The following is a 121,896-nucleotide window of genomic DNA, read 5'->3' as shown; positions in this document are numbered from 1 at the left end:
AAATTAACGGCGTTTAAAAACAAACACGTTGCATAATAAATTTAACTAAATAGGTATATCAAATCAATGATAGATCATATACATACCAAATGTTTAGTCCATTACAAATTATTGTATGATTTTTTTTCATATTATTGTAATAAAAATTTGCAAAGCATTTAAGTCAGGTCAGTGAACCAAGTCGTGCACAAAGTGGACGCAATCGTTTTAAGCTGAGCAAAAGATTTCAGTACAAAATATAGGCTGCAAATTATTTTTCATTAAGTATATTACTGATTTCTCTGAAGGATAAATAATAAAATATTAACTGCGTGGAAGACAATTACACGGTACATCTAAAATTAATACTTTGATTATAAATTTAATGGACTTTAGCCCAATATATATAACAAGAGTTCAATGTATATATATATAGGTATAACATTTATAAATATAGAACTATTTCTCACATATTTACATTTGATTTAAAACTAGTCTCTCTCCTCAAATGGTCATTATGATATAATTAGTGCCGTTTATATTGTGCGTATTTTTATTTATATTAAAGCATAGAAGTTTGTACAGTCGACGCCAAAGGCTATACACAATAGAGTTGCTACATATAGGTACATTGTTTCCGAGATACATTGATAAAATAATCCAAGAGAAAGGTCTGTGACGTCACAAAACGCGTTCTCATACTAACTTCATATTTTCATAACGAGTTGCAGATTAACTAGGTACTTAGTATTAAGTAGGTACCCTATTGTGTACGGACAACATGAAATAATATAAAGGTTTCACACTGAATATTGTTGACGTCGACCCTACGTACGACTAACAGCCGTATTCGAACTATGAGATACGATACGATATCTAGTATTTGTCGTATCTCATTGTTCGAAAACGGCTGTAACATGAATTATCTACGCTTAACTAGCAACATATCATCACCTAACATTAATAACATCATAGACAGATTAAGTCGTCTGTGCTAATATTTAAGTACGGTGTGTGTTGGTCATTATTTGCAGGTGCAGATTATAAATTGTCTTTTCACTTCTCATGCTCAAAAAGTGCACCTTTATGTCGTGCGTAGACGACATAAAATCGCATTTTATGCTCTAGAGCATAAAAGTAAAATTTTCTTCTAAGACTAAGTAATCGGTCTCAACAGCCAAACAGTTAAAACATATTGCACAATTTTACTGAGCAATAAAATTATGTAGATGACAAAACTTGTTATATTATTTTATTTTTGCTACAATTTATTAGAAATCCGTATTTTCTGTCATTACATTTAGTAAATCACATAAAATAGGAGTCGATTATCGTTCAAAAATGCTCCGAAATGTTTGACTTGGCAGAAAACCAAGCGTCTGAAACTCTGATCACATGTTGAAAAAAAAAAAAAAAAAAAAGTTAGTTGGCGGGAATTGGTTATGTATTATGTTCTTTCGCTTTACGACAATTTCGTGGTGTAAATTGCCGTGAAAAATATAATTTATTTTCCTCGCAATCGAAGTGAAAAGGCGAGTGTACAACAAGGGCATAAATGTCCATTTTTACCCTCGTCTACTATTTTGGTCTTCGCTTCGCTCAGACCAAAAAATTGCCTCGGGTAAATATGGGTCACTTTATGCCCTTGTTGTACAATCTACTATTGTAACATCCTTGGCAAGTACTTATGTTAATTACATATTTTACAATCGAATACTGCTTACATATTCATCTACAAAGACACACCCCACTTCATATCATTTTGTACCTACTCTTGACAAAATAGTACTTATACGCAATGACCCAATGACTATTAGTAGTACACCGCGGTAAATGAAAACAGTTCATTAAGAAAGTGTGCGTGTTGCGCCATCTGGTTGGTATAAAATAAAGGATGCACTTACTAAAAAGGTCAAAAATAGTCAAAAAACGATGACATCATTTATGGACAGCCCCTAAAACATAAAAAGAAAAATAGTAAAAAGGCACGCGAGGAACACGGTTGGTAAGGAGGTTGTTCATCTTGATTTAACTAGTCTCTCGTATTAGCAAGTGATTTTTTATGAATTCAAAAATCCATCTATATTTATATATCTATATATATATGTATAGACATCGAGAGGCATGAACATATCACGCCTGACAGTCACTTAAAATATTGCTAATTGGCCACTTCTACTTCTTGACAATTTACCCTATTAATTTATGACGAATTGATATGATTTAGATTTGTGTAAGTACAGATACCTACTTAATATAACTTTGGGCGTGTATTGTTCTCTTATAAATTAATGTATGTATTAATTCTCCTATTCCCTGTACATCTGTAAATCTTTACACTAAAATAAACAAGTAAATAAAAATGTGTAGCTTTATTGAACAATTTCTCGATTTCTAATTGCCCACAGCAGGTTACTTATTGCGCATATCTGTAATGATGTTATTTTGAATCTGAAGAATGTCATCGCCCTCTTCTACGAGTTTTCTACGCTGCCTTATCTCTTGACCTGTATAGTAGTTTATATATATGAAAATTCCTTTGCTTGCATTAAGAATACTTTGGATAATAATATATATATATATATATACATAAGATAGATTTGAATAAGAAGAGTAACATTCGGCAACGCAAAAGAGATTTTTTGACTCAATTTTAGCATCATTGCCTCATACAAGCATGGATAAAAAATATCGGGATTTGAAATTCACATAATCAAAATTTAAGAATGTCGGCGAGTTTGAAATGCTTTATCACAATGTTCGAAGCAGTTGAAATGGCAGCAGCGCGTGCGCGGTTCCGCCGCGAGCGCCGGTCAAGGGCCGTGCTGGCCCAGCGGGCTGGGGAGCTCGACGTGGTACTGCCTAGAGTTTTCCGTGTCCTGTATGGTTATATACCGTCTTGAAGAAATCTATCGCTTGATAGCAAATTGAGTCCACAGGAGACGGGGGTATACCGTGAACGAATTCCATTTGGGTTTGAAGTCGTCGACGCGACTGAGGGGCGGGCGGAGGGAGGACCGCGGGTCAGTGTCCGTGTTGACCCACCGGGCTGAGGTGCTGGGTGTGGTTGCTTCGCGAGGCCTCGGCGTCCTGCATAGTGATGTTGAACGCCTCCGTCTTTAGGAAATCCACGGTCTTGTAACAGCTGTCCGCGTCCGCGTCCACCTCGGAAAGGGATTTGCCGTGCGCTATGTCAATTTTATTTCTTGGCACCTGTTGTTGTGGCTGAAAACATGATATCATTTGTATCAATGATATTATATATTTATTTCTATACCTACGAAGAAATTTATTAAATTGATTAATTTTCGCATTCCATTCATCTTTGTCATACTAGTTGTTAAATATAAGCTTGTCTCTTAATCTTTCGGTGTAAGGGAGCTCGTTAGCACGTCCACATTTCCCGCTTGCCGAGGCGCGACTAAAGACAACTTGTACAATTTATACCAGGTAAGCGCTTCGATTTTTTACAAACACTAAGAGGAAGAAAACTTATTCGTTAATAAATAAATTAAATAATACCTTATTTGAAGAGGGCTTTGAGGTTTGAAGGTCCAAATCTAAATACTGCAACGTGTCCGCCCGCACTTCTATAGGGTGGAATTGCGTTAGAGGCTGTAATGAGAAACATTTTATTATTTTAGGTAGGTATATATTATTGTTAATTAATTTTATTATAGTAACAGAGCCTCGCCTACACGTATGTTTTTCATGACATTTGAAAATACATTTGCGCTTCCAATGAATATTTGGCAACGTCTTGGGCGTGGCATGTTATGCAATAAGATAATACTACAAGATAATATTTTTTATACATTTATTTTACGTGCCTAAACTTGGCCCAAACCTTCTTTCCGGTAGGAAAGCTTTTTGGTGAAGAAAAAGAGATTACCTGAGTGACACGAAGAGTGCTTGTCAAGATTCAGAGCAGAGAAAAAAGAGGAAATTGTATCTTGTTTTTCTATTTCGATAAGACTCAGTAATTCTAATTTGCATATATATTAATCTACGTGTTAATGTTGCACCTATGAGTAGGTATTTAACTAAGATGGGATTCCAAGATTCATAGACGGACCACGTGTTAGAAAGATATGGAGAATTATCTAATTTCAAACTTTAAGCAGTAATCTATATACCTATGTCATGATATCAGTTTTCTGAGAGAAAGGATGTATAGAGAACTTCAAAGAAACAAAAGATAAATTGTAAAAATCTTTACAAGTGTCAATGTTATCGAAGGTTGCTTAGTATAGTTACAAGGAGAGGACGGCGCCTATTGTCTGAATATAGTTGAAAGAAGTTTTCCCACCGGGACCTCGCCGCCAGCTATTTCATCGGCGAACTCCAGCACTGTTTCCTCGCATCGGACTGTTTCCCCGCACCCTAAGCAGCACACCTAAGCAGGGACACCCTTTTCCTAGTTTTATTTTATTCTTCGTTCCGACTTGGGGCTGTCCGATATCGATTTTTGTCGATTTTCGACCCCCCCCCCCCCCAACATCATCCAAAAATCATGCTTCGAATGACCCCGTTTCCTCCTACGTCATGCTACCATCATCCGATGTCCAGACCCCCCCCCCCCCTAATTTGAAATGACGTAATTTATGAATAGCCCCTTTGCTCCATTCTACTCGAAACCCTTCGCCGGCCGCCGCTCTACAGCGTGTGACTTAATTTTTTTAGCTTAGTAATTTAATTAAAAATATTAGATAAATTGTTAATACTGGTACCGGTAGGTAGATAAGCCTTTATCAGGCAAAGGCTTCGAGCAACACGGAAGGGAGGCGGCATTCGCACTATTTCCCCTCTGCCGAGGTACAAGATTAGCGCGTCAATCTAATCTAGCGCGGGTAATAAAACTAGTTGCACTTGGATTTTTCACTAGACCGAGTCCAGACGCGCGCGTGAACACTGCTGCACAAAAATGCCTGTTTGCTCGGTTTTTTGTTATAAAAAGAGGTCGGGAACATCAAATTTACAAAAAGAAAGTGTTACATTTCACATGTAATATTTTTTTTACGTATCATACGTTTAATTACATTCAAACACAATTATTATATTTTAGTCTCATGTAATTGTTGGATTTATCGATTTTGCTCGCTCAGTACAAATTGCGGATCGGTCGAGCGACAAATCCGACTTCTCATCTCTCAGAATACAATAACATACTTCAACGAAAATGTGTTAGTGTGCGTGTTGTGACACTTGTCACTCGTCCGTACACAAAAAGAGATCGAGGTTTGCAAGATTTGTCTTTGGCGTGTGTCATTTTCTATGTATTTGTGTCGTCATTACAGATTGGATTTTGTATGTAAGTGTGTGAGAAGTGCGACTGTGTGCACCTTTCCCCCCGCGAAAAATGGCAGAAAGATTTGTACGGTGAGATATCGCTTAGGCCCCTCCCTTCCGATGTGTCGGAAGCCGGTGTTGCTCGAAGGGCAAAGGGAATATACAGGCTGTAATAGTTAAGTGTAGCCAGGCGATAATTCCGTAAATATAACAGATATCAGAAAACTTCAAATTGATATCGAAAGTGCGTTACCCAATGAGTAAAATTACATTAATAACTTTTTTTAAATAATAGCAGAAATATCCCAAACATTAACTTCAAACCCTCCCATACATTTAGTACGACGACTCACCCCTAATTATTATTTGAACGTAAAAATATTTCATAATGGAAGCAGACGATTTGGGACAAATCATTATTGTAAAATAAGTTTTTGGCAAAAATTTCATTTTTGGTACAAGCTTTTATCGCTGACTGTACTTTTCTTACGACAGACAACTAATACTCATCGAGACAATTCTAAAAACCCCTAACACAATTAGGTTGCGTTGTTTCATCACGGAGTTCCTATGGCCACGTCCTGTCTCCATTATCAGATCAGTTCGACAGTACCATATTATTGTATTGTCATCAGAACTACATACAGCTGCCAATTTTCATGACGCTACGATCTTTGGAAGATGGTTAAATTAGTTACCTTAGATTCCATTACATGTTAGTTACATACAGGTCGACCTAATAAAAGCTTGTTAAAAACAAAAAGGGCGGGATACGCTACTTAAAAATAGGTACCGTTACAATCAAAATAATACCAAGACTAACACAAACGGTAAAAACTATGGAGATGCGTGCACAGTAGTGATTGCACTGCAACGATAACTGTGAATAGCGTAAATAAAGTGCTGGGGGGCGATTTTTGAATTTCTATCGCTCGATTTCGTCACTCGAGAATCGGTGGAACCCGACGATATGCTAATTTTTTAAATACTAGCGATAGAAATTTGGAATCCAGTGGTATTGACCACTCGTTTTCAATTCTATTAATATAATTTAAATGCATAGTAATGGAGATATTATTGAACGAAATACACGAAATCGAGCGGTCGAAATTCAAAAATCGGCCCCCTGCGTCGCAGTATACACAGCACATGTGAACAAGATTATGATAAAAATGAAGCTATGTCCAAATGCAAAGAAGAAGTAAAGAATAGTTTGTCGTCCGTCCAAGAATGCTTTGATCAACATGTTGATAATTTAAGCAACAACAACCTGAACGTAGCACGGAGTTTTTAAAGATATGACTTGACACAGAGTGGACTTATTAAACTAAGGAAGCGAGTATTAAAAACTCCGAAATTAAAGTTCTCAAAGGTGTCGGAAGTATACACTCCGATGAGTCTGCCAGAAAATTTTTTGGTGTGCAATGACGGGACCGATGAGAAAATTTTAATATTTTATATGAACTTAACTCGGCGTTACTTGAAACTTATCAAAGACCAAACAGATAGCTTTTACTTTGCTGATGGAACATATAAAGCTGTGCCGCCTCCGTTTTCTTGGGTACTCAGCCTACATCTGGATTTAGGCTCTAACAACAGAACCGTCAACACAATCCCTACAATTTACGCATTACTTCCCAATAAATGCGAATTTACTTAAGTGCGATTTTTCGAATTGCTGAAAAACGAAATGCAAGTGAATATCAGGAATATCAGATGCGATTACGAAATCGCAATCATGAACGCTGTTCGATTTGTGTATCCAAGTGCGAATGTCTACGGTTGTTGGTTCCATTTCAAAAAGGCAGTTGAGAAAAAAACATAAAATATTGGGCTTATATCGGTAGCAGATGGAAAAAAGATTACAGACATGGTTATATGGTGCTCTTGCCTGAAAACTACATAAGAGATGCTTGGCTTTCTATTGTGAATGAAAGTCATGTTTGTACCAACATGCAATGCACCAATTTAAGATATATATGGAAAGGCATTGGGTCCAGAAGTTTCCATTACAAGTTGTTCTGAAACTAAACACCGCACTACTAATATAGTAGAGGGATGGCACCGCAGCCTTAATGGTAAAAATTCTCGTCACCCGAACATATTTCGGTTCGTAGAAGTAATGAGAAAAGAGGCAAAGCACTTTGACTGTATTCTAAAAAACAGGTTATTTCATTCTTTCAAAAAAAAACAGACGCCTCAGTGAAATAATATTTGATCAGGAATATGCAGGATATTTAAACCGTTTACGTAACAATGAAGTCGATTCCTTAATGTTAATTGAATCATGAGTGGGAAAGAGCGAGCAAGGAACACTGACGAGATAGATGAATTACTGAGCGAAATGAGCCAGTTGTATCTGCACCGAGTTGAAGAGTGAGTGAGTTCAGTAAATTATACAGTTCATTTAAATCACTCACTCGTGAACGACACATGCCTACTATAAATATTTTGATACTTAGCATTTAGCATATTTGGCATAGTACTTATGTATTTTTTTGGTGATGGATTAATATTACGGTATTATCGAGCTAGGCCTTATTTAAACTACATTTCATTTTTCGCCTTGTTACAATGGTATATGGTGAGAAAGTGTTAACATATGTGTTTATCGTACTTTACATAGTGGTAGAAATTATGTGACCTGACTTTTAGCGCACTTCAACGTATATTTAACTTATATCCTTAGGTACCTTACGTGTGCTCAGAAAATCAAAAATATTTTCTAGTATCAAAACTATAATTCCTACTACATAAAGTGTGACCAGCCCAAGATTTTTTGAATTTCCCGCCAAACATTTGTGTAATATTTCAGTAGCCAGGCTTTAAAACCTAATAATAACTTTTTCTTTGTTGTTTATTTTTTAAAGAAATACCCCGTGCCTATCTTTACCTATACCTTTCGCACCAAACATAACTGGGCGCCTACCACGAACATAAATCTTAAATTCGTGGTTGTCTCTATCGCTTAAATTAAGGCGTAATTGGAGTGACAGAGTGATGATGATGATGATGATGAAAGAGTGACAGAGACAGATGCTCGCAATTTACGGTTTCGAAGTTCCGGAGCCGATACAGGCGGACATCAACTGAATTGAATTTTTTATCCCTACTAGAAACGGTGCAATCGGGATGCAGATGCAGTCGTCGTGCAGTTCCCATACAAATTTTGGGTAGCATGCAGTCCGTTTGTATCAGCCCTTAGTCCTGTTATTAGCACCTATAATCCTGATATACAGCGCCTCTACTTTGAAATCCGTAACTCGAACTTCGGATCGCCCGGTCACTTTTTTGCAAAGTAGTTACGGTCGAAAAAGGATAGCAATAGACGAAGTTTTAATTACCGATTTCACGCCTCTGATTCAATGAAACAAACAGGCCCGTCAATAGGACAATTTTTGATTTAGCCCTAATTAATTTTGGACTATTTTCCCTTCTAGCAGAATTATATTAGGACAATAATTTAAACTTTGGTCTTAATTCATATTAGACTATATTTACTTTGTGTGTATTTAATTTTGCTCATAATTTATAATGGACAATATTCCATTTGGGCTTAATGAATCTACGACGGTTACAAATTTAGTTAAAATGTTTTTTAGCACAATTATATTTTGACAAGATTCACTTTGGACACTATTACTTTTGATCCAACTTCAGAATGGTCATTTCATGTGGACGTATTTCCATTTGTACCTAATGACAGTAAATCATAATTATTTCCGTCATCGTCAAGCCTTTTAAAGGGTTAATATAATAAAAATACCATTTTTGTCGAATGTTAATTTTTAGGGTTCCGTACCCAAAGGGTAAAAACTGGACCCTATTACTAAGACTCCACTGTCTTTTTTTTGTATTATTTGGCATATTCATATTTAATCATCATAACCAATTAAATGTTTTATGGAGTAGCAACTTGACTTTTTTTCTTATTTGAGCATTGCTACAATACATAATATCCACATACAGACCCATAAGAAAAAAAAAATACTCAAATCGGACCATGGGTTTCGGAGTAATCGGTGAACATACAGCCACAACCGAATATCAATCATCCCCCTTTTGGGTAAAGAAGTCGGTTAAAATAGAAATTAAATAATACGGGATTAGACCGATGGTGCAAATGTGATGATGGTGTTCACTTAACATGCTGGAACGTTTCTACAGTTCAAAAGTCTGTTTGGATAAGGCCCCGATAGACTGCGGCTATACCACAAAAGTCTCCTCTGCTGAGTAGGCACGTCTCCAACCCGTGAAATTAGCTGTAGATACTCTCTGAAGAAGACAATCCATTTGAATAACAGCGGATGAGCGGACATAACTCAATTTTTTTTAGTTTTTAATTTATCCAGCGCCATATACCGTTCTCTCCTTGTCTTGCAAAGTCAGCTCGTGAGAATGTCGGTAACATATTTTATAGAAAATAGTATTCTAGAGGAGCCAATTAAACACAGGACAAAGAAAACAACGAGGAAGCGCTGCCTACTTCAAGTTAAAAAAAAACAAGCATTCGAATATACAAGAGAAACAAGCCAGTCAAAGTTCAATGACCCTGATGCAGAATAAAACTGATCAAAGAAAATGAGTTAAATGACAAGAATCAACTACGCATTATAAATAAAGCGTACCTAAGAACATTACGCCATTAAATTACTTGCTCCATCGGACGAACTAATAAATTTGACAAATTCATACTTATCTATATTTCAAGAATATTTTGAAAGTATGCGGCACTCAACAAGTTTAACCCTTTACCAGGCTAAGGGGTCATCCATTAATTACGTCACACGTTTAGGGGGAGGGAGGGGTCAAGAAAATATGACATGTTGTGACATGGGGGAGGGGTGAGTCACAAACATTGTGACGTCACTTTAACTTCATCAGTAACCGAAAATTAATTTATATTTTTTTATTCGCTGTACAGTTAAATAATGAGTTTTTGGAAGTAATTTTCGTTCCTAATTGGTTTTGTGTTATAAAATTACTAATATATCTTTTACCAAAAATATTGTTTCATTAAAAAAAATAATGCCGAGTTACCTACTATTACCGATTTCGTTGAAAACAAAATTGCCTAAAATTTGACGTCACACCAGGTGGGGAGGGATTTGCAAAATGTGACCAAGTGTGACAAGGAGGGGGGAAGGGGTCAAAAAACCTAGAAATTCGTGTGACGTAATTAATGGATGATCCCTAAGGTATATATATTTCCCACATACGGCACTTCAAACATGTGTTCTATTTTCGATCAGTAAGACTGACATTCGATTGTCATTTTTGAACTGTCAGCCTGGTAAAGGGTTAAGATCGAAAATTTACAAATGCGTCAAAGATAACACACCACAATTTAGTACAGCGCGCCGTCAGATGTATGTATCGGAGCGGCCAAGATGTTCACAAATATCTGAAGATCTGAACACGTGCCCTAACGCCTTGACAATATAGGCGGTTTCAGATATTTGTGAGTACCTTAGCCGCTCCGATATATCTGATGATGACTATACGTGTCACAAGCACTAAAAAATTCTATTTTCGTCTATTAAATCGTACAAGGAAAATACAATGGAAAATAAAATGGATTCAAAATTTTCAATTTAAAAAAATGTGTTTAACCATTTTTTTTTTGTTTTCGTTTCACCTTTTTCTCATGAATTATAGTACACCAAACGAACACCAAACATTTCCAATCGGGGGAAATAATTCGTGTATAGTTAAGCCAATATTTGGCACTCTTAAACGGTGGCCTGTTGAAAAGAATGTTCTATTACATAAATATACATTAGGTGCTCCTGGCAGCAGAAATGATGAACTGCTCAAAAGCGTTACTTGTCTGGTAAATCTTATGTTTTCAGGTAAAGTTAACGACGAGGTTCTTCCCAGGCTCTATGGACCTGTGTGCACTACGGAAAAAAGACGGTGACATTCGCCCAATCGCCACAGGGTCCACGTTAAGAAGACTAACAACTACTAAAGTCGGCTGCAAGTACATCTCCCAAGACATAGAGCCCTTGTTTCAACCAACTCGGCTAGGTTTCGACTCAAAAGGAGGCTGCAAAGCCGCTATTCTTGGCTGCCGAACTTTTTTAGACAGACAGGAACCGGTGCTTGTAAAGTTGGACAAGAATGCGTTTAATTCAGTAAACCGCAGCGCTCAACTAACAGAAATACAAAAGAATATTCCTGGCCTCTACCCTTACCTCTGGCAGTGCTACAGAAGTCCCTCTAACCTAATGTACAGACATCACCAAATCTCCTCCTCGGTCGGCTGTCAACATGGTGACCCGCTCGGGCCAGCCATCTTTAGCCTTGCAATACATCCAATTATTTCGGCTCTAAATTGTAAATTTAACATCTGGTATCTCGGCGGTGAAGCGAGCTCTGTCCTCGATGATCTGCGCTCTTTAGTTACAAAGGGTCTGGCCGGACCGCCATAGCAAAATCGCCCCTGGCTGAATTTGAGATATTGTTATGCACGATTATTCGTTTTATTATTACATATACTTTTGGTGAATATTATGCCTTAAATGATTACCGTTTGCGAAAAAAAAAAAAAAAAAAAAAAGAAATTTAGTTATGTATGTAAGCTAGGTACAAGATCGGTAACACCATATATTGTAACATCCCCATACTGTATCAATGCAAATAAATAATTTCTGATATCTGATTTTAGTTTTTAGTTTTTTTCTTTAAAACCACGTATCCGATTGACTTGTTCTTTGGATATTTTATAGATATATTAGGGATACATCAAATAAAAAAAAATTACTTCCTGACTTTTTTTAAGTACATATTTTTATAATTTAAGTTTAAAAATTTTTTTTACTACATATGAGTTAGCGACACCTACCATATTTTCATATAATATCCGCATTTTTATACTCTATTATATATACTTTTATCAAATATATTGGTTTGGATGATAACACATTTATTACGTTAAATAATACAATTTTAAGCTTATTTCAATACAGTTGTGTGGTAGCAAGAAGAGAAATCTAATCTTCAAGGATGGGTATTCCACAGCCGTCTTCAGATCCAAATCTTTCTATCCTTCTTCTCGTTCTTCTAATTCTTAGAGAGATAGCTCTGATGATTGATATTTGTATTTTGACTTTGATCCAGTTGATTATTTGTGAGTATGGTTTCGACCATTTTTCATGGAGCTTAAGGGATGTTCTTTTTATGAAGGATTCATATTCCGTTCCAACAGCGCCATTACAGGAGACCACAAGAGGAGTGAATGACGCTCTGAGATCTTCTGCAGCCAGGTCGTATTTGCGATGTTTTTCGCGAGCGTGTATTTGGGCAATCGTGGGCCATGTGAGTAGACCATACGAGGCGGCGTCGGCATTTACAATGCGAACGTCAAAGAACGCCTTCCTCGCTGGCTCCCATACACTTTCCAGTAGTAAGTCGCTTATTAGCCCTGGTTGATCTAAGGTTGCGGCACGCATTATTGGCTCAGTAGTAGCCGAACCCCATGCTGGTTCAGCCCAACTTTTGATATCGTCTCTGTGTTGGTCGTGGCCTCTTTTTATGAGCCCTCCCTTCTTGCAATTAAGTGCATGGTTTAGGTTGAAGTTATTTTCACCACAGCCATCGCAGGTTAGTGGCAGGCTAGAAGGTTCATGCCCGTATCTGATCGTAAGGCCGTCACGAAACTGCGTTGCTGTTAGGTCGGTATCATCAGCTTTGGTCGGTAGTACTGTTAGCCACTGTGATGATTTTTTGTTAATTACCCTTTGGATGCAATTCTTTGTTTTTATTGTTAGCTTATCCATGATTGATTCTAATTCGTGTTGTTCATTATTTTCTCGTTTTTTTCTTTCTTCTTTTAAAGTTTCATATACATGTTTTTGATGGTCTTCTATGTTAATTTCATCGCCGGTTCGAATTGCATCTATTAGTATTTTGTTGGCATTTAATGATATTGCATGTGAGGTTTTAGCTTGCTTTGTGGGATCATTAATTGCAAGGCCTCCGAGCCTGGAAGAGCAAAGAGTTCATGTTCTATAGATGTTATTTCTCTGCCTAGTATGGAGGGTGTTAAATGAGTCTTGATTGCGTTCTTTAGGTTATTGTAGTCTTCGTCTGTTCCAGTAGTCACTCTTTGTAGGTATTGCCACTCGCATTGTAGTGATTTAGTTAATGCGGTATGTACAGCTTGAGGATATTTTTCACAAGCTTTTGTTATTCTAAGGATGCAATCAATCCAATTTTTTGTTTTTTGTCGTATATAGTCGGTTTTATCGCTTATGTCTCCAATAAAACTTCCTAAAAATCGATGTGCTTTTACAATTTTGATTCCTAATTTATCGAATTTTTGTTTGGCAATATCTGTAAGGCCTTCTTTGACTATTAGATACTCGGAGTAATTAACAATGGAGCCGCCATTAACAGGCGTTCCCCTCTGTCGAAAATAGGCGGCCAATGGTCAACAACTTGTCAACCATATGTATGGACTGACGTTTATCTGACATGACGTACCTATACATTTGATGTGCCCCTCCCCCGCAAAAAACGGCAGACTATTTTGTACCGACGATTTTAGACATGGCGTCTCCGTTGGTTATATCCTCTAAGATTAGATAGCTCTTTGTAGGCTCAGGGTAGTAGCCATATCTGGGTCCTTCTTTCATTAGCAGCTTAAACCATTTTAGTATTTCATCAAATTTGCCTAAGCATGCAGAGTCATCCGCATACCAGTTCTGAATGTATTTATTCTTGTTTTTGCATGTTTTTATTAGTGGTAATATTCCAATCGCGTACATTTGCATTGCCAGTGGATCTCCTTGGGTCGTTCCTTCTTTACTTAATATGTATTTATTGGTATTTCTAAATGATATGACTGCGTGTCCTCTATAGGTATTAAAGAGGAATCTCGAGCATCTGGGCCATAGAAGTCTGGCATTCCATAGTGCTAATGGACGATTGAGGGCATTAAATGCATTGGTAGCATCAACGAGTAGTATACCTTCGGTGTTTTCTTCGTGGAAGCTTTCTGACATTGCGTGTGCTGCACCTTCTATACCGGCTTTTATTCCATTACATAGTTGGTTTGCTCCGCATGCTTCTTGTACGTCAGTGCCAGTCGTCAGAGCCATAGCTTTTGCTATGACACGTTGAAGTACCTCCCCTATACCAATTGGGCGGACTTTTCACGCGGCGGTGATTTGTCAAGGGCGATGCCTCTTCTGGCTAGCAGTGCCCTTATTGCATCCCATTCTACTATTTCGTTTGCTAGTTTTCTTGTTAAAGCTGCTATTGATTCTCTTAATTTGAAGCTGTGTGGCCCAAACCTTAAAAGCATCGTTTTCCACTGATCAGCATCGGTCCCGCTTGGGCCTGCACCTCCCGAGATGCTTCTTGCTACTTTTTCAATATGGCTGGATGTTACGTCAACATCGACAAGGTTTGGAAGTTGTGTTGTTTGGTCGAAATCTGATATAATCGGTGTTGCTTGGTTTGGATGTTTTTCTTCCAGGATCTGAAATATATTTTTGTCTCCAATTTTGTCGTCAGGCTTTAATATTCCACCACCATTACGTTCGCTTGTCTTATTTTTCCTTGTAGCATCAGTCTGTTAAACACGCGTGACATATGATCGCAATCTTGTTGTTTTTTATAGCGGCTATTCTTTTTGTTACATCTCTCTGCTTCCTGTATTAATTCGTCAAATTGATTTTTTCGCCACATTTCTAGTCTTCTGTTTATTAGGCGTCTGATGTCTGAACCTTTAGTTATTAAACTATCCCTTTGGAGGATTGTGCTGCAGTAGAAGAATACTCGTTCAGAGAATCCATTCGTCGGTAATTCATTAACTAGATTATTGATTTCGTTAGCTAGGAGGTCAATGAAATGACGACCGACGTTACCTTGTGGAAGGTTGTATTGTTTTCCCGTCAGTTTTATGCTTTTCTTCCAGCGGAGTCTCCATGTAGAGTCTTGGCCGCCTTCATTGTTTACCATTTTTGCACCAAAACCTTCTTTGAATAGGTTATCTATTGGATTGTTGTTGTTTTGGTTTGATGAATTACTAGTACTGCGAACATTGCTAATAGGGTTTTCATTCTCTTGGTTGCTCATGTAGGTCTGTGCGTGTGACTTACCTATATGTATGTTTAGGTCACGTCTTTTGAATAGCTTGGAGCATATAGGGCAGGGCAGCAGTGTATCATCTTGGCTATTTTCAATGGTGCCTGGGGAAACGTTGTTCATTGTTTCTGGTAATTTTGTTAATATCACTGCTTCTGGCTTTTTATTCACAGTTAATTTGTTTTGGTATATAAATTTGTATTATTTAACGTAAAAGAATGATTCAAAACGTATCGAAAACAATAAATCTCAAAATATTTTTCGTAGTGACAGTTGACACACCCTGACATGTCGAAATTCAAATTGGTTTGGATCAACAATGTCAAAATAAGTTATTTATATATTATAACCCTTACTATGTATTCGGATACATAGATCGACGTCTTAATTTTTGAATAGGTATTGGAATGCACCCCTAACCCGGCGCTTGGTTAATTACTTTTTGAAAATTGGAACGCTCCTTCAACATGGCAGACGGCATTTTACTTTTTAAACATTGGATTGCGTCTCTATGGTTTACATCCACGGTTTTTAAAAAGAAAAAATGGCGGGAATGGGAAAAATGTTTTCGGCGGTCGATACAGATGTTTTCATTAATAAAGATAAAATTATAAAGAAATTGTTTCTGAAACGTGTTCCGACGTTGTACAAAATAACGTATTATGTAATTTTGGAAAGATTATCAAAATGGACACTGAAATACTTGGAAAATAAGAGTCAGCAGTCCCTTACAAATAAAGTAAGTATATCATTTGTATTTTTGAAATAACATATATCTTTTGAGAATATTAGACTTAATAAATGTAATTTTTTCAGTTGGATATGATCAAATTCAAAATATTTGGACAAGTTGACCTTCTGAAAAATATGCAGGTCGATTTGTTTCGTGACGCACTACCGGAAGAAGACTTACTTGTGGAGGAAGAAGACATCGCACTTTTAAGAAAGTGCCCACAATGCGATATAAATAATGAAGAGGCGTATACAATAACTTTAAGTGATTTGTATTGTAGTTCTTGAGCGAGCCAATTATTCTACAAAACTGTCAATTTTTAAGTGCAACTTCTGTAGTGCATCGTTATAATACTGACATTAGATATAGTTCATAGAGAATTGATAACTTGATAAGATACATAATTACAAGTAAGAGATTTACAAAACATAAGTGTTATTACACTAGATTGCTTTTAAGTATGTCGGCCTCCAACGCATCAAGTTGCAACATACATGATCGGAATTGCAGTAATTGTAAGAAACAATTTTGTAAAATTAAAGGCAAAAAAAAAACTTTAATATCTCCTATTGATATACAATTCTTTTCGGATTCCTTACAACAGACTTTTCATATTGGTGACACTGTTGTTCATCGTGCCGCTCGAAAGCCTATCGCATTAAACTAATACCAAACAATCAACAGTTAAGTAGTGGTGATACGAGTACAAACAGTGAAGATGAAGTTGTCGAGTTTAATGTTACTTGTAAAAACCCAGTTGAAAAGATAGAGTTACCAGTTCAACGGACGGTGTCTACTCACAGGTACTGCTTTATTGCTTTATTTGTCTTTCTACATCGAACTTACAAACAGTACCAAAAAAGGCAAGACTCCAGGCTTACACTAAAAGGAATATTTATATTCCAACGGAAAACTGTTCATCACATTTGATTAATGGTGAATTCTATGAAGATGATTTAAAACTGATCGTAGTCTACTCAACCACAGCCACTGTAAACGTGAAAGAGATAACATAGCTGTTTGGTTGTTTATTCACTGAAACACAGCTGCCTTTAATTGAGAAAATAATCAATAAATCTATCTCTGAAGAGCATTTCACTGTTTTGACTGGGTTTATATGGGAATTTTTTTATATTATTCAAAGTGAACTAAACTCTTTAAAACATCATCGTGACACTATGCAAGCTATTGTGATTTTTTTGATCAAACTACGTACTGGCAATAGTAACGGATTAATCGGCTCCTTACTTCAAGATACCAAGACCTTTCAAGATACCAAGTTGTGTCGGAATATGTGTCGAATGTTATTCACTGCTTTGAATGAGATGTTCTTCCATTTCAACTTGGTGTCAATGCATTTAGTCGCCAGTGGCTTATTGACAATCACACATCGGAGCTAGCTAAAAAGCTTTTTTATGTGGAGAATGTTTTGATACTCATCTGTGATGGTACGTATGTGTATCACCAAAAAAGTAGCAACAATGAGTATCAACGAAAATCATACTCCGGCCAGAAGAAAACTCATTTATGCAAGCCCTTCACAATTTGTACAACGGATGGTTTCGTTATAGATATGCTAGGGCCTTTCCATGGCACAGAGAACGATGCAAGCATTATGCGAAAAGTCATACCCAGTTTGAAAAATCTCATTAAGCCCGGCGATATATTCGTACTAGACAAAGGCTTTCGGAACGTTGTAGGTTTTTTAGAATCGGAAGGTTACCGCGTAATGATGCCCGCTCTCAAAGGAAATCGGAAACAGCTGACCTGTACAGAAGCCAATGAATCCCGGTATGTCACAAAAGTTCGTTGGGTTGTGGAAGCAGTTCACGGGGCATTGAAGCAAAAATATAAGCAACTGGACGAGACGTTCGATAACAAAATGTTAGACAAAATACAGAGCTTGTACCGCATAGCTGCATATTTTGTTAACCGTTTTGGACCTTAATTACTGACAAAAATATGACTAATATGATTTTTGAGAGAATGAGCATCAAAAAAAGCGATCAAAATTGTGTAGCCACCATAGTAGAAGAGAGAGGTTTGTTCCGGAAAAAACTTCCATTTTAAAGCATCACTGCTACCGACGTTTTATAAATTTTCCGCAATTAACTGAGTACGAGATGAAAATTTTGTTTACAGGAACATATCAATACGGTCAAGCCATTTCATATTTGGCCGAAGTTTTGGATGAAAGTGGCAACTTAAATATGGCATATGTAAAAGACCAAACGAATATTTTAAAAGTATCTGTCGCGCCAAACGCGATGTAAGTTGGTAAGTGGTATCAACCAGGACTACTTTGTCATGTGGCAACATTGCCAGCCACACTGACAGTTGACAGTTCCGATGGCGGGAAAGTAGCACGATGGCGCCATTAGAGAAAAAAATGAAGGTACGTGCAGGAGGCGTAGGACGGCGCTGGGTGTACAGAGTCGGTACATGGTGCGCCTCCACGCGGTAACGGGAGCCTGCCCCGGTGAGTGTTTACACACATATTTATTGGATTCAGGCAAGTGTATTATACTTAGATGGGTATAGATGACACGACAGTATCTATACAATCGCGTCATATTTCAAGGAAGCAATACAGATGTTTTGTGATGTATAGTCCCGACAAAAGTGGTTTAGATGGCATTGAAAACTATTGCTGTGAATGTGCAAATGGGTTGCGGACTGTTGGCTGCTGTTCACACATTGCAGCTATCGTATATTATCTGTCATACGGCAGATATTTGTCTGAAATCCCGCGCCCTAATCTCAAACTTAGCTCTTTATTTAATAACGAGTGTTTAAATATTGCCATAGGAGTGGACAGCGATGATCCTGCAGCTGTTTGAAGTTGCAGGTTTGGATCGAGAGTTTAGTAGGTGGCGATCACAATAGATCAGGAATGGTCGCAGTGATACATAGGCTTTGGAGCCTTATATAGCCCCTAAAAAGAAGAAGAAGAAGATGGACAGCGATGACGATTAGGGCTTAATAAATAATTTATGATGATATGATATGTGTAATTTAAATGTAATTGAAATAAAGTAATGGTTATGTTTCTATTTTCGAGTATTATTTATTTACACTGAAATAGGGCTTAAAACTCAAAGAGCAGAGCTAATGAAATCATAATACTTAAGTACTCGAACTATAGAGAAAAAAATATTAGAGCATGCTGACTCCAAACACGCATAAATTAAAAAATAGCTTGGCTAAAACTATACTTAAGCTCGATAAATATACATTAAGTTTTAATAGAGTTTAGAACTGGTTTGTCAAAAGTTTTACGTCACTATTAAAAAGTAACAAAACTAGTTAGTAACTATATAGAGGCCCCTTCAGTATTGTTTTTTTGCTCAAACTAATACTGAGCACCCTACTTGAGAAAGAATTAAGAGAATGTAAAATTACATACCTATAATAGTTAAATGAGCAGATTAGATTTGAACGTACCATAAAACTGAACTAAGTTTTTTTGCTATATATGACTGTTTTGATTCCCCACCAGTGCAAGAAAATAAAAAAAAAAAAACATTCTTAATTATGTTTTTTTTTTAATAATAACCATTTTCAATTGAGGAAAAAAGGGCCACTTCCGGTGTTACACAATACTAAGGTTAATTTTGTCCACTCTGTTTATGGAAAAATTTTTTTACAATTTGTTGATTCAAACCAATATTTTTGATAAAAATATATATAATAGAGTATAAAAATGCGGATATTATATGAAAATATGGTAGGTGTCGCTAACTCATATGTAGTAAAAAAAAAATTTTAAACTTAAACTCAAAAAACTATGTAGCTACTTAAAAAAAAACTCAGGAAATATTTTTTTTATTTGATGTATCCCTAATATATCAATAAAATATCCAAAGAACAAGTCAATCGGATACGTGGTTTTAAAGAAAAAAAATAAAAACTATTTTTTTTTATTTTTTCGCAAACGGTAATCATTTAAGGCATAATATTCACCAAAAGTATATGTAATAATAAAACGAATAATCGTGCATAACAATATCTCAAATTCAGCCAGGGGCGATGTCGCTATGGCGGTCCGGCCAGACCCAAATCAACCAAATTGGCTTGGAACTCAATATGAGCTCAATAGGAACTCAAAATGCGAACTTTTTACTAGCCCGGATGTCCAAAACAAATCACAAAGGGTCTAGCAGGCTAAGCGAACAAGAAGTGCCGCCAACGACGGATTTGGTCATTCTTCCAGGTGGTGTACTGGCAGGTCCTAAGAACACTCTATGCTTAATATCAGTCCTCGATCGTCTTTTGTTTTCGAGTTATTCAGGATAATGTAAAATAATCAGTGTACCTATCATTGAAAGTGTCATATTTTGTAAACTGTTCAAGTTAGATTAACAGATTAACCAAACAAAATTATATTTGTCAACAATAAAATAGACTACAAAATGAATATGTTTAACCTGCATCATGTCCTTATACTTCATTATAAAAAAAAAAAACATTTTATTTTTCTTCTTATTTTTTGAAATGAGAAGAATAAAATAGAGATAAAAGAAAATCCATGGCGTTCGGCCTACCCAGACAAAGACATGCCGACCGAAAAATCCACACGACGATTGTGGGACGAACCGCTCTTCCGCCAGGTACAAAACTAGCTCCTCAATTCAACACATTCTATTTAGAACAGAAAAAGCCCGTCTTCCTGCCTCTTCACAACACTTTGACAACACGAATCCGGTTTCTGGTTCCACGCTTTTCCCTCTAGTAACTGCGCAACTTTACTAGACATTAAATTGATGATTTTTGTGATATGAAAAGTCTTTTTTTTGCACAGAAGTGTGTGGCGAAGAGGCGGAGAGAAAAAAACCATATTCTAATCGTCGCACAGAATGGTATATCACTGATCTGGGCGGCCAAAAGTCAATTTTTAAAAACTGATTGTTGGTAGAATAACGAGGTAGGTTCAGAAAGTCTACTTATTGACGCACTATAATCCGTCAATGTATTCGACCTTATCGCTAAACTATTCTCGTATAGCTGGTTGCAATATTAAGTATTTGAAGTGCACTTATTTTCTCAAACGACACATATCAAATCGGGGTGACTTTTAATAGTGAATATGTATGTTTTTGCGGTAGAATATATAATAAGTTACCTTAAATGTTATGATGGCAGGTAAGAATGTTTCGTTTGTATATGTTTTTAATAGGATTGATTATGTTATGACGATATGGTAGTCATTCAAAAGTACCTTTTAACGTTCTCGTTATGCTTGTATTTTGACTTATCGGAAACATTTAATTGTAGTTCCCGAGGTGTCCCGGCAGAAATAGGACATGTAGCACATACCTCATTTATTCTAGTTTACGATTTAGCTTTGATTTTCCACGGAAACACTCCGGAAAATGGAAAATTTGGCATCCAAACGTTATATGGTCAAAATGTATGATTTTATGAATTTGTTATTTTTCCCGAAAGTTTTCGAGGGTTTCATGCAATAGGGATGTACTTAACAGATTACTCGTGACTTCGGATCCTCTAATAACAGGTATGAGACCAACACCGCGTAAAAAGACAAAGCCATTCGCAACAGAAACTCTCGAGATGCTGCTTCCCATGGAGCCTCATACAGATGAAATGGTGTCTGATGAAATATCGACAGAGCCGTCTTCGTCTGATCAAAGTGACACGATTTCTGACTGATTTTTGTTACTTTTGGATATACTTTGTACATATATTATTATACCTACTTTGAGCTAATATTGAAAAATCCTTATTTTTTGTAATTTCACCATAATTTTCTTCCCGTATAGATAAAAAATGAAATATTAGCTTAATATTACTGTAACTACCAATATAACATCAATAATAATATTGGCCGCCCAGATCAGTAAAATATCACACTGTGCGTCGATTCATTTACAAAGTTTGTACGACTACACGGAGAAATATATTTTACAATATTACCAGATTGTATAGTAGTTATGATTCTAGTGTAGGAAAACAGATTTCAGCCATGTTTAATAGACTCGTATTTTGGACAATATTAGAATATTCTAGTTAAAATATTCTAGTACACTAAAACTCTGATATCGTTTTGGTAACAATCTAATAGTAACAGAGTAAAATATGCATTTAGCATACAACACTTTACAATAATTGCGATGTTTACAATATTTATTAATTCGGTTCACCATCATCTAGTTTAACACACCAATAATAAAAGTGTGTATCACAAAATCTTTGTGTAAGGTCCACCTTATGTAATTCATTTATAGGTACTAGATTTTCTCGTACCTGTTAGCGGATTTTTAATACCTATTACTTACTCGAAATTTCTTGATTACTATGAATATTTTTACACATAACTAGATACGTTCTCTGTTGTCTAACATACTCTTTTTTAATGATAACAATAAAGAGTGGTTCCAGCAACAATAAAAATTGTTGGCATTACAATATTATTGCACACTTAACAAAATATTATTTGCCTGTAACGGAAAACTGTTCAGTCCACGATATGAGCTGACTGCGGCCCCCCGCACCCCTGCGCCGCCGCCGCAGCGCCCAGAACATTCTGTCATTTTCACCGAAGTCCGGACAGAGTTCATTTCAAGTGTCGCCAATAATAAATGAATCAGGTTGCATTCCTGTTTAGATCACCGGTTTTAGCAAATAAAAGTGTCTGTGTGTAGTGAACAAAGGCGGACGAAGCGGATAGCGGTTTAATTGAAAATTTATACATATGTTGCTAATAGTGATAAGGTTATATTGGAGTGTTCTGTTTGTGTGTTGTGTTTGCTACCAAAATTATCTCTGTTTTATATTTGCCATACGCTCACTAAAATTGCGGCTGATAATTTATGTTATGTACTACTAAAATTAAAACGAATTTAAAAAAAAAGTTTGTTTTTACTTTACTCATAGTAATTATTTAGGATTGAGATTTTTCTGTTTATGTTTCAGGCCACCACACCTATACCACAAACATCATTATTGCGGACTAAGCCAATGTAGGTACTTACTGCCGAGTTAAACAGAATAATGTTAAACACCTTAGGTAAGTCTTCGTCGCAACAAAAGCATGTTAAAGCGAAGACTCACCTAAGATATTTAACCTGACTCTGTTTCACTCGACAGTATATTACAATTTCAGTCCGCAATAACGATTTACTGAACACAAATATAAAACCCGTCAAACTCTACAATATATATAGTAAACAGAACATACTGTTTATTTCATGCCACAACAATTATATTTAACACAAACATAAATCTGGTATTCTCCAATACTGCATATAGTAAACAGAAATTGTTGATTATTTCAGTCAGCTAAAATTATACTTAAAACTAATAAAAAATCTGGTGAACACTAATGAAATATCTGATAAACTCTACCCTGTCCTATAATGATGGCTACAGATAGGTTTTGTATACTACACAAAATTTATTTTCTACGATACTAGGTATGTGGGTAATAGGAACTAGAAATGATGTTGTAAAGAACTAGAATTTTCTGTTAATGTGTAAAAAAAGTCTAGTTGTCACATATAATACAATAAAATCAAGTTAAATTTACAATATTCTGGTAAAGAACACTAGATTTTTTTCTCCGTGTACCTTTCACAATTCCGTACTGCTTCGTGGGCATATAAGAAAGGATAACTGGGATGACCACGTAGTAAGACGTATTCTGCAATGTTGGGGGGATCTACACGAACTAAGTGCAATGTATCACGTGGATTTATACAAGAAATTCATGCTTGCCAATTTGCCTATAAAAAGAAAAGCTGGGCGCCCCATTGATGAAGGGGTTTCTGAAGCAATGAACGAAATCTACGGGTTCATTGATTGTTAGAACAGATTACGGGAGAACCACCAACTGTGAAAACCATCAAAGCCAGAATGAACGAAAAATATGGTGGCCAAATTATTTTCAGTGCGATTCGCAGCAAACAAAGTGCCCCCTATCTTTAAAATTAATTTATTTACTGTATATGTCCGACTTCGAGTCACAGACTTACATATGTGTACCAAATTTCAACTTGTTTCAGTAGTTTCGGAGAAAATAGGCTGTGAGTATGTATGTACAAAAACAGCGTGTGCGTGAGTATAATGCTAGTGAAAAACTATAAATAGTTAATTTTTGCAGTTTTTAGTAGGTAATACCTAAATGAAAAAAAATAGCTACACGCCGGCGCCGCCGCGCCGCGCTGACCTAAAATTTTAGGTCGGCGCGCACGTCTAGCTGTGACAGACGGACAGTCAGACACACGAGTGATCCTACTTATAAGGGTTCCGTTTTTGCCTTTTGAGGTACGGAACCCCAAAAAAGTATTACTCAAATCGGACCACGGGTCTCGGAGTAATCGGTGAACATACATGTAAAAATAGCCACAACCGAATACAGAACTTCCTCCTTTTGGGTAAAGAAGTCGGTTAAAAAATTTATACTACGGGATTAGACCGATAGTGCAAATGTGATGATGGTGTTTACTAAACATGCTGGAACCCATAAAATTAGCTGTATCTTCTACAATCATGAAGCATTCGACTCTGTACGGAATTGACAATATTGATATCAGATGTGGAAATGGAGCACAAAGACGAGAAGAAGCTGCCAGCGGACAAGGACCCAGGACTGGGCTTCAAGGACAAGGAGGCTGCAGAAGGGACCCTCAAGGCTCTGGAGGGGCGCGCTCTCTGAAGAAGACAATCCACTTTAATAACAGCCGACAAAACTCTTTTTTTTTTAATTTTTATTTTAGCCAGGGGCCAGAGACCGCTCTCTCCTTGTCTTTAAAAATTAGCTCAAGAGAAATCGGTAACATATTTTATAGAGAGTAGTATTCCAAAGGAGCCAACTGAACACAACACAGGACAAAGAAAACAACGAGGAAGCACAAGGCAGCACTTCAAGTTCAAAAAACAAGCATTCGAATATACAAGAAAAACAACAAGCCAGTCAAAGTTCAATCACCCTGCTGTAGAACAAAATTGATCAAAGAAAATCAGTTGAATGACAATAATCAACTACTCATTATAAATAAAGCGTACCTAAGTGAATGAAGGTTCATTACGCCATTAAATTACTTGCTCCATCGGACGAACTAATAAATTTGACCAATTCAGGCTTATCTATATTTAAACAGTATTTTGAAAGTATGCGACACTCAACAAGTTTAAGATCGAAAATGTACAAATGCATTAAAGATAACACACCACAATTTAGAAAAATACAATGGAAAATAAAATGGATTCAAAATTGAATTTTTTTAATAATCTGTAAAACCATTTTTGTTTGTTTTATTTTCACGTTTTTCTCGTGAATAAAATGACTAATCTAAATTTCGAATGCTGTTTATCAACGCTCAAAACAAAACACATGGCGGCAGCCCCAATACCATGTTATTAAATACTATAATTACCTTTCTTTTTTTCTTTTCGCACTGACCAAAATTGAGACTTTTAATATTTTCTTGTTTTTTAAACATTAACAGCTAATTTGTACATCGTCCACACCACAGTGTAACGTATTATGATTTGTGCACAGTTGTAATGGCGGTAGCCACATAATTGTAATCTTTTCTTTACTGTTTTTTTATCTCTATGTGTAAATTATAAGTAAGGTAACCACTGAAAATGAGTGCTGCGGCTTACCAAGGTATTACGCTGAGTGGTGGAAACCAAAACGACACCCTTGTTTACAACTTATGCATTTTCCTAATTTAGTGCAACATCCCTTGGATACAAGTGAATCATCCAGAATGCAAAAAGTTCTTAGAAAAATATCTAGCTATAAACAGATTGAACCAAACGATTCCATCAAATTTTGACGACTGGAAAGCATGTATTCAGGACCCGCAGTTATAGAAGGCCTTAACAATCCAAATGATATACAAGACCTGACCTTATAACTAGTTTCAGGTTAAAATGCCGAGAATATTTTAATTTAATACCCAGAATTATTAAACCGACACAAACTGATTACTGCTCTGCCAGTTTTACAGCCAGAAAAAGCTCTGTCGGCAAGACAGCATGACTAAACTCAAAACATTCTGTAATAGCGTTATTGTTTTGCTGCAAGTTAACTTCTCTTCTCTATTCTTGCTTTTCTCTATCTTTATTTCTGTAAATTTCCTTTCCTTATCGTCCTTGGTGGTGCGTCTTGTGGTGCGTAGGTGGTGAATCTTTTCACAAAAAAGCAGTCGCTGGTCACTATGTCGACCAAACTGTGTAATTATTAAAAAAAAAGACAACATGATCTAACGTCGTCACTCCTATTTATGTCTGAATCATATGTCTAAGAGCGAAACCAGCTGAATAAAATATTTATCAGAAATTAGATGATAAGTGGCAACGGTTACTTTTTGACCATATAACTCAAGAGTTCTCTGAAGAGAAAGAGATAGACGTGTTTTGCACAAAATTTCTGAATTGACTAAAGGTACAACATTTTACCCCAGTTTACCCTGACCGTCTTAACTCTTCCACAATCGAATGCAGACACCGAGTGGATATTTATAGTTCGTTTTTTTAGCATTAGAAAGAACTTGAAAGAAGGTAAGCGATCTTGACATGTCTTTTAATTAAAAACACTTTTTTAAAATCAGTAACTATTACTTACGAAAGCAAAATAATATAAATGATCGTATTAGATACATAATTGTTACATATTTGCCGTAACTTATTTTTAAAATGTGTTTTTCAATTAAAAGACACATCAACATTGTTTACCTTATTTCTAATGCAAAAAAAACTAACTATAGCAAAAATAATTTGATTAAAACCAGAATTAGAAACAAATTTCTCACAAAAACTGGTAAGGTGGTTTCCTATCCTCACAATGCGTAAAAAGCCAAAGTAAAGAATGTTGTTGTTATAGCCATCAGAAAAAAATATCGTAAGAATGACAACTGCGGTGCTTTATGCAACGAATCACCAATGAACGAACCACTGTGGACCCACCGGAGATCGAACCTGTACAGGATAGTGAATCTGATGATCCTACTCTTTTCTAAATAAGAGATGATTGTATGAGACTAACAAGACATGTCAGACAAAAATATTTCCAGTCATTCGTAATGATAATGAAATAAAATAATGAAATGCCTATGAGAACAGAACTGAAAATAAGTGCTTTTTAGCCCAACACAATTTGCCTTTGTCCTTGGCTGATGAATTTGATACCATTTATAAAAAGCACATTGCCAGACAGCAATAAAGCTAAACTTGTACCCTTGAGAGCTTGGGACGCTGGAGGTGCTACTGTGTCCGGTATATAATTATGTTCGGCTGAACTAATTGAGAAATTAAAAAAAAAATCATTTTTAGCCCCATTATGGATGAGACCACCGACAATATAATCAAAAAGCAAATGCACCTTGCTTTTTTAACTCAATTTTATTCTATAATTATTATAATTAACAAAACAAAGTTCATAGTCAATTTGTTAGAATATGGGGGTTTTCAGAAAATAGTGTACTATTTACCTTTTATCGAAAAAGTAAAAACTTTTGGGTTATTTCGACTCCGAATCACGAACAGAGTAGAAATAACCCAAAAGTGGATGGTTTTTTCGAAAAAAAGTAAATGGTACACTTACTGAAAATGCCCGTATACGAAGTAAATTCCGGAAAAGCGAAAGACCTATGGAATGACATGATAACATGGTTGGAAAAACATAATATATCATTTCAAAATTTTGTAGGCTTCGCGTCATATAAAAAGAATATAACGATTGGACAATTTAAATCTGATTATTTGCCCACTTAAAAGAAGGGTTGCCTAATATGGCATGTATAAAATGCAACAATCCAATTTTTCATTTATGTAATTATTGAAGGCAACGTTTGTTTTACCTTTTTTACGACATTTCACCGGCCGTATCCTCATGTAACTAACATAGTAGCAAATGTGGCGTCTCTTTTATAGATGTACGATAATATTACGTCTGGCACGATAATTTTGTATGCCTGTATGTCCAACGACAGAGCGTCCATAATTAGTAGGAAGAGGTAAGGACTTAAAAACCCATCCCTGGTGTAGGCCTACCTACACTGAACCTATCGGTGGTGCAAGCAGCTGACCGGACACGTGTATAAGGACATCGATTAGAATGTTATGTGAAGTTGGAATCAATGTTTCCTACATAACATGTGATGGCACGTCGACAAATAAAAATACGTATGAAATTTTAGGCTGCAATTTTCTCCGCCCTATATGTTTACAAGCTTTAAGCACCCATTACGAGACTAGAAAGTGCATTGTACGTTCGATCCATCCCATGATTAAGCTGTCTAGAAACTTGATTTCTGAAACCAACCTAGAATCGAATTCTGGTCTGATAGAAAACAAATACGTGAGAGAATTGCATGCTCTACATTACAAGAACAGGAAGGTATAAGCTGAGCTAGTAAACTTTGCAACGCATATGTAATTTGGAGATGAATGTGAAGTTGGCAACTCAATTATTGGGTTCAAGGTAGCGGTTTCAAGTCTGCCCTAAGATAAGGAAACAAAGATGAACTGATGTGATGTGATAAAAGACACAAGAGAATATTTGCTGACTCTAAAAGTAAATGGAGAACTCATATTAACGAACAGACGAAAAATCCCATTCCCAGCACTTGGTTTGAATGCAAATACATTCAGTTTTCACAATTTAACCCTAGACATATTAAACCAGGCAGGGTTATTTTCTACCACACAAAACTTTCCAAGACCACCTAGAAATCTTATTTTCGTGCATAAGGGCACGAGGTGGAAGCAACGGTAACCCATACGGTTTCGATGTAAGAAATACATTGAGGAAACTTTTGTTACATAACAGTGTGAAACCGCGTGTCAACGCGAATCAATGCTTTTGAAGTTTCGTCAATAATTGATTTTCAATGCAAAAAGAGATCCCTATTAAGAGAGGAAGAACAAAACATGGAAATTGAAGAACAGCAAATCAACATGTTGATACATAGGGATTGGATGGTTGAAACCAAATGACATAAGGAACAGGACTAAAGGAGTAGAAGTCAGTGATATTTTTTTTTATTGAGTCGATTAATTCGTTATTGTTGTCGTAGATAAAGAAAGTTTCGAGATAATAATTTTATCGCTATCAATAGTGTTCAATTTCGTCTATAAATTGTGGGTATAAACTTTATTTGGATATATATTGGCGCTTGGTAATTAATAGTTTACTGAACATAGGTATAGCGAGCGAACTGAATTTCTATTCAAAAGAACATGTCATAAATCTCACATTTCGTGTAAACAGTGTACAAATAAGTAAGTAGTAGTCGGATTATTAGCACACATTATTGTCAAAAGATTCGTAAAAATTCAAGTTTATAACAATTTTTAATAATTTGTGTAATGGCCCTGGAAGATATGTTTAGTTAACTCCTGGATCCCGGGTTACGCTGAATAAAGTTTCGACGAGCACAATTCAAAAATTATTTATTTTGCGTGTCAAGTTCAACTAAACGTCGGAAAAAGCATCGTAAATACACATATAAAAAGCAAAAGTCACCAAATTAATTGTGGGAATATTTCACCCTTTTTTTAGTTTGCTGTAATATATCTTGCTATCGTGTCAACCAACCTCAATTTCGATCGTTTTTTAATAAATCCCTACAACCACAATACAATTTAAGTACCAGACGTCGGTTTTGCGAAAAAAAAAATAGACATACCTTTCCAAAAAAACGCTAACCGAAATCAGACAAGTAACACATGAGCAAGACAATAAATTGTGGATTTGCATTGAGGAGACCTTGGATGGAGTGGGTAGGTCTTACACCATAACATAACAGCAAAAATCCATTTTGGACAAATGGTGTAAGTACAATAAAAGGTATGACGTAGGTACCTACCGAAAATTAGCACTAATGGAAGGTGTTAGTGTAGCAGTGGGCCAACCCGTAAGAACGGTGTGGATTATGAAAAAAAAAAACTTTGACCGAAAATGACCAGGCCAATTATTTTTTAGTAAAAGGGAACAAACCAAGCAAGAAACTGCTTACTAAAAGGTCTTTATTCATGATGAAATGCCTAAGAGAACAAAACTGAAAATAAGTTATTTTTTGCCCAACACTCTTTTTTTCATTGTCCTTGGCTGATAATTTGATACCATTTATAAAAAGCCCATTTCCAAACAGCAATATAGGTAAACTTGTACCTACCCTTGCACAGTGTGGGATTTTGCCCTAGTTGCGGACATGGTGTTTTTATGATTCTATTTGATAGATACTCGTATAATTAAATAATACATCAACTTTGGAGAAGAAACTATTTCTATATCGCTTAATTATGAAGTTATAATAATCTTGAGAAATCTCTATGAAAACCATAGAAACTCGATATCCGATTTCCAACTCCATTGTTAGCTATGAGGTTAGTTAGTTATAATAAGATATTAAAATTAGCGATGATGTGCCTTGAAAATATTATAAAATATATACAACAGGCCGAAGAATTCTCAATTTAATCAAATACCGTACAAAAAATCTAGAAAACTGTACAACCGGTGCAATATTTCGAAAGCGTAAAGATATAATGATAATACCATCTCACCCAAAAAACATCGCGCGGAAATAACGTAGGACTTCCGAGTTACAGATTTGGGAAATTTTCCGGCTAGGGTAGTCACTCGAGTACTTCTTGATATTTTTGCCATCAAATTATTTTTTAATAACAAAGTTGTATGAGATCTGTAAATGTGACGTTCGATTCCGACTACAGCTGCAATACTGCGTCAGTATTGCAGCGCGACATTACTGCATTACTATCGCAAATGTCAAAAATCCGGGCAGCAACATCCTTTGAACTTCGGTCTATCTATTATATACTGTTACAAACTCATTTTTTCATATTAACTAGGCATTTTATCATACAGATCATCGATAGTGACGTTTGTCATGTAATTGTCAACGTCTTTAAATAAACATTGACTTGAAAATTTTTACTTATCATAAATGATATCACATACTTGATTTGATGATTCTGGAGAAGAGGGGTTAGGCATTATGGAGCCGGCGAAGGCGACGTCAAGTCTTAACAAATATAATGAAACTCCGAAAAATCTAACACGACTCGAATTTTCGAAATATTAGAAAAGACGGCTCAGTCTAAAGGAACGAAATGTCGACCACTAGACCTGAATGTTACTGAGCGAACCAATACTGTCCTGAATGATATGTATCCTAAAATCGTTCCTATGCATATCAGAAACAACATTAAAACAATTCAAGACACTATAACCAAATTTATGAGCAAATGTGAGAAACTTTACCAGAAAAGCAGACGTACAAAAATAAGATTCATTAAACAAAACAGCTCGTGGCTTTCGGGTATATTCCATCTCGAAACAACACAATAACATGACAAACAACAATAACAAAATCCAACCAACATATTTTTTTTTAAATTTGATTCTTGCTTTAACCGGCGAAATATGGGTACCGGGAAATATGCTAATTTTTAAAGCTTATTATCTCCAGTCAACTTTCATGTAACATCAAACCCTGTAATATTGGGCCAGCAAACACTTTATTGTGCACATATACAAAGTAAAAAACATCGCCCCAACGGAAAGACAAAACAGAAAATAATATTTTTATAAGAATCATTAAAAACTAAATTACTTGCAAGATACAGTTTCTATATATTTTTTATTTTATATGTAGATAGATAGGTGTTATTATAACACATTGATCTGATTACAATACATGTACAATATATGTCTGGTTTAGGACTGAGACCTAAAACTAAGTTTTTCCCTGAAATCACAAAAATTTCAATTAATTTTAAACTAAGCGAAATAGAAATATATTATTTTCGTCTCCAAAGTTGTATTATTTAATGATATCTATCAAATAGAATCATAAAAACACCATGTCCGCAACTAAGGCAAAATTCCACACTGTGCCTTGAGTTAAGACATCCTAAAGGAACAAAAACAATTACCTACCAGTATTCTAGAGTTCGACCAAAGAAAGTCTGCAGCGCAATAATTTGACATTCAATAAAAAAACTTATGACATGTTTTTTACCAGTCAATAAACGTCATTCACATGGCATGTGTTTAGTTTTTAATACCATTATCAGTATTATCACCTCATTCATTCCCACCTTTTTGTATATATTATGTCGTTTGGGGAAAAGCAAGAAGAAAAAACAGAAGAAGAAATCTGTCAATTGAAAAAACGTGCGGACAATTTTTCACGTGGTGGCAAAACAAAATATTATTCTTGAAGAACTGCGGAGTTCGTTGTTGAATTAGAAGGATATTGCGGAGGACCTGTACCACGGTACTAGGGGTGAGTGTAGGGACCATATTTATTTATTTTATATTTTCTGTTTTACATCCTTTCATAAGAAACGGGTGTTTGATTTGTCCGAGGCTATTGAACCAGCGCAAAATTGAGGTATAGGTCCAAATCCATGCCGAACCGGCTGGAAGGCTTATCTTACAGCATGTGTTTTGTCAAAATCGTAGGTATTGTTCATTGTGTTTTGGGAAAATATTATGGTAAAACCTTATAAAAGCTGCGTGTGGGAGCTACTCTTCCGCATGAATTTAATAATTTTCAAATAATAAAAAAGCAGCACGAGGATATTCAAGCTGAAAAAATGCTATGTTTACAAAATTTGTAGTTTATGACAATTATGACGGGTAAGTGGAATGAAACATCTTAATACTAGCGCCATATATATGTAGATAATATAATATAGGTTTAGACTAAGGTTTCACAGCAAATTGAACACACCTAATAGGTATATAATAGGTAGGCATACTTACCGTATGAACGTCATCTTTAAGTTCCACATTGTTATAGTTTGAATGTAGATGCCTGTTTAATTAAATACTTACCTTTAGAAAAGTGAATGAAACTTGTTAATATTATTATAAGTAGATAGGCTAAAGGTACCATTTTTATTCAAACTGCACCAGCATTCCTGTTGCAGTATTGTGGCGCGACATTGCTACGAGTAGATAGGCGCGAATGGTTGGCCTCCTAATCTTCTCCGTACTTCGTACTCGAAATTTCGAGAAACTCAACTCTTTGGTACGAGTCGGGTTTTAAGCTTGATTGAGCCCACAACCTCCATGCGGCATGGGTACCTACTAGTTAGAGCTCAAATTTATTTTCAATGTACAATGTATGTGTATTGTTTTAATGGTTTATTGATGTCGAATATTATTTATACGTCATAATTTCGTAGAAGACTGACGTTTAAAATAACACTTGCACTGCGTAGGCTATCAAAATCTCTGCAGACTTTATTTATTTATATATATATTTCGGGGATCTCGGAAACGACTCTAACGATTTCGATGAAATTTGCTACATCTCAGGTCTTATCTCTGGGAAAACGCGCATTTTTGAGTTATTATATGTTTTCCGACCAAAGCTCGGTCTCCCAGATATTTTTACACTAGACTATGCCCTGCATCAATCAAATTTCTCTTTTTGACCCAATGGCTAACTGGTAGAGAATGCCTTGCCTTAAGGCATTATGTTCACTCATCACTCAAGCAGTGTTGATGCTATCACGAGTACAGAGCAGCAGCGTCTTTTATACCTGCCTAAATATATTTTACATACATATAATAAATTAAGATAAGGTTATGATTATGAGTTATTTATTGATAACAATTATGTTTATTTTTGCAGGTGTTTCTAAATTCAATAGTAAGCACGGATGTTTAAAATGCTCTGCGGTTGGTAATTAATGATTATTCACATTTATTTGTCACATACAGTGATATTACCGAAGATAGATTGTCCAAAAAGAAACGATGAAGACTTTCGCAACAAGAAGCTTACTTCTTGTTGCGAAAGTCTTCACTATAAGTCCTTAGACTACATCATAAAGTTGATTCACCTCTAATTGAATTAAAAATCGGAGTTATGAAGCGTCTATTAATGGGATGGCGAGATGGAAATTTTATTAACAAACGTAGGGGAAAACAGGTAGGAATTTAGAGATGCACAGGATATTCGGTTACTATCCGGTATCCGGCCATTAATTTACCTATCCGGCCGGATACCTGATAGTGACCTACTATCCGGCCGGATACCGGATAGTAACATTGCTTGATTTTGGAGTAAACAAATTGGATTTAAGAAACAGACACGGTCATAGTCGTACTTGATTATTATTTTTAAACAATTTAAACATTCCACTGACTTGCACGTGCACTCATTTCGAACCTAGAAATGTGTCCACGCGAACGTTCACTAGGAAACAGGTCAAACCTGCAGAATGCGCACCTGAAAAACCGAAATGTAGGTATAGTTCCGCTGGCCGAATATGCCGCTGCCGGATACCGGATATTCGGCCGATGGTCAGGCCGAATATCCGGTATCCGGTATACGGCCAAACAACTATCCGTTGCATCTCTAGGTAGGATTCGTACACAAGGAGCATTCGTACAGTGGAGATATCTAGGCTATCCAATACAATAGTCGTAGAGACAGTGCGGCCGCCGGTTTCGATGGAGCAAGTCGACATGTGTTTTCGCTTTGCGTAAGTATTATTTGTATTCATCTTCGAGCACGCTTGTCGGGTATAAATAATTCTCAAAGTAATTTATTATATTTTGTGCCTTAGAATCTTGGTTTAATATTTAAATGGTTATTTTAACCTCACTACAACGATAATTTTTATTCAAACTTTTGTTGTTTTTTTTTGGGTTGGGGTACTTTCGTGCAGTATGAGTGCAGCAAGGTCTTTCGCCTTTAACAGGACTGCCGTAAATGATTTCTTCGAAAACCTTGAAAATGTATTCAAGAAATATAAATTAACTGCTGACCGAATATACAATTTTGATGAGTCGGGTATATCAACGGCGATGAATACGCCTAAGGTTCTAGCTGCAAAAAAAAAAAAACAAAAACAAATAGGCCAACTTTTTTCGGCTGAGAGGGGTGAACTTGTTACATTTGGAGGAATCATCTCAGCGAGTACTACACTTCACAGTTTTAAAGCCAGATATATGGGTAATATAGCGGTATCAAAATCCATTTGTAATAGCTAATAGTTATTTTTTTATAAAGCTCAGAGTAAAAAGTGTACGAATCCTACCTGCTCTCCACTACTAAGTGGTGCCATAGCGATATTGAAAAAGAGAATGAATTTTTGGTAACGATTAAGTTACCCATCCCATACACAGATCTGTCCGGAGTATTGATGTTTTATCGCATTGGAAAGGTTCCGAATACCGGACTTTTTTATTATACCTGAGTTTGGTAATACTGAAGCATGTTTTAGATTCTGACGCATACAAACATTTCATTTGCTTATTCTGTGCCATCACAATTTGTTCAAATGAAAATCATTTCAAGTTTTTACGTCTAGCACCATCGGCGTTATTAAATTCATTTGTAAAAAATATTGCACAAATTTATGAAAAAGATTACATTACAAGTAATGTGCATAATTTATCACACCTCGTTGATGAGGTTCGAAAATTTGGCACTTTACAAAGTTTTAATGCATACCCTTTTGAGAATAAAGTTAAACTCCAAATTATCACACATATGTCGAAACAGGGAAATAAGCCATTGACACAAGTAGCTAGAAGGTTGCATGAAAGAAATGAAGTCGAAATGGACACTTACACTAATAACGAATTGAAGTATCCTTTTGCAAAACAATGCAACAGCAGAAATGGACATATATTAATACTACATTTTAAATATTTTATTTTATCATCCCAAAAACACGATTAATGGTTGAAATAAAAGCAATAAGTTTTAATGAAAATATATGTAAGACTAGAAGGATACCGCGTCGATAATTTAATTGACGCTTTTGACTGTCCTTTAAAGTCTTCATTAATTAATATTTATAAATGTAAAAATTACACCGCTAGTAAATCAAAAAATATACATGACTTTTCATGTGCTGACATTAAATGTAAATTGATTAATGTAGAATATAATTCGATTTTGTATTTCATACCATTAATACATACTTTGTAAAATAAAACAACTAATTTGAAAATCACGTATTTTAATTACAGCCATCTTTTTATCATCACAATCAGTCTTTTTAATGACAATCTAATAATATAACAGTGGTAACTTCGCATGTTGATATATTTAACAACATACTGCCCGATTAGAACTTTAAGATACGTCAATTAATAGATCTAGAAACGATATGGATTAGATGTGTCAGTGTCAAAAGTGACGTTTTTGTTTGACGAAACGTTATATTTCTGTACCTGAGAGCCAGAGTGACCCAAGTCCAGATTGAGGAAAAAGCTGGCTAAGCTTATAAATTTGATGTACACTTAACGCTTAACCTATGTGAGATAAATTTATAATTGGTAGCTTGTTCAATCCATGAAAAAAAAAAGTTATATTGTTACAAGTCCGTATTTAGTTCAGAGCCACACTGTTACAAGTCCATGTAGTTTTGCTAGCAGGTTTTGACGGTGATCTTTTTGTTTAAAATAATCTCTGGCCACTTTTAGATAGCAGAAGAGGCTTAAAAAGATTTTTTTTTGTGTCATTTGTCACCATTCATCTCAAGTGCGGCGATTAAAGATTGTGCGACGGTATAAAGTAAAATAATATAATAAGATTATATGGTTGTGGAAACGCTTTTTAATACATCTCTAGATGTAATTACCATACATTTAGTAGAGTATGCCAAGAAATATATCGAAATAAACACTGACTCCAGTCTTGATAGATTCGGTGATCCATATGATCATACCTATATCTGTAATAAATTTGGTAAGTTAAATTTTAAAATAATAATAACAATTCCTAAAGATTATACTCTACAGTCTACACTATACTTTTAATAACTATATATTTCCAGATGGAATCACTAAAGGATGCCATTTTATCTCTGGGACTTCCAGCAACTATTGCTACTCAGTTGTATATGAATATGTTGCATTTTCATCCCATACAAGGTCTTCTTTATGAAAATTATATTGCCTTGTAAGATAAATGCAGCAATTGCTGTGCTTATCATTTTTATTTTTTTGAGATGTCACTTCAATTTCAGTCAAGATTTTTCTTGCAAACGAAACAATTAATCGTTTGCAAGAAAATACTTGTATTTTAGGTATTGTGAAGGATAATATTATTATTATTATGTACGCATTAGGGTATGTAAATTGTTTTTTAAGAACACGCTTTCCATTAACAACTCACACATTAAAACTTCGAGAATATTTTAAAACTCTGCCTCATGCAGAAAATATTGAGGTAATTACCCAGAATAAAATTTCGTTCAAATATAAACTAGTTTTATTTTATTTCAACCGTAATATTTAATTTTATTGCGGCCTTGTAATAGTCTGGTTTCAGTTTGTTTCATACTTTTTATCAGAACAGCTTAGAGCCATAGTGACCCAAGTTCTTTATTTAATAATGATCCTTTGAATTAATTTAAATAGCACACATTGCATCTGAAATCTCTTATTTAACAATATTTTATGCAAGAGAAATGAATTATTTAAAAATAAGATTCATATTTAAAAATCTGAATATGTAAGGAAAATGTCTTTATTGCTTTGTTTCTAGAATATGTATAAATTGGACTTGGGTCACTCTGGCTCTCAGGTACAGATTTGACACTGACATATCTAATCCATATCGTTTCTAGATCTATTAATTGACGTATCTTAAAGTTCGAATCGGACCGATATTCTAATTAATACTATAATATTGTACTTAATTCGAATATAGTTTTACTTATATATTAATAGGAATACCGTTAATAATAACCGAATTAATAAATATCGAAAGAAGTCTATCTCCCCAACCTGGTACGTCCAAAGATCCGGATCCAGTCCCACATTTTTCTTGACAAAATAGTCAGTTTGACGAGCAAAATGTGCCTGCATCTCACAACATACAAGAGACCCAGGTGTTTCAGAAGATTTCTAATATAAATATGCCTGGCAAAACACTTAATTTTTCGAATTGTTCAAATTTCAAATTTTACCGTAATCTTTAGAAAAGTTGAAACTTATAAGAACTTATAACTGAAATATAAAATTGTAACTCAGAAAAACTTCTAGGTAGTTATAGTTTTAATTATAACGTTTTGGACACGGCTTTACAAAAAATACACTTATGAAGCATTTGGGATGAATTCTTGATCAAATCAAAGCCTCGTTTTTACTATTTTCCATTTTTGCTTTATACATATAAAATATGCTTCTATTTATGACTTCTTAAACTAATTTAATTTCATTGCTGTTATGTGGTTTACCTATATGTATCTGTTAATTCAGTTAATAATTTGTTCTAAAGAAATATACTTACTTACCAATAATAAACCTACATTTCTCGTGTTTGACTTTCCTTATAGTCGGAATGAAAAGTAGAGTGTTTAACTCGGGTAAAAGTAACCAACACACCCTCGAACTATTGGTGGCTAAATATCTCGGGTGAAATGGTTCACTTTCCACCCTTGGTTAACATTCTACTATTCATTACTGAGACTGCATCCAAAAGGTAAACTGGTTTATCAAAACCTAAAAATAGTATTATCAAAAAAGGATATCTAACAATAAAAAAAAAAAATAACATATTACAAAACAAAGAAGTTGAAATCACAGAGAACACCAACAAAAATACGCTGCAACATTACAGAGGAATGCCTTTTTTATTTACCCATCACGTCAGTCGAAGTTGAAAGATCCCTTTAGGAACAGAAAGTTGAATTCCTAAAATGTTGAAATCCCAAAATGTTTACTTTCCCAGAATGTTGAACTTTTTTAGTTTTGCTAAATGTTGAATTCTTATAATGTTGAAATATTTAAAAGTTCAATTCCCAAAACGTTGACTTTGCGACGTTCTGGGAAAGTATACATTTTGGGACTTCAACTTTATAAGAATTCAACTTTCTGCTCCTAAATCATAAATGTAGATCAATAAAAGAGAGACAATCCTACCATACATTGTGTTGTTATATCTCAAACGGATCAGGCAGCGTTTTCGTTTAAAGCTCCAAAGCTCCTAGACAACGTGATTTTTTCCGACATTATTAGCAAACATCGTCATATTTCAACCATTGAGCTGAAAACCTTTACAAATTATACACTTAAACCTTCCTCAAGAATCACTGTATTGATAGGTGAATACCGCATGAAAATCTGTACAGTAGTTTTTGAGTTTATCGCGAACAAACAGACAGACGCAGCGGGGGACTTTTTTTATAAGGTGAATACTCGTAGTGTAATGATCTGAAGAGGTTTGGCAGTAAAACCTCTTTAGATAACCTTGATTGTCAAAGTCAGTGTGAGTGGCCACGGAACTCTCGCCGCGTGCCTCCCCTGTGATCCGTGGTTTCTACCTAATTACTCCAGCTACTATCTCATATTCCCTCACAGTCAGTCAATGTCACTTATAAATAATCTGTTCTTTCAAGATATATTAAAATGAATCCTTTTAAAACAATTTATTTAGTAAAAATATAAAAAAAACAGTAACTTCTTGTAATAAGAGGTAAATACACGCTGACCAAAGATGGAAAAACTAACCAAAACGGAACTTTCGATGGAAGTGCACAAATCGGGATGTTTGCCCAAGTTGTCCCAAGATCCTCATGAACTTGAGGTCTTGACGCTTGCTCATCTATTTATAGGTAGACCTTTGCTTTCGGTTCCGGAGTACAATTTTGGGAATATTCCAAACTTGCGGTTGAGTCGTTTTAACTTAATTCAAGCTATGTCTCAACGCCTGTGGAGAAAATGGAGTGAACAATATCTTCATTCTCTTCAAATAAGTAGAAAATGGACATCTTCAACTGATCCGCCTAAGCTGGGCGATCTAGATCTTATAAAGGAGGAAAACTTACCTCCTCTTAAATAGATGTTAGGGAGAATAGAGGAGTTGCTACCCGGCAAAGACGGTGTTGTTAGGGTAGTACTTCTAAAAACTCCAACAGGTAGCCTCACGCGGCCGGTTGTTAAAATTTGTAGGCTTCGTTTGGAAGAATAAGCGGAGGTAGCGATACCAAACTGTTTTAGTTTAGTTGTAGTTTATTAATACAGTTGAATTTTGTTTGTTGATAAAAGCTTTAGCCTTTCTCGGGCGGGGGAATGTTTAGTTTTTAATACCATAGTCACCTCATTACATTATCACCTTTTTTGTTGTCGTTTGGGGAAAAAGAAGTAAAAAACAGCAGAAGAAAAATTGGCTGTCAATGTTTTGGATTCAGCCGAATATTGTCCCGTGAAAACGAAATTGTTATTTACTGAATTAGAAGTATATTGCGGAGGACCTGCACCACGGTACTGGGGGTGAGTGTAGGGACCATATTTATCTGTTTATCTACCCAAATATCATAATCCCTCCATGATGCGTCCAAGAACCGCACATTATAACCACCATAAAAATGGACTGTTTTGTTAGAACAAATTTCTTATCTGTAAAAATCTTCGAGCAACACGGAAGGGAGGCGGCATTCGCACTATTTCCCCTCTGCCGAGGTACAAGATTAGCGCGTCAATCTAATCTAGCGCGGGTAATAAAACTAGTTGCACTTGGATTTTTCACTAGACCGAGTCCAGACGCGCGCGTGAACACTGCTGCACAAAAATGCCTGTTTGCTCGGTTTTTTGTTATAAAAAGAGGTCGGGGACATCAAATTTACAAAAAGAAAGTGTTACATTTCACATGTAATATTTTTTTTTACATATCATACGTTTAATTACATTCAAACACAATTATTATATTTTAGTCTCATGTAATTGTTGGATTTATCGATTTTGCTCGCTCAGTACAAATTGCGGATCGGTCGAGCGACAAATCCGACTTCTCATCTCTCAGAATACAATAACATACTTCAAAGAAAATGTATTAGTGTGCGTGTTGTGACACTTGTCACTCGTCCGTACACAAAAAGAGATCGAGGTTTGCAAGATTTGTCTTTAACGTGTGTCATTTTCTATGTATTTGTGTCGTCATTACAGATTGGATTTTGTATGTAAGTGTGTGAGAAGTGCGACTGTGTGCACCTTTCCCCCCGCGAAAAATGGCAGAAAGATTTGTACGGTGAGATATCGCTTGGGCCCCTCCCTTCCGATGTGTCGGAAGCCGGTGTTGCTCGAAGGTAAAAATGTTATTATTGCTAAATAATAACATCGTTTTCGATAAAATTATTTCATTCAAATTTCGAACACCTTTGAAAAACAAAGAAATTTGATTTGACCTCTATTCTAATATCAGTCGAGATGTCGTTTAGTTCGAAATGAACTGTCAATTTGCAAACTGACAAACGTCGCACGTAAGTAAGATGTCGAACGATATGATAGTTGGGGCCGATTATAGATTGTCTCTGAATTAGAAAAAACTATGAAAACTGCCAGAAAACTTTCCTTTACCGCCATTACCGGTTAAAATTTGTTTTGTTGCATAAAATTGTTCGATTTGTTGAATTTAAACCATAAAATGAGTGATCAAGATGATATAGATATTTCGGCGACGCCTCCTGTGGCCTATTTTATGGTTTAACCCTATGTGTTAGAACGAGACTTCCGCTTGTAAATTGTAACTTGTAGCTTTATAAAATAGGCCACTGATATCCTTGACAAAGCAACTAACGTCATAAATGACTTATTACCAGCTAAGTCAAGGAAACAGTACGAGAAAAGTTACGAAGAATTTATGAAGTAGAGAATGAAGAAAAATACGTCGTCCCTGTCTGAAAATGTACTTTTAGCGTATTTTGAAGAGTTGTCCGCTAAATTTAAAGCTACAAGCATATGGACATTTTATTCAATGCTCAAAGGTACTCTTAACATCAAACACAACGTGGACATCGCAAAGTACTCGAAACTAACTGCTTTCCTAAAACTAAGGAACAAAGGAACTACAATAAAGAAATCCAGGACTTTTTCACCAGACGAAGTCGACAAGTTCTTGAAAGAAGCACCGGTTAAATTATATCTTATGACAAAGGTAACATGTTTTTCATATTCTACCTGTAGCAATTTTCATGTCACTCGGAAATCCTTTTCATTCGACTTTTAGAATTTAACTTGCTCCAATCTTTGTATGACATTGTTTCAGGTCGGATTAATATTCGGAATAATGGGAGCTTGCCGGAGTTGTCTCCGGCAAGCTCCGGCAAGCAAGAGTTATACAATGTTATGTTCAATGATGTGCAAGACTTTTGATTCCACCATAATTGTCACTATTCGGAACACTAAAACCAAAACCAACCGGACTTTTACCATTACAGAAAATTATTGCCAGATGGTTAAAAAATATATACAACTTCACCCAAATCAATGCACCGAGCCAGGTTTTTTTATCAAATATGTGGGAGGTAAATGTACATCACAAAAAGATGAAATTAACAAATTGGGATATCTGGGCAAAGCAATAGCCGAATATTTAAGTTTCCCAAACCTAGAATTGTACACCGGGCACTGCTTCCGCAGAACTTCTGCTACTATATTAGTTGATGCAGGGGGAGATATAACGGCACTGAAACGCCATGGTGGCTGGCGTTTTACTACTGTAGCAGAAAGTTACATAGACAAATCAATCCAAAACAAGGTTGAAATCTCAAACAAAATTTTGAATATGAATAGTATTCAAAATAAAGAAGTGGTCAATATTCACTTGCCAGCGACATCAACAACTATCGACCAAGATGATACTTCTGTCCGAGCTGGGCAAGTGAATTACATAATTGCACCATTCAAACTGTGAATAATAATATTTTTCTAAATAATTTCGCATTTGTTACCTGTTTTATTATACTAATAATTACTGTTAGTGGCCCTGAACAACGCCGCGATGGCGGTCATAATATGCGGCTCCTGAATGCATCATGGAGGCTTATGATATGTGGGTAGATAAAGTAGTGTATGTAAATGTACATAATTAGTAGGGATGTACCGACTAGTCGCCGACTAGTCGGGAAAGCCGACTATCCGGCCACATTTGTAATCGGCGATTAGTCGGCGACTAGTCGGCAAAAATGGCCGATTAGTCGGCACTTTATTAGTGCAAGAAAAACATAAAAAAAAGAAATAAACAGTCAATATTTACCATATGTTTTATGTCTATTTTACTAAAATACCTATTCAGAGTGCATACGAAAACTTTATTCATATAACTGACCGTTTGATCGTTATCGTATGTTGGTGGGATGGTGTTTTTCTCTACAGGTCGATCTCAACTGATTCTCATGTAATTTCATGGGCAAGTTCGATAGTTAAATAATTTTATTATTATTCAGTACTAGCTTTTGCCCGCGACTTTGTCTGCGTGGAATTAGTGACAGCAGCTAAAGTAGGTATAGCGCCTGGATAATGCTAATAGTAATCATTCAATTCGCGCATTGCTTACTTCAATATTAGGCAATTCATTAATTCTTTCAATTCTACCTCCCTTTGGACTCTCTTCAGGGATGATTTCCGACATAAAAACTATCCTATGTCCTTCCCCGGGACTCAAACTATCTCTATAAGTACCAAATTTAACTAAATCGGTTTAGCGGCTTAAGCGTGAAGAAGTAACAGACAAACAGACCGACACACTTTCGCCTTTATATTATAGTACATGGATTTGTTTTTTTTTTTAATGATGGAGCCATGGCGAACTATTAATGTTATTGCAAAATTTAGACACTTAGACAGGGCACGTTGATCGTAAAGACGCTGACCACAGGGGATAGTTTCTTAACTCGCGACTCCGTACGGGAAATAGAGCCTTGGAAATACCTCCTACAAGCTGTACGGACGGTCTGCTCAGGATCGCAAAATAAAAGAAAGACAGGAATTGAGAACACCTTTTAGCCAAGCTAATATGATCAATAGCGCGACCAAAGGAGTAAAACTATTGTTTTTCACCTGAACTTATACGAAACTAATGATCTGGCCGACTAGCCGACTAGTCGGCCGACTAATCGGCCATTCGAGCGCCGATTAGTCGGCTAGTCGGCCAAATCAATAGTCGGTACATCACTAATAATTAGGCATTATGTACAGTCACATAAACTACTATTTCATATTTTTTGTTTTACCACTCCTCACAAGAAACGGGGGTGTAATTTATCCGAGGGATCGACGCTTTTGATCCAGCGCAGCCCGAATAGCCCCAGTTCTAGCCACGGCGGCGGGAAGATATTTTCTCCAATAAGTGCACGTGCAGATCAGCCCATCGACACGCCACAGAACATAATCGTATCGAATTAAAATGACTGCTGTTGCATTTTAGTAGCACATACCATACTTGCTTTCAAACATAGACGTATTATACCTACTTTTCATTAGGTTGGTATGATCGGTAAAACCTCAAACGTCATTTTATATTGTCGTGAAAGCGGTAATGTTACGTGTTTATTTTTATGTGTTTTAGACAAAATAACTTAAGCTTTTATTTAAATGGGGGGCAAATCTTTAAGGAAATGTGAAGTTTGTGGGGTCAGGCGTATAAAGAGACTAACTTCTGATATATATTTGGCCAGATTTCCACTTGATCCGAACAGGTCGGTAAACTGATGTTTTTATGCGATATTTTCATTTTGAGTCGTTACCAGATACTAATTTAATTAGTTTGGAGTAGTTTTTATCGTTTACAATCCTTGATTAAAACGAAAACATTCTGTGAATAGATTCTTCTTGTAAAAAACTAGGTAGGTAACCTAAGACACGAATAGTGTGCGAACAACTTATCGATAATCCCTTTATTTCAGATGTCGATTATGGGTAAAGGTAACAGGTAATGAGGATTTGGCATATTTACCTATACAAAGGCTGAATGAAAATAAGTTTATTTGTGGAAATCATTTTCCATCTAGTGATTTCAATAAAAAGGGAAACAGATTAAAAAGGAATGCGATACCAAGTCTAAATCTCAATGCTCTCGGACGAAATTCTATCGTCATACCCTATTGTTCGAGAGTTTACGTATAAGCATATTGTAATATGCCTACGTAAATAATAAACTATCTGTATCTTATCTTTATTATGTAATATAAAATTATTTTTATATTATTAATCCTAGTCCTAGATACTCAAAATTTACTGTTACAGTAGTACAGTAGAGCAGCATGTACCGCACATTTATCGATATCGATAAACAGTAGGTACCGGAAGTGTCGAGCCTTAGCGTAGTTTTTTTTTGTGTTGACAGTATTGACATGTATTTGGTGGGTTGGCACAGTGTACGTTCTTAATTCGGTTTAAGGCTTGTTCGAGAGTGCCGACTCTTAAAACGTAGCGATTTAATTCTCTTTGGTGCAGATAAAATGATAAAACTTAGTATTTAAATACGTCCTCTGTAAGCTAGACAGAAAGCAAATTTAAAACAAAAATAATGTTGTTAAATTTGAAAATGGAACAATTTGTGAGAGCGTTTGTTTGAATGCATACTGTGTAAGATATTTTAAAAAGAAGACAAATTTTAAAATGTTGTTCTTCAATTTGAAAATGGAACAGTTTGTGGGAGCGTTTGCTTTTCGGATATTTATCTGTTTAGTCTTCATTCACTTACACACGTGTTATTGTGTTAATTTATTGCGGACATGGCATATCAATTAAGTTTTGATTTAATGGAAGCATATTTTTTGAATAATAATGACATCTCTCGAAGTTTGCGGTGGTATAGCGTAAAATATCCTGACAGACAAACACCGTTTCGTAAAGTTTTAAAAAGACTTGTGAATAATCTGAAAACTGTGGGACGATTTGATTTGATCAACACTCAAGACAACTAACTACAGCAAGATAACCATACGATCAACGACGAAGAACTTGACATTTTAATTTACTTTTCAGCTTTTTCGAAAACATCGGTGAGGGAAGGTGAAAATGAAATTGGAGTTTCAAAAAGTAAAATACACCGTGTATTTAAAAAACACGGTTTTATAAGTTATGTTGAAGGATGATTGGTTCAAAAATTACTTCCGGGCGATACAGAAAGGAGAAAAAAATTCTGTCTTGATATCCAGGCACACTTGCTCGAAGATCCTAATTTTTTGGATAATATTATTTGGACAGACGAATCTAACTTTAGCAATAACGGTATGTATAACCGGTACAATAACCGTGTTTGGTCTAAAGAAAATCCCCTACGAGTCACTGAAACGAATAACCAAGTGCGTTTTCCACTCAACTGTAATGGTGCGGAATTTAAAAAAACCGGGTTTTCTTAATCCATTTTTACCAAGGAACCTTGAGCACAGAAAAGTATATCGAAAAACTTCAAATTTTAAGAGATGAGATAAGAAATCTTTCCGCGGCGGAGCAAGAAAACTTAATTTTCCAACAAGATGGAGCTCCGGCTCATAATATTCGGAGAGCAGCAGAGTTTTTCAAATCAATGTTTTTCCTACTTGGATTGGTACAAATGGAGCGATTAGATGGCCATCCCCAGACTTAACACCACTATATTTTTTCTTTTGGGGATACGTGAAAGATTTACTATACAAAAAGCGATACGACAACGTGGGCGAGTTACAAACAGAATTGAGCCATATCATATCGAGTATTCACCATAATATGATAATTGATAAGAAAAGCAACAGGTAGCGGACTTATTAAAAGATTGGCGATTTGCGTAAGACAAGAGGGATCACATTTTGAGCATTTAATTCATTAATTTAAAAATAATACTTAATTGACTTTGGCAGTTTCATATATGTTTTTAACTTGATTAAAATCATTAATTTCACGTTGTTCCTTTCTTTTAAGATACTATGTTACTTAGGAAGAATTATTATTCTCGATTGGCATCATAAAAATCGAGGTGATTTTTTTTTCACATTTAAGTCGGTTCGATTCCCAGACGAAGCAAGTAATTCTTAGAAAATATTTAAATGCAGAATTACTAACTTTTAAATTAACATAAAGTCTTCTTTCAGCAAAATATCCTATCTACGATATTTAAGGTACTTTCCCTTGATGTCCCATAGTCTTGGGACGCCCTGTATGTTCTACAATATAGCAATTTTTTTTAAATACCTCTACAATGTATTCTAATTTTTTTGTTATCACCATATACCACATTTTTTTGTGTAACGACACTTGAAGACGCGAGGCTCTCACAAACTTATTCAATAGATATTTGGATGGTCAGTGATCACTGATCTCTTGATCAGAAAGCGATGCTTACGGCTCAATTTTGCATGCTGTATGTTTATTTTGTAAACTATTACCTTCATAATATATTGAACGAGACTTCGAGCAACACGGAAGGGAGGCGGCATTCGCACTATTTCCCCTCTGCCGAGGTACAAGATTAGCGCGTCAATCTAATCTAGCGCGGGTAATAAAACTAGTTGCACTTGGATTTTTCACTAGACCGAGTCCAGACGCGCGCGTGAACACTGCTGCACAAAAATGCCTGTTTGCTCGGTTTTTTGTTATAAAAAGAGGTCGGGGACATCAAATTTACAAAAAGAAAGTGTTACATTTCACATGTAATATTTTTTTTACATATCATACGTTTAATTACATTCAAACACAATTATTATATTTTAGTCTCATGTAATTGTTGGATTTATCGATTTTGCTCGCTCAGTACAAATTGCGGATCGGTCGAGCGACAAATCCGACTTCTCATCTCTCAGAATACAAAAACATACTTCAACGAAAATGTGTTAGTGTGCGTGTTGTGACACTTGTCACTCGTCCGTACACAAAAAGAGATCGAGGTTTGCAAGATTTGTCTTTGACGTGTGTCATTTTCTATGTATTTGTGTCGTTATTACAGATTGGATTTTGTATGTAAGTGTGTGAGAAGTGCGACTGTGTGCACCTTTCCCCCCGCGAAAAATGGCAGATAGATTTGTACGGTGAGATATCGCTTGGGCCCCTCCCTTCCGATGTGTCGGAAGCCGGTGTTGCTCGAAGGAACGAGATCTCGAAGTTGAAATCCGTCAATCCATTTGAGAAACCATTATATAACTGTTACATAGTTATTATTGATTGTCAAGTTGTATAAATAAGAGGGTAAGTCACCTGTCCTGAGAAGCTGTTGAGGTGGCTTATGCTATGGCTGGAGTGGCGCGGTTTCAGCGCGCGGTCCACCGCCGGTGGGAGGGACTTCACATTGCAATACTGCATTGACTGGAACAACCATAACAAAACAAGATACAGGAAATTGGTTTTCTTATATATGTAGATCTCAACGCAAATTATGTGGTTCATTTTAAAACATCGGAATTTTGACACCGGTTTCGCTGGTCACTGTCATGGATGACAAAAACAAAGTTTCTAAGACCTCTTTTTTGTCTCAGTATGTGGTGACTTTAACGCCTAGGCCACGAAACATACGTTCGGTGGCCCTCTGGTAAGGCTAGTAACATGTTTCATCTATAAAGTGGTCCTTGAGTGCAAGTTACCGGATGTCCGGGCGAGAGCTCCTCGTCGTCGTCGTCGGTGGCGACGGCGGCGGGCGCGGGGAAGCGGGCGGGCGAGCGCCGCCGCGCCGCGCCTACCCCACTCGCCACTCCCAACGTGCACTGCATCTGTCACGTTACATACACGTAAAATATCAAACGGTTTTTTTAAATCTCCCTTATAAATATAATTACTATGTAAATACATTTGGCACACGAGCGTAGTCGAGAACATTAAATGTTTTCGTATGTGGATTCAATGAAGCAGCCATAAATAGTGAGAGAAAATATATAAATCAAGTAGTAAACTTACAAAAACATTATCATTGGAATCCATGGGTTCGTTGTATTTTGGTCCAAGGTAGGCATCTTTATGCAAGTTATTCTTTGATGTGACTCCTAAGGTTTTAGGTGGCCGAGGCGGTACTGGTGGCCCTGTAAGAAAATAATGTTTGTTTAGATTTAAATGTTACATTTTTCATCTATCTTTTGGCATTACGCTAAGTGGACTCCTTTTTAACGTCGGTCACTTCTATACAGTATTTTATGTAATTAACTGGTTTGACTTAAATAATTCTGTCTTACTTCTTTCTTTCATATGGGGTAGTGAGACTAGCTGCTTGGCTAGGTATCTGACTCGCTAAGACATAGGCGCCCAATAGATGCGGACCACGCCCATATATCGCCTAAACCGATATAGTTATAGTTCCGGCGGTTCCGCGGCCGGCTCCCTGAGACTGCGGGGCTGCGAACTGCATCGCAGCCATAATTGTGTTTTTTTAGTTTTAAGACATTTTATAATAATATGTATGCTAGTTTTAAGGTATTTATCTATGGGCCAATAGTTGCCTGAAAATAAATATTTTCATTCATTTCATTCATTCAATCAAAACAAATGACACTCGTATATTATACATATTTAATAAGAAACGTACCATCGTCCGGGATGCCGTTCTTAGGGCCGACCGCCAATTTGGTAAAAGATTTTGTCACAGACCAGTCTCCTGCAAAAAGACAAATATTTAACATTTACATTTGATTCATCGACGCGTCAACACAGTCTGTCAAGTTTGAAGTGGGTGATGTGTGAATAATACATTGCACATGCGATTCTTCCTTTCTTATGACTACATCCATAGTAATGGGTATATCTTATTAACCAAGGTTGAACTGCGCACAAACCCGATATTAGGACTCTTTCCCACTGCGCATCCCGTTTTGCGGGTACGGTTATCTGCAGGATCCCGTTTTAGTGGTACACGTGCTAATATAGTAACGTTCACACGAGCATTATGTTTGAGGGATACTGCACGTATGTTACTCAGTGAACTCTGAACACTGAACTCAGTGGGAAAGATCCCTTAACGAAAACACAAACTGAAGACAACTTTCATAAGGAATATACTTCGTGCAATCCTTTTTCCTTTGGCTTGGCCTCTTGGATCATATATTTCAGTAATTTGGCCTTGTGATCACTTGCTGCAGGGGCTGTATCCTATATAGGTAGGTACACAGACTTGTAATAAAGAATAAATAGGATACCTATGTTAGAGTGACTAGCGTTGAGGGACTTGCACTCGTCTTCACTGAGGTTGGACTCGTTCTCGGAGAAGTCGGCGTTGTGCTGCCGCAGCGGCTGGCTCAGGTACATCTGGTTGCCCCGGCTGTCCCCGGCGAACCCCCGCCTGCTGCTCGTCACGATGTTCCGAGGGTCGAACGTAAATGCACGGGAATCCTACGATAAATTGTGTTTTTTGTTAAGTTACAGTTATTACAGTACAGTTATTTTGTCAGGTGACAAGCAAAACTCACTAATTACTAAAAAAAATTAAACAAAAATTTACCTTCTTTTAGTACTAATATGGTTCACTATGGCTATGAACTTGTGGTGGTAATTAGTGAGTTTTGCAGGTCACCTGACGATTTATTCTTACATTACGATACAAGTGCGAAAAAGAGGGAGTGTTCTAAATCGACACGAGTTGCGAATTACCTATTCGCACAAGTATCGTACAACGTTCTACAGTACATATGGCCCTTTAATTTTCGACATAGTCACGTAATGTGCTTATTATAGCACTGCAACCGAATTTAAACTTTTACTCTAGTGCTCACTAAATTAAATATTTGCATGCCTGTATGAGGGCCAAATTACACAGTGCAATAAAACAACTATATTACCAACTAATCAAAACTGTAATCTGGAATTATATGATTAATAGAATGATTAAATCTTTGTAGTCATGTCGTGTCCCAGGTTCAGATGAATCAAGAGTAAGAACTACATTTTTTTTAAACCTAAGAGGACGTCCGTATAGCTGCAGACATGCTCTAAACAAGAGTCTAGGTACTTCTTTTCCCCAAAATCGTTAATTCCCCGTAGCGTATTTTCCATTCGCATTTTTTCCCCACCCGAATTTCTACCCATACCCTTTTTTGTCATTCGCTTGTTTCTCTATTCTCAAATTATCGCAACTTTTTAATTTCTTACGCTATAATTTTCTCATAATGAATACTTTCCAAGTCGTTTTTTTCGCATCCTTTTTATTTCTTAGGCGATAATGTTACCATGATCCCACCGCACCGTTTCTTTTCAAAAAACATTTAGAACTTAGCTAGACGGGGGCTCCTATTTCTGGGCGATTTGCATTTCGGGCATCTGAAGCTACCTAACGAACCTAACCTACCTACCTATTGATTTAGTGTGACGTCCGTGAAAACATTACACGTTGGGGAAAAAAGTGTAGGTAGGTAGGTTAGGTTCGTTAGGTAGCTTCAGATGTCCGAAGGGCAAACCGCCCAGAAATAAGAGCCCCGCGAAGCGAGGCTCCGTCTAGTTAAGTTGTGAACTAAATGTTTTTCGAAAAGAAACAGTCCGGTGGGACCATAGTAGTAATATTATCGCCTAAGAAATAAAAAGAATTCGAAGAAAACGACTTTGAAAGTATTAATTATGGGAAAATTTTTACCTAAGAAATAAAAATGTTGTAGGTCATATTTGATAATAGAGATACAAGCGTATGACAAAAAAGAGTATGGGTAAAAATTCGGGTGGGAAAAAATGCGAATGGAAAATTTTCTACGCGGAACGATTTTGGGGAAAAGATCTATACACTCCGCCGTGAGGCAATCCTCCTCGCCATGTACTCATACCTATCTATTTCGAATAGCCTAACTAAGTTAGGGCGCCGATCTTAAATTTTAAACTTGCAAGTGCTTCATAAGCAGTCAAATAAATAATGAATCATTATTCTTTACCTGGGCCCGAATCCCGGTGACGCACTCGGATATTCGGATGTACGGCCCTGTGCCCTCTGGACACTCGTACCGCTCGTTCACAGCCATGGGCATGCTGTTCTGGTATGTACCTGTAATGTACATATTATTCATATTACTCAGTATAATCCCAAAACCTCCCTGGCAACGGGAATGCAGTTATTTTTTAGCCACCCTGTATACAATATATATTTGAAGTTTTTTTTAAATAAATAAATAAAAAAATTTATGACATCGTCATACATGAATCAATCAATACATAATGTGAGACGCTGAATATTAGGATTTCGCTTGGCGCACGTGGGTAAAAACTCGCAATAGCATTGAGAATAAAGTTGTGGTTAGTAATGAAGAATGCTAGAATACAGTACAGATTCGTAAAACTACTGATTCATCTCTTACACATCAATATTTTTCCTACATAATATTTATAACATAATTTTCTTGTTTATATCACCCTCATATTACCACATTTCTGATTGCGTCCTAAAGGAGCCCAAAGGGTAAATTTTGGCAACCGAATCCCAAGAATTTTCACGGGCACTAGTTATTAAAAAAGCGACTATTGCCATGTGACCATGAACCCTAGAGAGAAAACTTTCCACTTTCCTCATGACGTTTTCTTCCCAAATGAGGGACTGGTATTTATCAAATTATATTGCGTACGCAACTTACAAGAAAATCATTATTACAAGCCGAGTTGACCCACGACCTCCCGTTTGGATCATGCACACCTTACCGCTAGGATACCAGCGCTCAATGAGACAATATTATCCAAGCTAATATCATGTGCCTTTATCAGTCCCTTTTTAACCTAAACTGCTTAAGTTTGTTGAAATTTGACATATTAAGCTCTGTATATTCATCATAAGTTACTTTAGTTTTTGAAATCCACCACCTGAGGCCTAAGAGAGATGTCAAAGACGGACAGCCGCGCCACAAAAGGACCTACTTAACATATTTTCAATTTTGATTCCGTTTTTTGATTATTACTATTACGTTTTTGCAAGACTAACAACAAAATACATTCGCAGTTTAAGCAGTCATACTTTAATATTGTACAGATATAATATGATATACCAAATATATAGGTTTTATAATGGCATGAGGCATTATTTTCTTTCCTGCATCTGTCTCAAGAACAATGTCAAAGCTTTTATAGCTGCTTCTTGGCAGAAATGGCTGTTCACGTGACGACCAGGGATGTTGCGGATGCAGATTTTTTGACATCCGCATGTCATGACATCATATCAAAATTAGGTACTTAAAAAACGTCGAATATTACATTTGTCATTTTTATTATAAAAAAAACGAAACGTTTAGTATTTGAGCAAGAATATGTGCGACATATTTAATAAACAGTAGCTTGGCCGACTTTTCTGGATCTAAACGATCGGTCTGGTCTAGTGGATAGTGACCCTGTCTGCTAAGCCGATGGTCCTGGGTTCGAATCCCAGTAAGGGCATTTATTTGTGTGATGAACACTAATATTTGTTCCTGAGTCATGGTTGTTTTCTATGTATATAAGTATGTATTTATCTATACAAGTATGTATATCGTCGCCTAGTACCCATAGTACAAGCTTTGCTTAGTTTGGGGCTAGGTTTGATCTGTGTAAGATGTCCCCTAATATTATATTTATTTATTTATTTAAACGATTTCGTTCTACGTAATGACGAAATTACCTAGCACTTACGCCGCCGCTAAGACTTTCCTGTAACGACTTGTTCAACATCCGCATAAGCTCCGCATCGATTTTATGCGGATGCACGCATTATTTTCAACATCCGCATCTGCATCCGGATGGAGTGTAGATAAGTTCCGCGGTTGCGGATGCGGATGCGAATATTCGCAACATCCCTGGTGACGACAGCAGAATGCCACCAAGCTGAGAGTCCCGCTCATGATGCCCATACTTTTAAATCACATAATGAAGGCAGTGCAGGCAGTGCAATATTGTTGGTGCTTGAACAAGCTAGAACTGACAGTCATGGAGATAAACAAGCCAAGTTGTATGTTTATAGTAATATGGAAGTAAACAGATAACCTGCAGGAGATTTGCCTTCAGTTAGCCTTGTCAGTCAAAATTTACGAAACTTATAATATAATATTATGAGAAACTAAGCTAGTTTATTTTGTGTTGGTGTTGAATATTGTCAAGCAGACCCTGTACACCAATGCTTGTAGCCTGTGCAGTAAATTCACTCAGTAGGTAAGAATTAGTTGACTGTTGGAAGAAACATACAGTCAGCCATAAAACCTTTTATAAAAAAAATTTTTTTGACAAAAGACTTATTGTTATTCTGTCACATCAGCCAAGAAACAAGAGTAATAAGTTAATTGGAAAATCGTAGGTCATACATCTTGCGTCGAATGATAGTCCCCATGACAGTTCCTTCAAGTTTCTTTATATAAATATATTTAACCAGTTTTATTAAATAAATACTACATTTCTTAATAAATTAAATGTTCTAAACATTCAAAAAAGTCTACGTACATTTTATGTGACAGCTAATCATACAAAAATGACCTGACATGTGGACTATGATTTGATGCGAGAGGTATACCTACATGCTTAGTAGATGAATAGGCTTAAATACTGGTTATTTTTGTGAGATGACATAAGAAAAAAAAGCAGAGTAGAGTTTGTGCCATGTCTGTGCGGAAAGAGAAGAGTCATGGAATGTATTGGGCGCCATAAATTCCATGACTCTTCTCTTTCCACACAAACTCTTCTTGTTATTTAAAACTTGTAAACAAAACAAAAACATGAGTTATATAAAAACCATAATATTCTATAATTATTACAAATTACTAATCATCCAAGTTACTAAGAAATCCCCACAGTTATATTAAATACCTATGCAGGTTTATAATTTAAGGTAAGTTATAATTCAGTTATTTTGTTAATGTTTTCCTATTGTCACTTTTTGTTTAATAAATTTCCTTCCTCTAGTTCATATCTTAAGCAATACAACAAAAACAACTAGATGACAATGAATGAATTACTTTCCTTTTAAAATGTTTAACAGTCATTTGAATACAGGACTCACCATTCTCAGTGGAAGTATCCTCTGTAGCTCTCAGGCCACACACACTACATATTGCATCAACCCACTTTTCCATTTCAGCTTCACAATCTGCTTCAAGGTGATAAGTCCTGGACTGAGTCTGGATGGTGAACACAGATCCTCGGAGCTTGGGGTCCAACAATCCGGTGCCACTACGTTCCATGTGAAGCCCTGCATCAACCTTGCAAACACACACACTGCTTACAGTACAGGAGGAAAATGTCAAACCAGGAAAGATTTACATTATTCAAGTAAATGTAACAGCCTGGGGTTGCCAATGTACTGGTTTACAAGACCATTATTTATTTGCATACTTTTACAGTGGACAAATATTTATGTAACCAGTCAGTGTTATTTAACTAAAATAGGGATATAATAAATAATAACAAACAAAGAATATTATTTTTTTATAAAGTTCTTCCATTTATTTTTATTTTGGGCATAAATACAGTTTTACTCACATTTATAGACGGGTCTATCGTAAATTTATTTTATTACCTTTATTAACCCAAACCCCCGACCCAATAGACCCGTCTATAACTGTGAGTTAATATGTGTTCAAAACGCGAAAGTTTTAAATATTATAATACAGTTTTATTCCTTCTCTCTTATCTCAAACAGTAGAATATTAAGAATGGTTCGCTTTTTGTGGCAAGGTTTATTAGTGCAAGCTAGTTAGCAATAAAATGTATTATTTACTCAAGTTGGGTGTAGAAAGAACTTTGACAATGCTAAAGTTCGTTTTTTTTAGCATTAGAAAGAACTTGAAAGAAGGTAAGCGATCTTGACATGTCTTTTATTTGAAAAACGATTTTGTAAAATCAGTAACTATTACTTATGAAAGCAGAAGAATATAAATGATCGTATTAGATTCATAATTGTTACATATTTGCCGTAACTTATTTTTAAAATGTGTTTTTCAATTAAAATACACATCAAGATTGTTTACCTTATTTCTAATGCTAAAACAAACGAACTATAGATTAACACAAGCAATATGCTAGTGAAATACCTGTTCACATAAATCAAGGTTGATAGTGCCCTTGAGTCTCCTGCAGTTCCTGTCGGCATAGTAGTCTAAAAAATATTGACCGGGCAGTTCTCCAGAATGTCTCAAGGCAAACCATCTCCTTCGCCATTTCTGAAATCATAAGTTAAAATAAATATCACGCTAATATAATATTATAAGTAAATGGGTTATTGATTACATTCTAATCATACTAAACCTAGATAATTCGATCAAGGATCAATGTGTCAACAAAGGTAAAAGTTGCTTTATTGCTTACCGTTCTCCAAATACGTTTTGTCGGCGGTGATTTGGTCAACCACCCCTCGAAAACTATATTTTTAGACATTGTATTAATTAACCTAAGCCTAACAAAATGAATCACTAATGATTAACAATCACTACATTGAATTATTGTGATCGAAAATATCTAAATTGCGACTTGCGACATTTGCGACTATTGTGCATGTTCAGTTCACAGATTGTAAATTAAAAAAGTTGAGTTGGGATGAAAATAATGTTGCCAGTTATCAATTACGTAGATGCTTAATAGCCGGTTTAGACTCGCGGCTCGCGGCCACGGACCTAGAGAGTAAACCGGACAGAGTACATTAGCCAAAAAGTGTGTCCACATGAGAAGTCAAGGTGGGCCGTTGCATCTCTTTCTAATTCGGGTGACCATAAGTCATATGTATGTGGGATATTAGGATAACATTGAATATATAGTTTGGCCAGGATCTTTTCTTATTCGTGCATAGTTATAGAGAATCATACTGTATTTTCGCTGTACTAGTATTATGGCCTGAAAAGGGATGGATATAGTTTTTTTTCTCTTCTGTAAAACGCTTCACACAACCTTAGGCACTTAATTTAGTTGTTCTAAAAGCTGTTCTAAAATCGTCAGGAATGTGGTCCGCCGTAACGTCTGTCAAGAACACGGGTATGAGTGAGAGATACAGAGACAGATATGGTGACAGAACCAGAGGGTCTACCGCGAACCAAGTTCGACGTGTTGCCTCTCTGTCACACTTACGTGCAACAAGTGCGACAGAGAGACAAAATGTCGAAAGTGGTTTGGGGTAGGCCCTCAGGGCAGTGGGGGATTTACAGTATTTGCCGTCCTAGGCCCCAGGCCCTGTAGCAAGCACTAGACGCCCCTTTCTCAGCACCCATCATATAGACTGCCACCCTAGGCCCGGGCCTACTCGGCCTTAGAGCAAATCCGCCACTGCCTCAGGGTCGCGTGGATCCGCTACGCCCGTTTGTTATAGTTTTTAACTAGGACGCTTGTCACTGGAGCATAAATTAAATTAAAAAAATAAATATCATTTATTATCAGGCGACTAAGGCCCATAGATACATACCTTACAAACTAACATACGTACAATAGTAAAAATCTTACAAACTAAAAATTATTTCGGCGTCACCGAAAACCATAAACACCGAAGTTCGCAAATTGCGAGCATCTTTCTCTGTCACTGTAATTACTCCTTTATAGGAGTAAAAGAGAAAGATGCCCGTAATTTGCGAACTTCGGTGTTCACGGTGGTAGGCCATCTGTGCGAAAAGAGAAGAGTCGTGAAATGTAAAGAAACTAGTGATGTGCCCTGTAAATTTTCCAAAGAGGGTAAGCCCTCATTCGCACGAGCACTTTTTCAACGCGCGTTAAAAAAGCGCGTTAGAATGAAACAAATGGAAACATGTGTATTTGTTCACACGATGGTGGTGGCGCTTTTTATCAAGCCTTGTTTTTTTTTCGACTTTGAGCGTTGGTCGTTAAATCGAATTTAGCGTGTGAACGGATTCAACCCCTTTTGTAAAGCCCCCTCCAGACTATGCGCGTGAATCGCGGGCGAAGCCGCGAACGCGAGTGTGGAGTCGATTTTCGCAGACAGCGAAATCGACTTCACACTCGCGTTCGCGGCTTCGCCCGCGATTCACGCGGATAGTCTGGAGGGGGTTTTACGCGCGTTGAAAAAGCGCTCGTGCTTATGAGGGCTAAATTCCCAGTAACGTTTCTGGTATCGTCCCAAAAGTCAGTAAATTACGATAAACTTCTATTCTTCTTTTATTATCTATGTGTTTTTTTATTATTATAACAATTTATAAATGTGTCTGTAATGTTTAAGGACTTTGGATTTCAATTTTTGCAATTATTTATTCTGTATTGGCTCTCATTTCACCAATTTAAACATGCCGAAATAAATACATACCTATTTATGAAAACTTACGTTTAAGTACGTAATAAGAATTGTGTAAAACCATAAAGGAAGTGGTAAAACTGGTTCTCATCGTGCCGACATCATGGTCACCCTAATGAGTTTGACAATGTCTAACTTGTATTTTTATCTTAAAATGTAATAATTGTGGCTTCCTTGTGAAACGATATTACACAATTAGAAATTATTTCACTCCCACAACCTTTAACGAAACATTTCTTCACCATTTTTAAGAAATTTTGCATTCACGTGTTTTGTAAATATGTCATCAGGTTAGGGATACCAATTAATATTCAAACTTACTACTACAATGTCTACCATATCAAAATTAGTGTTTTTTATTGTTGTGCACATGCTTGGTTAAATCAGTTAATAATATTGACATCATAATTATTTACAAATTTCCTAAAAGATATCAGAACCGTACTCTGAATATAGCACTTAAATAATATAAGAAGGTATTTAATTTTAGTAGTATATTGATATAAATACTACCACAATGGTATATTTTTAACATTGGCAACATGTGCGAGTGAGACACCGCGGCCCACCTTTGCTATCTCAAGTGGACCGTTTTCTCTGTACTGGTACGAACGTCTTTCCGGCTCTGTGATAAGGTTCAATTTAGTATGGCAAAAAAAGTGATAGTTCACTCCTTATAACTCCATGCTCGCGGCTCGGCTCGCGGCGCGTCTCGTGGTTCGCCTCGACACACTCGCGTTCGGCTTGTCATTCGGTTATAAACCTTATGCCGTGCCGTTAGTGTTTAAATTATATTAGCTCGACGAGCTTACGAGCCGCGAGACGAGCCACGAGCCCACCGTTTACACCTCGGAGTAATTAACAATGGAGCCGCCATTAACAGGCGTTCCCCTCTGTCGAAAATAGGCGGCCAATGGTCAACCACATGTCAACCATATGTATGGACTGACGTTTATCTGACATGACGTACCTATACATTTGATGTGCCCCTCCCCCGCAAAAAACGGCAGACTATTTTGTACCGAAAATTTTAGACATAGCGTCTCCGTTGGTTATATCCTCTAAGGTTTACACTCACGTCTCGTGGCGCGGCTCGCGGCTCGGCTCGTGGCTCGCGCGAGAGTCTAAACCGGCTATAAGATTTTAAAGTTTAAAAGCCTCTACAGACGTTGCAATAACTCGAAGGCAATTTCAGAAAGATACATTCAAAGAGTAGTATAATATGGATACATTTCAATGAATTCGATCGATCATTAAAAAAATAAATAAAAAACAAAAACAAAACCAAAATATATATAGATGATCAAGCAAATCTTGTCAGTAGAAAAAGGCGCGAAATTCAAATTTTCTATGGGACGATATCCTTTCGCGCCTACATTTTTCATATTTGCCGCCTTTTTCTACTGACAAGATCTGCTTGACCCAGTATAGATCAAAGAATATAATACTCACTAGGAGAAGAACGGTAACTCCATACAAAAAAATGTCCCCTTCCGTTTATACTTTTATACTAGTGGCGCCTTCGTTGTGTACCAATGGAACTAAAGTTGACAACCGGTTTAGCCTGGCGGGTATTGGTAGATATAGTCAGTCCATGAAAAGTCTGCAGCGGATTTGATAGCCCACGCAGTGCACGTGTTATTTTAAACGTCAAACTTCTATGAAATTATGACGTATAAATGACACTTGCACTGCGTGGGCGAGGCGTGGGCTATCAAATCCGCTGCAGACTTTTCATGGACTGACTCTAGTAATTCTGTTGATGAACATATTTGTTATCTTCATATCACGAAAAATATGAAAATTGCAAATATTATCCCTTGTTTGTGGTATTATCAATTGATTTAAATAAAAGGCATATTTATGTTTATAACATTGTATTATTCATTAAAAATGATTTACATATAGAAATATACACTGAAAATTAAACCCTGACAACTTAATAAAAAAAATAGACATTAATAAAGCTCATTCACAAAGTTTTCAGTATAATACAAATAACTTTAGGCATGCCTACCTATTACACTTTACACACACAGATACACTAAACTTTTCACACTGCATTTTACACAGATTTCCAACTTGTATTCATACATTTCTTCACGGTTAATTAATACGCTTTCCAGATGTGTTATGACGTGGTTCCTTCTGAACCCACTAAAGCTGTGAATTTCACTCAAATATGTATCATCAACAGCCGTTGCTCCGCATTTAGCACATTTTCTATGTGCATTGCTGTAATCCATGTAGGTACAGACTTACAGAGTCTTAAGTGGTAGTACCGCTACGTTGTATTTATTATTTAATAAATACAATTTTCGTTATGAACTTTAACCACAGCAGTTGCACAGAGTCATGGTCTAATAAAACATGGTCTTCCATTCCCAGAGTGACACGGGCCTACGTCACAATAACATTGCCACTTTATTTCAACATAACATGTTACATGGGTACATTATACCTATGGTTAATAAGTTAAAATATTTCTTTATAATTTTATAATTTTCATTTATATGTATTTTAGCTTAAATTTTACAATAACACGTCATTTTTAATTACTCGTTAGCAATATCTTCCGATTCACGAAAGAAATTTCAGACTTTCGGGTAATTCTGTTTATACTACTGGCAACACAGGATAGCGCTGTGCACATTTGACAATTCGGATCTAGATAACTTCATGCCCTGACCGTCATCCTTGTCGAACGCGTGTTAATTGTTATTTCCTTCTCGCTCAGTGTCAGCAGTCGCAGTGTTTTCCAAACTTTTCACGTCGTAAGCTTGGTAATTAATGTGTAACTGTGAGTTAGTTTTTCAAACGTTTGTCTTGTATAGATAAATAAAGTTTAATTTAATACATTAGATTAAGCTATCCTGTGTTGCCAGTAATGTAAACAGAATTACCCGAACGTCTGAAATTTCTTTCGTGAATCGGAAGATATTGCTAACGAATAATTAAAAATGACGTGTTATTGTAAAATTTAAGATAAAATACATATAAATGAAAATTATAAAATTATAAAGAAATATTTTAACTTATTAACCATAGGTATAATGTACCCATGTAACATGTTATGTTGAAATAAAGTGGCAATGTTATTGTGACGTAGGCCCGTGTCACTCTGGGAATAGAAGACCATGTTTTATTAGACCATGTTATTAGGTATCAATTACTTTTTAGAAGAAATTTGCTTTACGACGGGATAGGGACTGGATAAGGATAGGGGGTAGAGTAAGTATATAAAAATTATTTAATACTTTTCAGTGGGCTGGTTTATGAAGGCGGTTTCCTTTTAAAAAAAAAGAAATATAAATAAATTATTTTGGTTTTGTTTTTGTTTTTTATTTATTTATTTTTATTTTTTACTTTTTAGTGAGAGGTACTTTATTTATTTTAGTTTCCATCCTCTCCATTTAGTTTTGAGCTAGTACTAGTGTTGGCGATGGTTAACCTATCGGATAATCGCGACGAAACTTTGACGTTTCGGTGCTAAACGATTTGTAAATAGCAAAGAGAATAGAAGTTACATGTGTCTTTGGTAAATAGTTAGGTATAGATAAAATGTTTCGTCAAATCTTGTTATTGTAACTTCGTTTGCCTAGTATAGGGTTAAAATCAATACTTACAGTCGCCATCAGATATATCGGAGCGGCCAAGGTGCTCACAAATATCGGAACACGCCTCTATTGTCAGGGCGTTAGAGCGCGTGTTCAGATATTGTGAACACCTTGGCCGCTCCGATATATCTGATGGCGATTGTACATCTCATATACATATTATACAACAAATTCCCCGACCTCGTCTGTATGTATGTTCGCGACAAACTCAAAAACGACTGAGAGGATTTTTACACGGCTTTCACCTTTCAATAGAGTGATTCTTGAGAAAGGTTTACGTGTATAATTTGTAAAGATTTTGTGTAAATTTGTTGAACTACCCGTGCCGAGCCGGGGCGTATATTATATATATCTGCCCAAACAGATTAAGATTTGCAAAGAAAAACTTAACTCTCAAACGACTCGACAAGATACGAGTATAGGCATGTAAATGATAGACCTTACCCCCCCTCCCACCCCCACTCCTACTCCTACTCCCACTCCCACCATTTCATCTATCTAATCTAAACACAAAATTTCATCTAAATCGGTCTCAGCAAATCAAATTTGACGATATACCGATAGCAGCGCCACCTACCGGGCCCAAGTCCTACCATCTATGTATACTAAAACCTTCTCCAGAATTTAATAAATACTTTTCTGAAAACCGTATCAATATCGGTTCAGCCAAACGCGAGATAATCGCGAACAAACATACAGACATACATACAAACATACGGGTCAAACTGAGAACCTCCTTTGTTTTTGAAGGCGATTAGAAAAAAGTTAATCGATCCACCTAGAGGAACCCTGCAACATAGGCACAAGAAGAAGAGTCGGTTAACTAAAACAGTAGGTACCTATGTTGCACCAAACCTGAGTTCCACTAGGTACAACCACGGTTCAGTATCAGCTCTATCGTGGGTACTGCTCTCCCAACTGCTCATTAAGGCGTGTCGGATGACCAAAACAGCATGTGCCTATGTTGCACCAAACCTGAGTTCCACTAGGTACAGCCAGGGTTCAGCATCAGCTCTATCTTGGGTACTGCTCTCCCAACTGCTCATCAAGGCGTGTTGGATGACCAAAACAGCATGTGGCTATGTTGCACCAAACCTGAGTTCCACTAGGTACAGCCAGGGTTCAGCATCAGCTCTATCTGTGATACTGTTTTCCCAAGTGCTCATCAAGACGTGTTGGATGACCAAAACAGCGTGTGCCTATGTTGCACCAAACCTGAGTTCCACTAGGTACAGCCAGGGTACAGCATCGTTCTATCTTGGGTATTGTTTTCGCCACTGCTCATCAAGGCGTGTCGGATGACCAAAACAGCGTGTGCCTATGTTGCACCAAACCTGAGTTCCACTAGGTAGGTACTGCCAGGGTCCAGCATCAGGTCAGCTCTATGTGTACTAAAACCTTCTCCAGAATGTAACAAACACTTTTCTGAAAACCGCATCAAAATCGGTTCAGCCAAACGCGAGATAATCGCGGACAAACATACATACATACGGGTCAAACAGAGAACCTCCTTTTTTTTAAGGCGGTTAAAAAGGCGCAATGCATAGTGGGTATTGTGTTCTTTGCAATACATGAAACCTTCGAGCAACACGGAAGGGAGGCGGCATTCGCACTATTTCCCCTCTGCCTAGGTACAGTCACCTGCAATAATATGTTACTCTTCGAAGGCCGCAAAAATATGTGACACGCTTTTATGGCTCTACAAATAAGATCGTGTCGGATATTTTTGCGGCCTTCGTTGTGTAACATACTAGTAGTTCGCCCCGAAGTGAGAACTCGCGGAAATTTTAGAGTTCCATTTTATTTTATTTTTACTATTTTATGTCCCACTATAGGCGGCAATGGATCAAAAATCGCGTGGATATATTACAAGGTCTGTGGAGCCTTTAAGAGCGCTCTTACAAGAAAAGTCGAAATAATGCAAAATTGATGATACTAGTCGACGAAATTCAGGACTCTGCGCTCATTATTAGAAACAATGAGTACTTGTTCCAGTAAAAGCGTCTTCTTATCTTTATAAATATCGTTGTAAATATTAGAAAAAGGACTTATTAAATTAGTAATGATTTTTTTTCTGATGGTCGTTTCCGAAAAACCCCGTGAAGCACTGAATGGCGAGCTCTTATTTGGAAATGTTGAGAATTTTACTCTGCTAAACCTGGCTATTTTGTGTTACTAATACCCTGTACTTTAGGCATATCAAACTATATTTTTCCTACATACCTTTGAGAAAGAGAAAATCAAAGTAAAACGAACTCGATTTTCTCTCCGAAACAAGTGTCAATTCCTACGAAAATCTACTTAATATCGAAGTCATTTTCATACTCAAGCAATCTGCAACGTTTGCTTATGCTGTTGGTATACATTAGTGTTTATGAAATTCTACTATAATTTTTTGGCAATTTTTTGAAAACTACTCTATATTACCGATGACGCGCGCTGCGCCAGCTCAGTGCCGCGGCAGAGCTTGTAGAGGCAGGACGTGTGTCGGTCGGCTCCGCACATTTTCAACGGCGACGACGAGGTTTTTTATCATTGTGTGCGGCGGGCGCCGTGTAAAACGCTATACTGTGTGCGTGTAAACCGCAACGAGAGACTTTGATCCTAGCACTGTTTTTATAGTATTATAATTTATAATGGTACAGTTTAATAAACTACCGGACAGGATTAAAAATATTTGAAACGACCTGACATTCTATATGTATTTATTTGACTCAAGATAGTACCACCTGCCGGCTCCATCATCAAACCCTGAATACTATCTTGTGTCAAAGATCTTGTTGAGACGAATCAAACGAGCCTAAACACGAAGTGGTTTAGTTGCATGGTTGATTGGTACCGGTGACCACCTTCCGGCTCCATCATCAGACCCTGAGTATTATCTTGTGCCAAAGATCTTGTTGAGACGAATCAAACGAGCCCAAACACGAAGTTGTTTAGTTACATGATAGACTGGTACCCGTGGCCACCTTCCAGCTCCATCATCAGACCCTGTGTATCTTCAGTGTCAAATATCTTGTTGAGACGAATCAAACGAGCCTAATCATGTTACTACATGGTTGATTGGTATCCGTGACCACCTTAATCATCATCAGATCCTCAGTACCAGTTCGTTTTTAAACCCTCGTTGATACAAACTTTACAACCTATAGGTACCAAATGCAATGACGAAACATGTAAATAAGCGAGTAGGTACCTATAATTTCTTTCGAGTAATATACCTTCATAAGTACGAGTATGGGGCTGTTGCGAACGCAACCTTTATTTGTATAATACAGTAACTAAACGCAGCCGTCGGGCTCAGCTAGTATTTGGAAGCTTTTTCTAAAGCACCAATAGGAGCGCTCCACATATTATGTATCGCGGCCAATTAGAGGCACCCAAATCTTAACCACTATTTTCGGACATTCAAATTATGCAAATCACTCTTTCATCAGCCTCCATACGATTACCACACCACTTTTACATTTAACCGTTTAGTCAAGGAACCCTTGTAAAACCAGTACCTATTGAAATTATAATAGTTTACTTCAAATCGAAGCTTTTTATTTGAGTATCCCGACCTGCACGGCGGCTACAGGGGCTATTCATAAATTACGTCGTTTCAAATGGGAGGAGTGGGGGGGGGGGGGTCTGGACATCGGATGATGGTAACATGACGTAGGAGGAAACAGATTCATCCGAAGCTTGATTTTTGGATGATTTGAGGGGTGGGGGGGGTCAAAAATCGTCAAAAATAGATGACGTAATTTATGAACAGCCCCTATGTACATTTGCACTGCATTTAGTATTTTCGTACTTACCAAATAACAGTTTTAGAACTTTAAAAGTTAAGTACAGTTAGTGTTGTTATGGTTGATTTCAATATGCTTCGCGAAGGATCAAGAATGTTTAATCCATCATTGTAGTGCGAGTGTGGTAGAAGGGATCGGCACACTGAGCTCGCACGGCCTGCCGCAGCGCGTAAAATACCTAAACTCGCTCAACGCCGAAATGTAATAGCGCTCTTAACTGATACTGTATCTGTGGTAAGCCGAAATATTTCCTGTCAAATGTCAAATACCTATATTGTGTTTATTTTGATCTTGCTAATTATTTCAAAATAGTAAATTTAAAACGATATTATTAAAGTGCAAGCCGAGCACTTTCATTTGATACCAAACTCGACCATACTTTCTTGAAAAAAGATGACCAGAATAGCAAGACCCCTCACAAATAGCTTTTTAGACTTCTATGCTCTTCTAGCTCAATAACCCCTTGATCGAGCCTGCTCATAATTTAATGACTAAAATATAATGCCCTCAACTACACGTTTACCCAATTTCATTTAAATTAGAACAAATTTACTTAAGTTCTTGAGTATCAAACTATCCTCTGATAGTTCAGCTTAAAAACATCGAAATGCCGGGACGTGCCCCTAGCCAGCCGCGTGTCCCAAGTCGAATGTAAGAACTTCGTTCGCTTCGCTCGCTCGTTCGATTATTGTAGGTGACTGCACAAGATCAACTAATGTAGCGCGGGTAATAAAACTAGTTACGCTCGGATTTTCAACTAGACTGAGTCGAGACGCGCGCGTGAACACAGCAGCAGAAAAATGTCTAATTGCTCGGTTTTTTGTTATAAAAAGAGGTCGGGGACATCAAATTTACAAAAAGAATGGGTTACATTTACATTTCACATGAAAAATTTTTTTTTACATATCATATGTTTAATTACATTTAAACACAATTATTATATTTTAGTCTCATGTAATTGTTGGATTTATCGATTTTGCTCGCCCAGTACAAATTGCGGATCGGTCGAGCGACAAATCCGACTTCTCATCTCTCAACATACTTCGACGAAAATGTGTTAGCCTAAGCGCGCACCACGATTTTAGTTTTTGCGACACGATTTTAGAATCGCGCTGTAATATATCGCAGAAAATTCACTGCGCGCACTGCGATGAAAAAGTCGCGGTTTGTTCATTCTCAACATGGATTTCGTACCAGTCGTTTGTCATGAAACGTTGTCTTTAATATGTGATCGCTGTATGTCTTTGAGTATTTATACCACAAAGGTGATCTCCTTCTATTTCCATAATTAAATGGTCAACATCTAGCGTCTTCAGCAGCAGGTTCCGACATGTTGACGCTTGGAGAGCGATATGCCGACTGAGGTCCGGGTGCGATTTTATTATCGCAGTGCGCGCGGGGCCATACAACTCCGTATGCCGCAATTCACTTTGCGACAATCGCGTCGCGAGAAGTCGCGGAAAAATGTGACAAATCACAATTTTAAAATCGCTGCGATTTTTTTGTCGCATATGCGCGCACTGCCATATAAACACATACGTTACATTTCTGCGACTAAATTATCGCGCGAGAAAAAGTCGTGGTGCGCGCTTGGCTTCGAGCAACACCGGCTTCCGACACATCGGAAGGGAGGGGCCCAAGCGATATCTCACCGTACAAATCTTTCTGCCATTTTTCGCGGGGGGAAAGGTGCACACAGTCGCACTTCTCACACACTTACATACAAAATCCAATCTGTAATGACGACACAAATACATAGAAAATGACTCTCGTCAAAGACAAATCTTGCAAACCTCGATCTCTTTTTGTGTACGGACGAGTGACAAGTGTCACAACACGCATACTAACACATTTTCGTTGAAGTATGTTATTGTATTCTGAGAGATGAGAAGTCGGATTTGTCGCTCGACCGATCCGCAATTTGTACTGAGCGAGCAAAATCGATAAATCCAACAATTACATGAGACTAAAATATAATAATTGTGTTTGAATGTAATTAAACGTATGATATGTAAAAAAAAATATTACATGTGAAATGTAACACTTTCTTTTTGTAAATTTGATGTCCCCGACCTCTTTTTATAACAAAAAACCGAGCAAACAGGCATTTTTGTGCAGCAGTGTTCACGCGCGCGTCTGGACTCGGTCTAGTGAAAAATCCAAGTGCAACTAGTTTTATTACCCGCGCTAGATTAGATTGACGCGCTAATCTTGTACCTCGGCAGAGGGGAAATAGTGCGAATGCCGCCTCCCTTCCGTGTTGCTCGAAGGCGCTTGGCCTTAGTGTGCGTGTTGTGTCACTTGTGACTCGTCCGTGCACAAAAAGAGATCGAGGTTTGCAAGATTTGTCTTTGACGTGTGTCATTTTCTATGTATTTGTGTCGTCATTACAGATTGTGTGTGAGAAGTGCGACTGTGTGCACCTTTCCCCCAAAAAATGGCAGAAAGATTTGTACGGTGAGATATCGCTTGGGCCCCTCCCTTCCGACGTGTCGGAAGCCGGTGTTGCTCGAAGCATCAAACGCATGCAAACGCAAGCCCCCCCCCCCCCCCCCCCCCCCCCCCCCCCCCGCTTACACTCGGGCTCGTGGCTCGCACGAGAATGTAATCCGCCTGTAAGCGGAAGGCTTAGCTCGACGAGCTTACGTGACACGAGACGACCCGCGAGCCGAGCCACGAGCCGCGAATGTAAACGCCTATTACATTCGCGGCTTCGCGCCGCGATTCGCGCACGAGTGTGGAGCGGGCTTACAGCTTTCGCGAAGTTTTTTGTGTCCTTTGGCCTATAGCCCCCTCCAGACTATGCGCGTGAATCGCGGACGAAGCCGCGAACGCGAGTGTGGAGTCGAGTTCGCTGTCTGCGAAAATCGACTCCACACTCGCGTTCGCGGCTTCGCGCCGCGATTCGCGCCCGAGTGTGGAGGAGGCTTATGACACATGACGTCACTAACGTGTTACGTTGTACGTCACCGTGTCTTGACAATTTATTATATTCAAAAATACTAATCCTAAATCTATAGTGAAATATTAAAAGTGTGTGTTATAAACAAATTTATAAGTTAAGACTTGTACTCGTAAATAAAAACATGGAACCAAAAAAGGGTCACCCTTCTGAACCTCCTAGTAATGTGCCTATGTTTGCCGGATATGACCCTAACAAGTACAAACACTTAGCTTAGCACAGTGTTTTTCAAACTGTGGGTCGAAGCCTCTGCCAGCCTCAAAACAATATATAAGCGTCATGAAAAAGTTTGAAAAACAATGGCTTTAGCATATACCTACCCACATACTATAGCGGTTATTACGGTGGTATTCCACCTATCCAATTTCTTTGTCCAATGTGTATTTTTGTCTCTCAATTTGCTTAATGAGACACTGACACGCAATGACATTGGACAACGAAATTGGACGATAGATGGAATACCACCGTTACATATACGGTCACCGGGCACTTGCAAAAGGGGGCCGATCAACGGGTGCTACCACCTTACTTGCTAAAGTTGGTCAAGATCTTGTCAGTAGAAAAAGGCGGCAACTTTGAAAAATGTAGGCGCCAAGGGATATCGTCTCATAGATAATTTGAATTTCGCGCCTTTTTCTACTGACAAGATTTGCTTGACCATCCTATAGATGGTACACAATCTATCTATGCTATATAACCTAACAGCAGTTTTCCGTTCCACGTAATTATCAGGAGACGGTTACCATTACGAGTACATTAAAAATAAACATAAATCGAAATACAACCACAATCGACATTTCTAATTGAGTTTATGTGTAAAATATCAAATATTGAATATTTTTGGCAACTGAGAAAATAGGTAAGTATTTTCTACTAATCAAATATTGTTATCAATGTTCTGATATTTCGTGAAACGGAAAACTCAGCCCGGCCATAAACCCGCTCGTCACACTCGCGTTCGCGGCTTCGCGCCGCGATTCGCGCACGAGTGTGGAGCGGGCTATAGGAAATCCATAATACCAGCCCCGTCCGCCCGGCCTAGACAACTAGCCCGGCGACCGTGACTCAGGATCCTGCTCATGCCCTAGGTTGCCGTCAGAGGCGGTTTTTTGGGCGGCAGTCATAAGACCGGCAGCGTCAAGACTTACTACTACTATGTACTTAAATTACTTAAAAGTCAATTCAAGTCATCAGCCAACATGAGCTACAAATTCAAAATTTGCATCAAGTTTACTTTGGCACTCTTGTGGATAAAATAATACTTTCTCATCAGTTTTTTGAATAACAAAGAGAGCCTTGACGAGCTGGTGTGGTGAAGAATTATTTTTTATAAGTAGGTAGGTACCCTTTTTTTTTTAATACCACATCGGTGGCAAACAAGCATACGGCCCGCCTGATGGTAAGCAGTCACCGTAGCCTATGGACGCCTGCAACTCCAGAGGTGTTACATGCGCGTTTCCGACCTTTTAAAAACCTGTACACTCCTTTTTTGAAGAACCCCATACTGTAGACCCTCGGGAAAACCTCGGAAGGGAGCTCATTCCACAGCCGGAGCGTCCGCGGGAGGAAATTCCTCTTAAATCGCACAGTACGCGACCATTTAGGTTCTAGGGTGTGAGGATGAACACCCTGCCGGCGGCGAGCGGTGCGGTGATAGAAAGCGGCCGTTGGCATCATGTCAAATAATTCCTCAGAGCACAGCCCATTGTACAAGCGGTAGAACACACACAAGGAGGCAAAATCTCTCCTTAAACTTAAAGGTTCAATACCGCTTGTGAGTTTGGGATCATCGATGATTCTTACAGCGCGCCTTTGGACTAAGTCAAAGGGTCCAAGCTGGCATCCAGGTGCTCCTGCCCAAAGGTGACAGCAGTACTCCATATGGGGTCTGACTTGCGATTTATACAGCAGCAGTCTTTGCCCCGGAGTAAAGTATCGCCTCGCTTTATTGAGCACACCGAGTTTTTTGGATGCCAGCGCAGCCTTACCTTCCAGGTGGCTACGGAATTGGACGTCACTGGAGATGTCGACACCGAGGATCCCAATACTCCCTGACATGGTAAGGGCTGTGCCTTGGAACTGTGGGACCACAGTAAATGGGTTTTTTTTTAGCGGTGAACGCGCAAACTTGTGTCTTAGTGGGGTTGAATCGCACTAAATTGTCCCGACCCCACACCGAAACTCTGGATAGAGTGCTCTCAATGTTCGACACAAGCTTTTCACGACTCTCCAGCACCACAGAACGAGGGATATTGGCACGGCCTGTGTAATAGGCATCCCCAGTACTGTCGTCTGCATAGCAGTGAATGTCATCGCTAGACAACATGTCATTGATGTGCAGCAAAAATAGCGTTGGGGATAGCACAGAACCTTGCGGAACGCCAGCGTTAATGTCCATGCTATCGGAGCAGCTTCCGTCTACTACGGCTCGTATGCGTCTGCCGGACTAAAAGCTAGCGATCCATTTGCATAGTCCCTCCGGCAATCCATAAGATGGTAACCTTCGACAGGAGACCCCGATGCCAGACCCGATCGAACGCCTTCGCTATATCTAGGCTAACTGCCAATGCCTCACCTTGACTCTCAATGGCCGAAGCCCAGCGGTGTGTGAGATACACTAGAAGATCACCAGTCGAGCGACCGTGGCGAAAACCATACTGACGGTCGCTGATTAGATCGTGTTCTTCTAGGTATCTCAGGAGCTTTGCGTTAATTATACGCTCCATTACCTTAGAGAGAAGGGAGGTAATAGCGATAGGCCTGTAATTCGATGGGTCCGTTCTATCGCCCTTTTTAGGCACAGGGTGCACAAGGGCCGTCTTCCACGAAGATGGAACCTAATATTAATACCTATCCAGTGAGCAAAATGGGGACTAAATGGGACTACGTTTGTATCGAGATTGGAGAGGCGGTCACGTGCATCATCTATTCTATGAGTAAACTCAAGACAAATCGCAGAGATTGCATGGCTATGTACTTATTGTTTTCAGCTACCTTCTCGATGACCGCATGCCAAAAGTGGTTCTCACCGATGAAAGCCTGACGCCGGGCCGGCCGCCGCGTCTGACGCAGCGGACTGTCGGCAAGTTCTTGCAGCCTCTCACCAGGGAGCTAACACTGTGTCCGCCGAGGTATTTATTTGTTAATTTTTTGTTTTTAGTCTCATCCAACTTCAATAGGTACAGAAGTCAGATTATATGACATTAAAAGCTTGACCTTCGTATTTTCTTAATCAGGCAGCGCGCGAAACTCGATTCTTACTATAAATCACGGATGTTGCGAATATCCACATCCGCAACCGCGGAAATTCCGCATTATTTATATTCAAAATCCGCTTCCGCATTAAATCAATGCGGAGCCTAATCGAACAAGTCGGTATAGGAACGTCTTAGCGGCGGCGTGTGTGCTAGGTAATTTCGTCATTACCTATAACGAAATTATCTAGATCCAGAAAAGTCGGCCAAGTTACAGTTTATTAAATATAACGCACCTATATTCTTGATAAAATACTAAACGTTTCCTTTTTTTTAATAAAAGTTACTAAAATTTAATATTTGACGTTTTTTAAGTAGGTACCCAGGTACCTCATCAATATCCGCATCCGCGGATGTCAAAAAATCTGCATCCGCAACATCCCTGCTATAGATAGTAGATAGTAGGTATACGATGAGTCGATGACGCGCAAAGTCAAAACAAACCATTCTTGGATGAATTTATTTATTGTAGGCCCAGCCCAGCGCCCAGGTACCAGGCATGGTATTATGCAAATCAACATGTGTCATCAATCCATCAACCCTATTAAGTACCTTGTCTTTTATTTGTAGGTAGCTACTAAATATTCGTTTCATGTTCACGTTAGCTCCCCTACACTCTCACCAGAACTATTTAGGTATTCATGTGAAAATACTGTACCAAACATTCTTGTATTAATTATGTATTAAATAAATATTCTTTAGACCAATGATTAAGGAGCTGCCAGATTCCGTGAAGGATCAAATGGTGCTGAAGGACAAAGCTTTTTGGGTGGACAAGCCGGGCGCCAACGCCTACACTCTCCACGATGCCTACTACGACTACGGCATGACTACAGAAATAGTGAAACCAGGTAAGATACACAACACAGGTCAGTGACTGAACACAGAATGTCCTTGGGCGATAGTGTTGGTAGATATAGTTCGTTTTTTTTAGCATTAGAAAGAACTTGAAAGAAGGTAAGCGATCTTGACATGACTTTTAATTGAAAAACACTTTTTAAAATCATTAAGTAACTATTACTTATGAAAGCAGAAGAATATAAATGATCGTATTAGATTCATAATTGTTACATATTTGCCATGACTTATTTTTAAAACGTGTTTTTCAATTAAAAGACACATCAAGATTGATTACCTTTTTTCTAATGCTAAAAAAAACGAACTATAGGAATTCGAGTTACTCGAGTCCTTTGAGTCTGAATTTGAAGAACGCAAAAAACTTCTGAGTATTTTAAGTCCCGAGTCGAGTCCTTTGTTGAGTCTTTTTTAAGAGCACCTCAAAAGGACTCAAGCCTCCAAATAAAGACTCCGTGAAAAATGTTATAGGTTTTCCTAAATAACAGTAAAGAAATTAGGCGTTATACGCGTTAGGCGTTGTTATGATTTGTGTACCTAATCCACAAATTATACATAAAGACAATCTTCTTCGACCTAGCGTTTTCCCGGCCTGGCGCCGGGGTCCGCTTTCCTGCTCAGTCTTCTCCACTTTGCCCGGTCTTCGGCATCCTCGGGTGTGAGATTGTTCTCCCCCATGTCCGCTGTCACGACGTCCAGCCAGCGTTTCTTAGGCCTACCGCGTGATCTAGGGCCTTGGACAGTGAGATTGAGGCATCTATTTCCGACGTAGTCTACCGGTCTGCGGCGTATATGGCCATACCATCGGAGGCGACTTTCCTGCAGCTTATCCGCTACATCACGGATTCCGAGGCTGCCACGGATGTGTTCGTTACGTATGCGATCTAGTCGCGTAACGCCACACATCCATCGCAACATCTTCATCTCCGTGACGTGAAGCTGCTGGACATGCCTTCCGAGGACAGGCCAGGTCTCGCTACCATATAGTAGGACTGGTCGGGTGATGCCGGTGTACACAAGGCCCTTTAGCTTCACCGGTATCCTGGGGTCGCAGAGGACACCGGTTACTTCTCGCCATACATAAAGACAATGCACTTCGAAATTGTTTGTAAAAAAATCGAGAGTTCTCTGAAAAGGACTCGAGTCTCTACAAAAGACTCGGGTCTCTATCAAGTTGAAAATAACTCGAGTTTAGACTTAATAATAAGAGAAAAACTGAGTCGAGTCTTGAAGCAGAGGACTCAAAGGACTCGAGTCCTACCCAACACTATTAAGCGATAGGTATACAATAACCCGTGTATTTTGTTTTCAAACTCAGTTAATTTCAAGGGTGCATTCTCACTCTCAGAGCTAATAGAGCCAGCAAAAGGCCGCGTTTAGACCAGAGATGTGCGAGGATGCGTAATACCTATTGCGTAGCGAGGGATGTGTTAAGGCCGTAACAGACTATCGCACCGCACCGCGACCTTGGAGCGGTTCTAGGAATAGCTCGTACTGGTGTGGGCTTCCACACTATCGCACCAAACCGTCAAAACGGTGCGATCCTAAATAGCTTACAGACTGCCGCACACGTGCGCCAGTGTTGCCAAGTGTCCCATATTTCCGTGTTTTTCAACGTATTTTTGCAATGGAATCCTTTAAGATTGAATTTAAATTAATGTGGTTCCGCTTTTTTAGAGGTAGATGAAGGGCGTGAGGTAATATAATGCACCTTTTTCCATGAAAATCTTAAAAAATCTGTGTCTTTTTAAAGCACTGCTTCCGCATTTTTGTTATTTTATCGACTGGCTACATTGTCGTCCACAGTCATAATTTGAAAATGACAGCTGTCAATCGGTGCGATGGAGCTTACACACTAGGGAAATTGGTGCGGAGCGCACCAGTATTATTATTCCACTGTCATAATTTGAAAATGACAGCTGTCAATCGGTGCGATGCAGCTTACATACTATGGAAAGTGGTGCGGAGCGCACCAGTATTATTATTACCTGTCAGTTGGTGCGACGTGCATGCCCACCGCACCACTATTAATAATAATTATGTGCGATGGAAGCTTACACACTATCGATAAATGCGCCGCACCGCACCAAGGTCGCGGTCCGGTGCGATAGTCTGTTACTACTTTTAAGTTAAGAACCAATAGCTTTCCCAGAAGAAGAACCACTTCATTTGTTTTTTTTTTCGCTCAGCGTGCAGTGATTATATTTGTTCTTAAACCCATCCCTTGAAATAGTAATGTTTGTAAAGAAAAACTTATACATTTTCCCAATACGAGTAATGCAGGAAAGCTTGAAGTGACATCTTGCAAATTGGAAAACAACAAAACTCAAGAAAGTCGTTTTTGGGATATTGTATAACATTCTATAAGTAACAATAAGCTACCGAAAATGTTACCGAAAAGACTCTAAATTCAAAACAGCTGTTGTTAAGCAAAAATTTTTTTCGCGAGCGGGTCAAACACAAAACTGTGTTCGCGTCTTTCCTGTAGACATACACTAAAGTTAAGACCTCATGAAAAGCTACTCCTTTTTTTGGATAAGTACTTATGATAAAATCATTAGGTACCTATGTACATGCACACAAGCTCGCGTATTACAGAATAAGCGATTATACACTAGACAAAAAAAATACGCTCTCCTTCTTGATGCGACGGGCAAATCATATTACTTTTTGGCAACCGGGTTTTTTAACCTAATTAAACCCCGTTGAATCCGAATTTGCCGGTTGCTCGATCGAAATCTTTACCGGAAGTGAGATATTTGATATTAAAGGTCCCTTTTTTTAGTTTTTCGTAAATAACTCTTAAACGGTGACGCATAGCTAAAAATGTTCTATTACATAAGTAATCTGCATAAAATTATCTTCAAGAAAGATTCAGTACAATTTTTCGCTAGGATCAATATTCAAAGAGATATTAACGCGGGAAATTTAATGATAATCACTTCTAAGGTCCCTTTTTTTAGTTTTTCGTAAATAACTCGTAAACGGTGACCAATATCAACAAATGTTGTTAAACGTTAATAATCTACACAAAATTTTGTACATAAAAGACTTTGCACACTTTTCGCAGGGGTCAATATTTAAAAACATAATAAAGAGGGAAAGTTAAGTATAATAAATTCTAAGGTTCCTTGTTTTTATTTTTTCGTAAATAATTTGAAAAGTATGACTTATGCCAAAAAAAAATCTTATACATAAATAATAAACATAAAATTTCCTACAAGAAACATGTAGAACACTTTTCGCTAGGATCAATATGTAAAAAGACAAAGCAGCGGGTAAGTTAATAATAATCAATTTTAAAGTCCCTATTTAGTTTTTTGTAAATAACTCGTAAACGGTGTCCCATGGCAAAATAGGTTTTAATGAATAAATAATCTACATAAAATTTTCTCCAAAAACATCTTGAACCTTTTTTCTCTAGGATCAATATTTAAAACGATATTAAAGAAGAAAGTTAATTACAATCAGTTCACAGGTCACTTTTTTTAAGTTTTCCGTAAATAACTCGTAAACGGTGGCCCGTTGCAAAAAAAATATTATACATAAATATTGAACATAAAATTGTCCACAAAAAAGGTTCTGTACACTTTTTCGCTACGATCAATATTTAAAGAGGTATTTAAGGGGGTAGGTTAATTATAATCAATTCTACACATTAAACTTTCCCGCTTTAAAACCTATTTTGCTATGGGACACCGTTTACGAGTTATTTATAAAAAACTAAATAGATGTTCGACCGAAACATGTTTTTTTGTCGAAACCGAAACCGAAGGTTCGGCTTTGGCCCCAGTTTCGGCCGAAACCGAAACCGAACCTTTTGTAGACTTGTGAAAATCGTTAAAAATATGTCACAAAACCGCTTTTTAGAGGAGAGGCCAATTCGTAGAAATTACCTTATTTATGATTTTCGTAAGACCGAAAAGGTTTATACCGGATTGGACTAAAGCAAAGGGGGTGCAGTACTTAGAAAAAAATTCATCAGAGTGATGTTACTATGACACTTATTTTTCATGATTTTATCCTAGAGACTACGCTAAAATAAGCATCAGCAAGCACCATTTTTGATTTTAGAGAAAAGTTATTCCTACAAAACATGCTTATTTTAGCGTATTATCTACGATAACACAAAAAAAATTGTGGTTAATTGACACAACATTCATCGAAATTTTTACTGTCCAATTTTTCCCCAACTTTCGGGTCAAATATCTTGGCCATTTTCGATTTTAGAGAAAAGTTTTTCCTACAAAACATGCTTATTTTAGCGTTTTGATTGAATTTTTTCTAAGTCTTTTACGATTCCTGTATATTTTGCAGTGTTGGTCGAAAACATTCTGTCTTTTTTGTGCACCTCCTTTGCTTTAGGCCGACCGAAAACATCCAAAAATTAAACAATGCAGATTGTGAACTGCTCTACATTGGGAACTACTGAATGGATTATTCTAAAATACATACCAAGTGACTGTGAATATCGTCTATTTAATGTTCAAAAATAATTAGCCAAAATTATTAAAAAATAAGAGAACTAGGTACATTAATTTGAATAACAGTATAATTTACTGTTATGAGATACTTCTAAAATACATTTTTTTCACTGAAAATATACCATGTGAGTTATTAAATGAAAGCGATTTATGAGTAAATTACAAATATATAACATACTATACTATTTCCACTATTTGGGCGTTTAAATATACAATTTGTAATCAGCTGACAAAGCCCTTTCTTTTCATACCCCACATGGTATGTTTTCAGTAAAAAAAAAATAGTATTTAGTAGTCTACTGTAACAGTTTATGCTGTTATTCAACTTGATGTACTTTTCTTATTTCTGGATATATTTGGTTAATTATTTTTAGATATAGTATAGAGAATATTCACAGTCATTTTGTATAAAATTTGGACTAATCCATTCAGCCATTTTCAATTTAGAGCAGTTCAAATTCAACTCTGGATTGTCATATTTTTGAAGGTTTAATAATTTGTTAGACCAAGTGGTGAACATGTTAGACTATGTTATATATTTGTAACCTACTCACTAAGCCCTTTCATTTGGTACTCCACATGGTATGTTTAAAAGAAAAAAGTTTACAACTTTATACTGCTGACTTTGTGACGTCATATAAACTCATTCCACCACTTTATGAAGCGACACCATGCATTTTGATAATCAGTAGCCCATGCTGATTCCAACAATACCACTTGTCGGTATAAACCTTTTTAGTCCTACGAAAGATGCTATTCTTCAACGTGGCCACTCCACTAGTTATACACAATAATTTCTTGTAGAAAAATGTATGTTTATTATTTATGTATAAGATTTTTATTGCCGTAAGTCATACTTTTCAAAGTTTTAACGAAAAAATAAAAACAAAGAACCTTAGAATTTATTATACATAACGTTCCCTCTTTATTATCTTTTTAAATATTGATCCCTGCGAAAAGTGTGCTGAATCTTTTTTGTACAAAATTTTGTGTAGATTATTAACGTTTAACAACATTTTTTGATATTGGCCACCGTTTACGAGTTATTTACGGAAAATGAATAAAAGGCACTTCCGGTCAAGAATTCTATCAAGTAACCGGCAAATTCGGATTCAGCGGGGTCTAATTAGGTTAAAAAAACCCGGTTGATATCGATTTTTACAAAAATATGACCAGTCTATTATACGAGTATCATGGATAGGATGTTTGGCAATGATATCGACCTGCATAAGCAATCTAGTGCATCTAATTTAGTTAATGGAAAGTACCTAGTGTATGTTATTTCATGAATTCTATAGTCATTCAAATTGTATTTTTTAAATTTAATGCACCATGCATTAAATTTAAAAAATACAATTTATAAGATGTAAAGTTTTGAACTGCTTCTTAAAAACAGTGAGCAAAATGCGATTTTGCTCACTGAGTGAGACAAAATGACATTCAAGTGACCTTTATAGTAAAATGTCATTTTAACATGCGGGGTCTAATACAAGTTCGAAATACTTGGGTTCTATTATCTCTGTCCCTTTCACACTGTTAGCAAAAAGACACAGCCACAAAAAAGTTATAACGACATTCAACGGTATATTGAGGGTTTATAATAGACCCTCGAAAACTTCAGACCGCATCGTTCCAAACCACGTACATTCAGCAGTAGAAGTCGCTATACACTCCAGGTGCTCAAAGAGAGGTACACGTTTAAACTGTAAAAAGTTGTTGACTGTCATGGTAGTATTTACTTGTGAGCGCTCAACGTGTTACAAATATCTTAACAGTCGCTATTCATTAATTTCTACACTTACAACAAGTCATTGATACCTTAGCTGTCAAAAAACCACTGGTATCTAAGCGGTCAACGTGTCAAATATATCTGAACAATTTGGAAAAATAGACGTTAAAGCATACAAGTATGGTCGAATATTGAATGAAAAATAGCCATGCTAATTTCAGGTAAAGCGTTTTGACAATCATCGAAAGCAGTACAGTCTTGTCAACACATACATCTATCTCACGTTTTGCTCTTCGACCATTTGACAGGGGCCTCTCGGTCTACTTACTGTAAACTATTTCTTTTAGCAGAATCGTCAAAACGAATGACACATAACGAAAGCTAACTGAAGCCGAATTTAGAGCCAATTGTCAAGGCACGTTGTGGTCTCAGTAACAGGCGTTTGCTTTTCAAAGGATCATGAGTCCAACCAACAAAATAAAGAGAGTAGTTATAGTTGGATATGTTTAACACCTTTACTGCCCGTGCTCCTCACGTGGGGCCACGGCTAGCCTCTATTACAAAGCCATAAGGTTTACATGTCAGATTGGGACAGCGAACGTGTTACGTTACAATTCAATTATTTTCTCCTTCGTTCTTTGATCGATTCGGAGCATCGTATTTTAGTACTATACTGGATGGCCCATTTAGATCGATCAGTATGGGAAAATCTAAAACTATAAGACATACACCGATCTCTTCTTAGGAACCATGTCATCGATTTTAGTAACTAGATAAACAGCATTCATACATTTAAAAAAAAATGTATGTAACATGTATTGAAAAAAAATGGCGGTCTTTTCGAAAACTTACTCAAATAAATTAAAGGATATGAAAACAATGCATTTTATTCATTTCAGACATCATGTTTCATAGTAACATTTACTGCTTAAGACCTACACAATCGATATCTAAATAGAAATAGTCTTAGTTTTATTTTTCAAAACGTTCGGGGTTCGATTCCCGTGCTGAGTACACATTAGTTTCAGATTTTCCCATACTGACCGATCTAAATGGGCCAACCTGTATAGTATATTTTAGTACAATAAGCGGGCTAAATAAATATATTAACATATATATGCTCTACGGTTTGGAAGAACGGCCGCCTATCACAGTTAAAATAAAAAACCGATCATTCTCGTAGAACTTACTTATTAGTTGTCTAAGTTTGACACTTGACGATAAAATACTTCTTTAAGAAAGGAGGCGTCAATTCGTAGCTGCTACAGTATTTTTTTTAAAGTTAAACAGAAAAATGTTAATATGCTTAGTTACCATTGAAATAACAACTGCTTAGCAATTGGTGGCACCCTGGCTGCTGACGTACGTGATTGGCAGTGCGTGTAGGTATTAATGACAGGAGCTTGAATTTGAGTGCTTAGTTACCACTGACTTTCTAACCGTTATTGTCATTGTGATTAAATAAGGGTGTATGTGTTAAAGAAAAACTCAGAAGTTAAGATAAGACCGGTGACGAACTGAAAGCCTACGTGAAAATGACAACTTAGATGTCCTTATTTTTGTGACGATTGAAGTGTATATTTTCTTGGACACCTTGCCCGCTCAGGTATATCTGCTGCTGACTGTACGAGTATGAATTAATAATAATTAATTAATAAAAATAAAGTTTAAGATTTGATAAAAACTGATAAAATACTATATTTTAGGTATTTGATTGTACAATTAAAATATTGAACTCTAAAAATACACAAATTATCACGCAAAATTAATTATTTTACTTTTAAGAATTTCTACCATAGTTGACAAATAGTACGTATCCGCAATTCGGACCGTATCTTAACGCTTCATTTTTACAAAAAATAGTTATTTGTACAACAAGAGATCAAAGTTTGATATTTCTTCGAGTGCTTATTTTGAGTCCCGTGCAAGCGAAAGATTCTATAATAATCTAATTTAGAATCTTGAGCGAAGTAAGGCCTCAAAAGCGCACGAGATGTACATAACTTTGATCTCATGTAGTACACAAAATTTTTCACCTGAGCAGTGAGAATGAGAACATACCTATTATAGAATATTTCCCTTGCACGGGACTCAAAATAAGCACTCGAAGAAATATCATACTTTGATCTCTTGTTGTACAAATAACTATTATACGACAGTTCACCAGGACGTGTTCCCGCGTTCGTACCAGTACGATTTGGACTGCGTCAAGTACCGCCGCACCCATGGATGTGATGGTTTAAAACAATCCCCAGATGTAAAAAAGGTAAACTAGAGGTAGAAAAATCTAAAATATATAATTTTTCCAATCATTGGTAGCCTAGCGTCCGAGCCTAGCGCTAATGCAGCGGATTTTCCTACTGAAAGTTCGGGTCTAAGCGCCGGCGCCGGCTCGTTACCAAAAGTGGACCTATTCTCGGAACGTAAGTACGAAATATCATTTGATAAAAGCATCTTGAGGAAATCGGACTAGGTAGGTTAGACCAAGAAAAGTCTGCAGCGATTTTGATATGCCACGCAGTGCAAGTGTTATTTATACGTCATAATTTCATAGAAGTTTGACGTTTAAATAATAACACTTGCACTGCGTGGGCTATCAAAATATCTGCAGACTTTTCTTGGTCTAACTCTACCTAATGTCAATAAGGCGTAGTTTCCCCTCTTGGGTCAAATGCCAGTCGCTTTCATAAATCATATTTGATATTTCAATTATGTAGGTAGTTTTCCCTAGGCTCCCCTGCACTACATCCAGTATTTTAGTTACTAAAGCTGTAGGATACTATTAATTGTCGCACAGTGCGACAATAGGGCAACATTATTATTATATTATGTCTGTCATTTACTCTCGGGACCGTGGGGTCCCGGACGTTTGGTAGGCGTGCGTGGGGCCGAAGCCAACACTTAGAGGCCCCTTGTAAATAGACAATTTAGTCTGTGATGTGACACTAACCGACGATTATCCCTGTATGCGCTATAGCAGTGCACCTAAGGACAAGTCCCGGTTAATGTAGGACTATTGCAAGAGAAAGGGACAAAAATAACTGCCGGCCTAGCCAAGGTTACAATCGCTATCGCTTCGACAACGAAAAGCTTTATGTCTCTCTATCACTCTTCCATATTAGTGCGACAGTGACAGTTGCGTTTCGATCGCTACGGAGCGTAACCGATTGGCATCTTGGCTACGCGGCCTGGGCTATTGGGTTGAGATGCTAATGGACTGGTAACTGGGACTATGAAATAGACTATGGCACCTGCTCTGATCATAAAATATGTTAAAAACACGATAAAATGGGCAGGTGATGACTCGCCAATTCACAATATGTGCCCCCGAAAACGGTCGCTCGCACGGAGCGACAAGGGCCAACATGGCGTGAGCGGCTCAGGGCGTGGAGAGGTGTTATTATTATTATATTTTTAGGGTTCCGTAGGGTATAAACGGGACCCTATTACTAAGACTCCACTGCCCGTCGGTCTGTCACCAGGCTGTACCTCATGAACCGTGATGCTGTATTTCTGTTGCCGCTATACAACAATACTAAAAAGTACGGAACCCTCGGTGGGCGTTACAGCCTAGTGACAGACAGACGGACAGTGTAGTCTTAGTAATAGGGTCCCGTTTTTATTACCCTTTGGGTACGGAACTCTAAAAACTATGGCACCTGGCCTGATCTTAGGTATGTATAAAACACAAAAAAATGGACAGGCGTCACGATAGCTCTGACACCCCACTCTGGTCGGCCGGTAAAGGCAAGCCAGAGGTCGTAGTCCTGCGGCCCCTGCTCAGTTTTCACTCCAGCCAGCCAATGAAGGCAAGCCGGAGAGAGGTGCCTCTCGGCGGTATGCTTCACTCAGCTCGCCACAAGCTGTCCTGAGGGTTATTATTTTCCATAGGTCGAGACCATGGGGTCCTAGACCTTTGAGGAGTGTGCGCGCGTGTTAGGCCAAGTTATCGCCCGAGACGCTATTGCTCATGGAAATCTGTTCCTGGCTGGCGGTCTATATTGTGCATTTATAAAATAAAAACGGCTCTTTGTATTAAATAAAAAGGTGTAAATATTTATAATAAATACACTTCATATATATGTACTTATTCGAAAAATACTCCGATCTTATTCATCATACCTTCGTACAAACTACAGGTTCCTCTCAAGGCCTACTGTCGAGACTGCAGCAACAATAAGGACCCTGGTTTAACCCCCTTTCAACTCGCGTGGGCTAAGGACCCTGGGCAGAAAAGGTGGCGAAACTACCCTGATCTCTCAGCTACGTTGACCCCCGAAGAAATCCGGAAATCCATGGATGAGTATGGGATATTATAATTATTGGCAAGGAGAATTTGATGTTGATGAGCCAAATTAACATTTAATATTAGATTTTTCACTTCATCATTATTCACATTACTTAGTTTTAAAGCCGAAACATACTTATCTTAAAGCGAGGTTGAGACTAGCTAGCCAGAACATTGCATGCGGTATCTGAACAAACTTTTGAATGCAGTTCTTTTGAAAGGTCGGCAATGTAACGTAAACTGCATGCAAGTTCTTGCTAGTCTTTAACCTGGCTTACAAATAACTATATCTACCTACGATGGCGCTGACGTGGCTATGCATATCCTTTTCACGAAGCTCATTGATATTTTTTATGTGCAGGGTTGGTCGTCCATTCCAGCACGAAGCTTGCAATTGGTACTATAAGAACTATCCTTCTGTTAAATATCCAGTTATTTTACGGAAATTTTCTAAATAAAATTTTCTATGCATAGGTACGTACATTTATTGCTGTATAACATGGACCAATAAATACATACTTAAATAGAATACTAGAACTAATTCGTTTTATTTTTGTTATCGAGGGAATTTCACAAATAGGTAGGTACCTAATAACGTCACAGGTAGGGTAGCACCTTAGAGGATATAACCAACGGAGACGCCATGTCTAAAATTTTCGGTACAAAATAGTCTGCCGTTTTTTGCGGGGGAGGGGCACATCAAATGTATAGGTACGTCATGTCAGATAAACGTCAGTCCATACATATGGTTGACATGTGGTTGACCATTGGCCGCCTATTTTCGACAGAGGGGAAAGCCTGTTAATGGCGGCTCCATTGTTAATTACTCCGAGGGTAGCACTGGAATATTTTCAATGGGAACTTTAATGGAGTTTTTTTTTTCAATTATAATGTTGGTAGAAAAACAAGCACACCGCCTGTCCGATGGTAAGCAGTTACCGTCTCCTATGGAGGCCTGTAACGTCAGTAAAAAAAAAAAGATTAATAATAATATGCCTGCTGAAACCGGTTTACGGGTATCTATTTATGTACCCGTGAACGGGTTCCAGCAGGCGTTCTACATGACATCAAAGCTCTCCAAACGGCCTCTACGTGTTGGATCTATATCCCCACGCACGCCTAATAAATGACCGGGCTTAAAAACCCGAGAGTTTGTAACGGAGATACAAATAATATTTATTTATTGGAAAATTCGCAGCCAATAAATCCTATGCTGGCACTTCACAGCTGTATTTGAAATACCAAACAAAAGGGACGCAACCAACTAAATTAAACCATGTGAAAGTAAATTAAACCAATAGTCTTACTGGTTATGAAGCTTTTTTGCCCGAAAGCTGCACTTTAGGAGGAAAGCAAGCCGCTTTGCACGATGATAGTAGAGGCCCATTAAAACATTTTTTTTCGAAGAATCAGTCATTTCGTCCTTTAGGAGCCGAGGTGAAGCGAGGTATATTATAAACAGAAAAAAAAAATCGACAAGTTTTACAGATCCTCCGATTTCGATCAATTTGGTGTCAATTGTAAGAAAATGACTTGATTCATCGTAAAAAAAGTTAAAACAAAATATGTCAATACAAAAAGAATGTAAAAAAAAATTGAAAACATATTTTTTCCTATTACACTTTATTTTTGCAAATAGTGTGTTCCATATAGAAAAAAGTCTACAAAAAGCACTAAATGATAAAATCAAACATATTTCTTATCGTATATTGAAAACTGCATCAAAATCGGTTAAGCCGTTTATGAGATTCAAGTTTTAGAATTTGGCTAAGTTTTATTTACTTGGCGATAGTACTGTCATCCCGCAAACGCCATGTACACACCTGGAGGCGCAGCGTAGAGAACGAGCTGACAGCCGTAGGACTGAGCTGGAACGAGGCCAAGACGGTTGCTCTAGACAGGAAGGCGTGGAAGGATCTTGTGGAGGCCATATGCACCTCCGGGGTGCCCTAGGACAGACAACAACAACAACAGTACTGTCATATTCCTTAGTCGAAACTTTTGCTTCTGTTAATGACCAAGTTTATGCGATGTAGGTTGTTAGGATAAGCAAGGATACACATGTTGAAGTGTTTACTGTGTTTTGATGCCAGTGGAAGATGGCCCTTCGTGGACCAGAAACTCTTCCAGGCTTTTTCGATGCGTCGATCGATTTCCTTGGACTGCTTATTATCGAAGGATGTTATCTCGCCCAAGCAGGTGTATTCGTCAACGAACTTGTATATCCTGCCCATCTACCGTGACCCTACGTCTCACGCCATTGACCATTAACTTGGTTTTTGTCCTGTTCATTTCCAATCCGACTTCAAGACTTGGCTGGTCTAAGGTCTTCTAACATTTTCTCTAAATGAGGTGCAGTGTGGGGGAAAACAAGACTATATGTCGTCGGAAAAACGCAGTTTTGTCAATGTCAACCTTATTTCGCCATGGTCAATGCCCATTGTTTACCATTTAGCCACCAGCTTCTGGACGATTTCCTGTAGGCAAGTGGTAAACAGCTTTGGAGATAGTGGGTCGATCGGATGATCGACCCATTTGACTCCTTTTTGGATGCAGAATTAGGGTCGGGAACTTGCAGTACTTTTGCGGTAGATGGTTCCGATGAACTCGTGCCTATATCGCTGCTCGCGTTGTTTCGCTGTGTGGCTAACGATGTGTCTTGCACTAAAGATGCGCCGACCCTAGGGTCGCCCTTTTTTTCACGTAGGCATCATTGTCCTAACTTATTGATAGTTTTTTTTTGCTTCAGCACACTAAAAGCCGCTTGTCTCTAAGGCTACTAGTACCTACTCGTATGTACAAATTCGTAGGCTCCAAATTGGAATATTTCGCTCGTTTAAGTTTTGCTGCGTTTTCGGCGGCTGCTCCGACGCGCCCTGGCGCCTGAGGTGTGAAGGGGCAAGTGTGCTTACACACGTCGCATCACAAATGAGGCTGTGTTTTCGCGCTCACGGAAGCAGTGTCAATTTAGGCCCTGAGACTCCAACACGCCTGTCGGATGTCCAGCGTCCAGTAGCATCCTGAAGTACCTGCCTTTATAAGCTTATTTGATCCCCTAGAAACCATTTCATTAAATTGTATGATGCACATGCAGAGCACTGAACGGTTTTTTACAGTAAAGAACAAACTTGTAACTAACCTTCCCTCAACTCAAGCTGCACTTCACAAACATACCTTGCATGCAGCGTACCATGTGAACCAAGTACGAATGACGGCGAATAGACCTTTTCAGGATACCGTACCCAAAGGGTAAAAACCGGACCCTATTACTAAAACTCCGCTGTCCGTCTATACATCCGTCTGTCCAAACGGACAGAACTGGTAAACACCAGGCTGTATTTCATGAACCGTGATAGCTAGGCAGTTGAAATTTTCACAGATGAGCTATTTCTGTTGCCGCTATAATAATAAATACTAAAAACAGAATAAAATAAATATTTAAGTGGGGCTCCCGTACAACACACGCAATTTTTTTGCCGTTTTTTGCGTATAATGCTACGGAACCTTTCGTGCGCGAGTCCGACTCGCACTTGGCCGGTTTTTTTGTGAATATATACACATATTTTTAAAATCGATAAAGTAAATACCCACAAGATACTTAAAATGTACTATGATTTACGTGCTTCTTGGTCTATAAAATAAATAAATAAAATTAAGCCAACTTCTGAAACATGGATCTCATAAACTGCTTAGCCGATTTTGATGCGGTTTTCAGTATATTATGAAAAATGTGTTTAATTTTATGGTATAGTACTTTTTTCTAAACATTATTCAATGTGGAAGACACTATTTGCACAAATAAACCGTAAAAGAAAAAAATAGTTTATCAATCTTTTCACACTATTTTTGTATAAAAATATTTTATTTTTATTTTTTTTATAATAAAAAATGTACTTTTCTTTCAATTGACACCAAATTTAACGAAATCGGATGATCTCACCTCGGCTCCTAAAGGACGAAATTACTGGTTCTTCGAAAAAAAATGTTTTAATGGGCCTCCACTATCATCGTGCAAAGCGGCTTGCTTTCCTCCTAAAGTGCAGCTTTTTTTTCATAACAAGCATGACTACAAGGAGACTACAATTCGGCGAATAATCGGTTCGGCTATCAGCGAGTCCCGCATGTCCGATGCGCGACTTTTGGTTGTATTGACAACTTTTCTTGGTCTAACTCTAGTGTAGGTAGACACCTACGCTAGAGTTAGACCAAGAAAAGTTTGCAGCGATTTTGATAGCCCATGCAGTGCAAGTGTTATTTATACGTTATAATTTCATAGACGTTTGACGTTTAAAATAACACTTGCACTGCGTGGGCTATCAAAATCGCTGCAGACTTTTCTTATATATATTATACTACTCTTTGCTTTTCTTTGTCTAACTTTGTAGAACCTTGCTCGGATTAAATACTAGACCTTTGTCTACCAATCCATGCAACGAGGTTTACAAACGCCACAAAAAGAAGATGACAGCAGTCATCCTCGCTTTCTTTTATTTCACTCGTCAAAATTAATCCGTCTTAAACCATAATCCAAATTAAAGCAATGTTGTAAAAAAATAAAAAAAACTGTTTTCAAAAACACCCGATTGCGATGGCGAACCAGGATGATGGCCTCTTCCTCCTGGAAGTGCTAGTTGATAAAATTATTTATTCAAAAAGTCCCTGTTTTTCGGACAAGGCCTTTAGGACTTGTGTCAGCGTTAAATGTCTCGCGTGTGACCCCCTCGTACTTTGTGAAGATGATACCGGTGCCAGTTCCGGTCTCAACGACTCTCCGTTCATGAAGTCATTTAATAGCGGGAAATCCTGCCTTTTTTCACTTAAGCAATCCGATATCTCCAGCGCAATGAACAAGTTCGAAATAAAAGTATTTGTCTACAAAGAGCTTCCCTGTGGTTGTTTACCAACGAAGATAAACCTAGGAGAAGCAACGATTGACATGACCAAGGAATTCGTGCAGGCCCGTAAGAGCTTCTTGGCAGAACCTAACAACGTCAGCTATCAAGCTTTGAAAGATTCATTCCATATAAAAGGATCGGATGGTGTCGAAACTGGAGAAATTTTGATGTTTTTGCGTATTTCATGTTTTGGTAAATTAATAGTAACAAAATTCCGAGGCAGCGGAGGTCCTCCTGGGTTAGGCAGTGGAATGGGAGGTCCTGGAATTGAAGACCGATCGTGTAACCCTCCAAGAAAATCACACAGTCCCGGCGACCCCTGTGCATGCGGAGCCGCGCGCGCCGCTGGCGGGGGATCTGCGGCTGGAAGCTCACGCGGCGGTGTAGGTGGCGTCTGCGACCCAGGTATTGTATTTTCTATAGTTCTGTAAAATACCTACAAATTTAAAATTCTGATATTAAAAATATATAACATAGCTTTCACAGCAACTATGACGTACCTAAATTACATACATACAAACATATAATCACGCCTATTTCCCGGAGGGGTAGGCAGAGACCACGGATTTTCACTTGCTACGATCCTGACATAATACCTCTTTCGCTTCCTTCACTTTCATAACATTCCTCATACACGCTCGCCGGTTTTGAGTGCTCTTGACCTGGCCTTTCTTCAGGATTTCCCCAATCTGATCAGAGAAGCCGAGGCCTACCCCTTCCAACTCCCACTTCTACTTCTCCCTTATACACTCTCTTTGTTAGCCTTCTTTCACATCATCATCATCATCCTTCATCGTGTCCAAACCATCTCAACATACCTTTCTCAATTTTTGTCATTACATCGTTCAGTCCACAGTTTTCCCTTAACACACTGTTCCTAATTCAATAACTTTGAGCACAGATCAATAATGTTCGGACGGTTGATGAACTCACGTGCTGCGGAAGGGTTAGGATCAGTCGATTACCGATTAAGAAACTTGTAGTAGGTACGGAAAGAAAAACTTATTTAATTTTGAAATAATTGTTTCACCTATCCGACCTAGGTTTGTGCTTTTCTGATCTTGACAGGAAAAAAAAAACAAATCCGTTATCTTTTCCATCAGACATATTAAATTACGAAAACAAGATGTATAAGTACAAACAAGACGCCTTTTATCTTTTATCTTCACAGATATAAAAAGCCAGTGCGAAACCTACTCTAAACCTATTCATGAGTATAGGTTTAGAGTAGGTTTCGTTATATGTGAATAAACATTTTAGAAATTGAATGCTACTTCTAACATATAATTTCCAAAATGGTCCTATAGTCTGGGTGGGTTACGAGGCGGCTAACGCTAAATTGCACTTATTATATTGAATTTTTATTTTAAGGACAAGCTTTATGAAAAATCACTCTGAATTCAGACTATATTTGCGAGGCAGACTCGCGCCATATTTTATTTCTTTCTATTTTCCTGGCTTTACGCGTCTTAAGCTATTTTAACAGACTTCAAAAAAGAGGCGGTTAGTCAATATGTCGGGTCGTTTTTATTTTTATCGTATTTATTTAGTTGGCCCCAATCATAGATAGCCTGGAGAAATCGAGGGAGCTCCTTATACACCTATAAATCCTATAATATAGCTATCTTAGCCTAGATATTTGAATTGAACTACGGATGAAGACGAAAAGAACTACTAACGATGCAATTTCAAATATTTATGTGTGAAGTCGGTTCTATTTGTATTGGTCTTTCGCTGAAACCCGTTGGAGGCACGATAAGTCACACGATAGCATAGACTACCTAAATATATTGCGTTTTTGCAGCTCGGGATCCCTATTATAGCATGCCATGCGAAGACCCCGACGATCCATGCTACTGCACTGGTCCAAAGCCAGATCCTAAGCAGCAGATGGCCTGCAGAAATACACAGCAATACTGTTTGCATGTACCAAAAGGTGAGCGAGTACCTTGCTATTCTTTTGTTACAGTATAACGTAATTTAGTACAACAGGTGAATATGCATTTATGTAAATGAATTAAATTGAAAGAAATCTTCTTTACTACCAACATATGTAGCAGGTACCATACACTAGCTACTTTCAGGCTACCTGGTCCGACCGGCTCAGCCGACCCGATCAAACAATGTCAGTAAGGGCCGGTATGCAACCCTACTGCAACTGTATGGGAACTGCACGCCGACGTTACAGTTGGCGTGCAGTCGGCGTGCTGTTCCCATACAAATTGCAGTCGGATTGCAGTCCGTCTGTATCGGCCTTAAGATTGTAAAAGAAAACGGTTAGTTCCCGATTCGCCGGGTTCTTGTTTACTAAAGTAAATCCGAAATAGGAATCCGGCAAATCGGGAACTAACCAAGAAAACATTGTCCTATACTATCGATCGAACGAGCCAGCATATGATCTAAAATATAGATCAGTGCGACGATAAAAATAGCCAAATACATTCATATAATGTATAATAAATCCAAAAATTAGCAATACTTAAAATAATTTGTAACGTTTTTATGTATGCGAGGATTGAACACATGAGAACAAGTTTCTTAATATGGCCAGGTCGCAATACTCTATATGAAGAGATAGGCACCAACTTATGCGGCAACGAGCTTAAGATCAAAGTACCAGCGCATGCGTCAACCATCAAGAAGATTAGTCAGACGCATTGCGCGATGCAGCGACCGTTTGTACCGAAAGGAAAGGACCAAAAGAACAACCCGTCGTGCGAACCACCGTGTGCAAAAAATCAAATAAGCTTAGCGATGCCCTCCGAAGACGTGTGTTGCAGGGGCCCTCAGCTCGCGGAAACGCAGTTCACCTGCACCACCGAGGGCTGCCCCATGGTATCGAAACACACCCAGCCGCCTCCTTCCTTGCAACGATCTGAAACAGGCGATATTATGCAAAACAAGGATGTGTTCGTTTTGAAAGTGGCCAAAACTGCAGTCCAGGGAGATAGGAAATGTAAATTAGAGCTGGAGTTGGTTACGCCGAAAGGCGGCGACCAGCATCCTCCAGTGCAAACGAAAGATATAAGAATGCAATCGGATCTGGACTGCGAATGTTGTGTGAGAAGAATAAGAAAGAGTAAAAAAGTACGAGGCGCTACTAGTCCTAGCGCTAATAGTAAATGATACCTAATACCTACCTTTATGATGAATATCCTTTATTTAAGTGTAACTTCAGTTGTTCCATGATGATCTTATGACACGCTCACAAAATTGTGCAGATTGCTGTCCGCCGGGAAACAAGGTGGTATTTCAAATGCCACAAGACTCCTGCGCGTTGAACCACAAGCAGCGAACGCATTTCAACCTGACGTCTGACGGTGTTGGCGACATGACTCGAGAGGATCCAATGCAGCTGATGTCTACAACGGCGAACGACTATCCTGGCGTCGTCTACGATTTCTCCAACCGCGTGATAAAGATGAAAATCGGAAAAACCGTGGAGGGGTTGGGACGGAAATCGAAACTGGAATACCAGTTCATAACACCTATTCCCCAGTATGAGAAGGCTGTACCTATCAACGACAATCGCGGCGCCCAATGTGTGCCCGCTCGTCGGTGTTGCTCACCATGTTGTAGTCGCTGCCCTAAATAATACCATAATAAAACCAGCGAGACTAAATATTGCATTGAAATATGAATAATGAAGACCAAATCCAACATGGGGTTGACAAATTGCTACAGATTGACAAAATTTGATAACAAAATAAAAGAACGAACTTAAACTGTTTTATTATTTTTCGTTCTAGTTTAAATTTAAAATACTTACCTACTGTCCAAATAAGGTTTTATATAGAGCACATAGTAGAGTAGTTACCTATGTACCTACAGTAGGTATAACGCAAGCGGGTAAACCTACTAGAGAAATAGATTTTGTTGGAAGTCTACTTTATCGCTCTGTAGTGCAGTAGTCACGTTATGCTCTTCGGCCAAACCACATCAGCTCTCTTAATTTTCAAACAAGTGCGAGTCGGACTCGCGCACGAAGGGTTCCGTACCATAATGCAAAAAAAAACGAAAAAAAAAGCAAAAAAAAAAACGGTCACCCATCCAAGTACTGACCACTCCCGACGTTGCTTAACTTTGGTCAAAAATCACGTTTGTTGTATGGGAGCCCCATTTAAATCTTTATTTTATTCTGTTTTTAGTATTTGTTGTTATAGCGGCAACAGAAATACATCATCTGTGAAAATTTCAACTGTCTAGGTATCACGGTTTGTGAGATACAGCCTGGTGACAGACAGACGGACGGACGGACGGACGGACAGCGAAGTCTTAGTAATAGGGTCCCGTTGTACCCTGTACGGAACCCTAAAAAACCGGGTAAGCGCGAGTCGGACTCGCGTTCCGTAACTACCCAATTTTTACAATGTATTTTTTATATGTCAAACGCGAGTGAATTGCCTTTAAAAAACCCGTAGGGGTCGGATCAAAAACTAAGTAATTAGTCCGACTCACGCTTGACTGCATATTTCTAATAGGTTTTCCTGTCATCTATAGGTAAAGAACTAGTTATTATGTATATTTTATCAAATTTTTAGACCCAGTAGCAGTGTTGGGCAAAATGTAATCTAACTACTGATTACTAACCACAACTACATTTTGTAGTTAGTAATCGTGATTATTGATTACAAGAAGTAACCGTTAAAAGTAGTTAACATTTTTGATTATTAACTACTAATTGTAGTTGCAATCACGGTGACGTGATTTCTTTTCTAACTACTTATCTATCAGAGAATTCAGCAGAGATTGGCATTTCGTAATTGATTCCTAATATGTTTCAGGGAGTGCAGTTTTCAAAAATGATGACCATTTTTTAATCCATGATGGCGGCCATGCACTTTGCATAAAAGTCATCATGTGTGTCGTTTTATAGGTTACTGAGAGTGCAGAATTCGAAAATGATGACTGTTTTGGAATCCAAGATCTCTGCCGTGCACTTTGACATAAAAGTCATCATGGGTGTCGTTTTATAGGTTTTAGGGTGTGCCGGTTTCAAAAATGATAACTGTTTTGGATTCCAGATCACTGCCGTGCACTTTGACATAAAAGTAATCATGGGTGTCGTTTTATAGGTTTCGGGGAGTGCAGAATTCGAAAATGATAGCAGTTTTGGAATCCAAGATGTGTGCCGTGCACTTTGACATAAAAGTCATCATGGGTATCGTTTTATAGGCTCTAGGGAGTGCCGTTTAAGTTCACGGCAGACATCATTAATTGCAAAACTGTCATCATTTTCGAAACCGGCACTCCCTGAAACCTATAAAACGACACCCATTATGACTTTTATGTCAAAGTGCACGGCAGACACCTTGGATTCTAAAACAGTCATCATTTTAGAAACCGGCACACCCTAAAACCTATAAAACGACACCCATGATAACTTTTATGCCAAAGTGCAATGCAGACATCTTGGATTCCAAAACAGTCATCATTTTAAAATTCTGCACTCCCTGAAGCCTATAAAACGACAGCCATTATGACTTTTATGTCAAAGTGCACGGCAGACATCTTGGATTCCAAAACTGTCATCATTTTCGAAACCGGGATTCCCTGAAACCTATAAAACGACACCCATGATGACTTTTATGTCAAAGTGCACGGCAGACATCCTGGATTCCAAAACAGTCATCATTTTCGAATTCTGCACTCCCTGAAACCTATAAAACGACACCCATGATGACTTTTATGTCAAAGTGCACGGCAGTCATCTTGGATTCCAAAACTGTCATCATTTTCGAAACCGGCACTCCCTGAAACCTATAAAACGACACCCATGATGACTTTTATGTCAAAGTGCACGGCAGACATCCTGGATTCCAAAACAGTCATCATTTTCGAATTCTGCACTCCCTAAACCTATAAAACGTCACCCATGATGACTTTTATGTCAAAGTGCACGGCAGACCTCTTGGATTCCAAAACTGTCATCATTTTCGAAACCGGCACTCTCTAAAACCTATAAAACCACATCCATGATGACTTTTATGACATGGTGCAAAATCAAAAATAGTCCTTATTTTACAGTTTAATTATTTTACAGTCATAATACTGTTTCACACAGAAAGTGTCTTTATGTCAAGGACAAGAAAGATCAAAATGATTTTTACATGGATGTATTAAAGTAGTCAGTAGTTATAGCTACTCGGTTACAGTAATCAGATTAACGACTACTTTATGTAACCTGATTATTGTAGTTATGACTACTTGTAGTTAACTACTTTTAGTCGTAATAAGTAGTTAGATTACAAATAGCAGTCAACTGCGCCCAACACTGCCCAGTAGTTTCGGAGATAAAGGGAATGGTAATTTTAGGGCTATTTACTTAAATAACTTCTAAACTTTTATATTAAAATTACAAAAAAAAATATTTGAGTTTCTCAAAATGAGCTCTTTCATTTGATATGTAACACGATATAGTTTAAAAACATTATTTTTTAATTTTCTCATTTACCCCCCAAAAGTGGCATTTGTTTACGTAAGATGTCCATCTTTGGGTCACTAATTTACATATGTGTACCATTTTTCAAATTAATTGGTCCAGTACTTTTGGAGAAAATGGACTGTGAGAGACGGACAGACGGACAGACAGACAGACGCACGAGTGATCCTATAAGGTTTCTGTTTTTTTTCCTTTTGAGGTACGGAACCCTAAAAATGTAAAAAAAAAAACTATATTAACCTATAAAATTCTGTAATCATTAAAAATTATACGGGTGTGGCCTGTAACATGAGCAAAAAATTAAACTGTAGGCTGTACTCCTCATACTGACCAACATTTGTTCAGCGACTTTTAAAAATAACTTGGGGTTTGATTTTTAATACACTTTAAAGTTTATTCTAAGACGCAATGTATTGCGAATTTTGTTATGTTTAAGGCGTGACAAGCAACGTCAATCACAATGATATGGCGTGGCGATGGCGTCCATTGAAAATAATATTTATTTTGTATGAAAAATAGGGAGTCTAAATACTTCATAATTTTTAAAAGTTGTAGAACAAAAGTGTCACCGTTTGAGGAGTACAATCTATGTTTTAATTATTTGCTCATGTTACAGGCCACACCGTGTATATACCCCGTGTTTTTTTTTATTTCCGTTAATTTCAAGGGTGCATTCCTGAGCTTAAATCAAGTAACTTTCTCAAAGACACCGATATTCTAATTAACTCCATTTCGGAGATAATCAATAATTTATTTTTTTCCTCTAAGACCTCTACAAGCGTGAACACTTGCCTTAGGGCCGGTTTACATATTGATTAGTGTTTAGAATGAGTTCATACATTTGCTACTAAACTTAAGTACAATCTCGGTCGATCAATGTTCGAAATGACATTGATATGTCACAGATTTCAATTGTTTGGTTGAGTTAAATGTAATGCCCGAGTTACAACAACGCTATATGCTACATTTAATTACTTTTTAATCATAATTTTTTTTTTAAAGCAAAAAAAAAATTTTTTTTGAAAATTAACTATGCCATTTAGTTCTCTTAAACGTACTTAACCATACCCCGAAGTTAACGGAATTCAATAAAAACACGGTGTACCTATATCAAGAGTTTTGCTTTAAAACGTATCTCTTTGTGCCCGCTGAAGAATATCTATCCAGCAGAATCAATATGATTTATTTAATAATACACACAGTGCTACAAGCACGTACTCGTATAAGACATAAAATTATTCTGTAACATAAATCATCATAAATATACAATAGTATTTTATAGAATCGTGATATAATAGGTAGTTTTTCAGTTGAGTACCGTGTTTAGTAAGGTACGAGATTGAAAAGCTTGATTATGTCACTATTGTATACAATACTTTTTCTACTAGTCAACAAAAATAATACTTTAATCATACAAACAAACCAAACCAAAAGTATACAGCTAAGATTCGCGAACAGCCGCGATACCTTCATACTGGTACGCGACCAGGCCGCCGCGCCCCGCGCCCTACAGCGAGCTGGTCAACGACACCTTCTCGTAACTCATGAGGCCCTGGTACTTGCTCCGCGCTCAATTCAATTTTTAGACAGTTGATTTCTCGATTTTGGCCACCGTAGCCTATGGAGACTAACAAGCAACACTAAGTGGTTTTCGTAGTCTATGGATGTTGCTATATTAAGGGTGTCACATGCGCGTTTCTGACTTATGAACCAATTGTTTCTACTATACAACCTAAAATAATTAATTTGAGCTATGGTTTTGTTTCGTCCTCTTGATCGCGGCGAGCTGTGATTGGTCAATTTCATTATAGTTGACTAAACTGTATCGATATGAATATTATAGTTGAGTTGGGAGCTCATACATTAAAAATACCCAATTGCAGTTTGGTATAAGAAATCTTAATTCAAGAATTACAGTCGACTAGTAGAAAAATTAACTATAAGAGCTGATGTGGTTCTGCCGGAGAGCATAACGGCAACAGTCCATAATATTGTTTATTAATCATCTTTAACCCGTTGAACGCCAATAACCCTTTAAAACCTTTAAAGGAGGACACAGGACAGATAAGGTTGTCGCAATCCTAAAAGTTCGGCACTGGATCGGCACTCAAGCCGCTAAGTAGTACCTATTCTTTGAAGAAAACTCCATGGACACGACATATGTGCATAATGGACAACTCGCAGTAACCGCGCTTGCATCTATAGTTCGCTTTTTTTTAATATTAGAAAAAGACTACGCGATTTTGAGGGTCTTAATTGAAAAACGCTTTTTAAAAATCAGTAAGTATTACTATGAAAGCAAAAGAATGTAAATAATCGTATATCATTTATAATTGTTACATATTTGCCGTGACTTATTTTTCAAACGTGTTTTTCAATAAAAATACACGTCAGAATTGTTTACCTTTTTTCTAATGCCAAACAAAAAACGAACTATAGCTGTTACCGCGCAAGGCGCGCATGTAGTAGGGGCATAGCACACTGCCGTCGTATAGTCGGATGGTTTTAAAAATGACGGGATCCACTTCAGAGGCTACCTACCTAACGATGAATGCCATTTTTATCTTTTGTTAACCTTTTGGACGCCAATGACCGATATATCCGCACCGCAGGTTCAACGCCAAAGACTGATTAATCGGTCACAGACCACAGAGCAACATAGACCTACGTGCATATGCATAAAGTTCAATTTCAGTTTTGACACTTCGGTGACGTGGCGTCCGCGTGACAACTTTTGTGTTTGACACGGTGTCGAAAAGGTTAAACCAAAGCGCTAATTACAGTAATTACCAGTAATTACCAGTGCAAAATGAAATGCAATAACAACAAACGATTCTAAACAGATAACATCTTTATCGCTTGAAGGATAGAGTTAAATTACAATAGCAAGTACCTACGCGATATAGAACCTTTTGGAAATTAAACATAAAACATAAGCAAACACCTGGGTGTCCACGGCTCTAAATTTCAAAAGGTCCAATAGGTATCGAGTACCTGCTATTGTCATTCTAACTCTATTCTTTAAGCGGTAAAGTTGTTATCTGTATGGAATCTTTTGTTGTTATTGCTTTTTATTTTGCACACGTAATTACCGGTAAGGTTTAACAAAAGATAACAATGCCATTCATCGGCAGGTAATCTCTCAAGTGGATTCCGACATTTTAAAACCCTGGGACTACACCTATGTCATTGCGAAGTGCAAAACGACGAATTTGCGTGTGGCGGCGACGGTACAGTGATGCGATTTTCTCCGTATCTTCGTCCGATGCTGATTACCTACATATTAGCGCGACGAATCGCGTCTACGTACAAATAATTTGGCCAAGCCTGAGATAGATCGAGGCATTTAGTGTTCCGCTCGCATCGTTACATTTTACAGAGGTTGTTTGCCTGTTTTTAGGATACCGTATTCAACTACCTTATAGGAACCCCTATAGTTTCGCAACCCTTGTAGTTTTTACTACATACATATTTAATATATCATTAATTCTGAGACAAATTTGTTTGTGGTGGCTGAAAAAACTTTCATCAACATATTTATGTAAATATGGAATTCGTAATATTACAAAAAAAATGGAGACAGGCTGTATCAGGGACACAGCCGCTATAGTTGACGTGAAACGTGGTGTGGACAGCTAATGCGACGGCCGAAGGCCGAGCTCCGCGTAGGGCCGAAGGTTGACCTGTGTTTAGAACTGACCTCCTGGATGCTTCGGGCCTTCGGCCCAACGCGACTTCAGCCTTTGTATCTTGCGATTTAGACACTTGTACTTTAAAATACTTGGAAAAGTTACGGGAGGCGCGCGTCTGTCGGACGCTTCGGACCTTCGAATCGGTCCTACGCAGAGCTCAGCCTTCGGCTTTCACATTTAGTTAGACTCTTGTACCTACTATTTATTGCTTTGTGTTTGAATACCGAAGTCGCGCATCTCGGGAATCCTTGATGTATTATAAAAAATTTGAGTAATATCTTTTCGCCCGACCTGTCAGTGCGAAGGGCGCCGCAGGCGCCCTGTAAGTAACAGCGCGCGGAGCGCTCTGAATGTCGGGCTTCGCCCGACCTGTTAGTATGAAGGGCGCCGCAGGCGCCCTGTAAGTAACAGCGCGCAGAGCGCGCTGAATGTCGGGCTTCTCCCGACCTGTTAGTGTGATGGGCGCCGCAGGCGCCCTGTAAGTAACAGCGCGTGGAGCGCGCTGGATGTCGGGCTTCGCTCGACCTGTTAGTGTAAATGGCGCCGCAGGCGCTAACATAAGAGCGTATTTTAATGCCAGTGGCCTGCGAGCTATTCCATGCCATATATATAGACTTTAATTAATATTAAAGTTCTAAATAATTTTAGAACTACTAAAAAATGTAGAGTCCTTCTAAGCTAACACAGTGAGAGAGTGTAAGAGTGAGATAAACGTCATATTTTCATAGAAAATTGACATTAATGATGACACAGTCACACTTTGTCATTGGAAATTCCATACAGAGTTAGCTTGGTCCGATTCTATCAATAATTGGACGGAGTTTAGGGAAAAGGATATACTTAATATCTATCTATAATATAATCTGTTAAATAAAATTCAAAAACAAAAGCCATTAATTTAAAACACATAGTTTATGGATGAATCCTTTTCGCTAAACTACGTTCAATTGATACTAAACTCAGTCCGAGTTTATATAATTAGAGTTAGACCAAGAAAAGTCTGCAGCGATTTTGATAGCACTCGCAGCGCAAGCGTTATTTTAAACATCAAACTTCTATGAAATTATGACGTATTTAATAAATCACACTTGCACTGCGTGGGCTATCAAAATCGAATCGCTGCAGACTTTTCTTGGTCTAACTCTAAGTTTTTATAATGTAAGTACTTCTAATGCAATATAAACCGCATTAATAGGTTATTAGTGTTATTACTCTACTTAAGCTGAGAAAAAAATATAAGTTATGACTCAGGTATTAATATATTCTGCACGCCTTGAATTTTGGCCGAGGAAACGTGTTTTTTTAAAGAATTAAAAAAAGAAAATCTTTTCGATTACTGTATTTAAAAGAAAAAATATTTTAGTAGAACTGGGATTCATGAGTACCTACCAAATCTTAACTGACATTTTGTATCTGCGCTGGCTGTAAGGTTGACGAAATTATAAAGTTAGCCGATCTCTCAAACAAGTTTGAACAAGATCGGCTTACTTTATATTTCGTCAACTTTACCTTTGTTTCCAAAAACTGTGAATTATTCTAACTGTCATATACTATAAACGTCTTCCAAAATTATTTTCTCGTAACAGGACGGGATCTGGTTGCTCACCGATCCGTTCAAAAATATACATAAGTTCTGAATACAATTAATACATAAATGTAATGGTACTTAATGAAAAGGAATATTATGTATATTGTTTCGACGAATCAGATACTCTCAATAAAATCTATAGATGAGGCCAGCCGTTAATAAATATTAAATGACTTTATTATCTCTATACGCCTTACTAACTCTGTGTCCTATTGTGAAAAAAAAAACACAACGACAGTGAAGAACGGAATTCTTAATTTGAATTTTTTCAGATAAACTGCAATAATAAATATGATTCTTACTGAGCACATTGAGATATTCCATTGGTTGGAAAGCCCGTTCGAAATTTAAACTTATTTGCAATATAATAAGGTTGTATTTTGTAGATCTCTCTCATACTAATAGTAGGCTATTCAGATAAAATTAAATATCCCACAAAAATATGCAAGCAGTATTAAACTTTGTGTCAAAGACATAAGTCATAAATTTCAATGCCAAAGTTTTTCTAAGGATCTTTCTCGCTAAAACTACTTCCTAATATGAAATGACCAGTGTAAGCATCAGTTAGCTAGCCCTAAGCAACCAAAGATCAGGCTACAGTTGAAAAACTAATAAAGATAAAGTTAAGCTGATAATTTTCCCGCCGCCTCCATGCTTCTTTAAGTTGGGTATTGACTGGTCAGCTGCCTGAAGCACTACCACCAGTTATAACATTGACATATTCACTCACGTTTAAGTAACTTACTTTCTATGCATCTCGCTCGTACTCGCATATTAGTGCAAGCGAGATGTATAGAAAGTAATTTACGTAGACGCGAGTTAATCTGTCAATGTCAAAACTGGTGGTAGCCGTACTGTTAGCTATAGTTTTCGCGAAAATCGCCAGGACAGCGGTGAAAATGTTTTGTATGAAAACTTGCAACTTTAAATGCATTATGTATCGAAACTATTGCACTCTAAAATGAAGTCAAAATCAGTCTATCGACTCAATTTTTTGCAAGCTTTCTAATGGTACCCCACACGATTCTTACAAATAAAAAAAATTCAGCCTACCCCTCTCAACCCCTAAATTTCCCCCTTAAATAAGAAATAAGCAGTTTTGACTTATCTACAACATGAGTGGTGGTAATTGCTATAACTGTTCCAAATTTTAGGTATCTACGTCAAACGGTCTCTGAGAAAAACGCATTTAACTGATTTTCAAGACCGAAGTGATCCCATAAGTGTTCCGTGAACAAAGTTTTGTACGGAACACTAAAAAACGTACATTACTATGGAGCTTGGTGTGGCATACGCACACACTGCAGCGCACACCGCATCTCCGTCCGGAAGCACGAATCGTCGTGTGATTCGCATCTTCGCACGGATATGCGGATCCAATGTGTTACCATGCGGTTTTTGCATACTAATCGAGATTCTACAGTGCAAAGTTAAAAATCGCAGCACCGGACGTCGTTATAAGCCATAGTCGTAGACGCCTTGTTAGAAGTATTAGAATAAATTAAATTATTTTCATAAAATATTTTAATTTGTTTTTATTTCAAGTACCTAGAAACAATACTATATAAATTATAAACTGAAATAAATGACATATACCTACTAAGAAAAAGTGACCAAGGCCTCCAGTGCCCCAGCCTGGAATCAAACCAGTGTCCTCTGCTATCGCGGCCACTTCACTTTTTGGTCACATAATTTATGACATTTATTTCAGTGTATCTTCCGACAGTTGTGTAAGCCGACTAATCAATCAATCAATCAATCATTTGTTGATTGATTGGTTATCCGGCTTGATTTGTAGTCTGCGATTAGTCGATAAACAGATTCGTCGGCACACGTACCGTACCTTAAAATGCGCCCACTTTGCTCTAATTCTAAATTTAATTTAAAAGTGTGGTAAGTAGGTATGTTGATATTATTTATATGCTGATTTAAAGTAGACCGTCATTTACTATTTTGTTCATGTTGTAACATACCTATAGCCTATAAGCTCTGCAAAAAATCATATAGGTATCTGTGGTGACTATACATTCATTTGGTACTTGATCTGATAATCGAGATAGAAAATGGAGCGTGAAACCACTGAAACCTTTCGGTATCAATTTGCAGGCCCTTCGAGAATTATTAATTTTGACGAGTCAGAAACATTGGAAGAGTTAAGTACAATCGGTAATAATGAAGTGTTTTTAAAACTAACAAATTTCCTTTACGATGTTATCGTTTTTCCTTACACAGTTTTTGTACGTAAATTTTGGTTCCTCAGCGGTTTTGTATGGCGGATGTGGGGTATTAGGATTCAAGTTTTCTGACTAGATATACCTAAGTTATAAGTGTCCATGAAGATTTTTTAAATTTACTCAATTGTATAGGTACCCCAATGTTGTTAGAATCTGAAATATACTTAATCACACTTACATTGTGTAACTTTATACCACAAAGCACACAACGTAGTTTTAGTTTTGGGCGACGCTGTTGAATGATACGTACTTCTCGATAATTAAGTATTCGTAAGAATACGAATCTAACTTTAATAAAATCTACTCCAAACATTTGCACAAGAGGTATTTATCATTATAAAATTAACTCATATAATTAAACTTGCGGATGATATAGGGAATGTTTTAAGTTATGACATTCTTGTTTTTCATTCATGTCTCGGTTTTGAGACGCTCACCAAACATTTGTGTAGCCTTCTAGACTAGATAATCGAGCAGCCACAAATGCATCAACTGTCAAAATGCATTTGCGAACCCAGTCGCGATTCGCATTCGCTAATGAATATCTGACAACCATTAACATGCGTGCAAACCTTCGCACAACTTAAGAATCTTCATACGCATGTCTATGGCCCGAGTCAACCTTTTCGCCGCCATTGACTTGATATAAAGTCAGTACATTTCGTGCCCCACACGCCACGACTTGTTATGTGATATAGGTTGTTTACGTGCAATTTGTGGCTTGGCGTCATTGACGTGGCGGCGAAAAGGTTAATGTAACCACGAAAAATAAAATGTAGTCCACTGATCGTAGGTGCACCGCCGGGTACGCTGCTTCACCAACATTCATCTGAAGAACAAAAGCTGAAATTCGAAGTACAGAGCTGCCACAACCAAATTGACCGTATCAATCAGTATATTAATCGCCTGCATCAAAAAACCGAAACTTTAGTGCTAAAAGATTTTTACCAACAAAATTCGTTCTCTAGCACCTCTAAAACAAGTTCAATCACACTTTGTCCAAGTTCCAGTATATGCACTATCAGGTCGAAGAGAAGCAGCGTCTGTTTTGCAAACAGCATTAATTACTTTTGTCAGAACAATAACGAAATAAATGATTGTACAAAGAATATATCAGATACATTTTATATGCCTAAATTTGGAAGACAGCAAACCACCGTATATATGACGCTGTATGACCAGTTCTGTCGCCATCGCACATCGGGAACACAGGCCACCGCATCGATAAATAAATCCTTCCAAGTCTCCACCGAGCGATATATTCAATTTCAACCCAGCTTACCTAGTCTTAGTAAATTGAACTCCCCTTATTCTTCAATAACGAATATGCCCGACTATAATATTAACAAAAAAGAACATTCAGGGAGAATGAACTGTACTGAAATGTATTTTTTTAGTAGAAAAAGTGCTAAAGACCCGAATACAGCGGATGACGAGGCTTGCGAGACAGAATTAAACAGATCGTGCAAGAGCGTGCAAGTGCAAAGTTGCAGACGTTCTACATCTGCTCAAACTAATAAGAGACAAGCTAGTTCCTGTTGCGCAACTGCAACATCAAAGGCTGTGTCTATTAAAGAACCTGACAAACAAAGATGTTCCTCTGAATTAGACACTAATAACGATATTGGTTTATCGGCAACTGTATCGCATATTAAAATTGCCCCTCGCCAATCGTGCCCATTACATGGTACCGGCCCTTGTCAAGGACCAAACTGTATAGCTATGGGTTTAGGACCGTGCTCTGATCCTTGTGCTCCATCAAATTGTATTGCTCTAAATGCTGATAGTGGAGAACAGAAAGTCCCAATAAAAGTGACTACTACAAATAACCCCAGACGTGGAGTGTTTGAATTAGTAATTCGCAGATTGAATGGAGCCCCTTTGGCTAGAAACGAGTTGTTTTTGGAATGGACTCCACCGCCCGGTCAGTCTACTTCATGTTGTGGACCTTATCCAATGATATATTCGCTGCCTGGACCATGCCGGCCGTCTAAGTGTAAAATACTTGTATGCCGCCCATCTAAGCCAAGATGTTGCAAAAAGCCTTTAAGATGTAAATTCCCTTGTGGACCAAAAACTTCCCGCTGTGCACCTTGTGGCTTATGTGGCAGAGTATCTTGCCCGGGATGTTCAGCGAAGCCTTGTTGCAGGCCTTGCCTTCCTAAGCCTTGCCGACCTAGGCCCTGCCGACCTAAGCCTTGCCGACTAAGGCCTCGCGTTAAACGTTGTAAACCCTGTAAACCCTGCAAACCCTGCAAACCCTGCAAACCCTGTATGCCTTGCTGTCCTCCCTTCCCACCCAGTTGCACTAGCTGCACTCTGTGTTGCACTTCTGTTCAACCTCCTTGCAAGCCCTGCCGACCTTGTAAGCCTTGTATAAGTTGTAAACCTCCATCTTGCAAACCCTGCAGGCCGTGTTTCCCTTACAGACCTTGTGTCCCTGACTTGGCTCGACCGACATGTAAAACTAGTATAGTTTATGCAGCCTGCAAACCTAAGTCTTGTAAGCCGTGTAGCCCATGCGATCCGTGTGGCACTCCGTGCAGTCCTTTTCCGGCCTGTTTTTCTTGTTATCCTTGCATTACTCCTAAATCATGTTTGCTTAACTTTTCTTCAAGTTGTACACTTATTTACTCTCCCAGTAAGTCATGTATTCCTTGTGACGCTTCTAACACATGCATTTTTTCTCCGGCTCTGGTTCCTTGCAAGCCTTGTGATCCTTGTGACCCATGTAAGCCCAGGAAACCGTGCAAACCATGCAAACGTTATAAACCTTGCAGACAATCTAGACCTTGCAAATATTGTAGGCCTTCCAGTCCATGTCGACGCTGTAAACCTTGTAGACCATGCAGTGATGACCCTTCATCACTTGATATCCCAATGGACACTTGTAGTCCATGTATTCCAACCGAATGCTGTAAAGTTTCCGAACCTTGCGATCCTTGTGAATCTTGCGATCCTTGTGATCCTTGTGATCCTTGTGATCCTTGTGATCCTTGTGATCCGTGTGATCCTTGTAATCCGTGCGATCCTTGTGATCCGTGTGATCCTTGTAATCCGTGCGATCCTTGTGATCCATGCGGTCCTTGTGATCCGTGCAATCCTTGTAAACCCAAAAAGCCAGTTGGTTTCCCTTTTAAACCTTACAAAACTTGTCGCAAGCCGTGTCGAGGAAAATGTTGCAGGCGTTGTAAGCCTTGTAGCTTATGCAGGGTTTATAAGTCTTGCGTGCCCTGTAATCCTTGCAAGCCCCTTAAACCCTGTCAGCCTTATAAGCCTTGCAAGCCTTGCAAGCCTTGCAAGCCCTGCAAGCCCTGCAAACCCTGTAAGCCCTGCAAGCCCTGCAAGCCCTGCAAGCCTTGCAGGCCCTGCAAACCATGCAAGCCCTGTAAACCTTGCAAGCCTTGCAATCCTTGCAAGCCTCGGAAGACTTGCAAACCATGTGATCCTTGTTCATCTATCGAATGTTGTGAAGAAGAGCAAGGTTCCCCTGTTTGCTTGCCTTGCCCGTCCGTATGCACCGCCGTACGCCAGTGTCCTATAGTAAGAGGCCGCAAAGGCTGAACTGTTGTAGGTTAATAGATGAGCATGGTTTATAATACATGAAATAATCGCCCAATATTAGCTACCTTTTTTAAGAGCTTCTTTTATTCTGAAATTGGTTACACATTCTATTCTATGTAATCAAGTCCGTACGTACAAAGGCTTTCACTTGAGCTAATAAACTAATTTGTACTTTGTGTACCAGATCTCATGATTATTAATTATTATCATTAAGTACATTTTCTTTTAGTTGCTTCTGCTAGTAGTAGTTGATTGATTGAATGATAAATATAGGTTTGACCTAAGTCTTAAAATAAATCAAACTGTATCAGGTAACTAACTATACGACTAATCTTATTTAGAGTCTTGTTTAAATTTTTTACATATCATTAAAACTGTATAACTACTAAGTACTATTCATATAACATTATGTAATAGTTTATCAGATAATGAAAATGCGGTTAAACTATCCCATTGGAATACCTACTCAAATTATCCCAACAGGTAACCTTTATAGCAACTACTGAATTACTTTTACAATAAAACAGACTCGAAATAAATCATCTCCCAATACCAATTGTTGTTTTATTTTCATTTTCCAAATAATTGTATGGCGTCCCACACGTCATGCTCTCTGGCAACCACACAATGCGGATTCGCCTTTTTTTTTAAATACAAGGATTTAGTAAACAATTGGTACCGTAAAATGGGGTGAGTAGGGACAAAACTGACATTCAAACCTCGATAACTTTTTATTTTTACATTTTATGTAAACTTAATTTTATTAATAATTGTTCTGGCCGTTTGTATTTTAGTTTTTTTTTATGATTTTAGGTAGTTCCATTTCATAACTTTAACGATAAACACAAAATCCCTTTTCACCCCGTATTCCCTCGTAGTTGGGGTGAGATGGAATTTCATACAAAAGGTGATTTTGAAACGTTGTGGAATCAAAAAAATCGAATCGAATGGAGCTCCATTTGTAATAGGAATACATTATTTAGGTAGCAGTAGCCTTTAAAAACCATCTCGCCCCCTTGTCATACCTTCTCTCCCCATTCATAACCCGACTCTCCTCGCAATACCTACTCACCCCATTTTACGGTACTTAAAATTGATTGTACTTAAAAAGTGTACCCCTTGAGTTTGGGAGTATAAGCCAAATAAAGCTGGGCTTGTTGTAGAGCTGCGGTCGGCAACAAGCGGCCAGCGGTGCGGCCCGCGAACCTTGCACTTGCGGCCCGCGAGCCTCCCTGTAATATTGACAAACGACAATGTCTGAAAGTTATAAGTATTAACAAAATGCGACCCGCGTCAATTTCGTTAATTACTATAGATGGTCAAGCAAATCTTGTCAAAAGAAAAAGGCGCGAAATTCACATTTTCTATGGGACAATATCCTTTCGCGCCTACATTTTTCAAATATGCCGCCTTTTTCTACTGACTAGATTTGCTTGACCCAGTATATGTGGCCCTTGGCTGCTAAAAGGTTGGCGACCGCTGCTGCAGAACTGGCTGCAGAGCATCTCACCAGCAACCCCTACCGAATTATAGCATACTTATTTACGTTTTCAGCTAACCAGAGGTTGGAGAAATTAGTAATCATGATTTTATTCTCAAATAACCTACCATTAGTGTACTCGATAAACTGAAAACGGTGAAAAATAGAGATACTAATCCTAAAAATACGTGTGATACCTCATTAGATTCGTATTCGAAAAATCGATTCGAAACGTGTATTAGCACACAAAAAATATCAAAAGTTATAAACAAAAAAGGGGGAAAAAAGTAGATCTTTTTTATTTCCTCAATATCTCAAAAAGTATTAATATTTAAGAAACCAAAATTAATATTATAAAAGAAGAGGATTTCCAATAAAACATTCCATACATGCAGAACCGTACATATCTCCATTATTTATACTTTTTATTCAACGCTGAACACAGCCCTCCGCGCCTCATTTTCGGAAAACGCGCGCGGCGTGAAAAATCGAGTACGTAACATTAAATATAATTTTAAAGGTATTAAATATTCATTGAAAAATTTTAAAAAATTACGTTGAATTTAAAAAGTGACAACAAATGTACTACTTGCAGAAATTTATCTTAAAGTTATTTTTTCAACAAGTTAGGCAATTTTTAATTAACAAAATTTTCTCGAACTACCTTCTTTATTAAAAAGGATAAAAAATGTATCAATAACTATCGTAAAATTTTGTCGCTTTCTGGAGCCCTTCTCATATACATGCTTAATAATATCACGTTATAAAAGTTCTGAAAAAATTAATAGGTTGGTTATAATATTGTTTTATATTTTACAATTTTACAGTGGCGTGACTCCCATACAAGCCCAAAAGCCGGGCTTGCCCTAAGGCAACTAATTGCCTTACCGAAATTACGTAGTGATAAGATCAATAAATATTATTTTAAAATCGCGTGCCAAACGAACCCGTATTATTAAATTCAAGCCACAGCGGCCTCGAACCGCGACACGAGCGTGTTGCAAAATTTTGCCGCGGCGTGGCGTCTCGTCCGCGCGAAAGAAATCAGGCGTAGGATGTTCTAGCTGGTTTACTAACGAATGGGCCAAAAACGTTTCCCAAAGTATCACATCCCAAACTATGTTTCCCAAATTATCATTTCCCAAAAAAATATTTGGCAAAACACCTTATCGCAATTTTTCAGTTAGCAATAGTATTTTTTGGCAAGTTATTGTTTAGCAAATAATTACTTGGACAAGTTTCATTTTACCAAGTATTATTTAGTCAAATGTATCATTATATCATTAAGTATAACTTACTTGCATAAAGGGAGCTGGGACTTTATTATAAAAAAGTCGGTTCTGGCGCTTCGCCGGCCGCTGCCGCGGCACGCTCGCTTCGCTCGCTCGGCTCGCGCACTGTAAGGTCGCAGTTCTACCTAACACTCCTCCTCGCTTCGCTCGTCGTCGTACCTACACCGACCTGCCTTTAAAGAGTGTTATGTTAAACGCTCTATCTCCGCCATTTTCAATTTTAGAAAAAAGTTTTCCAAGTAAAAGTATCCTATTTTGACGTGTTCGTTACAATCATTTAAAATATATGTCATAATGACACCACTCTCGATGAAAATTTTCCAAGTCCCAGCTCCCTTTAAAACATCAATCTTTGGAGGCGTGTAACTCTGCCATTTTTTATTATTGAGAAAATATTTTTCAATAAAAGATGCTTATTTTTACGTGATCTACACATTACAATCATTTAAAAATAGTGTCATAGTGACACCACTTTGTCAAAAAAACATCTAAGTCTCAGTTTGCTCCAGTCCAACCAAAACGTTTGCTAAATAAGTTTTTGTCCTAATAACATTTGACAAAGTAAAATCTGGCCAAATGATAATTTGACCAAATAAATTATATACGAAGTGTAACTTTGCTAAAGGTTCCGTTGGGAAATGAAACTATTGCGATAAGTTTCTTGGGAAGTGAAATTTGGCGAAAGGTATTTGGCCCAAACGAAAGTACACCGTTCTAGCTATCCTGCTCGTACTCGCACTCGTTGGCTTGCAACCGTGCTTGCTTTTTCGTCCCGCTCTGGGCACTATCAGCCTACAAACCGCCAAAGAACGATGTAACTATTTGTTGGCATGTATAGCAATTTTATTAGGCGATTTAAGCTACTGTTACACATGCTCTAAAATAGCATGCTAAAAAGCGTGCTATTGAGTATGCTCAATACGAGCATGCTTATGAGCAGTTTACATTTGCTAGCAATAGGCATGCTAGTTTTAAGTATGCTCCTGAATAAGCATGCTCAAAGCAAACACTCCAATACACATGCTATTTTATAGCGTGCTCTCTCGCTCTCTGTCAGTTCAAACGAAGCCATGGACAATCAAACAGCTATCCGTATGGAACTGAATAAAATCATCCTTTTGCTAGCAATGCAATGCATCCAGAAGCTTATATCAGCTTGGCAAAAAAAGAAAAGAAAGAGAAATATTTGGGTCCGTCATTGAATATCTAGAAGACAGGACTTTGGAGCAAGTGCTCATTTGCTTACAGAAATGCGAGTAGAAGATGCTGCGGGTTATAAAAACTATTTGCGGATGCTACCGCATCAATTTGACTTTTTACTCTCTCAAGTTGAAAGCGCTATACAGAAACAAGATACTAGCATGCTCAATAAGCAAACCTGTTCACACGCGCTAAAAGCACGCCCCCCTCCACCCGCGCTGCAGGTAGCATGACCAAAAATCGCACGACCGTTGATTTTTGAGCAAACTCAAAATGAGCATGCTCATTATTAGCAATGTTTCGACACACATACTACTAAGTAGCAATTGCTCAATAGTGGCATGCTTTCGTGCTAGTAATCAGCATGTGTACAGCTACTGTTACACATGCTCTAAAATAGCATGCTAAAAAGCGTGCTATTGAGTATGCTAAATACGAGCTTATGAGCAGTTTACATTTGCTAGCAATAGGCATGCTAGTTTTAAGTATGCTCCTGAATAAGCATGCTCAAAGCAAACACTCCAATACACATGCTATTTTATAGCGTGCTCTCTCGCTCTCTGTCAAGCTACTGTTACACATGCTCTAAAATAGCATGCTAAAAAGCGTGCTATTGAGTATGCTCAATACGAGCATGCTTATGAGCAGTTTACATTTGCTAGCATTAGGCATGCTAGTTTTAAGTATGCTCCTGAATAAGCATGCTCAAAGCAAACACTCCAATACACATGCCATTTTATAGCGTGCTCTCTCGCACTCTGTCAGTTCAAATAAAGCCATGGACAATCAAACAGCTATCCGTATGGAGCTGAATAAAATCATCCTTTTGCTAGCGATGCAATGCATCAAGAAGCTTATATCAGCTCGGCAAAAAAAGAAAAGAAAGAGAAATATTTGGGTCCGTGATTGGATATCTAGAAGACAGGACTTTGGAGCAAGAGCTCAATTGCTTACAGAAATGCGAGTAGAAGATGCTGCGGGTTATAAAAACTATTTGCGGATGCTACCGCATCAATTTGACGTTTTACTCTCTCAAGTTGAAAGCGCTATACAGAAACAAGATACTAGCAAGCTCAATAAGCAAACCTGTTCACACGCGCTAAAAGCACGCCCCCCTCCACCCGCGCTGCAGGTAGCATGACCAAAAATCGCACGCCGTTGATTTTTGAGCAAACTCAAAATGAGCATGCTCATTATTAGCAATGTTTCGACACACATACTACTAAGTAGCAATTGCTCAATAGTGGCATGCTTTCGTGCTAGTAATCAGCATGTGTAACAGTAGCTTTAAGCTTCATTTTGAGTTTGCTCAAAAATCAACGGTCGTGCGATTTTTGGTCATGCTACCTGCAGCGCGGGTGGAGGGGGGCGTGCTTTTAGCGCGTGTGAACAGGTTTGCTTATTGAGCATGCTAGTATCTTGTTTCTGTATAGCGCTTTCAACAGTAGCTTGGTTCCTTGTGACGGTTTGAAATGCGTCCACGTTTTAGTCAACCAAAACAAGGTAAAGTCTTTGACCTTTGTCGAAAAACGGGACATAATTTCCGCGGCAAAACCAACACCCGACTTGTGTATTTCTCAGTCAAGTCAGTCGCGTCAGAGAAATATCTGTAGGGCCGTCTACAAAACTCATTGGATTGTTGGTTGTTCCCATACAAATAAGATGTATTGCTGGTGTTGCATATTTTTTTCGAACGACATTAAAGTCTATTTCAATAGAACTTGCTATCTATGTAAACAAACCGCCATATTGAAATTGTCTCTGAATGATGAATTTACTAGTGATGGGCAAGACTCCTACTTACTACTTTACTTATGTCAAACCATATCGAATAATAAAATACCAAAAGTAAAAAACAAGTAAGTAGTTACTTATTTTTAATTTGTTTAACCACGATCAGAAGACAAATTAGTACTTAAGAATGATGTATTGATATATTTCATAACCGCGGCGGTAGGTACAGAGCGTGGGTTAGGTAGTGTGTAGCGGGTTTATATCACAAACTTTAGTCACAACACTACCCATCATAGACAATTGTAGAATTTAAAAGAAACAAAACCGTCATTCCATCAGGTCCTAATAACCTAACTTATGAACCCATTTTAAACTTTTAATTAAATATCCAAGATACAGTTATATATTTATGTATTTTCCGGAACGGACCGTTTCAATAGTGTATATGTGTATGGTTTCAATGGTGTTTGATGAGGTGGTGTGAAAATTCAAAGAGAAAGAGTGATAAAACAAAGTTACCTTGTTTGTTTACATAGTTAGCAAGTTCTATTGAAATAGACTTTAATGTTTGGAATACTTCTGGCTATAACGATTTAAATAATTTATCTGGAGCGATAAAGAGGCACATGAATTCCGGTAAACATATGTGTGCAGTGATTTCTTTTAGCAATTTTGGGAAACAAAGGATCGAGGCCTCTTTGTCGCGCCAATTATCAGAAGTAATATCAAATCATAACATGCGTGTTAACAACAATCGTAGTGTTTTTCAGAGGTTAGTCGATATTGTGTGCCATTTAGCACAGCAAGAACTTCCTTTTAGAGGACACGATGAGTCAAACACTTCATTAAATAGGGGCAATTTTTTGGAACTTGTATCTTTGCTATCAAAATATGACGGCGTTCTAGAAAAACATGTTCAAAGCGACAAACCAAGCTCGAGATATTTGTCTAACAAAAAGATTGTTCTAACCGCACAGCACAACTGTATGTAAATTATTATCGTGTAAATTTGTTAATATTGTATATACAAATGAAATTCACTTAAATAAATTAAACGGCTTTTATCAAAGCCACCGGGGGTATGCAATTGCTGATATGTTTGTAATATTCTATCTAGTAATAGTATGGCCTCAGTGCGCTATGATTAGCTCGCCTCGACACGCTAGCAGATGCATTTGAGTCCGAAGAGTGAAGATTGGACAGTTATTACGAAAACATATCTTTCGGCTTGCCCTACTCCAAAACCCTAGGCACGCCACTGCAATTTTATCTTGATTTTTCGCAAAGTATTAACTTTATTGAAACTTTTATAATTTGATCTTATTAAGCATGTATATCAGAAGGGCTCTAGAAAGCGGCAAAATTTTACGATAGTTACTTATACAGTTTTTATCATTTTCAATAAAGAAGGTGGTAGTTCGAGAAACTTTTGTTAATTAAAAATTGCCTAACTTGTTGAACAAATAACTTTAAGGTAAATTTCTGCAAGTAGTACATTTGTTGACTAGTTTTAAATACACCATAATTAAAAAAAACAACGGGTTGCACTCCGGGAGTGCCGGCAGAAGTGAAAACTCAACGACATTGTAACTCAAAATATTAATAACATATAGTGCAAAATGTCTGCAGCACTATGTGTAATCGATGTTAACGCCATCTAGCGTTGTATCGTCGCATTACTTGAAACCCCTAAGCACATCACTGTAAGTACTACTGGTACTACAGTTAGGTATATTAATACCAGTTTGAGGGAATCTCACTAGATGGCATTTAAATAAAAAAACAATGACATTGTCCGTCACACATCACGCAAGCGCACTGCGCCGCCTAAATGAAACAGCAGGATCAGGCATACATTATCGCCGCGCGGTAGAAAGAGAGGAGAGACGCCTTACGCGTTACGCCTTACGCTGTCTCGAGTTTATCATTTTTTCCCCACCTCAAAAAGTGCACAGCGCCGCTAAAGAAGTTTTCACTTCAGAAAAAAATTTAATGAATATTTAATACTTACATTTAAAATTATTTTTTATTTATTTATTTAAACTTTATTGCACGATAACAAAATGTACAAATGGCGGACTTAATGCCTTGAGGCATTCTCTACCAGTCAACCATTGGGTCAAACAGAAAACTTGTACTTAGTGCAGGATTGTAGACAACGAGAAGAATTATGAATCACAAATCAGGTTATTCTAAACAATATTCTAATTATAAACTACACATATAAAGATAATAGCAATATAAACCTACATATATACAAACATGCATACATACATATATAAATAAATATGTTATATTATGTTATGTACCCAAGAATACAAGTAAAATGCGGATCATTTATCTTTAAGCGAGTTAGAGAGTTATTACGTAACTTGCTTTTAAAAGTAAAAATTTGCTCTGTGCTTGCCTTAAGGGAAGAGGGAGATCATTCCAAAGACGAGCAGCCTGAAGGGCGAAAGAGTTGGAAATAAAGCCAGTGCGGTGATATGGAATAGTCAGTTTAAGACTTCGAGATGTTCGCAACTCGCAACCGGGACGCTGAATTATATTTAATATTACGTACTCGCTTTTTCACGGCGCGCGCGTTTCCCGAAAATGAGGCGCGGTGGGCTGTGTTCAGCGTTGAATAAAAAGTATAAACTAGTAGTTCGCCCCGAACTGAGAACTCGCGGATCGCCAAAAAGATCAATTGAATGCAGCGCTACTTAGTCTTAGAGATGAGCATTTCGTAATTGATTTCTAATTCCACGATTACTTGAAATCACTTTGCAATCTGATTACCGATTCTCAGATTACTTTATATCTAACAATACCGAATTACTAAGTACAATTCCATTTGAGGAATCAGGAATAAATTTTTCAAATATTACCTACAATTACTAGTAATTGGATTAATTGGAATCAATGTCGATTCCTCATTACAGGAATGCATTACTTGATTCCTTTCAGATTACATTTCGTACTACTACTATCAAAAGTACATTTCGATAGTAGATATAGATGTTGTTGACTTACTAGGATGCATCTATACCTTATTTGAAACAGGTATGCAGATTTCGAAAACGATGACAATGACCTATAAAACTATATGCATGACGAATTTTATGACATACAGCATGGCCGCCATTTTGGATTCCAAAATGGTCATCATTTTCGAAATCTGCGCCCCCTAAAACCTATAAAACGACATCAATGACGAATTTTATAACATTATGCGTGGCCGCCATCTTGGATTCCAAAATGGTCATCCTTTTCGAAATCTGCGCCCCCTAAAACCTGTAAAACGACATCCATGACGACTTTTATGACATACTGCATGGCCGCCATTTTGGATTCCAAAATGGTCGTCGTTTTCGAAATCTGCGCCCCCTAAAACCTATAAAACGACATCCATGACGACTTTTATGACATAGTGCATGGCCGCCATCATGGATCCACAATTTTCATCATTAAAAAAAAAATCTTAATATAAAAAATAGTATTTCATACAATCGCGACACAATAGAGAGCTCTTCAGTCGAGCACCGCCCAAGTAGGCACGAGACTGAAAAGCTTGACTACATTACTATTGTATACAATACTTTTTCTACAAGTCAACAAAAATAAAAGAGTATATACGTAGCCGTGCCCAAGTAACACAAAAGTAGCTGAATATTGTTTGAATAATAGAGCATGCCGTACTGTATGCTGAATAAGGTAGCTGTATATCGTCTGTATAAGCGCTTATACAGACGTTATACAGAAGGTTTGGGCGCAAAGTGGGCAGTGCCCACGCCGCTTATTACTGAATAACAGTAATGTAATAGCTGTATAAGTGTGTGCCCACACATTGAATCGCTGAATAACACTTGTATAGAGGCTGTCAAAAGCTTCTATACCGCTTTTAAACCAAAGTTATCCAGCTTTGTACACAATGCATCAGTTATTCACACGTTATGAAGCTTTTGGTTCCAAAGTGCATTTTTACAGAAAATATATTCAGATATTTGTGTTAAATCAATCATTTGTCTTCCATTTTAATTTGTGAACTCGTGTCAAAGTGTAGTTTCTGAAGTGAATACTTACAAAATAAGGAGGACATCACCCATATATTTATTTGATGTTTACATAACTTCAATTTCATTGCGCATGCGACTTTACTGTTAATATATATATACATTTTATTTAAAAATTTAAAGCGCCGCGTAAATAATGCACTGTTTAAAAAGTAAATATAGAAAATTTACTACTCCACTTTTAAATTTGTAATTTTTTTGCGGTGTTTAGATGTTTTAGTGATAGAAAATGTACTTTAACAAGTTATGCTATGATAAAACTACTTTTATAAATGAATAAAAATGAGTTTTTCAGTTCATTTTCAATTCCTATATAATTGTAGAGGTTAGAATATGAGCAACCGTAATGGCGTCCGACTGTGCTGAATATAAGCTGCTGCCACAGCTATCAACGTGCGAAATTTCTGAATAAGCATTCACATTATTCGCGTTACTAAGCTACATGTTAGATAATAATGGTTTTAGAACAACAAGTTTTGAATAACATCAGTATAATAGTAATTGTTTTCTCAATCTTAAAGCCAATTAGGGTTCTATACACAAATAGTAAAAACCACATAGATCCTCACTAGTTTGATGAGAAACATTATAGGTATGTAACACGGGCAATATTCAATCCTACTTCCTACTAATATTATAAACGCGATATAATATTTAAGTTATATCATAAATCTGGGGGCACGGCAGATTACACAGTTATTTTTTCCGTTATCAGTTCCGACAAATATGGAGAAGGTAAAGGTATACGCAAAGATGTACGACGTGAGTACGAAGATGTGTATAGTATGAGTATGGTTTGGTTACGAGTATGGTATGAATATGAATATGAAGCGAAGGTGCGGGTATATTAGTAGCGGGTATCACGGGTATGAGTACAAGTATAGTTTGGTATGGGCAGTATTGTTTAGGTATGAGTACGAGTATAGTGTGGGATGGGTATGAGTAGACCCACTTGAAACCTAAAAACAGTCTGTTCAAAATCGACAGAAGAATCGATTTCGCTATATTTTAATGGGGGTAATTATTTTATTTTTCTTATACCCAGTCCAGTCTACAAGTTTTTAATGCAACAATATTAATAACTAGCATTTGACACCTTGTTTGCCAACTAGCAACAACCTTAAATGGCCATTGGTAAACTTTATCTCGTTGCAGTAAGGTATGCAAATGGTCAGTTAACAGTGTTTACGATGGTAGCTAACAATTGTTTTACGTCATTAAAACGACAATGCATCTTGTGTAAAATAACCAATCGAAGAGAAATGTTAAGAAAACTAAACCTCGATTTTTTAAATAAGGTTGGATTAAAGAATAAATACGCAAGATGCGTTCAAAATAAAATAAAAACACGTTCAAGCTCAAAGCAATCATGCTCAAGTAGCACTGTTGACCGTATATAAAGCTACGGAACCCTCTCCACCGTGCACTTGTTGATACTAAGCAGTAGTTTGAATAGCGCTTCTCATTGCGTTCATTTTGCAGCTTTTAGCAAGAAAAGATAGTATATGTGTACTAAAATCGCTATAACTTAAGTATAAGTGTTGTTTTAGTATTTATTATTCAGACGTTATGTCTATAAAAGCCATAATTAACCCATATATGCAGCTACTGAATAACAAATAATATGTGGATTTCATTACAGCTTCCAGTAATAGCGTCCACCTTTATTCAAAAACTAGCATTAAAACAGAAACTGCAACAGCTTTTATACAGTTGAAAGTCTTCACCGACGCTTCTTTTCAGCATTTAGTAGCCACTATCACATTTTTCTTAATATTGTCTGCTTAATATCTCACACAACACAGAATATTATATATACAGCTAATTGCTGCTAATGCTGCTATTATGCAGCTTTTAGTAACCACAAATGCTTTAAGCTGAATAATGTCTGACTAACTGTGTAAGAAATAAGTATTATTCAGCTTTAATATGCAAAACCGACACTATGCAAAATTTATTCAGCATTTATTGGTATATAGGCCCCACTAGGCCCACATATTTTCTTATTCCGAATTTAGTAATTTCCACCGCTTATACACAAAATTTATGCAATCTTAATTTGAATAAGATGAAAATTTGACTCTATTATCCTGCTTGTGTGTTACTTGGGTGATACCTTCATACTGGTACGCGCCCCGGCCGCCGCGCCCCGCGCCCCACGGCGGGCTGGTCAACGACACCTTCTCGTAACTCATGAGGCCCTGGTACTTGCTCCGCGCTAAATTCCATTTTTAAACAGTTTTTTTCTCGATTTTAGCCACCGTAGCCTATGGAGACTAACAAGTAACGCTAAGCGGTTTTCGTAGTCTATGGATGTTTATATATTAAGGGTGTCACATGCGCGTTTCTGACTCATGAAGCAATTGTTCCTACAATACAACCTAAAATAATAAATGTGTAAACCGAGCACTTTCATTTGATACCAAACTTGACCATACTTTCTTGCAATTAAAATGACCAGAATAGCAAGACCCCTCACAAATAGCTTTTTAGCATTTTCAGCTCTTCTAGCTCAATAACCTCTTGTTCGAGCCAGCTCAAAATTTAATGACTAAAATATAATGCCCTCAACTATACGTTCACCCAATTTCATTTAAATTAGAACATTTTTACTTAAGTTATCGACTATCAAACTATCCTCTGATAATTCAGCTTAAAAACATCGAAATGCCGGGACGTGCCCCTAACCAGCCGTGTGTTCAAAGTCGAATGTAAGAACTTCACTTCGCTTCGCTCGCTCGTTCGATAATGGAGATACGGTTCTGCAAGTATGGAATGTTTTATTTGAAATATCCTCCTCTTTTACAATATTAATTTTGATTTCTTAAATATTAATACTTTTTGAGATATTGGGGAAGTAAAAAATATCTACTTTTTTCCCCCTTTTTTTGTTTATAACTTTTGATATTTTTTGTGTGCTAATACACGCTTCGAATACATTTTTCTAGGCATCATGACGAATCTAATGAGGTATCACACGTATTTTTAGGATTAGTATCTCTATTTTTCACCGTTTTCAGTTTCTCGAGCACACTAATATAGTGTGCAGCATATACAGTGTGTTACCGGCATGCGGGCATTTATTAAAACTGATAATAATATGATCCATTAGCAGTTGTTTGCGTGTATTAGCAAATCATAATTATGTGAATTAACTGCTCAATAAAATTTCCGAAATCCGCACACGCAATGTAGTGGGTGTACTGCGTAATTGTTACTCATATGGCTAACGCACGTGGTACGGGGGTAAAAAACTGAGACAACAATCACTAAATTATTGTCGTCCTTATCATTGCGTTCATGTATGGAGGTTTCAATACATTAATTAACCTTTTCCACGCCAACGACGTATATATTGGCACCGCAGGTTCAACGCCAACGACGTATATATGAGTCGTAAGAAAAATAGCGTTTAAAAAGGTCCAGATAATATAAAAAAGAATCTTCTTTTGGGTATAACATATTTAAATAAATATTCTTGCTGTTCCTAAGTAAAATTAGCAATTCAGTTGTGTATTTAAATAGAAATTCGTGGTTTTTTCAGACCTTTGATGTTACTCTAATTATGGCACATTTCGTACGCCATTGACCGATTAATCCGTCTTTAGTGATGCGGCAAGACATTCAAATCTAATATTGTAATTATGTTCCGCAAAATTCGTTACAATATTTATTTGCAGTCGTTACAATATTTTTCACTTTAAATTGTACTTAATAATTTAAATGTTCGATAATTATAATGCTCCTTATTACAGTAACCTTTGTGCTAACATCCTGTAAAAACATATTATGTAATGAAAATGGAACTACCGATATATAATTCTCGCTTGTTAATTAAATGTGTCGCATCCCTTCTCTTGTCAATACATAATATAGGGAAAATACTATATTGCTACATTTCCTACGCCATTGACCGATAAATGAGTCCGCATGAGACGTTTCAATTATTGGTAGTGCTGGCGTTATCTTATTCATCTTATTACATATCCATTTACTAAGACATGGATACCGAAGAGTTATTGCGAATTTTAGAAAGTCCTGTACCTGATGAATATGTTTTCGAACAAAGATCGGACTTAAACTTAGAAAACGTAAGTACTGATTTCGTCCTGTTTTTAAAACATTTCATGGGTAATAGTTCTATCCTCTGCTACTAAACGCATATAATATTAAAATTAGTGTACTTAGATGTGCGGATATAAGAATTTTTGTCATTCGAAGTCTAAGCCAAAACATCTATAACCGATTGTTCATCTCTCTAGTACGTCTACCATCAGTTTTTACATTGACATATACGCTCACGTCTACGTAATTTACTTTCTATGCATCTCGCTCGTACTCGCATATTAGTGCAAGCGAGATGTACAGAAAGTAAATTACGTAGACGTGAGCGTTAATATGTCAATGTCAAAACTGATGGTAGAGGCTCTGTTCTAAAATTTACTTTTCATGGGTATATAGCCTGGTAGAATATAGCGTTTTCCGTAGCGTTGTCCACAGGATAGACATTTTATTGTGACGATTAGCCTCGGAGTCTATAGATAAGATACGGCATTACATCAAAATAAAAGCTTTTATTAATCGAGATGATAAATTACGATCTACATTTGATATTAAAATCATTTTAAAACTTGGTTTACTTTTTTCGCAATTACTAAAAATCGACATTCAAAATCATCTGCCCGCCATAATGCCAAGACACTTTTTTTTTTTAATTTCGGCATGGACGAATGCCCTGCGAGATTAATCGCGCGCGGCCTATATATAAAAAAAATAATCATAAGTATTTAAGTAACTTAATTTTTTTCGCAAAGCACAAACTACTCTTAGTTTGACTCCGAAAAACGAACTTCGGGTCGTGCCGTCCTCTTCCCTCTTAAGTTCGTATGAGTGAAAGCGAAAGCACAATCAGGAATTCGTTTTTCAGATTTCGAATTGCACTTCACCGTCCTGATGTGTCAAACTTATACCTAAAGAAAATGTATTCCGCTTTATGTCAATGCCATAAAGGCTTTGCCATGTAAAAACATTTTGCACTTTATCTATATTTCTTTTTAAAAACATGTGTCCCTTTTGTACAAACTCAAATGTCATAGTGTTTAACTGAAAGAAATTAAAAGGAATAAACACAGCATGCGTAGGTCCATTTTACACTAGGTTCTTCAATAATATTTAGTATCGATAGTTACATGTAACATCCCTAAACCTATCATTCGGTGTCTTGCAAAAAACAGCTTGGCGCACCTATATTAGAGTCTGGCTAGCCAAATTTTGTTGACAGATATTTCCTTGTTGTATCACTAATTGTCTATGATTTAAAAAAAAGTTAAAAGTCTGCTGTCAATTTATGTCATTCATTCAAATTATTCGCAGTTTATAAGGCGTTTATTTTAATTAATATTAATAATCACTATCTATTATATACCGAGTGAGGTCCGCTAACAATTATTTAAGCTCGTAAATAATTACGACAATGTGCGAAGTCGACGTGAAGCGTTGTATAACGAAAAACTGCAATGTTTACAAGTCGTAAACAATTTGGTAGGTTGGTGCTCTATTAATATTTTGATACTTTATGTACTAGTTCTAACATTTGCCTATTACTATGATTATGTTCGTCAATTTATTAAGCCTGAATCTCATAAACAGGACAAGTGTGTAAAGAAACGGATAAACTAGAAGTTCTGGAAAATATCAATAAAATGTAAACATTGGAACGTAAACATATGAGTTTGTCGTTGACTGTACTTTAAATAGTGGTAGAAATTATGTGAACTGACTTTGAGTGCACGTAAACGTATATTTAACTTATTTCCTTAGGTACCTTACGTGTGCACAGGAAATCAAAAATGTTTTCTAGTATCAAAACTATAATTCCTACTACACAAAGTGTGACCAGCCCAAGATTTTTTGAATTTCCCGCCAAAAATTTGTGTAATATTTCAGTAGCCAGACTCTACTTACTTTACTCTTTGGTGAGTGCTTTCACATTTGTTTTGGCGTCGTTAAAGAGTTCTTTGTAAACTTTCACATGACAATTTCAAAAGTCGTCAACACGTTGGGTTGTCAAAACAAAGCAAAAAATTGTCAAAGCAACTGGTTTTAGATTTTCTTTAAAATGGGTTACGATGCTCGAGAGTTATTGATACACATGGAACTGCAGCTCATATCGGAAACACTTCCCAAATTGACGACATCCACACAATGCTCGATTGATAACAGCGGCTTTTCAGCGAGTTCGTGTGAACAGGCCAATCGCCCCTGGTCAACCTAAAGGGCCGTGCACGGGATCATGCCAGTGCAAGTTGAGGAAAGGATTCTCCAGCACTTCAGACAGGTACCAAACCAACATCAAGTATTCGTATTATGTGGGGTTAATGTATTATTTTATTAAAATGTGGGGTTTGTATTTATTTCAGTTCAATTAAGTTGGTAATAAACGGTTTATGAATGAGACCAGTGCCTTTAATTTGGTGTAGTTATCTTAAGTGCTGTTGGTATCGCTAATTCTTGGAATAAACGTCGTAATAAAGTCTGAATTTTGGATTTTTAAATAAATTAAGGTCATGGTTAAGTTAAAGAACTATGTTACTTAACCCTGTTTAAAAAAAGCCCACTTGCCGGCCGGCAGAGTTGGGCAACATTTATTCGAATAACGATTAACGATTAAAATTAACCGATTTAATCGCGAGCGACGATTAAAAGTGACGATTAATTAGTTTTATTCGAAGAGCTTCGATTAACATAAATGCGATTAAATTAATCGTCGACTAATTTCCGCGA

At 37.5% G+C, this 121,896-nt stretch overlaps 3 protein-coding genes across 4 annotated transcripts; 2 read left to right on the top strand and 1 right to left on the bottom strand.

The window, feature by feature from the left end:
• Window positions 1–2,644: 2,644 nt before the first annotated feature.
• On the bottom strand, window positions 2,645–56,219 carry LOC134804536 (uncharacterized). The gene is made up of 11 exons (XM_063777635.1): window positions 56,034–56,219; window positions 55,760–55,888; window positions 54,730–54,928; window positions 51,659–51,768; window positions 49,943–50,135; window positions 49,336–49,404; window positions 48,714–48,835; window positions 48,404–48,529; window positions 48,021–48,128; window positions 3,502–3,594; window positions 2,645–3,204 (listed from the first exon to the last, which is right to left on the bottom strand). Exons 1-11 carry the CDS (start codon window positions 56,100–56,102, stop codon window positions 3,004–3,006), a joined length of 1,419 nt encoding a protein of 472 aa, XP_063633705.1. The 5' UTR covers window positions 56,103–56,219; the 3' UTR covers window positions 2,645–3,003.
• Window positions 56,220–68,330: 12,111 nt separating this feature from the next.
• Window positions 68,331–83,437, top strand: LOC134804687 (uncharacterized). Its single transcript, XM_063777802.1, has 6 exons — window positions 68,331–68,525; window positions 71,318–71,458; window positions 72,284–72,432; window positions 80,809–80,915; window positions 82,789–82,952; window positions 83,299–83,437. Exons 1-6 carry the CDS (start codon window positions 68,452–68,454, stop codon window positions 83,393–83,395), a joined length of 732 nt encoding a protein of 243 aa, XP_063633872.1. The 5' UTR covers window positions 68,331–68,451; the 3' UTR covers window positions 83,396–83,437.
• Window positions 83,438–87,424: 3,987 nt separating this feature from the next.
• On the top strand, window positions 87,425–105,841 carry LOC134805327 (uncharacterized). 2 transcript variants are annotated; one of them, XM_063778651.1, is made up of 3 exons: window positions 87,425–88,237; window positions 89,637–89,768; window positions 102,582–105,841. In XM_063778651.1, the coding sequence occupies exons 1-3, from the start codon at window positions 87,526–87,528 to the stop codon at window positions 105,350–105,352; spliced, it is 3,615 nt and encodes a 1,204-aa protein (XP_063634721.1). In that variant the 5' UTR covers window positions 87,425–87,525; the 3' UTR covers window positions 105,353–105,841. The 2 variants fall into 2 exon arrangements, with proteins under 2 accessions (XP_063634721.1, XP_063634722.1); XM_063778652.1 differs by lacking the exon at window positions 102,582–105,841 and adding an exon at window positions 91,054–91,449.
• Window positions 105,842–121,896: the final 16,055 nt, after the last annotated feature.

The sequence above is a fragment of the Cydia splendana genome, chromosome Z (genome assembly GCF_910591565.1).
Source record: "Cydia splendana chromosome Z, ilCydSple1.2, whole genome shotgun sequence".
NCBI lineage: Eukaryota > Metazoa > Arthropoda > Insecta > Lepidoptera > Tortricidae > Cydia > Cydia splendana.
This window is presented reverse-complemented; position numbering and strand designations above follow the sequence as displayed.

Excerpts from the sequence above, each read along its gene's own strand:
- LOC134804536 (XM_063777635.1), bottom strand. The coding sequence starts at position 56,102 with ATGTCTAAAAATATAGTTTTCGAGGGGTGGTTGACCAAATCACCGCCG. Across the intron at positions 55,889-56,033 it reads CAAAACGTATTTGGAGAACG|AAATGGCGAAGGAGATGGTT; the intron begins GTAAGCAATAAA and ends TTATGATTTCAG. Across the intron at positions 3,595-48,020 it reads TCAACAGCTTCTCAGGACAG|CCTCTAACGCAATTCCACCC; the intron begins GTGACTTACCCT and ends TTCTCATTACAG.
- LOC134804687 (XM_063777802.1), top strand. The coding sequence starts at position 68,452 with ATGGAACCAAAAAAGGGTCACCCTTCTGAACCTCCTAGTAATGTGCCT. Across the intron at positions 72,433-80,808 it reads TACAGAAATAGTGAAACCAG|TTCACCAGGACGTGTTCCCG; the intron begins GTAAGATACACA and ends ATTATACGACAG. Across the intron at positions 82,953-83,298 it reads ATCCGGAAATCCATGGATGA|GGTTGGTCGTCCATTCCAGC; the intron begins GTATGGGATATT and ends TTTTATGTGCAG.
- LOC134805327 (XM_063778651.1), top strand. The coding sequence starts at position 87,526 with ATGGCGAACCAGGATGATGGCCTCTTCCTCCTGGAAGTGCTAGTTGAT. Across the intron at positions 88,238-89,636 it reads AGGTGGCGTCTGCGACCCAG|CTCGGGATCCCTATTATAGC; the intron begins GTATTGTATTTT and ends GCGTTTTTGCAG. Across the intron at positions 89,769-102,581 it reads CTGTTTGCATGTACCAAAAG|GTGCACCGCCGGGTACGCTG; the intron begins GTGAGCGAGTAC and ends CACTGATCGTAG.